This window comes from Hylobates moloch, unplaced genomic scaffold (genome assembly GCF_009828535.3).
Source record: "Hylobates moloch isolate HMO894 unplaced genomic scaffold, HMol_V3 SCAFFOLD_15, whole genome shotgun sequence".
Taxonomy (NCBI): Eukaryota; Metazoa; Chordata; class Mammalia; order Primates; family Hylobatidae; genus Hylobates; species Hylobates moloch.
In genome coordinates, this window is record NW_026652290.1 from 53,754,546 (window position 1) to 53,898,724 (window position 144,179).

The 144,179-nt window shown below is 44.7% G+C and overlaps 1 protein-coding gene across 1 annotated transcript; it reads left to right on the forward strand.

Moving 5' to 3' along the window:
- The first annotated feature begins 2,714 nt into the window (after positions 1-2,714).
- ADD2 (adducin 2) lies at positions 2,715-121,283 on the forward strand. The gene is made up of 16 exons (XM_032179077.2): positions 2,715-3,106; positions 58,662-58,780; positions 65,682-65,898; positions 67,664-67,802; positions 75,824-75,975; positions 76,407-76,487; positions 79,658-79,807; positions 81,273-81,416; positions 84,112-84,210; positions 88,413-88,589; positions 93,194-93,451; positions 94,278-94,397; positions 95,265-95,354; positions 97,325-97,472; positions 99,164-99,292; positions 108,437-121,283. The coding sequence occupies exons 3-16, from the start codon at positions 65,716-65,718 to the stop codon at positions 108,745-108,747; spliced, it is 2,181 nt and encodes a 726-aa protein (XP_032034968.1). The 5' UTR covers positions 2,715-3,106; positions 58,662-58,780; positions 65,682-65,715; the 3' UTR covers positions 108,748-121,283.
- The last annotated feature ends 22,896 nt before the right edge of the window (positions 121,284-144,179 follow it).

Here is a 144,179-nt window from a genome sequence, read left to right on the forward strand (position 1 = left end):
CGTGGTCTCCCAGTGACAGTTGGAGCCAACTACAGTTGTGGTTCCTTTTCTTGGATTTTGAAGTGAATTTGAAATTGAGAGTTTCTGGAACTTCAATTAAAATTTCATATAGGCTATGAATGGGGGAATTAATGAAGTCTTATTTCCTGTCTGACATTTGGACAATTCCTAAAGTCCCAGGATGGCACCATCTTCTCAGTATGCAGTATCAGATGGACCCTGGGAGAGGTTGGACATATATGTATACATATATAAACATATATATAAACATATATAAACACATATAAACACATATAAACATATATAAACATACATATATAAACATATATATAAAAACATATATATATATATCTCCTGTGATGACTAGGGGAGCAGAATCACTTTTTTTTGCCAGGAGGGGAGGAGAATGTATTAGTCTTATCAGCCTTTCAGTGTCTTGTACCAGCTCTGCTTTAAAAAGTTTATTTTCGGCCAGGCGCGGTGGCTCACGCCTGTAATCCCAGCACTTTGGGAGGCTGAGACAGGCAGATCATCTGAGGTCAGGAGTTCCAGACCAGCCTGGCCAACATGGTGAAAACCCATCTCTACTAAAAATACAAAAATTAGCTGTGTGTGGTGGTGCGTGCCTATAATCCCGGCTACTCGGGAGACTGAGGCAGGAGAATCGCTTGAACCTGGGGAGAGGAAGTTGCAGTGAGCTGAGATCATGCCACTGCACTCCAGCCTGGGTGACAGAATGAGACTCTGTCTCAAAAGAAAAAAAAAAAAGTTTATTTTCTAGTCCTCTCTGGGAGGCCATGCAGTGTAGTGGTTAGGGCCCACAAACTCTGGAGCCACAGCACTCGAGTTTGATTCATCGCTCAGCCACCCACTAGCTGTGTGACTTGGGCAAGCGACTTAACATCCCTGTGCCTGAGTCTCTTCATCTATAAAATGGGGATGATAATAGTACCACCCTCACAGAGTTTTTGTAAGGATTGTGTGAAAATGCATGTAAAGCCCTCAGAACAGTGCCAGGAAACAACAAGAGTTTGCTAGGATTAGTGTGAGAAAACAAAATAACACACTAGGAAGAGAAATTTTGAGGGATGGAAATGACTGGGGTGACTTATGAAACCTGCTATTTCTAACAAAAATTCTCCATTCTCTTTGGGGGTTCTATTAAGATATAGAGCCCACCTTACCTGTGACTTCTGAGCTCTGGAGAAGGGGTTCCCTGTTTCTCAGATCTCATCACCCATTGGCACCAAAAGAGCTACGGCTGCCAGGAATGTCTCAATAAACATAACACTTCCTGGCTTCTTTGATCAGACAGACCTAGGTCCTGGGGTGGGGAGGGGAAGGGGTTTCATCTTGTGTGGCTGAGCTTGTAATTCTTCTAGCAGGTTTTGACAGGAGAATGGGGAGAAGTCTTGTGGTCTCAGTGATTCTGAATGAGAATGAGTGAGAAGCTCTGAGTGTGGAAGCAGGGTGCAGGGACCAGGTATGCATGTGTGTTTCTTGTAAGGGAAGGGGGGCTGAAGCAGAAAGACAAGTTTATCCTGGCATCTGAAACAGAATTTCTAGGGTTGTCATTAGCATTTTCTTTTCTGAATCAGTAGTATCTCTCAGAGTGGTGTTTTGAAAGTGTTAGTGTGCAAAGGAATCACTAGGGCTGCTTGTTAAAATTGCCAATCCTGAGCCCACCTCCAGAGATTCTGGTTCCACAGCAGCACTGTGGTGGGGGCCAGTGACTTTTGTGGGGGCGTCTGAGGGCTGTGGTGCCCCAGAACCTGGAAGGGCAGAGGGGCCATGATCAGGTTTCGGATCAGTGGCCAGAGGCTTTTCTGGAAGCTGTACATTTTCACAAGCACATTTTCAAAAGCCCTTGGAGAGGATGTTGATTGAGGGGAGTTTTGGGGACTGGTGGAGAACATGGGGGTGAAAAGTCCAGAGCTACCTCTTACACCCCTACTCTCTGAGGGCCAGGCCTTGAAAGTATTGGAAATGGGAGGTGCCTTAGGTACACTGTCATTTTACAGAGGAAGACGACGAGGCCCAGAGAGGTTAAGTGGAGTGATTAAGGTCTCACAGCTGGTTAAGAGCAGCTCTGAGACGGCAACCGAAGTATTTTGGTTCCCTATCCAGTTCCCCACTCACCACACACCTGTTCCTTCTGGGGCGGGAGACCTGAGGAAGGAAAGGAGTGAGAGGAGAATGTAGTGAGAGTTGGAGAGCGTTGGGTCCACAGCCCCCAAGGGCAGGGCCACAACAAAAATTTTGTCCTGGTTGAAAAGGGAGTGAGAATCAGGACAGGGAGAATTTTGGTTTGGAATTCAGTCAAACAATTGCTATTAAAATCACTAAAAGAATTATCTTCCGAAGGCTAGCTGTCCTTTCCAGACGAAAAGAAATATTCCAAGTGTAAGACTTTTGCTTTCTTCCTTTCAGGGAGAATACATTCCCCCAAGGGAGCTCTGTTTCAGATTTTCTCCCTAGTAACAGACTCCCCTGCTTAGCTCTGGCCATCCCGGGTAGTGAGTGGTGCGGGGCGGGGGTGGAAGGGGGCTGGAAGCCTGGCTAGGGGGGTCTGCGGGGGCGCTACGGGGAGGAGGCGCTGCGGGGAGGAGAGGGGCGCTGAGGGGCGGTAGGGGGGGCGCTGCGGGGCGGGGCCGCTGCGGGGCGGTGGGGGGCGCTGCGGGCGGGGGCACTGCAGCACCGTGGCCCTCGGGCGGCCGGCGCGGCCCGCTGGAGGGGGCGCTGTGGGCACCGCGCAGCGGCCTTTTGTCAGCGCGCAGGGCCGGGAGAGCTCTCATTTCCTCCCAGCCTCGTGCGGGAAATGGTTTTAATTCTGACGGCAGGGCTGTGAGGGACTAGCGGGAACCCGAGCCTTTTGTCAAGGAACTGCGGGGTCGGTGGCCAGTCATCCCCGCCGCCGCGGAGCCGCTGCACTGCTGGGGGATCTCCCAGCAGCTCTGACGAGCGCGGGCTGCAGCATGGGCAGAAAACGCTGCTCTGCAGATTAGCTGGGTGGATTTTTTAAGCGCACCCCACCCCCCAAACCCATAAAATAAACAAAACCAACCCGCAGTGGCCGACCGGAGATAGCTAAGATGCCGCGCAGGAGGTAAGGGTCTGGGGAGCGGGCCTGGTGGGCTGCCTGAGGTCGCTAGTCTCCTGTCGCGGAGACCCTGGCATCCCAAGGCCGGGCGGGAGCCGCGTGGCCCAGGTGGGGCGCGTCTGTTGCCGAGCGCGTCGGTGCTGCAGCCCTGGCCGGCAGCCGTGTGTTTTGCGCCTAAAGGTTTCTGGTGATGATGTAGCATCCGAGGCTCTTAGGAAATCAGGGCTGCAAGCACTGGCCCCTGCTTGGGGATGGTGGGACCCTCGCCCGGAGCGTAACGCCTGACAGGTGGGGCTTTCTTTTGGGTCCGAATGGAGGGGCGGCAAGCCTCGCCTCGCCTAGCCGGGCGGGGCCGCCCCTCCCCTCCCCTCCCCTCCCCTCCCTTTCCTTCCCACTGGGCCGCCGCCCTCCGGGGGAGCCGTGCGAGGAGGGCTTGGCGGGTCTGGGCGCGTCCCCCGGGGCCTCGCGATCGCTGGCGGCGCTGCGCTCAGCCGCAGTGGCCGGCCGAGCAGGTGCGGCGTCGGCAGCCGCCTACATTGAGATCGGGGCAACCGGCACGTGAGCGGGCCTCGTGGGTTTGGATTTTATGCGGCTCCACCACTTTGGAGGGAAAAATCCCACTGTACCCGAGGGGGTCTTGCCAGTCTGTTCCTCTCTTCCATCTTCCCTCTCCTCTCCCTGCCTCCCCTCCCTTTCTGCAGCCGGGGCGGAGGCCATCTCCAGTCCCGGAGGCGGGAGTCGGTGTCTGCTTGTTTTTAAATCACACCACAGCCTACCTGGTGTTGGGGGGAAGGGAGGGAGGGGCAGACTGCTTTAGGATGCAGATCAGGCTCTCGGGTCTGGCCTATTGTCTTGCCTTTTCTCTTCCTTCCTTTTCTCACCCCAATCTCCATCTCCTGCCCAAAAATAAAAATAGAAAATAGGAAATAGAAATAGAAAATAAAAAAGCAAGCTCCAGCCCACACCATATCAAATTCTTTAAAAAAACTGTCATTTATCTCTGACACATGATTATTACCCATCTGTTTCCTTACACCCACTCTTCCCTCTTGCCGTTTGTCGTCCAAGATTCAACTGACTCAGATGCGCTTTATCGATAATAGAAATCAAATCTCAGTTTCCTAAATGCACATTTCGTGCTTCCTGAGTAACCCAAAAGGAGTGGTTGGTCTGGCATCCTGGCAGAAGCAAAGGGATTGGAGAGGGTGCAAGCAACTGCTTTCACGTCTAGTTTGTGGGTCTAGCTGGGATTCCTGAGATGTTTAATTTGTGCAGTGAGGGGTGTTCTCATTAATGGGATTAGAAAAGTATGTTCCATTTTAAGAGAAAAATAGCAAGTCAGCATTTGAAGTAAAAGTGTTTTAAATGAATCTGACCAAAGAGAACTATGACGTTTCAGACTTGCAAATAATATCGCCATTAGCATATGAATAATATACTTTAGAGACTTAAAGGGGGGGTTTAGACCATTTAATATTTTTACTTTATAATGTTCTACTTTAATTGTGTAATGTGATCAAACTTTGTAGAGACTTTTCTCCTGTAGATCAGGATCTTGCCCAGCCTTTCTTCCCTACTCCTCCCTGCATAGGACACAAGTAAAAGCAAAGTTTTCATTATTAGTATGATGTCAACACATTTTGAAAAACCACTAAAGATAAATTATTCTTTGATCCAAAATCCATAAGAATTTTGTAGTAAGCCCTGTGTTCTTTCTTGTCCACTAAATTGCCTAGCCTTATTAGAAATATGGTTGTTACATACACAATGTACAACAATGCTTGACATGATATGCTGTGGTTTCTAGGCTTGGATTGAATTTGTTTTAAATATTAGTATAGTGTTGGAATTAGCAAATCTCAGCTATTCTTAAGGTCAACAGATGAACAAATGTGTTTGCTGGCAGTGGGTTTAGTGTTAAGATTTTAAATATATATAAAAAAGACTAGTAGATATATTTATTTATTACCACCTGTTCCACAAGGGATTTAAGATAGTTTACAGGGATTCATAAATATGGCAAGGCAGCCTAACTTGGAAGTAGTTGGGAAAGAAAAAAGGACACTAAGGGTGGAGTCATAAAATGGTCTTAAGCCTGAGGCTGATAGAAAAACATGAGCATGAGATCTTCTACAATGGCTACCGGCAGGAAACAAAAACAGCTCTAAACTTTCTTGCAGCATAAGCAAAAAAGAAATTGACGAACCCATGGCTTATATGTTTTATTTATTTGTTAAACTCATTCACACACTTCTTCACTCAACAAACATTCAGTGAGGACTTACTACGTGCCAGGTTCTGTAAGACGTACTGGGAACAAAGGGATAAAGCAGATGGACGTGGTCTCTGTCTAATGGGCTCTTAAAGACAAATGCAAGAAATGGGCACTCATCAAGAAATCGCTCAAATCAATAATTACAAATTGTGATAACAGCTGTGTGGGAAAAACACAAAACACAAAACATTATATGGCCAGAACATAAAAACACAACAATTCTTTTTTATTTTTTATGTTTTATATTTTTTTGAGACACAATCTCACTCTGTTGCCCAGGCTGGAGCGCAGTGGCATGATCTCGGCTCACTGCAACCTCCACCTCCTGGGTTCAAGTAATTCTCATGCCTCAGCCTCCCGAATAGCTGGGACTACAGGTGCGTGCCACCATGCCCGGCTAATTTTTGCATTTTTAGTAGAGACGGGGTTTCGCCATGTTGGCCAGGCTGGTCTCAAACTCTTGGCCTCAAGTGATCTGCCTGCCTCTGCCTACCAGAGTGCTGGGATTACAGGTGTGAGCCACTTTGCCTAAACACCAGTTCTTGATTCCGAGACCAGAAAGGAATTTTTCATAATATGACATAGTGTTTGCAATGATGCCTTCGATCACCTCCTCATCAGACACAAGGACAAGTTTCATAGGGTTGTTTTTTACAATGGCCCTCAGCATGAGCTAATGATATCATGCCACAGGTCTCTCAGCCCCCTGGGGTTCTGAAGATATATGTATTTTGAAGGATCTGTGTATTCTTTGACATTAGTGGTTTTATTCCAGTGATAATCTTTTTGCGGAGTCTTGCTCTGCCACCCAGACTGTTTGAGTAGGGATCTTGCTCTGTTACCCAGGAGATGCAGTGGCATGATCATAGTTCACTGCAGCCTGGACCTCCTGGGCTCAAGCGATCCTCCTGCCTCTCCCTCCTGAGTAGCTGTGACCACAGGCATGAGCCACCGTGCCTGGCCTATTCCAGTGATAATCATAAATAATTAGCAATAAAAATGTGTTCTGGATCATCTTGATGGCAAGGCTGAAACCAATGCTGGAGTCTGCGTTTGCCTTTGTATCTTAACATTTGAGCCATGGGCAGGCCTGGTGGCTCCAGTCACAGCCCAGGTGAAGGGAAGGGGAGTTGGAATAGTGGAGAGAGTGAGTCTACACAGGACACACACAACTTGCCAACTCCAAAAGAACAGCTCCTGGCGACCACTGCTCTATTGGCAGGGATTGAAGATCTCATGCCAGTTCACCTTTGTATGGATCAAGTTTGCAGCAATTTATTAACAGCAGATGTAGTAAAAACACAACAGAAAAGTTGCTGTTGTGGATTTTAACAATATTTGAATTAGATCTTCATTTAATGCATATTTAGTAACTCTCCAATAGGTACCTTACATCTAAGAAAATGAGATGGGGCCGGGCACGGTGGCTCACGCCTGTAATTCCAGCACTTTGGGAGGCCGAGGCAGGTGGATCACCTGAGGTCAGGAGTTCGAGACCAGCCTGACCAACATAGTGAAACCCCATCTCTACTAAAAATACAAAAATTAGCTGAGCATGGTGGTGGGCAACTGTAATCTCAGCTACTCGGGAGCTGAGGCAGGAGAATCACTTGAATCCTGGAGGCAGAGGTTGCAGTGAGCTGAGATCACCCCGCTGCACTCCAGCCTGGGCAACAGAGCAAGACTCCATCTCAAAAAAAAAAGAAAAGAAAATGAGATGGGTAATTTGTTTTGATGGTTAAGTGACACCAGACTGTCTGACTTCAAAAATTATTTTTCTACTTACTAGCTGTGAGAGTTTAGGCAAGTTACTCAACCTCTCTCCTGTTCAGTTTCTTGTAATAATATAGGAATAAATATATGGCATTGATTGCATGGTGATATTATAAGAGTGAGTTGTTACATGTGAAAGACTTACCTATTGCAACAAATTAATTTTATTACTTTGATATTTTAAAGTTGATAGTTGTATTTGTACATTGTTTTGGCATTTTAATACTGTAAAAGCTGTAAAGCGTAGGTGTGTAGAACTGGTATTTATGAGTATATATATTTAAGTTACATTTTAATACAAGTGACTTAGGTCAACCATGAGGTCATGAGAAATTTTTTCCACCAAAAGGGATTTTTATATAGTTTAAGCATTTTGAACTATGTACAGGGATACACACAGATTCTTGGAATAGAAATTTGAATCTTTAGAAGAAGAGACTGCAGCCACAATATTTGACTCTACATACATTGGCTGCTACAATTTTAGCCTGAAATAATTTTAAAGCAGTAATATGAAAAACTGCCTGTCTTCAATGACAACCACCACGAAATCTTCCAAACTCGAAAAGCACTCATGGAATGGCAAGCTTCTAGTAAAGATTTCATCCCCGTCTGTCTTCCGAGATAAACTACATAGGAAAGCTTTGCCAATGTTACTGAAAGAGACGAAGAGAAAGTGTATCCTCTGTGGAGTCTAAACTTCAGTTGTATAGATTTAAACAAGTTTATTGATTATATTATTCAAATTTATTTTAAACTTTTCTTTGTAGCTAAGTGATCTGTCAAAGAATACAAAAGATGTTAGTCTCAAATGATATTTTTGGCTGGGTGTGGTGGCTCACGCCTGTAATCCCAGCACTTTGGGAGGCCGAGGCGGGTGGATCACCTGAGGTCAGGAGTTCCAGACCAGCCTAGCCAACATGGTGAAACCTCGTCTCTACTAAAAATACAAAAATTAGCTGGGTGTGGTGGTGGGCGCCTGTAATCCCAGCTACTCCAGAGGCTGTGGCAGGAGAATTGCTTGAACCTGGGAGGTGGAGGTTGCAGTGAGCTGAGATCGCACCATTGCACTCCAGCCTGGGCAACAAGAGTGAAACCCCATCTCCAAAAAAAAAAAAAAAAAAAAAGAAAATGATATTTTTGACCACTTTCCTTTTGCTATGTCCTTTAGCATGTCTATATACCTTTAAATCCATATATATATATAATATACAGTTATATATTTATTTGATATATAATTATGTAATTATATACTATAAACCTGTATTTGTGTATATTTTATATGTTTTTACATAGTTATATTTGATGCTGTATTACTTAGGGCCCTGATTATCCAGGACTGATGGGTTTTCTGGGATGAGGGATTTTCAGTGCTAAAGCTAGGACAGTGCCAGGCAAATGGGGATGACTGGTTATCCTCTGTGACACAAACGTTGTGACCCTTGACTCTCCATTGTGGGGTGAATCTTCCTTATTTCCAGACCTTCTTTGTCTCATTGTATTTTTATTTTTGTCTTAAATTTTACTGTGTGATAAGAAATCTGGTCCTACCTTCTTTCTGTTTTCATTTCCCTGGCGTGATGCTCATTCTCTTTCTTCTTAAGCTTTCTTCTTTTATGTCATTTTGATTTTTGTCTATTTTAAGCATCATAATTGGATTTTTAATCCAATTGTGACTAAATTTACATTTATTATATGTGATACAGTCACAGATCTTCTAAAATTTTATTTTACATTAAAAAAATTCCAAGCTATCTTCCCACCCCCTTTCTTAACTCAAATGTAGTGTAAGAGTCCCTTGTTCTTTAGATAAAAGGGAAATTTTCTGCCAATTTTTTTTATACTAGTCTTCACTGACATTAAAAAATATAATTGTGTTGGCCAGGCACGGTAGCTCACACCTGTAATCCCAGCACTTTAGGAGGCCGGGGCGTGTGGATCATGAGGTCAGGAGATCGGCCATCCTGGCTAACATGGTGAAACCCCGTCTGTACTAAAAATACAAAAAATTAGCCAGGCGTGGTTGCGGGCGCCTGTAGTCCCAGCTACTCGGGAGGCTGAGGCAGGAGAATGGCATGAACCCGGGAGGCAGAGCTTGCAGTGAGCCGAGATTGCACCACTGCAGTCCAGCCTGAGCGACAGAACGAGACTCTGTCTAAAAAAAAAAAAAAAAAAAGTTGTGTCTATTTGTTCTTCCATAAATAATGAGAGATTTAGTATACTTTAATTCCTTCCTTCCTTCCTTACTTCCTTTCTTTTTTTTTTTTTTTCTGTCACCCAGGCTGGAGTGCAGTGGTACGATCTCACCTCACTGCAACCTCTGTCTCCTGGGTTCAAGTGATTCTTGTGCCTCAGCCTCCTGAGTAGCCGGGATTACAGGCACCTGCCACCACACCCGGCTAATTTTGTATTTTTAGTAGAGACCAGGTTTCACCATGCTGGCCAGGCTGGTCTTGAACTCCTGATCTCAGGTGATCCACCCGCCTTGGCCTCCCAAAGTGCTGGGATTACAGGTGTAAGCCACCGTGTCCAGCTTTCTTTTTTGTTGCCCATCTACCCCCACTAACTTTTTGCCTTAAAAACATTTTGGCTTTTAGATCCAGATTATTGTCTTTAAAAAAAAGCAATGCATGCTTTTGCTTTCCAGAATTATTTTTGACCTTATATTATGTTTCCTAACCATACTAACAGCTGCTATCTAGACTGAGAGTTATATAGGTTACAACACTCAGTCCATTTCCTATGCTCAATCTTCATTTTAACTTATTCCTTGATTAGCTGGAATCTTTTTCAGGAAAGGTAATATATTCCGGTAGTTCTTGCTTGCCTAAAAACTTCTTTATGTTGCCCTCTCACAATAACATCATCCTTTTGGGGCATACACTTCTTCATCATAATCTTTTTACCTAAAAACTCCAAATATTATTCTTTTGTCTTCTGGCATTTTGTGTGATGGAAGGTAAGTTTGTTGCCAACTTTATCAAAATAACTGTATGAAAGTCCACAAAAGTTTTGTTTCTTTCCCTTGTAATGACTACTTTATTTAAAAAAACCTTAAAATATATAAAACATAACACAGATATAGGAAAGGACATGAAACGAATGTGCAGTTTAGCAAAATATTATAAAGTGATTGCCCATGTGACCACCATGCAGGTCAAGAAGCAGGACACAGCCAGCTCCTAGAGCCCAGTGCACCCTCGGACCATACCCTGCTTCCCCCTTGAGGTAACCACTCACCTTCCTCTTATGGTAACCATTTTCTTGCTTTCTTTTATAATTTTATAATCTAAATTTGCATCCTCAAAGTACATCAGACTTGTTTCTCTGAAACTTTAAAAAATTAGAACTGTACCATTTGTATCTTATTCATTGTTATAACATCTCCATGGTGACTACTTTGATGCTTGAAAAAATATATATCAAATTTATTCCAAGAGTATTTGGAGCCCTGCTTTGCTTGTTGCTCTAAAACTCACTTTGTCTGATGATTGGGGAATCCAGCACAGCCAAGAAGGAAGTGGTTTGTGTAAGACAGTGGTCAGTTTTAGACAACATGAGTTTGAGGTGGGGATGGCCAGCAAAGAGGCAGACGTATGCATGTGTCACGGCTGGGACCCGAGATCCGAGTTGCAGGTTCACTGTTATAAACACACATATGTAGGTTTCAAGATGGCATCATGGACCTAAATATTTGCCTTTTCTTCAAAATGACCAAAGACAAATATAGTAAGGAAAACATCGATTTGGGTTTTAGAGAAGAGAACAAACACTGGGCCTAGATTCTTTAAGGACTCCGTAAAAGTTAGAGTACAGATGGTGCCAGCCAATATCAACCAGCCCATGAGCATCAACAAGGGGCTTTCCTGGGAAGAAGCAGTGATGTCTTCTCAGCTGAGTGCCAGTATCCCCAGGCTCAATGAAACAGGGCTAGATGGGCTGTGGTATGGTCAGTGGGATGGGGATGAGGGATATAAATCTAAGGGCCCTGGGAAATCTATCAGCACTGCCACCTTGAATGTCAGACCCCCCCATCTTAGTCTGCCTGTGTTGCTACGAAGGAATTTCCAAGGCTGGGTAATTTATAGAGAAAATGTTTACTTTACTCATGATTCTACTGGCTGGAAGACTGGGCAGCTTGTGGAAGCCTCAGGCCGCTTCCACTCCTGACAGAAAGCAAAGGGGAGCTGGTGTGTGCAGAGATCACATGGCAAAAGAGGAAGCAAGAGGGGAGGGAGATGCCAGGCTCTTCTTAACAACCAGCTGTCATGGGAATGAAAAGAGTGAGAACTCACTCACTACTGCAAGAATGGCTCCAAGCCATTCATGAGGATCCGCCACCATAACCCAAACACCTCCCACAAGGCACCCCCTCCTTCAGCATGAGCTTTGGAGGGATCAAATATCCAAACCATAGCACCCTCAGTTCCTCAGACGTGTGCTGAGGGAGCTCCCAGTAAAGTGGGGATTTAATATATCCAGCTTCAAACAAGATTGATTCTGATCACTTCACCAGATGCAGCTAAAAATAAAGATACAAAAGTACATAAATAAACGCTACTCCACCCAGCAGTAAATACCTGTAATATATTTGATCTAACATAGGGCCTCATCCTGCAAGCTTCCAGGGCAGGATCTGGAGATCAGGGAGCTTAGGATCTAGGTACCTGAATACAAATTTCAGTGCTCCATTTAATACCTAGAATGGTTTTCTCTGTGCCTTTCTTCCAGCTGTGAAGTGGCTGAAAAAAACTTTCTAGGCCAAGTAGTAAATCCCTGTGGCTTCTATCAGTAGCAGCCTTAAGGACCATTTGACATCCTTCACCCCATCCCCATGGCTCCCTGAATTGATGACAATTCTAGTAGTTTCCATGAGTCCAGGCTAGACTTTGGTTTCCATGTCCATGTTGCCTTCCATTCTGCCTGGGCTACTTTGCTTGGATTCCTGTTTCATATGGCCACACTGCCCCTGGCTGAAACGCTGGATTACTTTAGAGTCCCCCCACCTTCTTCCCTACTTCCAGCCCAGTCTTCCTCCATCCATAGTTTATTATTTTTATGAGACAGGGTCTCGCTCTGTTGCCCAGGCTAGAGTGCAGCGGTGCAATCATGGCTCACTGCAGCCTTGACCTCCTGGGCTCAAGCAATCCTCCCATCTCAACCTCCCAAGTAGCTGAGACTACAGTGTATGCCAACACGTCTGGCTTATTTTTTTTTTTTATTTCTAGCAGTGACGAGGTCTCACTATGTTGCATAGTTGATCTTTTTAAAACAAAAATCTAATCTCATCATTTCTCTACCCTCCGGATAAAGCCCAAGCTCCTTACCTGCCTCAACTGCTTTTCCTCTTTTTCCTTTATGCTCTACCCCCTAGGTAGGCTGAACCACTCCATTTTTCTGAACATACTTTCCCACCCTCCCAACCCTTCCAAAGCAACTCTTTCCACCTCCTTATATGCCCTCTCACCACCTTTTATCCAGCCAGTTAGTTCTTTTAGGAAGCCAATAAAATAGACAAACTTCCAGAAAGCCTAATTAAGATACAAAGGCAAAAAAAATCACAAAGCTAGAAATGACATATGGAGCAGCATGGAGAAAAGATGTGAAATCTCAAGAACACTGTGCATTATTGTATCCCAACATCTGTGAAAATCTTGATGAAATGGACTATTTCCACTGAAAATATGCATTGCCAATATTTACTCAAGAAATAGAATGTTATGTTCCCAGATGGGAAGAACCGACGTTATAAAGATGTCGATCCCTCACAGTTCCTGCCGCATGGATGGCAGCCTCCCTGGTAACCGGAAGTGATGGAGATTTGTTCCTATTTTTACATTCCTTCGGTAATTTTCTGTGGAATTTTGAAAGGGTCATTAAATGTTTGTGCTTGATTGTGAATCATTTTATTGAAGGGAAAATCAATACAAGGGCATTTGAACGTTATTTTTAAATTGTTTTTCTCAAAGAACAAATGAAGTTATTAAACTTTGAAATGCATGGAAGCTTTATGAAACACAATTTCATTTAACAATGGAAGTGATTTTCTGCCTGCGTTATTTTATTGAGTATGAATTTTATCATGTTTGCTTTCTTTACTCGGCGTGGAGTCTCCATAAGAATATCTAGGGGTTTACTTTGAAAAATCTACTGTGAAAAGACAGGAAAAGTGAGGGCGGGTTCGGTTCTCTCCTCCTTTCCTCATGTCAGATGGCAGAGCATCCATACTGATTATCTCAGCATCCCTTTTTTTAGAATTTATTTTCCTTCCCTCTTAACACCATATTTCTCTTAGATCTTTCCAACACCCTCATTTGTGTCTTAAATTAGCTACATCTGTTACCATAGTTATGCAGTATCCAGCTTAACCATTCCACACTCTTTCCTACCATACTGTGTGCGAGACTTCCTCTCTCTTATTTCATAAAATATACCATTATTTTTCTTTATTCTTCTCCTGTCCCCAAACTTTTAGTTTTTAAGGCAACACTTGTTCATACTTAATGAATCAAATAGGACGGAAGGTCTTCTAATAAAAGGCAACAATCTCTGTCCAAATCCACCCCAAATCCCTTATCCACAGGCAAACCAATGTTAGCTGTGTTTTTTTGTTCTGCTGTAGATACCTCTGTATCTCAAAATAATATGCATGTACTGCTGTTTCGGAATGTATCAACTGTGATCATTGTCTAGTGACTTTCTGCCGTAAAAATTAAGGTTGAACCAGCTGGGCGCGGTGGCTTATCCCTGTAATCCCAGCACTTTGGGAGGCTGAGGCAGGTGGATCACTTGAGGTCAGGAGTTCAAGATCAGCCTGACCAACTTGGTGAAACCCTGTCTCTACTGAAAGTACAAAATTAGCTAGGTGTGGTGGGGCATGCCTGTAATCCCAGCTGCTTGGGAGGCTGAGGCAGGAGAATCGCTTGAACCTGGGAGGTGGAGTTTGCAGTGAGCCGAGATCGCGCCATTACACTCCAGCCTGGGCAACAAGAGCTAAACTCTGTCTCAAAAGGAAAAACAAACAAACAAAAAACCCTCAAGGTTGAAGCTTACTTGCACTACAACTCCATCTCTTCACCTGTCTTCTGGCCATCCCCACAACTCCAGACAATAGATTCATTACAACCAGATTTCCCATTCCATCCACTGTTGATCGTGTCACCTGACTCTATGCCATAAATAAAGCTATTACCACCACGTCTCCTTGCCTGCTCCCTCCTTCTCTAGCTGTACATTTACTTTTGTACTATCAAAATTGATAAAATACTGTTTCCTAGCCATGGTTGTTTCTATGATTTGTCTATAAGGTAATTAAAACAAATGAAAACTCCTAACAGTGTTCAGTATCTGACTGAGTTGATATTGCTTACTGCATAATAAGTAGCATGCTAGGATTTCATCTTTCTCAGGACTCCAATGTCTCAATCCAGGGTGGAATTCACATGAATTGTTATCTGGGGCCCCGTAAGTGACCCACAGAGATAGACTTTAATCTGGGGGCACCAATACCATCATAGTATGGCTCTAGTTCTCTCCTGCAGTGTGTGCAGTTTCTCTAAGAAGACCCATCTAGTGATTGAAGCTAATAAATCCAGAAAGAACAGTGTATGCGTGCTATTTTGAGATAAAGAGTTAACTGAGTGCCTGACTGGGGACCGCTGTATGTTGGGGGAGGAGAGGTGGTAGGCAGGATCTGCTGCTCTGTATAGAGACCTGCAATTTGTCCCTGTGTTCAGCCTCTTTTATTTTTCTTTCTTTTTTTTTTTTTTTTTTGCTGAGATGAAGTTTCACTTTTGTTGCCCAGGCTGGAGTGCAATGGCACGATCTCGGCTCACTGCCCCCTCTGCCTCCCGGGTTCAAGCGATTCTCCTGCCTCAGCCTCCCAAGTACCTGGGGTTACAGGCATGTGCCACCACACCTAGCTAATTTTTGTATTTTTAGTAGAGGCAGGGTTTCACCATGTTGGCCAGGCTGGTCTGGAACTCCTGACCTCATGATCTGCCCACCTCCCAAAGTGCTGGGATTACAGGCGTGAGCCACCGCGCCCGGCCGTAAACATTTTTTAAAATAGATAAATTTGACCTGGATAGCAGCCAGTTCATTTTTATGAGGAGAGGGAGGGAGGGCTAAATAAAAAATGTTTAAGAAAATGTGCATTTACATTTGCTGGAGGTGTACTAGATGATGAGTAATTGGTCATAGTGGTAGGTAAGTGTATGGTTCAACCCAGCTCATCAGTCAGTCAACAAGTGTTTACTGAACACCTTCTATGTGTGGTTACTGTGCGGTACTGGGGATGCCACGAGCCAGGAGTTTACACTCTAGTGAGGAGAGACAGACACTACGCATAAAAACAAACAGTGTCAAGCATTGATACCCATTATGCAGAAGATACACTCATTTTAACATGAGGGAGGAGGCTGCTTTAGCCAGAGTGGTCAGGGAAGGCTTTTTTGGGAGGCAGCAGTGAGCCGTTGCAGGTGGGTTCCTGAGATGGATCAGAGGATAAGCTAGTGCTGGCTGATTGCAGGCATTTTCATTATGCTATTTGAGGCCACATCATTGGCCAAGAGTGGAGTGAAGAGGGAGTCAGGGAGATTTGAGATGAGAAGGTGGGAAATGATCCTGTTGAAGAGTCTGTACTTTGAGAGAAGGGCAGGTTGCTTGGCAATGTTAAGAAATCATTTGAAAGGTGTAGAGGGTAATTTGAAGTGAGTCCAGTCCACAGAGTTTTGTGCAAGGGTCAATGGCTCAGTGCAGGCAGGGGCAAGGTCACATAGGGTTTAACTAAGGGTGGGGCTCTGTGAGGTAGAAACAGTGGGTGGGTGAGAGGGCAGAGGAGTTAGAGGTGTTTTGCAAGGGAATGGTTATCCAGCTGGATGGTTTAATTTAAACTACATGAGAAGAGATCGGAAAAGTAGAGTTGGAGATAGGTAATTAAAAAGTGATTAGCAGGTATCAGAGATGTTGGAGAATTGCTAGGAGGTGGGGTGCCAGAGCTGGGCTGGAAGGGGATGGTCAAAGAGTAGGATGTTGACATCCACACATTGAAGGTGGTGATCTTGGTAGCAGCAAGATCTAGGGTATGACCACGGGAGAGGGTGACCGAGGCTGGGGTGGAAGGAGAGATAAGTGGCATTGGAGGCCATGAAGATGTGATGGTGGGTGTCGGGTGGATCACTGTGTAGATGTCAACGTCAGCAGGAATGAGTAAGGAGAGTGGTGGAGGGGAAGATGGTTAGCCAGGAGCTGGAGTCCTCGGAGAATGAGAGGAATGGCTGGGCAGTAGAGGAGAGTCACAAGGAGGAGTGACAGGAAGTCAAGTTGGAAGACTGTGCTTCCAAGGTGATGGGGTTTTGAAGGAGTGGAAATAGAGGTGACTATAGGGCTCGAGGAGATGTGCACCCAGGCCCTGAGTACCTTGGATGTGGAAGAGAGTGCTGTGGGGCAATAGTGTGCTGTGGGAGAGCCACATTTTAGCTTCTTCGTTTGTGGATCACAGAATTGGGCTTTATGTAGCTGAATTTGGAAGTGCTGTGAAAAATTATGTGATTGCTCAATTCGATTGGTTTCCAAGCAGGAAGGAAGGTAACCAAGGAGGCATTATTGACTTTGGGCTTGTTCAAAAGTCAGTTAAAGGCAATTAACAGTACTTGGTGTTGTTTACCAAAACACTTGTCTCAGGAGGGATCTCCTAGCAGTTCTTGTGAATTGTAGGAACTCCCTCCCTTGAGGCATCTTGTGTTTTCATGTCATTAATTCCTGCCTCACCCCTCAGCCATAAATCTCATGGAGGGTATAGAAGGCTTCTGTCCTTTTGTATCATCATCTTGCTGTGGCTCTATGATGACTCCCTTGTCTAGCCTTGTTCTGCTGACAGTGACCTTTAATGTAATAAAATGCTTACAGGAATAACGAGAATTGATGGAGAAGATGCACTTTCTTGTGATTTATGCCTCTATGCATTAGAACATGAAGACATTTTGGAGGAATGAAGCATGTTATGGGAGAGTGTAGGGTTTTTCAGATGCATGGCCGAAAATCTCAAAAAAGCATCCTGTGCTACCTGGCAATTCTAAGGCATTTACTTTCCCACTTTCCAGAATGACGAATTCACTCCTCTTTTCTCCAAATTTCCTTTCCTCTCCACCCCACCCACCTTTCTGGGTGCCTCCAAATTCATTGAGAAACAGAAACAGTGAGCCCAGAGCTCTCCCGTCTTCCCACCCCCCAGCCCCTGACACACATCCCTGACATGCTGCTCTGGGTTGAGTGGCCCCTGCTTCTATCAGAGGCCATCTTTTTTTTTTTTTTTGCACACAAAACAAAAAACATTTTCTAAAAATACATACAAACAAAAAGATGCATATCAAACATATTAGGAACGTTGCACATGGGAAGACGGTGAATAGAAATGGGGGGTGGGAATTAAAGAAAATAAATGAGAGAGGGACTTTGTATGGATCAATGATAATAACTCAATCCTCTATTTGACAAAGAAGAAGGAGAAGGAAGAGGAAGAAAAAGAAAGTGGGATAAAGGATCAGAAAGGGAGGAAAATAGAAAAAATTAGAGTATGACTCCAAGGTAGACCTGTTTTGTTGTCGCTGGGTTGGGTGGTTGGTTTGTCTGTTGTATTTTTCATTTGTTTTGCCCTGTTGGCCAGGCTGGTCTCGAACTCCTAGCCTCAAATGATCAACCCGCCTCGGCATCCCAGAATGCTGGGACTACAGGCGTGAGCCACCACGTCCAGCCCCCACATTGCGTCTGGCCTCCGTGGTAGACCTCCCAGGCGGGGTGGCCGGGCAGAGGCGCTCCTCACTTCCCAGACGGGGCGGCAGAGGCCATCTTTTCTTCTGGGCTCTGGGACCTTTTCCATCTTACCATCTCAAAAACACCACCATGGCAATTGGCCTTTCTCTTTTCTGCATCATCAACCTCCTTCTTCCCTCCCCCCTCCTCCCATTTCTCCCTTTATGTTCTCCTTGAAAGAGTTGCCTTTGCTCTGTATCTCTTCCTGTTCCCCACTGTTTATACTTGTCCTCTTTATGGCACTGAGGCTATTCTTGTCAAGGTCATTGAAGATGACCTCCATATTGCCAAATCTAATGGCCTCTTCTCTGTTCTTATCTTACTTGACATGTCAGCAGCACTCAACACTGTTGACTACTTCTTAAAACATTTGGATTATCTGGCCTGGAATGCTGCCCTTTTCTGGTTTTCCCTTGCCTCACTTGCTGTTCCTCCTTTTCTTCTGTGCAGTTCCTTTTCTTCCACCAGACCTCTAAGTGTGAGAGAGCTTTGCCCTGCACCACTTTGTCTTCCTTATACACTCTCTCTGGTGAGCTCTTTTGGGCCTTGGCTTTAGACTTCATTTTTGTGCTGATGAATCCAAAGTCCCTATCTCCCCACAACTCTACTTCATTGCTTCTGGAAATTTACTGTGCACACTGATCACCTGGGCATCCTGTTAAAATGTAGATTCCGATCTCATTTGTCTGGAGTGGGGCCTGAGAGTTTGCATTTCCAATAAGCTCCTAGCGATGCTGATGTTGCTGGTCTCCTGATCTTACTTTGGGTAGTGAGGCTGAAAACCTGTATACCCAACTGCTTCCCTGACATTTCTACATGCATGTCTTACAGGCATCTCAGACCAAACCTAAATACCCTGTTGGAGTTCTTGATTTCTTTATTCAAACCCATTTCTCTCTGCATTTCCCTTGTGTCATCATCCCAGTTGCACAAGCCAAAGATTTTGGAGTTGTCCTTGGTTTCTCTTTCCTTCATTTTTTCATCCAGTCTATCAGCAAATTCTGCTGGCTCAGTCCTCCAAAACATATCCCAAATCTTTCTACTTGGCTCCATTATAATAGTAGTAGCTGATATTTATTCAGTACTTCCTACATGTCAGGCTGTGTTAATGACATATATTTATATTTATAAGTATTTAAAGTCTAATCATCACAATAACCCTATGAGGTAGATGGTATTATTCTCATTTCTTGGATAAGAAAAGTGGACACATAAAAGGCAATAAATAATTATTTGCGGATTGAATACATGAATAAACTTTATAACTTATAACTAGGTAACCCTACATAGACCTGCGGTTTATGACCTAAAAAACCCCAATTTATTCTCTTGGTTTATTTTTCTCCCTTGTTGTAAATATAATACTCAATAATGCTATTGACATGCTTAGAGAATTAGGGTTTCTGTGTCCTTGTTAGGCACCAATGACATTGCAAATGTCCATTGGCAAATGTCCAAAGGGCATGTGTATTACAGAATTTGTAGCGTCTTTGGCTTTAAACCATTTTTGACAAAGGCTATATGCATTTAAGGCACTAAAAATGTTTATGTCTGATAATTACAATGTCTTGATGTGCCTTGCTGAGACATCGTGTCTTGTGTGTCCTTGTGAAAAGCGGGGACTCTTATATTTCCCATCATATCCTCGCATTTTCTGGAACTGGTGAGATATCTTGAGAGAATGACTTCAAGCTCCAAGATGTGTTCCTTTTCTTAAGTTTCCTTTATTTTGATTGATTTTGAGAATATTGTTCTCTGTGCTGGTTATCACAGTTACAGTGTGTGATGATGAATGATTGGTGCTCTGGATAAAACAACCTAAATAATCAAGTAGATGGAAACAAGCTCATATGACCAAAGTCTAAAAGAATCGAGTTGTTTAGATTGGAGAGGAGCAGTTAAACAACTACTTTCTTATGCCATTTATTGTAAAGGAAATCTTTAGTAAGCTTTTTCATAAAGTAAAGACATCTTTTGTAATGTGAATAATTAACCTAGTTTTAGGAGTGTAAGTTTCTTTTAAGAATAGGAAAGGGAGATACATTCATTTTTGTCCTAGTAATTTCTATCACAACCCTCCAAAAGAATCCTCCCTTTTAGGACTTTTAATATGCTAAGGCAAACATAACACCAAACGTAACACTATATTCCTTTTTCTAGTTTAGTTCAAAGAGACATCCTAGGAAGTAAGATTTTTCTATATAAGTGCACTCAGAAAAGCTAACAAGGTACGCTAAGCATTAGTAAGGGCCTGCTGCTCCGACCTCATCCCAACCAGCCCTGCCCATGTTTAGGTTTCTGAGTAACAAGCGTCAACTGTTATACACCTGAAACATTCCCTCTGGAATTCCAGAGTGTCAAAGTGGAAGAGATCAAACAGATCTTCCATTCTAACCTCTTCATTATAGAAATCAGACGCATGAAGCTGAGAAAAGATAAGGCACTGATCCAAGGTGAGGCAGATAATTAATTGCAAATTCAAGGTTCCTGACAAGTTTTCCTTTAGGGCATTTATATTCAAATGTCAGTGTCTCCCATTTTTAATGTCAGAGTTTTCAAGATGCTATTTGATTTCAAGGAAAAGTGACAGGAAGAATATCAATTTTTTATAAGAATGTAAAATATGGTAGAGGAGCTAGGGTGTGGGGAGGCAGTTTCTCTACATGGCCAGGTCTCAGTGTTGACCCTTAATTCTCATTCCTGGACACAGGAAAAAATTATAGTGATTTAGACATGGTTATAATGCTACAGAGTATATTAGTTCCCCAGGGCTGCCTTTACATGGAGATGGCTTAAATGGAGATCTCCTTAAATGGAGATGGCTTGACATAACAGAAATGTATTCTCTCTCAATTCTGAAGACTAGAGGTCTGAAATCAAACTGCTGACAAGGCCATGCTCCCTCTGAAGGCTCTAGGGTACTCCTTCCCTGTTTCTTCCTACCTTTGGAGGGTGGCAGTAATTCTTGGCATTCTTTGGCTTGCAGCTACATCAATCCAGTCTCTACCTCTGTCATCACATGGTCTTTCCTCTGTGTGTGTGTCTTCTCTATGACTTTGATGACTAAATGTTCCCATTCCTTGTAAGGATGCTGACCATTGGATTTAGGACCTACCCTAATCCACTATAACTTCATCTTCACTTGATTGCATCTGCAGTGATCCTGTTTCTAAATAAAGACAAATTCACAGGTTTCAGGTGGATATGAATTGTTGGGAGACACTTTGGGGACATGAATTTTGGGAGACTTTTATGTTTCAACATTTGCTAAGAATTTATGTTTGTACCTCCTGGAAAGGCATGATATTTCCCTGGTTGAGAGAAAGAAAAAGAAAGAGTGAGCATGAGCATGTGCACACCTGGAGCATTGTTTCCTAAGGTATATTTGGTGGGACATTATTCCCAAGCGATGTAACATGAAATAAAAGTGTCCGTGGCCAATAGAATTTGGGAGACACTGTACTCTGCCCCCCCTCTCAAGAGCATCATCAGGCACCTACCATATAAAAGGCTCAGAAAGGTCCTGTAACAAGGACCTGTGTTTACCCCACTAATCCCCAAACTGATTGGACAGGAAAATCTTTTGTCTGTGTGACACTCTATATTGGTTAAGAATTCGCCAGGTGCGGTGGCTCATGCCTGTAATCCCAGGACTTTGGGAGGCAGAGGCGGGTGGATCACGAGGTCAGGAGATCGAGACCATCCTGGCTAACACAGTGAAACCCTGTCTCTACTAAAAATACAAAAAATTAGCTGGGCGTGGTGGCGGGCGCCTGTAGTCCCAGCTACTCGGGAGACTGAGGCAGGAGAATGGTGTGAACCTGGGAGGCAGAGCTTGCAGTGAGCCGAGATTGCACCACTGCACTCCAGCCTGGGTGACAGAGCAAGACTGTCTCAAAAAAATAAATAAAAAAATAAAAAATAAAGAATTGCCTCCAGCTGCATGAAGCAGAAACCTAGCCATAGTGGCTTAGCCAAATAGGGTCTTATTTCCATTCCCTAGAAAGTCCAGAGGTTGGCAACCCGGGGCTGGTGCAGCGACTCCTTATGGTACCAACGTGCCAGGCTCCTGTCTGTCTGCTCTGCCATGCTTAGCAGGTGGTATTTTTTATCCTGAAAGTTTGCAGCTACTCCATTTCCAGTCTTTTAACTAGCTTCTAGACACGGAGAAGGAGGAGGAAGAGGTGAGGGAAAAGGATAGTATTTCCATCAGGAAATTAGACTTTCTCAGAAATTCCCAGAAGATTTGTGCTAACACATTATTGACCAAGACTGTATCAAATGGTTGCTTCTAGCTTCAGGGAAGGCTGGGAAATGCGGTTTTTTTTTTTTTAGCTGGCCATATTCCCTGATAGGGAGGAAAAAGGGGAGGTGAATATTGCCTAGCTAGCAGTGACTGCTACACATATAACTTCCCCTGGCATTAGTGACCAGGAAGTTGCCCTTGTTAAACATTTGTCGTAACTGTCCTTCACAAGAGAGTGCTTCCTATGCAATTTTAGGTTTTTAGCATTAGCCTCTCATATGGTTTGGCTTTGTGTCCCCACCCAAATCTCATCTTGAATTATAATCCCCTATTCTCCATGTGTCATGGGAGGGACCCCATGGGAGGTAACTGAATCATGGAGGTGGTTCCCCCCATGCTGTTCTCCTGATAGTGAGTGAGTTCTCATGAGATCTAATGGTTTTATAAGCGTCTGGCGTTTCCCCTGCTGGCTGTCATTCTCTCTCCTGCCGCCTTGTGAAGAGGTGTCTTCTGCCATGATTGTAAGTTTCCTGAGGCCTCACCAGCCATGAAAAACTGTGAGTCAGTTAAACCTCTTATCTCTATAAATTACCCAGTCTCAGGTATTCCTTCATAGCAACATGAGAACGGACTAATACAGCCTCCAAGTTTGATCCTGCCAAACAGGGTCTGTACTGAGTTAGTTCAAGTACAGCTCAAGCAGTTTAAGTGTGCCCATACTCGTATAGCTCAATGCTGCACTAAGTGCCTTTTAAATTACTTAATGGCTTGAACTGTGTTGCACTCCTAAGCTAATTTCATTTTCTTTAATGTGCTATAATGGCATTTGGGACTTACCTCTCTACAAACCTCTAAAATCCTTTGGACATATAGCTGCCACATTTAAAGTAAATATACTTGAAATGCATTGTAGAAGCAATGCTTTCTTCTGGCCAGCATTTTAAGTGGTGAAAAGACAGAAGCTTTCACCTTCTCAAAGAGTGGCTCAGAGGACCTTGTCAGTGGCAGGGGTTTTCAGTGATCACTTCTGTGGTCACACATTCTAATCACCAGGGGAGCCAAAGAGCAAGTCTCCATTCCCAGGTAGGAAGTGCTCTGCTTTGGATCTGGATAAAATGGACCTGCTATGAGGAGCCTATTGTGGCAGGAGAAGCCATAAAGATCTTTGTCTTTTAGTTCTCCTTGTTTTACCTTAAATGGTCAGAGAGGCCACACAAGACCAGAAGGAAGGAGTCCAGTTACTGCAGCATAACTCAGCTTACTTTGATGAATAGTAATGTCAATGATAGCAACACAGAGACACAGAATAGATTCCAAAAAAGGATTCCTTTTTTTTTTTTTTATCAGTGTTTGAATATGTGACATTTCTAATTTTACCTCTAAATACTTGGAGTGAGGAGGAGGGCAGGACCCACATGATAAGGCAATCATGTCTTCAAACTTAAGAACAGAAATTTTCTTCACAAGTGAGGGCATGGTGTCCCAGGAGAAAAACTATATGGAGGTTGTGCCATCTCCATACCCTGCTGTGACCACAAGCTCTTTTTTTGGTTCTGGGTGCAAAGATTAAAAAAACACTTGTTTTTCCTATCAGCAATAATATGTCAAGATTTTTAAAAAACCATTAAAAATTTATGCCATTATAAATTTTCAAGGAAGTGCAGATCACATAAAGCCTCATATCCAAAGGTGGCAGCTGAACAGAGCAAATGCCTTTGTACCATTTTGATTGTTGACCTGCTATACAAAAAACAATTGAATTTCAAATTGTAATCCCATTGAGTACAAAGGAAACAATTTGTTTTCAAATTTCCACTGAGTAATGTTTCAGAAAGGTCAATCCGAGATTATAAGTGGCTCCCAAGTCACTGGCCCATAAAGAGATACTGTCCCTGGACACAAAATGTGTGTAGAAGATATAAAGAAAAGGGTAATGTAGCAGAACACAGGATGGGTTTCTCTTGCCTGAGTGACTCTGCTGTGGCATTATGGGAAAGCATGGCACATAATGGGTGAACACATAGCATGATAGGAAGGCACATAGCATGAAGGGAGAGCATGTGGTGTGATATAGTCTGTGGCATGATGGGAGAACACATGGCATGATGGGAGAGCATGTGGAATAATGGGAGAGCACACGCATGATGGGAAAGCACATGGCATTATGGGAGAGCACATGGCATGATGGGAAAGCACATGGCATGATGGGAGAGCATGTGACATAATGGGAGAGCACATGGCATGATGGGAGAGCACGTGGCATGATGGAAGAGCATGTGGCATGATGGGAGAGCACTTACCATACAGTTCTGGATTGTAATCTTGAGGTTCAGCTTTCTTGTTTAAATCCATATTGGACTCTTAGGCTGGGCATGGTGGCTCACGCCTGTAATCCCAGCACTTTGGGAGGCCAAGGCAGGCGGATCATGAGGTCAGGAGATCCAGACCATCCTGGCTAACACGGTGAAACCCCATCTCTACTAAAAATACAAAAAATTAGCTGGATGTGGTGGCGGGTGCCTGTAGTCCCAGCTGCTCGGGAGGCTGAGGCAGGAGAATGGCGTGAACCTGGGAGGCAGAGCTTACAGTGAGCCAAGATGGGCGCCACTGCACTCCAGCCTGGGCGACAGAGTGAGACTCTGTCTCAAAAAAAAAAAAAAAATCCAGCTCCTGGAGCGCAGGGACCATTTGCTAAATCTTTGCTGTCTCTTAGCACTTAGCCCAGTTTTCAAAAACTGTGAGAAGAGTAGACATTTGGAGAACAATGATGCCTAAATAAATCTATCCAAAAACATTTGGCTCAGATGCTAACTTGGCAGGCCCAGGCTGTGGGTCAGTGGTGGGAAGGCCAGGCATGGGGGCTGTTGCTATCTTGCCAGAGTGTGGATGAGACCTGAATTCTGAGGAGGCAGAGAAATCCCAGAGGCCAGTGGACTCAGTGAGTATCCTAGGGCTACACAGCTGACAAACTAATAAATACAAACTTGACTCCAATTGTTTTCCCTCCCGGCCCAGTGTTTTCCCATCCTACTCTATTGGGGAATTGGTAGAGTCAGATTGCATGAGTTAGAATCCTAATTGCCCCCAATTACTAGCAATGGGAACTTGCACATGTCTACTCACCTCTCCTACTGTTTCCTCATCTTGGTAGTACCTACTTCATTAAGGTTATTGTGGGGACTAAAGGGTTAATGCTTGGAGTTAGTGCCTGGTCCCATGAATGTTCCATAAGTATTAGCAGCTGCAAGCTGTACTACTGCTGATGCTTTTTAATGTTTGCATATTCTTTAAAGCTCCAAAAGGAAAAGGAAGCTGAGTAGCATGCTAGGTACTGTAATCAAAGAGAACTATTCGGGAGATTTACCATGGTAAATAATTCCACTACCCACTGATGAGTGCCCTCAGAGCTCATAGGAGAGGCCTATTAATTCTGCTCCAGAGATCAGAGAAAATCTCACAAAGGGGTTGACATTTGAGCTGGGCCTTACAAAGCAAGTTGGATATTCTTGCTTGGTTTGATTCCTTCTTGGAAGAATCCCTTTAATCACAAAAGCTATTTTATTTATTGGGTGCTATTTTACAAGTCATTATTACAATGACAGTCTCAGTAGCTCATTATTGAGTTCTGGAAAAGGGATATCTATTATTTACGACTTTTCCCTGTCATTTACATAACCTGTAGGTTTTCAAAATAGATTTCACAGTGAATTTAGATAAAAACAGTCCTTTTTTTGACAATAACTTACATTGAGTGATATTTATGTAATATATACAATTAATCTGTTTCTCTAACTATTGGCTACAGGGGTTGGACTCAATTTATCTCCTCTCTGCAGGGTCTTTTGTTGTCCTTGGATACCACCTCACATATGTCCCTGAGTATATAAACTGATTAATCGTAAAGATGGTGACATTCCTTGGAGTAATTGGACATTATATAAAAAGCATCTGCTGTGCTTTCTCAAGAAAGAGGGGCAAGCAATCTACTGTTCCCAGCTGCTCTCCTGGGAGGGTTTTTGGTGAGGCTATAGTCTGGCTTTGGATCTCCTGCCCCTCCTGCTCTCCCAGCACGTGCCGTTTTTCTGTTTTGTGTGGGGTTGTTAGAAACACTGTGAACCTCAGAGAGGCGGCCTGCATCTCAGGAGGAGACCAACCCCCTCACATCTAAGTACAATGTTCACACTCTGAAGGCCTCGTCTCACATCTTAACTTGTTCCCTCTCCTCTGATTCTGTGCTTTGTGGCACTGTCCAGAAAGGAGTGTGGGAATAAGAAAACAACAACAACCCTACAGCAAGAATGGGGTTGGGGTACTTTAATAGTTCACCTTGAAATCTTTTTTTTTTTTTTTTTTGAGACGGAGTCTTGCTCTGTCACCCAGGCTGGCGTGCAGTGGCACTATCTGAACTCACTGCAAGCTCCGTCCTCCGGGTTCACGCCATTCTCCTGCCTCAGCTTCCCGAGTAGCTGGGACTACAGGCACCCACCACCACGCCCGGCTAATTCTTTGTATTTTTAGTAGAGACAGGGTTTCACCGTGTTAGCCAGGATGGTCTCGATCTCCTGACCTCGTGATCCGCCCACCTTGGCCTCCCAAAGTGCTGGGATTACAGGCGTGAGCCACAGTGCCCGGCCGTTCACCTTGAAATCTTAAATTCAGGTCCATTAACTGATCCAATGCTCGAAAGAAGACAATTAGAGATACATTCAAGTCACCACCAAGTCCTGTGTTTTGTTTTGTTTGTTTTTGTCCCCTAAACATCCCAAGCCTATCCACTGTTCTCCAGCTCCCCCAGGCCCTGAGTCCAAGCCCGGTCTTCCCCACCTGAACATTTGCTGCTGCCTCTAACTGACCCCCACACGCCAACTAGTGACCCATCCTCTATTCTATTTTTCAGTGTGAGCATTCAATATGCAAATGGGACCTTGCTATCCTCCAATTTAAAGCCCATTAATGTTTCCCATTATTCTTAGAAAAAAGGCAGAATTCCTCTGTGCTCGAATCTCACAGACCTTAACCTTTGCCACTCAGCTTCAGCCACAATGGACTTCTTTCTGCTCCTTCAACTCATCAAATGCTGTCCAGCCTTCGAGCCTTACATTAGCTGTTCCCTGCACTAGGAATGCCCTTTCATGTCATTTATATCTCAGCCTTCCACCTCTTCAGAGGGCATTTTCCCTTTTTCTCCCTGTCCCAGCATGTCTATATGTATTGTCCACACATACAGCTATAAAACCACATACACACAATTTAGTTCAGAACCGTTTGAATGAAGTGCAGATATAATGCTATAATAAATACTTCAATGTGTGTTTCCTGAAAACAAAGACATTCTGTTACATAATTACCCAATACAATTTTTGGTAATTGTAAACTAGGCAATTAACATCGACAAAACTTTCATAAACCAGGCAATTAACATTGGTACAATCCTATTATCTAATCTATAGGGTTTATTCAAATTTTGCCAATTCCAATTATTTCCATGGTGGTTACCAAATGGTGAATATGCTGCCCTATTTTAATTCTTGTCATAGTTCTTATAACTCTGAGTTTTAAGAGTGTAGGATGTATTATCCATTTAGGATGTAAACACTAAAAATAAGCTCCTTACCTGGCCTGTTTACTACTGCATCTCCCCTGGCATCAGGAACAGTGTCTGACACATAGAAGGTAAATATTTGATTGATGAACAAATGAGTAAATGGCTGACTGGATGGCTATGACCTAGCATGATTTGGCTGCCATGTGTCGTCCCTGCTGTCCCCTCTAGGCTTCTCAGCTCTGCTCTGGCCACACTAGCCTTCCTTTAATTCCTCATGCTGTCTATGCTCTGATCTACCACAGGACCTTTGTATATGCCATAGTACTCTGGCCTGGAACACTTTTTTCTTCCTATTTCATTGTTGACTCTTGTTTTTCCTAAGAAGACTTGATGACTTTAAATACAGTATAGCCACAGCTTCCAGGAAGCCTCTACTCTGGGTTTTTCAAACCAGATTTATTTTAAAATAGACCTGGCAAGTATCTCAGAATTTTACAAACTTCTTGGAAACGTTACACACTTGTTGAGAAGAAAGAAGCATTTTCTTCTCTTCTTCTACCACTGTTAAGTGTTTTGAAGCAGATATTGTCCCTTATAAATTACCTGACTGATGATAATCTACAAAGCAGCCTGGAGAGAGGAGACAGCCATAAGATGCTGCCTCTTCCTCTATGAAATGCTGAACTTTTCCTTTTGACCAGAGGTGCCTTATGCTCACATTTCTTTCATGGTAATCCAGCTCTCAGAGAAGTGGAGTAAAAATATGACCAAATTATATTTTGCACATGTCCTTTTATGAGTCATATGCTACTGTATGTATTATCCAATTACATATGCACAGTACTGTGTGGGGTGATACATGGAGAGCCATGCCCTATTCCTCATGTCCACTGAGGAGATGTTCAAGGATAATTTTGACTCCAGCCAATATTGAGTACTGACAGGCTATGGACGCTGACCAATCTGTCATAAAATGTGACTTTGCTGTGATAATTTTGACCTCCTTAGCTAATTCATTAAATACAGTCTTGGATTCTGGAGTGGACTGTGCTATCCAACAGCAGTACTAATATTTTTGAAGGAAGATTCTCACTTAACACATCTATAACATAGAATCCATAGGATAGGATTTAATAAGATTTTCAAAGAGAGTGTATGTTTTTCCCTCATGGGCAAAGTTAAACATACATTGACAAACTTGAATAATATCACATAACTTAAAAAAATGACATTAAGATGTATGTAAGTATAGCCAGGGACCTCATTTGTAGGCTCCCTAGGTGCTGTTCAAATGATGTTCTATGGCAGGGAACATAGAACTCTTTTGCCAGATTTATACATACAGAGCACATCAAGGACTTGAGTGGATTGTATTGCCCTAAAAGGTCAGCCCCAAAGACAGATAATGGCTACTGTACTTTGTTTTCTTTATGGCATTCCTCTTATTTCATTCACTGTTGTTCTACAGGCAACAAGAGTTGAAGAATCAATAGGTACCAGTTGAGCCTGACTTGATGTTTCACCTTGAGCTCCATCCCTTTGACTGCAGACATCGTCATATTTTCCTTAAAAATTCCCTCTCTTCAACCAGCAGTCCATTTCTTTTTTTAAGGGAAATAATTTCACTTCATCTAAAATAAATAATATGTATAAATATTAAAAGTTAGCTAAGAACACCTACAACTTAGTTCTGCCTTGTTAAGAGCTGATTCCAAGCAGATGTAGCTGAGCTGTTTCTGGTGTGTCACTGGCCCAGTGAATATTTTCTCTGGTAATGTACTTGATTATACATTTTCATGTGAGCAGACATAAATGGGCTTTTACTCTCTAAAAAATAACTAGCTCAGAAATAGCACTTTCTTAACCAAAAACATGTTTTAGGTAGTTCTTAAATCCACACAGGCAGGGAAGCTTTATTCTGAAGTCAGGGAAAAGAAGAATTAGCACAAGGTATTGGTAGTCTCAGATGTATTTGAATTAGGAATATTAAAGGTGTAGTGTATAATGGCCTTTTAAATACTTAAAACAGATTGGATCAAATGCTTGTAGAACTCCTGATGTACCTCTTAGAACTTTCCAGGTTCTTGGAACACAGTTTGAAAACTTCCAATCCAGTCCAACATCTTCATTTTATTATTGATTAGAGAAATGTCAAAATCGGTTAATGGATTTGCCTGGGAGCCCACAGCTGGGTAGGATGTGTGGGGGAGGAGCTGGTATTATGACCGAGGCTGCTGATCACAACAGGCCAAGCTACACCACTGTACCAAGACACCATATGATTTCAGTGGCTGAACACAACAAAAAGTTATCTCTTGCTCCTGTTGCATGTCCATTGAGTTTCAGTGTGTGTGTGTGGGTCCTGTCCCATGTCTTCCTTACTCAGAGATTTAGCTGATGGAGTTGTCATCATCTGGAAATTGCTGGTGAGTGCAGCAGGAGGAAGGCTTTAACATGCTTCTTCCCAGAAGAACGTTTGTTCATATTTTATTGACCAGAAAAAGACGTATGGGAATGCTGACCTGGAATATGGTGGGGAAATGTCATCTTCTCCTGTACGCCAAAGTAGAGAGGAAACACATACTGGTGAACAACAGCATCCATCACCCTTAAAAGCTTGCCTCCCAAAGGAGCTGCCCTCTTCGTTAATACATTTGCCCTCACTGTCCTTTCTCCTTTATTCTCCCAAAGCACCACTAACACAAAGCTCTTCTGCACGCCAGACTCTTAATCAAAGGATTGGGCATATCAGAAGGTAATTATAGTGTAAGGCTGTAAACAACTTTTAAATTCAATGTCAGATGTCAGTAATTCTCAAAATTTATTGATCATTCACGGTTACAGGGAGTTTCTCACTGGCTGTTTCTTTCTATAAGCCACTGTTCTTTGCCATGTTCTTGTCTTGATGCTCCTGACTCTCTTTCCATCTCCTATTATTTTCCCACTGCTGATATTTGGTAACTTTCTCTGCAGGGCAATTTATCATTTTTTTTTTAATCATCCTCTCCCACATCAAGATTTGTGAAATTTGACAAACGAGCAGGAACTCACTTTTCACATTTTAAAGGACCCATCAAAAAATTTCTTAGACCAAGGCTGGGCACAGTGGCTCACGCCTATAATCCCAGCACTCTGGGAGGCCGAGGCAGGTGGATCACTTGAGGCCAGGAGTTTGAGACCAGCCTGGCCAACATGGTGAAACCCTGTCTCTACTAAAAATATAAAAATTAGCCAGGCGTAGTGGCGCACGCCTGTACTCCCAGCTACTCAGGAGGTTGGGGTGGGAGAATCACGTGAAGCCGGGAGGCAGAGGTTGCAGTGAGCTGTGATCGTGCCAGTGTACTCCAGCCTGGGTAACAGAGTGAGACTCTGTCTCAAAAAAATAAATAAATAAATAATTTCTTAGGCAAAAAAACAAAAACAAAACAAAACAAAAAAAACCAAAAAGAAAACAAATAAATCCCCACAAAAAAACAAGACAACAAAAACTCTACCATCTCCCTGAGGATAAAGGATGCTTCTCCTAGAATGAAGAAATTGTTAGCTGAGGTGTTTTGTTTTTAACCAGCATTTTACTCTGTTCTGCATGCTTGCAGTGAAATTGCTTATTATAATGTAGTTTTTGCCACCCAAATCTATTTGGTTTCTGTTTGTATTGTGAGATTGTGGATAGTGAGGAGGGATACCTTTAAGTCTAATTAGTCAACCGATTCAGGTTTCTTATATTCTCCTATCCTCTTTTTTAAGCCTCTTTGTCAAGGACTGAAAAGCATATTAAGGTAATCCGTTATTATTATGATCCTGTTATTTTCTTACTGATTCTCAACAGTTTTTGCTTTACGTATATAGTCCAGTGCTATGTTATTTAGTACATAATAGTTTAATATGATAGTTTCATTATGCGGTTTACTTTTTTCAAATATAAAAATATTTTGAATCACTTAGAGCTTTTAACCTTAACTTTTATTGTCTCTAATATAAATATCATAAACCATAGTTTGTTTATTTTTTCCTGGTGCATATTTATTGAGCTAATTATTTTATTATTTATTTATTTTAGTTTTTTTTTTTTAACTTTTAGGTTCAGGGGTGCATGTACAGGTTTGTGACATAGGTAAACTTGTGTCACGGGGATTTATTGTGCAGATTATTCCACCACAAAGGTACTAGGCCTAGTATGCAGTAGTTATTTTTTCTGATCTCTCCCTTTTCCCACTCTCCACCCTCAAGTAGGCCCCAGTGTTTGCCGTTCCTTTCTTTGTGTCCATGTGTTCTCGTCATGTAGCTCCCACTTATAAGTGAGAACATGCAGTATTTAGTTTTCTGTTCCTGTGTTAGTTTGCTAAGGATAATGGCCTCCAGCTTCATCCATGTCCCTGCGAAGGATGTGATCTCATTCTTTTTCATGGCTACATAGTATTCCATGGTGTATATATGCCACATTTTCTTTGTCCAGTCTGCCATTGATGGGCATTTAGGTCTTTGCTATTGCGAAAAGTGCTGCAATGAACATATGTGTGCATGTGTCTTTATGGTAGAATGATTTATAGTCCTTTGGGTATGTACCAGTAATAAGATTGCTGGGTCAAATGGTAGTTCTGCTTTTAGCTCTTTGAGGAATCACCACACTGCTTTCCACAACGGTTGGACAAATTTACACTTCCACCAATACTGTATAAGTGTTTTCTTTTCTCTGCAACCTTGCCAGTATCTGTAATTTTTTGACTTTTTAATAATAACCATTCTGACCTGGTGTGAGTTGGTATCTCATTGTGATTTTGATTTGCAGCTCTCTAATTATCAGTGATATTGAGCTTTTTTTCATGTGCTTGTTGGCCACATGTATGTCATATTTTTAAAAGTGTCTTCATTTCCTTTGCCCACGTTTTAATGGGGTTTTTTTCTTGTAAATTTAAGTTCCTTATAGATGCTGGATATTAGACCTTTGTCAGATACACTGTTTGCAAATATTTCTGCCCATTCTGTAGGTTGTCTGTTTACTCTCCTAATAGTTTCTTTGGCTGTGCAGAAGCTCTTAAGTTTACGTAGATCCCATTTGTCAATTTTTACTTTTGTTGCAATTGCTCTTGGCGTATTTGTCATGAAATCTTTGCCCATTCCTATGTCCAGAATGGTATTACCTAGGTTTTCTTCGAGGGTTTTTAAATAGTTTTGGGTTTTACATTTAAGTCTTTAATGCATCTTGAGTTGATTTTTGTATATGGTGTAAGGAAGGGGTCCAGTTTCAACCTTCTGCTTATGGCTCAGCTAATTATTTTAAGTAATATTTTATGACTTGATCATAGATATACCTCTTTACAAGTAGGCTAGAGGTGGATTTTGTCTGACTCCCACACCCATCCTGTCACAGGCGCTTTTTATGTGTGTCTTCAAATCTCTGGCTGCAATACAGCATTGGAATCCACATCTGTCCCTGGCCATGTTGCATGACCAGCACTGCGGTCCTGCTACAGATGAAGCATGAGGCAATACGTGTGTGAAATGGCTGTGGCCTCTCAAGGAGTAGCTTCCATATCACAGTGGGAAGATTGCTCAGTTTTCTGGAGGGTACAGACCCTGAACTAGGAGGCAGGCAGTGAGTGTGGAATAAAGCTTTGTCTTTCAGCTGATTAGCTTTCTCTCCTCCAAGTAGCAAAGACAAGTGCCTGTATCAATCCCTCTTCATGCTTCTCTTTTCAGTCTCATAGGTCTCGATGAGTAAATGATCATCCATCATTCCGGCCCTAGGCTAATTGTCAGTCTTCATTTTTGGAGTTCTTATGAGTTATGATCTAATTTTGTGTGTGAATTGACATTGGTTTTTGGTGAAAAGTTAGGTGAGGTTGACTCATGGATCACTAGCCAGACAGCATCCTGAACTGGAATTTCTTAGGATATTTATAATCATTTGAACATCTGTTCTTCCCTTATTGGATTTTTGTTTTGTTTATAGATATGTCTCCCAAGTAGTGTTTAATTTATTTTAAGAATTAAACAAGCTGCAGAAACAACACGAGGCCTCACAGTGTACTGGGCTTTGCAATCAGATGAACCGAGATCCAGTGTTCAGCTCTGCCACTTATTGGCTGTGTGCTCCTGAGCAAGTTGCTGAAACTCACTGGGTCTCAGTTTCCTTTTCTATAAAAGGGAGATAGTAATTTCCACTCTAAAGAGTGGTAGTGAAGATCAGAGGCAGGCTGTAGTGTTTTACCCATGACTTGTGCTCCTTTGGCCTCATGTGAATGTGAGAAGCTGAATCACAATCAGAAGAATTTTTCAGGAGATGGAATCAGAACAGGGGGACTTGGATGAATTGAATGTTTCAAAACAGTATCAAGCCTCTTATTTATTTATTTATTTATTTTTATTATACTTTAAGTTCTAGGGTACATGTGCACAACGTGCAGGTTTGTTACATATGTATACATGCGCCATGTTGGTGTGCTGCACCCATTAACTCGTCATTTACATTAGGTATATCTCCTAATGCTATCCCTCCTCCCTCCCCCCACCCCATGTCAGGCCCCGGTGTGTGATGTTCCCCTTCCTGTGTCCAAGTGTTCTCATTGTTCAATTCCCACCTATGAGTGAAAACATGCAGTGTTTGGTTTTTTGTCTTTGCGACAGTTTGCTGAGAATGATGGTTTCCAGCTTCATCCATGTCCCTGCAAAGGATATGAACTCATCCTTTTTTAGGGCTGCATAGTATTCCATTGTGTATATGTGCCACATTTTCTTAATCCAGTCTATCATTGATGAACATTTGGGTTGGTTCCAACTCTTTGCTATTGTGAATAGTGCCGCAATAAACTTACTTTTGCATGTGTCTTTATAGCAGTATGATTTATAATCCTTTGGGTATATACCCAGTAATGGGATGGCTGGGTCAAATGGCATTTCTAGCTCTAGATCCTTGAGGAATCACCACACTGTGTCGAACTAGTTTACAGTCCCACCAACAGTGTAAAAGTGTTCCTATTTCTCCACATCCTCACCAGCACCTGTTGTTTCCTGACTTTTTAATGATCACCATTCTAACTGGTGTGAGATGGTATCTCATTGTGGTTTTGATTTGCATTTCTCTGATGGCCATTGATGATGAGCATTTTTTCATGTGTCTGTTGGCTGGATAAATGTCTTCTTTTGAGAAGTGTCTGTTCATATCCTTCACCCACTTTTTGATAGGGTTGTTTTTTTCTTTTTATAATAGATGCTCCCTCCTTCTCTCTTGGACTAATGATTCTGCTTACCTCCAAGCTCATATTATTTGAGCATTCATTCAACTTTAAAAAAAAAAAAAAACAGCAACACAGTGGGGAGAAATAGATTCTCATTATGTCCAATACAGTGTGAGGAAAAATAGATTTCTCTTCAGAAACCATTAATAAGATCTTCTGAACTAGGCAGCTTCTTGAAAAGTATATGAAATGTTCTAGAAGTTATATAGTAAGCTAAATAACTTATCTCAGTACAAAGCACTGTGTCCTGTGTCATGTCTTACTTGGTTTAGAAATTTCAACTGAATGTTGTTGCAGACTTCAGGGAACTGTCATGCTTATACCGTGAAACCTGGAGGGTCATTTTGCAAAAATACTTAAAAATTCTAAGTCAGTACAGGTGAGGGTCTATCATAAGTTTTCTGTCTACTTAATAGGAACAGAACCAGTTTAAATGTCACTACCACGTGAGAAGTCATATCCAGAAATCCCAGTTAACTGGTGCTGTGTTTCTCCTTTATGCTGATGACATTTTAACACTACTTGATGATTAGGACTCCAGGCATCTGCCCAGCTGGCTCAGTCCTTAATCCAATGCCAATCCAACTAGTACCTCTTTGACTCTCTCCTTTAAGCTATCATACCTGTCCAATTCTCCTTTGTGACATAGTCTTTATGTGATGGGAGACAAGTCATACCCTCTATCTGATTGTTCTCAGCCTTTCTGCCCCCCCCCGGCAGTTAGAGACTCTGGATTTGAGTATAGGGCTTCTTGCCTTGCCCTGTTGTGCCCTCCTGATGGGGGAAAGGCATGACTGCCTGGTCAGCCTTGTGCGATGGAAAGTGGGGGAATATGGGCTGTGTGTGGCGGCTCATGCCTGTATTCTCAGCACTTTGGGAGGCCAAGGCAAGCAGATTATTTGAGGTCAGGAGTTCAAAACCAGCCTGGCCAACATGATGAAACCCCATCTTTACTAAAAAAAAAAAAAACAAAAAAACCGGGCGTGGCTGCGGGCACCTAAGGCAGAATTGTTTGAACCCGGGAGGTGGAGGTTGCAGTGAGCCAAGATCATGCCACTGCACTCCAGCCTGGGCGACGGAGTGAGACTCCATCTCAAAAAAAAAAGAAAAAAAAAGCGGGGAAATAGAGACAGAGACTGGGCTTGGAAGGAGAGGTGAGCATGGGTGTGGGGATCAAGGAAGGATATGTGGAATGAGGTTTTACATTTGCACAATGACATTGAGTTTGTTAGGAAAGAGGGAGGAGGGTAAGAAGGCAGAGCAAGCAGGCTGGGGCAGAGGAAATTTTAGGGGTGGGGAGGTCGAGATTTGAGGAAAAAGGCATGGAGGTAGCTGTGCATGTGGGTGCAGCAAAAGGGAAATTTTTAAAAGCTTCCCTGGGGACTCTCTATTCTTCACAGTGTTTGAGAAATTCTAGCAAAAAAATTTTGAGATATTTTAAATTTAGGTTTTATGAACTCTGCCCCCCATGCCTATGACATCCCTCCAGGGCCGACCCAGGTGTGTGATGGAGTTTTGGTGTGCTAATACTGTCAGATTAACATCTAGTCCAAGTAGCTGAGGAGTCATTTTCTTTTCAGTTAATCATTATGCAAATCTCTGCCCACAAACATCCTGTGTGTTCTCAGGGTTTCATTCAGAGGGCATTCTTTTTTTTCCCCTTCTTTTCTATGTTTGGGTGTCTCACTGTACCTTCCTGTGCTGACAAAATACAGTCACCATCATCATTAATAATAATAATAAGGCAATCATAATACCTGCGACAGTTGGAAAAAGCACTAGGAGAAGGGTAAATTGCACTAATACTGTTTGAAGTTTTAGACATAACGGTTTAACATTTTTTTCCTCATATTTATTTCAAAATTCTGAACACTTTCTGTAGGTGATTTCACAGTGTCTAAAATAAGGATTCACTCATGAAGACAAACCTTCACTAGCCGCTAGTACACACAAGTTCTTCCAGGGCTATGGGAAATAGAAAGATGGGCCAGAACTTGATCTCTCAGGGCTCTTGGTTTAAAAAGACAGATAACACACTTACTCAAATAGGTGCAATGCAAGCTAGATGGTGCTAAATTCAGAAAGGGTACAGACGTGGTTGGCTTGGGGAATTCAGAGAATTAAGCACATGGTTGCTTTTTGGATAAGACTGTCCTGAATGGGTATCATGTCCAAGTTCCCTTTAATTTCATACCCACCCTCTTCCACAGAGCATATCCCCAAAGATACTGGTCATCCTTTCTCCTCTCCTGCCAGTGGCTGGCTCACTCCTTTGTCTTTCTTCCATTTCAGTTCTCCCTTCCTTGGTAGTAGTGACATTGGGGTCTTCTCTTCCCTCCTTCCAGACCAATATTCCACCCCTGACTCTCTAAGTGCCCTGACCTGGGAGCATTTTACCAAGGCCTTTTACCCCAAAAGGCTTCCCTGGGGCAGGCCAGAGTGCCAGGTCTGGTCCATTGGTGATGCCAGTGGGCTACCTTTGTCATCTAGAGCAACACGTGTGTGTGTTTTGGGGGGGTGAGGGGTGGGGGTAGATTTTTTAGAGGGAGAAAGTGCTGGGCCAGCACTGAGTGGCCAATCCTGCTTCCCTAAGCCATTCCATATAAGATGGGTGAATCACTTGGCCGTTGTCCTAGATCCTTGCCAATTGTCCTTTCCTTTTCTATGTAGATAAACTCATTTTTCCCCCATGTGTCTGTTCATCTGGCCTGTGCACCCACCTGGTTGTTGGTTTGAGCCCTTAATAGAGCCCCCAACTCCAGTGATGTGCTAGAAATTTAGCTAGAGAAAGGGTCTTCAGTGTCCCCCGGGAGAGGGGGGTGGAGATAGCAGGTCCCGGCAGGAGAAGTGGGCGGAAGGCACTGCTGAGGCCAGACCCAGGCTTTCTAATTCTAGAGCTAAGAACAGACTGGTTTCCTTGACAACAGAGATGAAGTCTGCTCATCTGCTGCTGGGGGTGGGCTTTTGTGTGTCTGTGGAAAGCACTGGGACTTGGGGACAAGAAAGGCAATCCTTTCTTTATCAGTACAGCAAGCCATTTCTGAAGATTCGCCAGCTCTTACTGTATTATTAACAATATTAAAACCCTCCCAGGTGGCACGGTGACATCAGTTATGTAATCTGCAAATTGGGAATCCAGATGTCGAATCTTCCGTTCCCTTCTACCACATTGCCTCTGATCCTTGATATGTTTTACCAGACCCAGAACACCTTTCTGATAACATGTTTTGTTAGCCGACATGTACTCAGCCAAATCTGCATTCACCCTTACCACTTCCAATGGCTACATCAAAAGCATTCCTTCCTTCCTTCCTCAACAGGCAATGATTTGTGTGGCCTGGCTGCTGGGAGGAAATTAAACTCAGCACTTGATAAGCTGATGTTGGCTCAAACCTGCACTTGTCAGATGGCATCTTCAGGAAAGGCTCTGCAATCCAAACCTTCATGCTCAGTGCAAACCAGAAAACTTCCTCTAAAAACTGGTCCATTTGCTTTAACCACCAGGCCTGATTTCAAGGCAGCCCGTCCTGATAGTGGCATGGTGTTTTATGCAGGCACCGCCTTCCCTTCCTTTGCATTATTAAAGCCTCCTTAAAAAGCAGCCGAGGGATCACTGGGGAGAAGATGAGCCAGCAGTGATTTTACATCTCTCTGCAAGAGGCAACATCTGCCACCAGAAAAACTCAGGGAAAAGATTCTGCAAAATTGTAGCCTATGCCAAATCTAATAGAGATGGCCCTTAGACCCTGGGCCTATAAAAGTAGCTAATTTGTTCAAATGTGACTAATTTTTGTAGCATGTAATCCTTGAATGCTAAATAACCTAGATGGGAAGCTGTGAGAGAGACTTATGAGCCAAGAGTGGCTGTGATGAGATGGGAATTAATTAGCAGGGGAAGGCGAATCAGACAGATGTATGAACAGACAGATGGAGGCCAGAACCCTACACTGTTTCCCCCAGGCGTTTCAGCAACTCTTTCCCCTTGTGAAGTTCACAACACTGGGGCTCAAATTTAGCTCCTGCACATCCTCCTCCCCCCCAATAACCAGTGGTGAGCTGTGGCATTCTAAAGCCCTCCAAACAGTTCCTTTGTTTCCTTCATCTCGCCAAAGGAAAGACACTGACTTCTCCAGGCAAACAGTGGGCTTCGTTCAGAGGAGACTTTAGCTGGCTGAGTTCTTTGTGTAGAGGCAACAACCTCCCAGCCCCCGGGAACCTTACTGCTCTGGCTCTAGACAGACAGGATCCTCCTCTCCATGCCCACCTCTGACATCCCTGAAGGCCATCTGAGGATGGCTCAGGGAGATCCAGGACCAGACCCTGGTCTCATAGTCTGTCCAGTGCTTTTCCCTCATGATGCAGTGCCTAGAATGCCAGCTTAGTGCCTTGCCTTCTCTGTATAGTGCAGGGGTCAAGTACATACCCAGGAATTAGGAGAAACTTTCTACTTCATATGTATGTGATCTCAATTGGTCCAGAAATCATTGCATTCAACTGTTTCTCAATTGGACAGGAATTAGTTGATGACTTACTGTAAGCTCAGCATTCAGCAAGGTGCATGCATCTGGATCTGTGTAAATGAGCTTTAGGAAGGAGTATTGCTGGCTACATCCAGAGCTGTTTTTGGTTGATTGACAAAATGGTTTTGTAAACTGTGAAGACCTAAAGGCTTCATACTATATATGTTTGTACAATGCTTTGGTTCCAGCCCACTCACTTTGTCCTGCCTTCCTTCAGAATTATGGCTGGGTTCTCCCCTGCTGCCTGTGCCACTTCATTCTCTCAACTCAATGAGAAGGGAGGGGAAGATCGAAAATATGACCATAAACATTACCTTGGGGCATCAGGTCCCACAGAGTATCAGTGGTTTCATTTTGCTTGTGGTGCCTCAAAAATGAAAGGTGGAAGGCACCCCAAAGAATTTCTGTTTGTTGTCTTCTGGTGCAGAGCCTGCCACTCATTGGAAGGTTTGGTTAAGGGAAACTTAAGGCTGGTTGGTGCATTGTCTACCTCCTCTTGTGGGACTGCCTGACGTGACACATATGGGCCGGCCATATAGCAGGTGCTGCCTAATGAAGGCAGTGTCCCTGGGGAACAGCAGAACTCAGCAGTGCATTGCTGTGGGGTCCATAGAGGGATTTTTCTTTTCTCCAGCAGCCCATTTATAACTCCAGCAAGAGACCTGTGCAGCCACACATGATCACTGGGCCTTGAGGAATGAGGGGATTAGAAGGGTCTTGAGGTGTCCTCTGCTTGCACTTTGGTGTGTACATGCACTGAACCAATTCCTGCTGAGTGTACCTCTTAACGCTATTCTGGGTGCTGGGGATATGGTGATGCACAAAGTCAGACAAGGCTCTGTCTGCTTAAAACTTCCAGTCTAGTGACAGGTGAAAGCACAGTCTAGTTCTTTGCTATTTTTAGGATTTCAATAAAGAAGTTTCCCCCAATGAACTTTCTCCTAATCGCACATTGTCTTTGCCATTACCTTTGTCCCCTACTTTGGTGTCAGCCTTCTGCTCACGTCTCCTTTACCCTAAAGAGGAAGGAATCCTGAGACAGTAGTAGGTGTGGACAGTGGCATCCTGTCCAGGCAGGGTAGTCCTGGGCAGACCCTGGGTAAGCAGACATTTCTTCTTCCTTTTCTCTTTGGTGTCCCATCAATTTCTAAGTACCCCTTTTCCCCACTTGCCCAGGTGTCCAGGGCCCTCCATTACAATAAAGCAAGGCAGCCTGCATCCTCCTGATATATTCCCCTAAACACTCTATATTTTCTTTGGGTTCTCCAACCTGTCAGCCCCTGATGTTTGCAAAGCACCAGGAAGAAAGCTGTCTCATTCGGCCGCATTGATGTATAAAGGATTAAAAATTTAATCACATGTTGTTTAATGACAGGGCTGTGTTCTGAGAAATGCATTGTTAAGTGATTTCATCATTGTGGGAAAATCAGAGATTGTACTTACACAAATCTAGCCTGCTACACACCTAGGCAATATGGTATAGCCTATTGCTCCCAGGCTGCAAACCTTGCAGCATGTGACCATACTGAATACTGTAGGCAATTACAACACAATGGTAAGTATTTGTGTATCTAGACATAGAAAAAGTACAGTAAAAATATAGTATTATAATCATCTGGGACCACCATCACATATGTGGTCTGTCATTGACCAGATCATGCAGCATGTGACTGTATCTGATCAACTATTCCAGGAGCACTGACTTTTAAAAAGAGGAGACATATTAGTCAAATCAATCTTCAAATGATTGAACTTCAGGCAAAGAGGAGTAGGGGAGGATGTGTAAGTGGCCTGGTAAGATTTGGGGCAAAGAGGCCAGCCTCACTTCATGCCCGTAGGTTAGCTTGCCTTGCCTCTCAGGCTCACATGTACTGTGGCTATTTTGTCCTGCAAACACAGGACATAACAGGTGTGTGTAAATGTGTGCATGTGTGTCCACGTCTTCTTGTTAGGTCACTGTTTAACTTGCATGCATCTGTGTGACTAATTTTGGCCCATAGGCCCATGACGGGTGGAGGGGGTCTGCCTTTTGAAGAACCTCTGTGTGCAGAGGCCCGATGTGGTATCATGCTCACATGTCCCCAGCATCCAACCCCAGAGCAGTCACTTTCATCTTCTCACCACTCCATTCACACAGGGAGGAAGGGCTGAGATATCTCACGTATACCATCCCGGGGCTGCAATTTGGGAGCAAAATAGGATTCATTTTCTTGACACTATATTTCACCATTTACAAATGGTAACTATTGCCTGTGGGACTCTTGAGAAATCATGAAGTGTTAATTAGCACAAGCACTGTGTATTTAAAATATATGGCACTCTTAAATAACTATTACTTTAAACCTACTTTGCAGAGTTGAGAAACCATCTGGTCCAAAAATGTGTGGACTTGAATTTTGCTGCATATATTAAAAGAAAGTTTTAAATGCTTTTAGAAATGGTCATTTTGTATTATGTTAATTTCCTTAAATATGGAAATGGAGGCTGGAAACAGAAGCCTGGAAGCAGGCAGTGACCTGGTTATGGTCACAGTCTGGGCTACTCTAGTTGACGCCTCCGTCTCTCAGAAGCAAGGTTTAAATAGCTCCTGATGGTCCGAGCGGGTATTTAGAAAGTGAAAGGACTGGAACTGCAACTGTGGTTTTTCCTTAGAAGCCACACATTTCAAAACTGTTGATCCCAATGACTCTGAATTCTTTTGGATTAAAACTAAAAATAAAGCATGTCCTGCCATATTTTGCAGAGGTGTGGAGGACAGAAACTGAGAAACCCAGGCCAGTCACTGACAACTAAGTATCCATGAGTCTTTTTTGGACAAAGCACACCGCTCTTGGCCTTGGTTTCTTCATAAGTTCAATGAAGGGGTGGGGGAGAGGTTGGGCTATGTTTCAGTCAGGGCCTAACAAGGCAAATAGAAATTTCTTCAAGTGTTCCAACAGAGGTAATTTAATGCAGAAAATTTACACAGGTAATGAAGGAGCTGAAAACCAACCAACCAACAAACAAGGCTTGGGGAAGTGGCCCAGAGACCCACCCTGAGGCAGAGGGAGGAAGGAGGTAGTGTTATTCTAGCCCAGGGGCCAAGGTCACCCTGCAGAAACTGGAAGGAACATGGGCCTCTGGCAGAAGCTGGGGCCATGGAGGAGATATTTCTTGAGACAGTGCATGAGGGAAGGAGTGCCCTGGCGTCTCCTCCCGTCTTCAGGCAGTGCCTCTAATTGCCCCCAACCCAGCATGGAGCCAGCTGCCATGGGAGCCTGCAGGGGTCAGCAGGAAAGGCTGAGGAATGGTTAGGCCAGTGAAGGCCCAGGCCAGGCTGCCTTCAAAGTCCCTGTAACTCTGATATTCAGTGAGAGCTGGAAGCTCAGCGTATCTTTGAGAGTTTGCCAGTGGAAAACCATGCCGACAGGCCCGAGTGGTCTTCAGTGAGGCTTCCCTATTCCCCCACCATCAAAAACAAACATTGCCAAGGTGCCTTTTCTGCACTGGACTTGCCTATGTGGGAGGAAGACAAGGCAAGCCCTCAAGGAAGGTGTCTATGTGTGGGTAGGAGGAGGATAAGAAAGAGGAGATAGAAGAGGGCTTATGCCTGTGGGTGGAAAGGGACAGATGAGGCCAGACCCAAAGGCACAGACATCAAAGGGCTTCTTTCATGAGCGGGGATGGTTACTGTCTGTGCAAAAAGTATATATCCCATCCTAAAATAACTCGCAAAAGGGCAATGTCCATAGCATATTTTTCTAGAGCATTTAATGTATATTCACACACAGCACCTTTTTCAGAGAGTGTCTTCAGTCAATACCTGTCAAACTGGATTCATTCTGTATTCACTCACCTAGTGCACCTCTTCTCGAAGCAGGGCAAGTGGTATTTGGCAGGCACACTCTGACATCAGCCTAGGACTGACTCCTCACATAGGCATCTCAGCCGTGGTGAAATTTGAGGTGCAGACTGACCCCCACTGTGGGCTTCAGGCTGTTTATCTGTAAAGCGAGGGGGTTGGGTATATGCTAAGGGCCTTCCTGACTCTGTCACACTGGAGCGCAGCCCAGATCCTGGCAGACGGGTACTGGAAATGGCCTTTTAAGGCACTGGGAAAGAGAGCATATACAGGCCGTGGCCTATGAGGTCCAGACAGAGAGCATTGCAGTGGCCTCAGGGACAGACGAGAGTGACCAGCAGAAGCTCCTGGTAGTAACTCCAGGCATTTACTTGCCTTTCTTGAATATGACATGGGGAGAATGCAGAGCACAGCAGTGTTTCTTCTAAATCCACTTTTCTCTGCCATACCCTTGCCCCTGAACCTCGCAAAGCTCCTCTCTCAACAAAAGGCCCCTGCAAATCCACAGACGTCCTTGAAGGTCCCATCCTCCTGTTCTTATCCTGTCTCCCTTCCCTGGCAATTCTGCATTTTATGTATGTATGTATGTATGTATGTATGTATGTATGTATGTATGTATTTATTGACAGAGTCTCCCTCTGTCGCCCAGGCTGGAGCGCAGTGGCACGATCTCAGCTCACTGCAACCTCCGCCTCCCGGGTTCAAGCAATTCTCCTGCTTCAGCCTCCCGAGTAGCTGGGATTACAGGCATGCATCACCATGCCCAGCTAACTTTTGTATATTTTAGTAGAGACAGGGTTTCACCATGTTGGCCAGGCTGGTCTCGAACTCCTGACTGCAAGTGATCTGCCCGCCTCAGCCGCCCAAAATGCAGGGATTATAGGCATGAGCCACCGTGCCTGGCCAATTCTGCATTCTAAAGATCCAAGGAGCCAGTGAGTCAAGGCAGGCTTTTCTGGGAGTTCAGGGAAGAAGAGGGTCTGAGGGAGTGGAAAATCCGGGAATATTCATACAGGAGTCATTTTTGTCCTGACTCATCTACAGAGATGAGTAATAGCAGGAAAAGAAGGCAGTTTAGTGATGAATGGGAGGCACTGGAGCCCAGGAGAGGGAGAGGGAATTGGGCATTGGGGAATGGAGGGATAGATGAGGAAGGGGAAAGTTCTGCTGGACCCCAGCCGCAGAGGCAGGGTCACATGTTGGGGAGTGTTGGGGCTGGTATGGGCTTTGTCTGGAGTGAGCATTTCATATAAAAGAGTGGGAGATGATTTAATGGTAGCTCGAGGAGCTTGAAAGCCACAAGACAACTTTATACTGTTGTCCTGAAAGAAATGGCACAGTGCCAGTCTTCCTGCTCCAAGTCTATGGCAGACACTGGAAATCAATCCTAGCATTCTTCCCACGGAGTGTGAAGAAGGACTCAAGCCCTTCTAAGGTAGCCACTACCGATCGATCAAAGCCTGAACATGGTATAAAGCTTTGTTACCATTTGGCTGTGGACCACAAGAAGTCATGGATGGTTTTTCTGGAGCATTTTGAAATATAACCCTGTGTGTGGGATGCATTGTGGGGTTGGGGACTGGAGAGACAGCAGTGGGAGAATCCAGTGAGAATGTAGGCTAAGGGCTGTCTGTATCTCCTACCGATTCCTGTGTTGGATTTGGTAGACCAGCTTTTAAAAAATGTTCTTGACATAGGCTCTTTTAGTGGGTAAAGCTACATCCCCAAACCTGGGGCATGCATGCCAGGGGCCTCTCCTCTCTTGTTTACCAAAATGAGCTTCTCGGAAGAGCACAGGCTACATTAGAGGTGAACTCTTGTCTTTTTGGATCAAATGTTTTTCGCCCATAAAAGCATTAACACAAAAGTCCTGATTTATACATTTCCATCAAGTTCATTGAAATTAGGAACCTGGGATTCTGTCACCAACATTTCCATTCTCCCAGGAATTGTTCTGGGCCCTCCATAAGTCAGGGATCATAAAACCTTTTTCTCCCCGCTAGCAAAAAGGATGAGACGACTTCTTGGTTGACCCTGTTAGGGAGTGATGAACTGGAGCAGTCAAAACCCATTAGCACTGCCTGGGTGAGCTGCTATTCAATTCAGAAGCATTGATTGAGCTCAGGGACAAGTGCCACTAAAGGTCAATGGCTTCCTTCCACTCTTTATCCCACAGCTGAAAGCTGGGCTCTCATATGCTGTCACAGTGGCCCAGCGTTGTGGCTGACTGGATCTACAACCTCTGCCCCTTTATTTCCAGTGGTTTCCTTTGTCATCATGGTGCTGCTGATGACAATACATTCTTAAACCTTGCTACTCAAAGTATGGTTTGTGGACCAGCAACATTGGCATCATTGGGGGCCTTTGAGACATGCATACTCTCAGTCCTCACCCCAGACCTGCTGAATCAGAATCTGCAGATTAGCAAAATCCTCAGGTGGTCTGTATGTACATTGTGGTTGGAGAAGCGCCATGACAGTTTTGGAGGCCAGAAGTCCAAAATCATGGTGTCAGTAGGGCTGTGCTCCATCCAGAAGTTCCAGGGAAGAATCCTTCCTTGCCTCTTCCAGCTTCTGATGGCTCCTGGTGTTCCTTGGCTTGTGGCTGCCTCACTCCAACCTCTGCCTCCATCTTCACATGGCCGTCTCCTCTGTGTCTGTGTCTTATAAGGACACTTGTGAAGGGATTTAGGGCTTACCTGGATGATCCAGGATTATTTTATCTTGAGACGCTTAACTTTATTACATCTGTGAAGATCCATTTTCTAAATAAGATCACATTCATAGGTTCTGGGAGTTAGGACACACACACACACACACATATATATATTTTTGGCAGGGGGTTGGGGAGGAATATTCACCCCAATACAGATTCCCTTGGAACATTCCCAGACAGCATTCTTCCCAGGTCCTCACTTGGGCTCAACTTCTTCAGCTAGTCCAGCTTAGTTTTCTGATTTACCCACACTGACTATAAACTGTCAAATAAGACCAGCATTATTGAATGCTTCTATGACAGGCATTATCCTAAGTGTTTTACATGGATGAACCCGTTTAATTGCAACAGCCCCTTGGGGTGGCTACCATAATTACCACTCTACAGATGAGGAAACTGAGGTACAGGGTGGTTCAGTAACCCTCGCAGCTTGTAAAAGTACACCCAGGATATAAACTAGGCAGACTGCACAGTCTTTGTTCTTCACTCTTATGGGATAATGCTTCTGAAATTATGAAGGGTTTAAAAGGTTATCTTCCTGACAGGAAGAAGAGGCAGTAGAGGAGAGAGATGGCATCAGGGGCCTCTGTTCCACTTTCTGGAGAGGCTTGGGTGCAAAGAAGGCCAAGATACAGTGTGGGCATCTGTCCTGTCCACACCCAATACTGTGTAAAGTTTGGGGCCCCCCAGCTGTTGGCACGTGGAGGATGTAGAGCACATCTCCCTTACCACTGAGTGGCTGGCACCTAGTACAGTGCCTCGCCTCTGCGTCAGAGGAGCACAAGCACGGCCATGGCCGGCAGCAACCCCAAGTCCTGCAGCCTTGAGAGGGGGCCCAAGTGAAGGAGAATCCAAAGCAAAAGCAGAAAGCCTGGCAGGGGGGCCCAGAGCCACAAGAGTGATGACAGCAGGCCTCCTTGTGGGGAGCTTGGGGGAGCAGCCCAGGGAGCCATGCAACCTGGCCTGAGCTCCGGAAAACCCACGTGCATAGTGTGTGTTGGGGAGCAGTGTGAGGGTGGGCGGGGGCAGAGATATACCTGCCCTGGGCAGGTGCACTGCTTCATTAAGAAGCTGGCAGCTGAGCCAAATTCTGAATCCCTCATGAAGAGGCTACCCAGAAATGCAGGGGGAACATTTCTTATGACAGAGGTACTGCAATGGTCACCATTTAGCAATGAGCACACAGTGGTGGAGGGGCTTACCAAGGCCACAGAGCTGCTAAGGCCCTCGCTCCACAGCACGGGGTGGGTCCTGGAATGACAGGCTCATGGCAGAACAGTGCCTGGCACAGTGTCTGGACAGAGAAGGCACTTGAAAGTACGTATACTGAGTCCACCCCAACACCTTTTTCATTTAACACGATGAAGGTACATGTTTCCACAAGACAGCTTTTAAGGCTTATGTCATGTGTACATCATCCAAGAAGGTCGTTAGGTGGATATTCACTGTGACCTCATCACTGGGCACTTTTGGTCCATACCCTGCCTTGGGCTAATACATTCCATTTGTTTGCTAACCAGTATATGAAGCCTCATTGAATGTGCTTGAAATGCCCTTTTCTAAGTGGTGAGAGGTGGGGTCTCCCCTTGCATTTACCCTCCTTATACCATTCATGGTTTTTGGCCTTAGTTTGTAGCCCTTTGCCATTTTTTTTCTCGAGGCCAAAAATCTGACCCCATTCTTTGAGTTCCAAGCTCAAAGAAGATCCTCCTGCGGTGCAAGTGTGTCAGGAGACGGCTGGGCACAGCATTTTGTGCCTATAATTAATGGCTGGGTCAAGGGGGTCAGGGAATTAGCTGAAAAAACCTGTAACCCAGTCCAGACATTCTCACCAGGCATTCAAGCAGTGTTGTAACCAGCACCGGGGGCTGCAGATTACCTGCTCAGACAGAAAAGCAGAACCCACCATTTAAAGTGCGTATCAGCTAAAAATCTACCTATGTCTTGTAGTGCAGAAATTCAGCAGCAGACATAACCTGCCTGATTTTATTCAGCTCAGTTTCAGATTCGTTGATGTTCCCTTGAGAACATTTGATGGAGCAGTCAGCCCAGATGTGTGCTTGCTGACTAGATAGAATCCAGACTGTGATAAAAAAAAAAAAAAAATTCAATTGTTGCAGTGTTAAGAATCCATATGAGGAATGATTTAATAGTAGCACCTAATATTTGTGGAGTCCTTACTATTTGTCGGGCCCTGTGCAAAGCCTGTGCTTTCATATATTATCTTAGATAATCCTCTGAGGAGGGACTGTTCTTCTCCACATTGGACAAAGAACCCGAGGTTTAGAAAAATTAAGCAACTTGTTCAAGGTCACATAACTAGAAAGAGGCAGAGCTGGGATTCATTCCTAGGCCCTTAATGCCATTCAGAGCCTGGGTTTGTAGCCATGGTGCTGTATGGTGGAACCAATTCCCTGGGTCCTTCATGTAGAGAAATAGTTTGGGGCCTCTATGAAGTTATTTACCTCCTCCCCACCATAGTTTTTAGTTTTCTCTCCTACTCCCAACTTTGGGAAAACACAGGGCAGAATCAAATGGCAGATTTGGGAGTGTTCTTGTAGACAGAATATAGGGGATGGGAACTAGCATTGATTGAGCACCTACTGTGTACTATGTCCCTCTGGAGAACAAAAGCCCTTGTGGTTTTCATGGGCTGAGCCTAATCAGAAATATAGGTGGTGGGTCAATTTCCATTTTTATCTCATCTTGTTGCCTCTCATCTTAGTCTGGTCTTGCCTTATGACATTAAGCTCTTATTTCACAGTAGAGGGCGTTGCTTCCTCAGCAGATGTACTGAGATATACACTGAGTGAAAACCTGTTTGGGGGCCATGCACATCAGTCTGCCTTGTTGTAGCTCTCAGGACACTGTACTGGGCAGACGCATGGATTGGCAGCCAACAAATCTGGTTGACACCTGAATCCAGGTGTCAAGGGGCTCTCCCAAGGCCCTCATGGTCTGTTTCTCTTGACTCATCCTTCAGCTCCCTGACCCAGTAGATGATCTGCCACCCACCATGTAAAAGGCAGTCCCAAAATGGTGACACCAACTTCTAAATTGAGTTCCTTACTTCATTGATTCTAAGACACACATTTCCCCAGCATTTCAACATCTTTGAAATTGGAATGTGTCCCCCAATCAATGATGACTTATAATGATAGTTAGCAATGTTTTTTTTTCTTTCTCAGTAATATTTAAAATAATTGGTGTGCCAATCAATCAAAGATGTCTTAGAATTGAAGAATACAGTCATGCCAATGCTCATTTTATTTTTACCCCTCTATCAAATCAACACCTGGGCTTGGATCTCTCAGCCTTCACTTCTGAGACCTACAACAAAGAAAGGTGTTCTTTATGCTCATCTGTGTGACTCACCACCTCCCATGCCATTCCTTTAAGCAGGAGATGTCCTAGAAGTGAGGCTGGCCTGGGTCTCCAGGATCTGATAGCCCTGTTATCAAATTGTTATCATGATGTTTATTTTTCATTCCCTCCTTCCTCTATCTTATTAATAGTTTTATGGCATTGCAGGAAATTGCAAAGCAGGGGGTCATATTTTAAGATTTGTGGGCTCACCTAAGTATTTATTTCCTTGAGTCTCATGTTAGTCGCCAATCACTCCACCATCCAGAAATGAGTTTGATTGAATTTTAAGTTTTCTATAAATGGAGTACCCATTTTATAATCTGCATGTGGGATTGGGCTGGTTTCCTTGATACTTGTCCTTTTGTATCTCTAATTTTAATTGGACTAATCATTAAGGTAATTTCTTTGTTCATGTTAGTACAGAAATTGCCTGGAGGTATTAAAAGTCACTATTGCCGGGCGCGGTGGCTCACGCTTGTAATCCCAGCACTTTGGGAGGCCGAGGCAGGCGGATCACGAGGTCAGGAGATCGAGACCATGGTGAAACCCCGTCTCTACTAAAAAAAATACAAAAAATTAGCCGGGTGTGGTGGCGGACGCCTGTAGTCCCAGCTACTCGGAGAGGCTGAGGCAGGAGAATGGCGTGAACCCGGGAGGCGGAGCTTGCAGTGAGCCGAGATCGCGCCGCTGCACTCCAGCCTGGGTGACAGAGCGAGACTCCGTATCAAAAAAAAAAAAAAAAAAGTCACTATTAGTTATGTGTGCACCACACTTGATTTCCAGAAAACATGTGGCTTTCTCAACACATTTTGCCAGAAGCTATTTTCCCTGAAGGTTGTATCTTAGGGACTTGATTTCACCTTATTTGAGAATAAAGGAAAACAATTAGAAATATCTTGAGAAAATACACTTCAGGGGAAGATAAATGATCTGTAGGACTCATAAGGAGCATTTACCTCTAATAATAACCTGCTGTAGGAACCAGAAGAATGTCAGAAAGCTGGTCTCCTTAGTAAATATGGTTCAAAAAGACATGGCTTCTAAGAAATAGAGTCATGGGAGAATAGACTAAGACGAAAGATCTGAGGTGAAAGTGGACATAAAGTAAGGATAGTATGCAAAATGATAAAATGTTTAATATTAGCATTAAAATCCACATGAATTTTGCTGAATTAAAATCAGTGAAGTGGGAAATACTGACAAACTGTGAGAATGTAAGGAAAATGTCAACAACAGAATCAGTGAGAAGATAACAGTAGATTTAGAGAGCAGAGATCCAACATATAGATAACTGATGGTCCTGCAAGAGACACTAGAATAAGACTATTCTGACCTAAAGGGTGGGAATATGTTTTTCAGGGTAGGTGACCTGCCATAGCAACAGCCTCAGAAACTCCAATCAAATAGATGCTCAGTGGGCTGCTTGCAGTGACTTCCCACTTTCTTCCATTTGGTGGCTGCATCATTTCCTAGAGCCTGGGAGTTTCCACTGAATCCTCTGCCTCCAGCAGGGAGGCAAGGGAGGAGAAAGGGAGTGGAGAAGGCACCTCTGCTCTTAATTGCCTTGGCTGCAGGGGATGCCATCATTTCTGCTTACTTTCTGCTGGCTTACATTCTTCCCTAGGGTTCTGTCCAGACAGAAGTGGGCCTAGGAAACATGGGCGCCCAGGAAGAAGAGGAAATGGGTTTGGGAAGCACATAGCATTGTCTCTGACACATGGATATGCAAACATACACAGAAATATACAGAAGGTGAAATAGCTCTTTCCTTAATATCCCCATAATCCAATAAATGAAATGGGAAATACTGACAAACTGTCAGAATGTAGGGAAAATGTCAACAATAGAACTAGTGAGAAGAAAAATGATAGATTTAGAGAACAGATATCCAACACATGGTTAATGGTGATCCTGCAGTAGACACTAGATTATAGAATCATCGGGGAGAGGAGTGGATAGTCAAACAACATCTCTTCTATTTTCGCCATCTGTTCTTAACACCCTATCATGGCCTGAGCCTCCCTGCTCAGGCGTTTGAGATGTCTCCACGTGGAGGTTCCAGAGGCCAGCAGTTCACCATGTGAGCCTTTAGACCTCCCACCCTTAACATACTCCCTCTGCTTCCCACCATCTCCTCTCTCTGGGCCTACTAACTTTCCTCCTTCCCCTCCTCCACAGCAGCACTCCCAAGTCTGTGAATGTTCAGTTTTGAACATTCACAGCTTCCCCAGTCTGGAGAGGGGAGGGATAGTGCAGGATTACCCCTCCAGTTTAGATGCAAAGTGTTTCTATTTTCTCTTATGCCCAAACAGTGGGGGGAAATGCCCAGTAAAAAAACCCCACAAAACAACTTCAACCTTAATGTGCCAAATGAGCATTTATTCCCACCTCTTATGGCTTAGGATGTGTTTATTCTATTAGACAAAAAAGGATACATACCCAATAGCTGTTTCCTAGACTTCTTGGTGGGAGGTGGTTGGGGATGGGGACAAGACATTCCTGTCACATGATCCAGTGAGTTACACTTCACCTTCCTATTGAAGGACAGATACTCTCAGATTGGGCCAAAGAGCAGAATCAACTGTTTCGTGTTTGAATTAGATTGAGGTGAAACTTTTCAAAATATAGCTCCATTGACTTGCCTGAAGGCAAAAGGCAGGCAAGGTGACTGCTTAAAAGTATCTGTGACTGGATTCCGGGACAGCCTGAGGTGGAACAGTGAATCAGGACAGTCAGCTCAATTAGACAGCCTTTTTGATGGGCTTTTATCTGCATAGTTTCCAAGTTTGACCTTTTTACTGAAGGCACTGAGTGTGGGAAGGCTGAGCCCAGCCATCCTGCTAGCTCAGCACTGTCTCTCCATCACCAGGGCTTCCCTAACAACCCTTTCTTTCCTATCATGAAGGCATGAGGTCCACATGGTTTTGTGACCAGTGGCAGAGGCTGCTGATGAGTGGGTTAAAGCCCAGTGCTGGAGCCTCGAGGTTAGGACCCCCTGGTCACCTTCATGAACCTATACCAGAGCACTGCACCCCAGTATTGTAATCATCTCTCTGTGAGCCGCCCGCCATGCCCCTGTCCTGGGCCTTTTGAGAAATGGGATTACGATTGCATCCCTTTGCATCCCCATTGGTGAGCCAGGTCCTGACCCATGGCAGATATTTTAGTGGAAGGATTGTATTGAGTCCAGATGAAGCAAGTCTCATAGGTGGCTGTACCCACACTGCAGTGACTGGCAGCCCTGGGAGTGCAGGTGGGTGACCCATGACCAGCTGTCACCACTGCAGCCCACCTGTCCTCTTGAGGGGCCAGCAGGATCTTTTTTACCTAAAAGCTAAGCTCACTTTGTTAGAGCGAGTACCAGAGGTGCCTACTCTCTCCCTTGCCTCCTAATCCCCATTTCTGTGCTGGGGAAGAGCTTGTTTCTGAGCCCTGCATGCCAGAAATAGGAAGTAGAATCATCCTTTCTGGTGCTGGCCAAGTCCTCAGGGCTTCTGCCAGGAATATAGAAATTGGGCTGTGGCCACTTGCTGATGTCCATTCCCCCACCTCCTACCAGGCCCCTGGCATCTGCTCCCCTTTGTTCGAATGAGGGGCAGAAAGTGTGGTGAAGTAACAGGAGAACAGGCTCTGGAACTAGAGGGGTTCAAACCCAGGTTCTGCCTTTCACCAGCTCTGTGGCCTGAATCAAGTCACCCAGGTTCCTGCAGCCTCAATTTCCTCTCCCGAAAAACCAGGATGCTGCGTCCTTTACTGCAGGGCTGGGCATGGCACTGGGCACTTATTGGAGTTTCACAGCTTTTGTTGATTGAATAATGTCTTTCTTCAGGATCTAACCCAGGACCTTGGTCCTCATTATGTGCACCCAAGGTTTCCAGTCTCCCTTCCCAACAAGCGTTAAACACTTTGATTTCTGATCACCTCGGCATTCATTGTTGGGGCCCTGTAGTGGGTTGCCCTTAACAGTTAATTACATATCTGCACATATGTGCATGTATCTATGTATGTTTCATTTGCATGCATGTTTTTCATGAATATGAACATGACTGTGGGCCTCTAGCAGACAGGGCCATGTCTCATTTCTCCCAGCCATCTTCCCTCTCACATCCAATTCCAGTTCTTGCTCACTCCCGGGCACCAACAGATACTTGACAAATAACTGTTTATTTAGTTAGAGGATATGGGAATGATTCCAAGTCTGTAAGAAAGAGTACTCAGTCCATTCATTCCACAACAATCCAGTTCCTGGATAGAAGAACAGAAAAACATTGCCTACCAACTATTAGGTTTGAGGCCGTTTGCTGGAGGGCTTTTAAAATTCACTGGACTTCACTAGGAATGTTTGCACCAGGGATGCCCAGAAATAAGTACTTATGGGGCCTGCAGCAGTGAAGAGGTTAAAGGATTCTTCCAACTAAGGGGGTGTCTGGAGATGGACATAGACTTTACCATCGCTGTTCTGCCTCTTTCTCTCTTTCTTCTTTTCAACTATTTTTGGCTTAAATGATCACAGCAGTTAATACCTAATCTAGAACTTTGTAAAATTCAGAAGCATTTGAAGAAATGATGATAAGCTATCCCCATAATCCCACCCACCAGAGGCATGAGCCTTCTCTTTATCTGAACACATCAGGCAGGGTGCGGTCCAGTCCCTTATTCAACTGTCTTCATTTATTCTGCAAAAGTAGCAGCAGCTCAGCCCTGACCGTCTCTTCTCTCACTTGTGGGAGTCTCATTCGGGGATCGGTAAGTCTGGCTTCTGACCTCTAGCCTAAGTCCTGGAGCAAATGCTACGCTGTCCTTGTGGGGAGCTGACCCGTGGGGCCAGGGCCTGGGGCTTTCAGAGGCCAGGATTGCTGAGGGACCCATGGCCATGGCTGTTGGGGAGCACCTGGGAAGTGGCAGCTTGCGTTTTTCCTCCTTGAGCTCTGGGTGCTGAGCCACACAGACTGTCTGTTCCTGTCTGGAGACTCCCCCACTGAAGTGGCAGGAGACGGCGCCTGCCTCTGCTTAGGGCACATGAAGCTTAAGCTGATTTTAACAAAAAGTCAGACAACTCGGGCATCTGTTACTCCCCTTATAGACCTTTCGTTTCTCTTATAGCCACAAGGAACAATCCATAGAAATGCGATTTCATACTCCAGTGGTTACATGTACTTGGTCTTCAGTGGGACAGGGAAGAAGATGCTTGGTGACAGGAAGCGTGTCTCATGATGTGTCGTCTCCAGCTGCCCTCCTACCAGGGCGAATCTCAAGCAGGGACTCTGCTGAGGGGCTGCAGAGGTGTGAGGAAGTGAGCTGGCCAGGCCGAGAGGGAGCTCCTGGGTTCCTCTGTGCAGAGAGGAGGGTCCCAGGCAAGGGAGGTGAGGGGGTGCTCAAAGGAGGAGGTGAGAGAGACAGAGAAGAGGGCAGGGCTGAACATGGGCGAGCCAAGGAGGTTGCTGTGTGTGATGCGTGGTATGTAATATTACCTTCCTCTCTGTCTCCCCATAATTAATGTCAGATTTGTTAATGTAAGAGTTGCAATCTGTTTCTGGGTTCTGCCTCAAATTAGGCAAGAAGGGTGGCTGAGGTTATGTACCAAGACAGGAGGTGATTTGGGCACTGAGGCACCTGCCATGCACTCCTCTATGAACACTCAGCACCTTACCCTTCACGGTCTGTCTCCTCACACTGTACCGTGATCTCCCCTCAGGCCTCACTTGCTGCTGGGACCTCAGGGCTGGACAGGGCTGCTTTGTTAAGCTGGCCCAGCTCTTCCCAATTTACCTTCAACTAACATTTGTTCAGCACCTAACTGGCACCAGGCCCTATGGCAACAGGGAGGATAGAGAAACGCAGAGACACAGGCCGCCTGCCAGGAGCTCACGGTAATAGATTGTTGCTGCCAGGCTGCAAGTGGAATGGAAGAGGCAAGTAAAAGTGATGTGAAAGCCCAGGGCAGGGGTTTTAGGGGCAGGCTGCCAGAAGAGAGGACACGTGAAATGTAGGGAGGAGGTGAAGAGAGGAGGTTGTTCCTGGCAGACTCCAGCCCCAACCAAGAATCTGCTTTGTGCCTCTTGGGTCCTGGGAATAGCCCCTGGAGAGCAGGGCAAATGCAGAGAGGTCGGGGGCTGGGAGTAGAGGTGTCATCTGAGTCTCAGCCTCATCCTACAGGGTAGCTGTCCTCAAGGAGAAGGGACTGGCAGAGAGAAAAACGCACAGCTCCCAGCTGGGCATCGATGGGCTTGGATTGTTAACATGAGGTATGCATTTGGTTTGACAAAGGCCATTCGGATTTAACATTTTATATTTGGAAAATGTGAAAAGTATACCTGCCATTTTGGTAATAAAGGCTAAATTTGACTGGTTTGGGTTGGAAAAGCAGGGCTTTAAAAAGGAAAAAAAGGTTAAGGAACATGACCACTGGAGACAGAGATGGATTTTTAGCAGGGCAGTGACAGGCATGGGCCAGGAAGGACTGTGGACCAGAGATCATTAAAGGGTGGAGAGATGGAGGCATGATTCAGGGCCTGGCGCTGCGGGTGGAGAGATATTTAAGACATAAAACCAGAGACCTCAGTGACCAATTAAATGTGCAGGGCAAAAAGAGGGAGTCAAGGTGGGATCCCATGGTTGGATGCCTGGTTGGTAGCGGGCAGAGAGGAGGGGGCTGGGTGGGCTGTGGTGTGGGGTGAGCAGGAGTGATGGTCCATTTGCAGATTGATTTTTAAAGAGGCTGCAGGACACAGGAGTAGGCAAAGGCCCCTGAGTGTTTTAATGTCTGGGTTCACAGTCCAGAGGGCAGCCAACAAGGACTAGAATGCACTGCCCCAGCTCCTGCTGCCTCACAGCCCAGCTTGACTGCACACCAAGAGCAGGGGGCAAGTGGCTCTGAGGGGCTGTGCCTCTGGTGCTCTCTGAACCACCCAGGGGGTGTCAGGCATCTGTTTTCACTACATGGGGCACCATGGCTCACACTGTCCCTTGCTTCTCTGCTCTGCCTGAGGGATGTGGGGGCTGGAAGCTGGAGAGAGCTAGCTTCTCAAAGCATGTGCTAGGAAGCTGAAGCCTACACAAGAGGTGATGCTGTGCTTGGTACAGCAGCTTCAGCAGGCTCAGAGGGTTCTGTCTGGCCAGAATTATCTGAACTCCCCCAGGACAGCAGCCCTGCTCTAGGTGCTGGGGCCTCTCTAGAGCAGCCCTGGCATTAGGCCTCTTTCTCTTCCCTTCTCTCATTAAAACTTGCTGATCTGGTGCCTGTCCTGCCTGCTCAGCCCAACTCCCCAATCAGAGATTTGACAGTTTCATTGCCACAGGACAGTGGTTTCTAGATAATACAATTGCCTCAAATACCTCTCAGGACTATTTTCATTTTAATTAGGGCGTAACACTGTAACCCAAGGAATGGTGCTCTGATGGGGAATTTCAGCAGCAATGGGGGTTGGGGTGGGAATTATTTTGTTCACTGTATATTTACATTAGGGGTAAATGTTTGCTTTCTTACAAGAATGGTGCAGGCTACTTCTGGGGGCAAAAGATTAATTCTATTAGTACACACAAAAAATAGCTGAGATTCTGAAAATTCAAATCTTAGCAGGTTGTGGCCACAGGGCAGCCTCAGACCTTCTGGGGAAGGGGAGGAAGCTGGTGTTTGAGGCTGCAAGATTGGTCCTTAGGGAGGGCAGTGGAGATACATCAGCAAACCCCACCCTGAGGCCAGCCCTGGAAGGGAGGCCATTGGAGAAAGGCAGCATCAAGTGGTGGCTAGGACCCTGTTCTAACTAAAAATAGAACCTCTGGGAGAAGGACCTCAGCCGGCACTGGATGTGCAGAGCACAGAGTCTCACTCTTAGAAGCAACTTGTTCCTAAGTAGATGGGCGAGCATCAGGACTGGGCTCAGGGACCATCCAAGCACTGAAACACTGAGACCCAGGCTGCCTGGCTGGATTGAGGAGGAGGCTGAGCCTTAGTGGATGTACAGGTATCCTGGATTCCCACAGGCACATTGTACCTACCAAGACGAGTTCTCCTTGTTCCTCATTGGTGGGACGAGTCTCTCCGAATGGCTCCACTCTGGACAGCATTGGGTCAGGGATGGACCTGAGCTGCCAGTGAGCCAGAGCCATGGGCAGGCGGCAGTAGGGTGGGGGTGCTCAGGGATGCTGCCAGCCCTGGGTGAGACAGCCCCTAGCAGCTCTGGGTCAGAACGACAGAATATCCAAGTGAAAATGGAAAACGATCACTTGTCATCTCTTGTCTTTATTTTTAAACATTTTGACAATTAATGCTTTGAAGACCTTGATTCCTAGGAGTTTTGGAGTAGTAACTCACCCTAGTTTGTAAGGTATTAACAACTTTATATTCCTCCTTCAGTAGTACTTTAGGACCTATTATCCAGGTATTAGCTGGGGCCTTTCTTCCCCTCGAACTCTGGGTGAAATGGCCTTGAATTCACCCGTGGACAGCCTGCGCAAATCTAAAACTCTCCCATTTTGCTGGAATGCGATATTCTTCAGGCTGCTTCTGCGTCTTGGGCTGCATCCAAACATCACTCACATTAGCATCTGTGAGTTTAGCAGCTGTTAGTGAAGTGTTTTGGGGGTCTCAGGAAGGGAGATCCTCCCAGCCCAGCAACTCGCGACCACGTCTGGGTTCGTGCTGGAGTTCCACATTCTGCGCCCTCCACCAGGCCAGGGCAACCACTTTCCCTGGAGGCCTTGCCAGCCAGCACTCAGCAAAGAAATTCTCCAATTCTTCTCTTTAAAAGGAATTTTGATCCCAATTGTAAAGATAATGCAGCTTTCTTTACCTTTTTTTTTTTGAGACAGAGTCTCACTCCCTCCCCCAGGCTGGAGTGCAGTGGCGCGATCTCGGCTCACTGCAACCTCCTCCTCCCGGATTCAAGCAATTTTCCTGCCTCAGCCTCCCGAGTAGCTGGGACTACAGGCGCCCACCACCATGCCCAGCTAATTTTTGTATTTTTAGTAGAGATGCGGTTTCACCATATTGGCCAGGATGGTCCCAATCTCTTGACCTCGTGATCCCCCCACCTTGGCCTCCCAAAGTGCTGGGATTACAGACATGAGCCACTGTGCCTGGCCTCTTTACCTTTTTAAAGGCATAATTTGCTTTTAAAATAAAAATTCATTTCAAGTTCATTTTAAGGAATTTCCCAGAAGCTCTTATAAATCAGGTGAAGAGTCATGGTGGTGCAGGCCCTGACACTTGTCGTGTTTGTGTTTTGTAGTTTCCACCTGGATGTTTGAGGTTGTGTGGATGTCGCCGGCACCCTTGAGAGTGGAGCTGGGGGGTGCAGACTGAGCAGTGAACAGAAGGAGCCTTGGACAGGGCTGGGCCAGCCTCCCGGTAAGTAAGCAGTAGTTTCTGGTGGTGACGGGGGTGATGCACACTTTTTGGTTGGGCCCATCACATGAGGTGCGGACAAGGCCCTTTGCATGAGGATGAGCTTCCAGACACTCAGGTCATTGCTATGAAGTCCCCTTATCCTGCTGACTCAAGACCTACCATAGAATCTGAAGGACCTTAAAAGTCACTAGTCCACCCCCTGCCCATGGTTCAGCAAGGACAGAAGCCCCTTTACAGCATCCTGTGCTCACTCTGACTCCCAGCAGACAGAACTCCCCACCTGACAAGGCAGCCTGTTCCACCTTTCCATTACTGAGCAGCTCTTGCCCTTAGGAAGTTCTCCCCCATGCCCTCAGCTGCAATCTGCCTGTCTGTAACAACCACCTGGTTTCCTAGTTCTGGCCTCTGAGGTTCTAGAGAACCAGCCTAATCCTTCTTCCACATGGCAGCCCAGCAGATGTTCTGGGACAGAATGATAGAGTGGAGAAGTGCAGGATGTGGGGCTAGAGACAAGCCTGGTTGAAATCCTGACTCCACTGTTATCTGTGTGACCTTGAGCAAGTTTGTTAATCTCTTTGTGATTTAGTTTCTTTATCTTTTTTTTTTTTCTGAGACAGGGTCTCCCTCTTTCACCCAGGCTGGAGTGCAGTGGTGTGATCTCAGCTCACTGCAACCTCTGCCTCCCAGGTTCAAGCGATTCTCCTGCCTCAGCCTCCCAAGTAGCTGGGACTACAGGTGCACACCACCATGCCCACCTAATTTTTGTATTTTTAATAGAGACAGGGTTTCACCATGTTGGCCAGGCTGGTCTCGAACTCCTGACCTCAGGTGATCCACCCACCTCGGCCTCCCAAAGTGCTGGGATTACAGACATGAGCCACTGCACCCGGCCTATCTTTATTTTGTTCAAGTAAAACTGGAACAATAATATCGACCTCATAGATTGGTCCTGGGGGCGAAAATACATCATGAATAAAAGTTGCCTGGTAGTATTATGTCACCAATTCTCTGTCATCAGCTGGCTGTCCTACAATTCAATTGTATTCTGACATGAACTACCCCAAGTTGAAGGGCACACAAGCTAACTACTACAAGATAAAGGACAAGGTTGCCAATATGACCATCCCCACCTCAGGCACCAGTCACAAGTGGGGTCCCCAGGTCACCCACACTTCCAACTGACTTGGCTATAAATTTAGGAGTTCCCATGACCCCTCTTCAGGTTCAATAATTCATTAGAATGAGTCACAGAACTCACCAAAAGTATGGTACTTGCAATCATATTTCAAAGGGTCCAACTCTGGAACACCCACATGGAAGAGATGCATCCATAGGTCAGGGTGTAAGGTGGGGTACACAGAGCTTCCCTGCTCTCTCCTGTGGAATCCAGGCCCATAACTCTCCCAGCACATCAATGTGTTCACCAACTAGGAAGTTCCCCCACACCTTGATGTCCAGAGTTTTTTAAAAAATCAAGGGGCATTTGTTACAGAGGCATGAGTGGTTAAATCATTTGCCACTTGTCTGGCCTCAATCTCTAGCCCCTCTGCCCACTTTGGAAGTGGTGGGATGGGGGCGGGTGTGGTGGGGGGTGGAGCTGATGCTACAGGCTTCTAATCATGTGCTTCGGTTTTCTGGGGTGGCTAGACCCTTCCTTGAAACTAAGGGCCTATCATAAGTTACCTTATTAGTATAAACTCAGGTTCAGTTGAAAGGGGCTCATGATGAATAACAAAAGACATTCCTACTGTCTTTTGGGCATTTTAGGAATTCCAAATGTTTTTGAAACTCTGTGCCAGGAACCAGGGACAAAGACGAGATATTGTCTTTCTTATATCACACCTGGCTCATCACACACTGGTCTCCTCTGATCTTCAGCATCCTGGTTAGCTTCTTTTTGTGATATCGAGGTTGACCTGTTCCCATTATCTGGTTGGGAAACTGGGCATTCTCAGTCTTTTTCTGGATGTTCTTCTTTTTGTCAATGTAGCTCAAGATTTAATTAGTTTTTTAGACTAAAACACATAATTACAGTTATTTAGTGTGCACCTGTTTATAATTGAATCACAAGCCTCTCATTACTTGAATTCCTAATGCTAAGATGACTTAAGCCCCTAAATCACACATAATAAGAGTAGTTAATAGCACTTGCTATATACCAAGCCCTGTTTTAAATACTCCACATACATTAACTTCACTAATCCTCACAAGTATGTTTCAAGGTAGTTAATTTACTACAGTCTCCATTTTATATGTGGGGAAACAGAGGCACAGAGCAGTTAAGTAACTAGCTCAAGATTACACAGATAATAAGTGGCACAGCTGAGATTTGAACCCAGATAGTCTTGTTCCAGAGTCTGTGCTTTTAATCGCTAAGCCATTCTGCACATAACTTTTCGGAGACAGAAGGAAGGAGCACAAGAGGATGCCTGTGATTCACAAAGCCAAAGGGTTGGCTCAGGCCCCTGTTGTGATGGTGATGGAGTCAGGGCTTCCATGTCCTACACCACCCCCATTGGAGTACCTCTGGAGCAACCCTCTGGGGCTGGGCTCTAAGAAGGGAAGGCAGGCCCTGGGGCATAGCGGTGTGAGCTCCTGTCCATCAGGCCCAGAGCTTCTTGGTTCTTTGCACTTCAGAGAGGGCAGAGCTACTTCACAGCCTTCACAGACCAGTTACTGGGGAATGCAACCACTCCATGGGGAAGGGGAGATGGTCAACCTTTTCCTGCCTGGAAGGCTCAGTACAAGGCTGTGCTGGCCAAAATGATCCCAGTGCCAGAGAAGCTGAGAGTTCAGTTGGCTTGGAGCCTGGAGTCCTAGGGAGCACAGGGGGCTCACATGCCTATGCTCACATCCAGCGTACTCGCTGGGGAAGGGGAGTTGCTAGTTGCTGTTTTAAAAATAACATCAAAGGTTCAGGGCTTTGAAAGCGCCGAAGAGAATTAATTTACTATGATGAGTCACTAAACAGAGAAGGAGTGGGGTTCGATGAGGTGATGTTTCTGGAAGAGTTTTGTTCTGCAGTGCTGCCTGCCCAGAAGAATCTGAGTGGGGGCCACATGTCTGTGTGGCTCTGATGCAGTCCTATTATGTTTGACTTTGTCATCCCTTCTTATCCTCAAGGTCCAGGGATGAGGTTGGGTGTGAGCGTAATAGAGGTGAAATATTCTTAATTAACCCCATGCACATGGGATTGACTGGAATCCACAAGGCCAATGTGTGTTCTTTGTAGATGTTTCTCTTTTGGCATCTGACTTGTGGGAGAGGCTCTGGGGGAAAGCGGGAAGGTCTCTTGCTCCAGGAAACCCAGATCTTCCATCCTTCTGCCTTTATTACATGAATGTATCTGTCTCCAACTCAGATAAATCATAGAGTGTCAGAGCTAGAAGGGACCCCAGAGGTCATTCGGTTCATTTTCTCATTTAGAGCTGGGCAAAGTGAGACCCAGAGAGAGGCAATGACTTGCCCAAGCCCATGCAGCTACTGAGTGACAGATAGGGGCAAGATTGCAGGTCCCTGACTTCTAGTCTAGAGCTCAGTCCGCCAGCAACATCCCTGACTCAATCACTCTTTTTCCATTCAGATGAAAGGAAAGGGCCTGGATTTAAATGTTGCTAAGTATGACCACAACCATTCTAGCAGCCTGCCAAATCTGTTCCAAAATCTTTCTTTACAGAATCTTTTTTTTTTTTTTTTTTTTGGCTCCCACTCCCAGCAGACCCCTTCCCCTACCTCCAACCGTTCATCTCCATCCCCTATTATCAAATATTTTGTCAACACTGCTGGTAAGTGTGGTGCTGGTTGGGGGAGATCAGGTAAGGGCTTTCATAAGAAGATGACTAACTAGTGGAATGATTAAGATCATCATAGGTCCTGGTTCGGCAGCTTTGCAGAAGTGGGCCATGGTGGCATTTGGAGCACTCCCACTGCCTGTTAAAAGAAAAATTTTAGACAAATTAAACTTAACAGAGTTTGAGCAAAGCATGATTCAGGAACTGGGGAGCCCTCAGAACCAGAATGGTTTCTGAGTGACTCTGAGTCTGCCATATGATTGGATACATTTATGGACAGAAAAAGGAAAGTGACCTACAGAAAATGGAAGTGAGATACAGAAATGGCTGGATTGGTTACAGCTTTGTATTTGCTTTATTGGAATAGTGTTTGAATAGTTGGCTACCTGTGATTGGTGGAAGCTCAGCTGCTGTGGTTGGCTGAGACTCAGCTACTTGTCACAAGAGTAGGTTACAGTCTATTATACATCAAGTTGGGTTATACGTGGAAAAGCCCTTAGGCCACACTTAAAATATGTAAGGAGGCAGCTTTAGGCCAAACTTAATGTAACATGTCCCAGGCCAAGTGTATGATAGCAGGTGGTGGTTTGAATGAGAGGAGGGGCCTAGACAGCTATGGGACATGGCCTGTGATGTGAGAGTCAGATTATGTGAGGTTTTGTGCCATCTTATGTCAGACTTGCTAGAAATGGCCAACACCTGGAATGGATGCCTTCCATTACATGTTGCAACCATTAACATCTAAACTACAGATATTTCAACCATGGCTGCTCACCAGGGATTAGGGAGCTTTTGAAAAATCTTGATGTCCAGGTCATACCTCAGACTAATTATGTTAGAATATCTGGTATCAATAGTTTTTAAAGTTCCCAGGTGATGCTATTGTGCACCCAAGGTTGAGAACCACTGCTCTAGCCTGAGGGCTCAGGCCATCAGCTAACCCTTGAGGAACTCTGTCCATGTGCCTTCCCTTCAATGAACTGTTTGCCTTTCCCCTAAAGGAAGAATGCAAACAAGAACAACAGGAAACCATCTGTGTATTCTGGGCTGATGGGATGGCCTTCCACTGTCCTCCAAGCTTATCTATGGCATCATTCTCCCCTCACCCCACCCAGAGAGACTGCAAGGGTAGAGGGTGGAGTTCTGGTAGAATATGGAAGAAGAGGTTACAGGCAGCTCAGAGACAAAAAGAATATGCTCTACTGGACATCAGCAAAGCCTCCTTTATAATGAGCTTCTGACCAGAATCAAGGGTAGGCTGGGGCCAATAGGACTGCTGGAGCAAGGCTGGAGGGAGCCAGTACTGGCCAGCCACGGGCAAAGGGCAGATCAGGACCTGGGAGGCCAGGAGCCTTCTCCCAAAGAACAAGAGAACATTCTCCTCATGGAATGGGAGCCCATGGAGGTAAAGCAAGGGAGTGGCAGGTTATGGATGAGAACCCAGGTGTCTTGGTCCCTTGTAATGCTCTTTTATTTGTATCTTCACATATATGTTAAAAAGCTAATTATTGTTCAGCCAAAGTACATGCTGCCTTCTGCCGAGAAGAGAATCAGCCAGCAGGGAGAAGGCCAACGCTCTGTAAGGCCGCCCTGGGTGCTGAAGGGGCAGAGCACCGACTTAAAGGCCTTGCAGTGCTGACACAGGAAAGGAGACGGGCTTCGCCAAATTCCCACAACCAGGAAGTGAAGCCCGGAACTGCAGGCTTACTCTTCAGAAGGGCTCCAAGATAGCAACAGAAAACATTTCTTCATTCATCATGCACACATTTTAAAAAGCATGCTTGATTAGAAAAAATCCACAGCTTTCCCCCAGCTTGACTCTCCAGGGGCTGTCGTGGTCCTTGCTCCAGGGAGCAGATTTACACACAGCACATGGGGTTCTGGCAGCTGGGCAGCATGGCACCCTGCAAACCATATTTAGTTGTTGTTTCTCAACATGAATTGAGTGGGATTGGAGAGAAAATAATTTTCCATTAATAAAGTTGCACACCTCTTTTTAAACTTGGAGTAAGAATCTGATTCTGCATTAAGACAAGTTTCACAGAAACAGATTCACCAATAAATTTCTTTCCAGGGGCCAGAGCGAAGTTTAAGTTGTAAAGAAAAGCATTGGGCAAAGTTTTAGTAGTTTTAGTAGTTCCTGTGCTTCCCACGTTTTAGTAGTTCCTGTGCTCTTTTAGTAGTAGTCTTAGTAGGCCCTGTTTAATAGTAGTGTTCTTTTGTGAATTTCCCACCATAATTTTTTTTTTCTTTTTAGTTCTGGGGTACGTGTGCAGGATGTGCAGGTTTGTTACATAGGTAAATGTGTGCCATGGTGGTTTGCTGCGCCTATCAACCCATTACCTAGGTGTTAAGCCCAGCATGCATTAGCTATTTCCACCATAATTTTTTTTTTTTTTTTTGAGACGGAGTCTCGCTTTGTCGCCCAGGCTGGAGTGCAGTGGCACAATCTCGGCTCACTGCAAGCTCCGCCTCCCGGGTTCACGCCATTCTCCTGCCTCAGCCTCTCCGAGTAGCTGGGACTACAGGCGCCCGCCACCACGCCCGGCTAATTTTTTTTTTTTGTATTTTTAGTAGAGACGGGGTTTCACCGTGGTTTCGATCTCCTGACCTCGTGATCCGCCCGCCTCGGCCTCCCAAAGTGCTGGGATTACAAGCGTGAGCCACCGCGCCCGGCCTCCACCATAATTTTTAAGGGGCCTTCTTAGAGGGTTTCCATTTTAGATGAAGTACTAATTTTCAGTAAGTAGCTTACCACTACATAGGTGTGCATCACAGAAATGCTCAACAAGGTCTGCAGGTCATGTTTCCATTCGGGGAACTCTCTACGCCAAGCCAAGTGTGACCATTTAAGGACTGGCTAGTTGGGGAAGGGAGTGGACACCTGAACCCATGTTTTTACTTAGTCTCATGGCACGTCAGCACCCCTATAGATGGGTATATGGGGCCGCTGCCGGCATCCTGCCCTCCTCCCCAGGCTCTGCCTCCACCATCCTAGGAACAGCCGCACCCCACTGAGAATCCAACCAAACCTAGCCCTGTGCTCTGGGAAACGTGTACCCCGATGGGGAGCACCAACCTGACCTCATTCCCTCTCCCCTTCTCTGTAGCGTTCCAGGAGCGGATTGCAAACGCACCGGGAAAATGAGCGAAGAGACGGTCCCCGAGGCTGCCTCGCCGCCGCCCCCGCAGGAGCAGCCTTACTTTGACCGCTTCTCAGAGGACGACCCCGAGTACATGCGCCTTCGCAACCAGGCGGCTGACCTGCGGCAGGACTTCAACCTGATGGAGCAGAAGAAGCGCGTCACCATGATCTTGCAGAGTCCCGTGAGTGGGGCTGACCCGGGCGGGAAGGGTGCAGGGGGCGCTGTCTCTTCAGGGCGTATACCCATCCGAAAGATGAGTAACTCCTCTTCCCCTTGCTCAGGGTCAGTAGAAATGTAAGCCCACCGAGCAAGACGGATCTGGTCACCTGGGGCCTTGACCTCCCTTGTAACTGGTGGATGGCAGAACCTGACTTGTGTGCGGCAGTTTGGCTCGGTGCCAGGGGGAGGTGGGATGGAGACAGGAGTCCCCCTCAGTTTCCTGTGCCCCTTCGAAGCCTCAGTTCCCAGTCTTCCCTCCTCACCCAAAGCTATGACAATGAACGGACAAAATCCATGTAAACTGGAGACCAGCAGGGTGCCAGGAGGAGGGCTTGGGGCTCCCTTTACTGAACACCATAAAGTAAGAACTTTCTGTCGGGACAAATGAAGCTTTGGCATGAATGGGATGGGGCTGAGGAGGACCTGGAAGCCCCAGGAGGTGGGGAGAGTGGAGGGCTCAGAAGGGCTATGGGATGGGGTGCGGGAAGGGAAGGCAAGTCGGGATCACTAACGTCCCTTCTTACTTGGGGCCAGTTGATTCCTGCCTGGCATGGACACAGAGCTCCTCGAGGCAGGTAGTGCCTTGAGAAGGCCGAAGCGTGGGCCCTGTGGACCACTGAAGGCAGAGTGAGATCAGTGTGGAGGAGGCAAGAGGGATCTGACTGAGGAAGAGCTTGGGGGGCCTCAGGAATCAGCCCATGATCCTAAGGATCGGGAAGCCCAGGGACAGAGGTGGCATCTCCAGTTGCTTGCCAGGATGGGCTTAGGAGGTGGGAGCCACTCTGCCTTGGCCTTCTGGGCTCCAGAGAGCCAGGGCCTGTGCAGGGGCTGTGTGAGGCCTTGGCTGGGAGCCATGGTGCATACTCAGGCTACACAGAGCAGCTCCAGGGAGTGGGCTGAGGGCCAGTATCTGTGCCCAAATATTGTGTTGGGGAGCCTGGAGGAATATGGCAGATGCTGAAAGCACTGGGGTGAGGAGCCCCTGGGAAAACCCCCAGAGTGTGACTAGGAGGGGTGGCAAGGGGGTTAGGAGAGGCGGCAGAGTTAGCACCAGCCCAGATTTCAGGGCTCAGGCAGGAAACAGGGATTGGAGGAGGGCCTGCTTCCTTCTGTCCTTTTATAGGTTGGCCAACACACCTAAGTGGCCCCCCATTTCCTCCTGAGTGTTTTCTCCTGCCACCTGGTGGGCAGGATTCCTTGCTTATGGCCTCATGGTCTGAAAAGCCAGGCTTAGAGTTGGACATCAGGAGTGGAAGCGACCTCAGAGGTCATCAAATCCTCCTGTACTTCCTCCTACCCTTTCATTAAGCACATGAGGAAACTGAGGCCCAAAAGAATCACAGGCACCGCTAATGGAGAGGGATGGTGGCTCTCTCCATTCAGTTCTGCCTAAAAAAATGTCCTTCATTACTAAAGTGAAGTCCTACCATGTCTGATGGTGGGGAGGGGTCTTGGCCCTCATTTAGACACCGAAAGGACCTGGAATCTGGATTACTGCCCACAGACCAAGGGAACACAAGATCCATTCCCAGCATTTCTTTGTTGCTTCCCATACAGCAATTCCTGAGGTCCTAGTGGAACTGCTCAGTGTCCCCTGTGGCTGGGGACCCTGAGCATGGCCCTGACCTAGCTGACCCAGGGGCAAGGGGTGGGCACTTGGAAGAGCTCATTGTTGGGCAGCTGTGTGAGAGGCTATGGGGGGACCAGCACCTCGGGGCCTGCTTCAGTCTTTCAGGGAGGAGCTGGAAGGCCTCATCCAGGAGCAGATGAAGAAGGGGAACAACTCCTCCAACATCTGGGCCCTGCGACAGATCGCGGACTTCATGGCCAGCACCTCCCACGCAGTCTTCCCAACATCTTCCATGAGTATGTGGTGTCTGGGGAGCTGCCAGGAGCAGAGGTGGAGGGGAGGGTGGGGGGGGGAAGAGAGGGAGGAGCAGCAAGAAGCATCTGGTTGCCAGGCTACGGAGCAAGCAGCCTATTGTGTTATCAGGCCTTGGGGAGCTCAGCAGCAGCCAGAGAGGTACCTGGCTCTGCTTCTGATGTTGCCGCAAATTAAATGTACACAGAAGAATTACCCCTGATGCCAGGAATAAGAGGGTGGAGGTGACTTCAGCGGATGGGAGGAGACCACTGAAGCCTGTGTTTCCATGCCCCACTAGACAGGCCAACCTGACTCCACAGATGAGGGCTGAGAGGAGCCAGCCAGGGCTATGCAGGAAGCCACCCTCCTGGGCTGTTGTGCTCTGCCCATAACATTTAAAAAACAAGCATCAAAAAATAACTCCCCCTCAATAAGATTATTACAGGATTATGGCTGAAAACTGTGAAAATAACCAAGAAAGGGAAGCAGAAATCATTCTACTGTGTTCTTAAAACCCTCATATTACTATTCTTAATATTTTAGTGAACATATATCTTTCCAGTCCTTTTTTTCTTAACATATATAGATTATGCAAACACAAATGTAATCACATAAAATATGGTTCTATAATATAATTTTTGGTGGATACATGCTATTTAATAAATTTCCCATTGTTGGACTTTTAGGTTATTTCCAGCTTTTTCTATTAGGAACAACAATGCAATAAACATCCTTGTAAATAAACCTGAGATTATATCCATGATTATTTTCTTAAGATAAATTACTAGTAGAATTGCTGAATTGAAGTACATGCTTGCATGTTTTAAAGACTTTAATGCAGAATGGCAGATTACATCCTTTCTCCAAATGGATCCGATTTACGTTCCCAACAGCAATGCGGTAGAGTGCCCATTTCCTCTACCCTGGTCCATAGTGTATACTACCATTTGTTTCATCCTCCTGATTCAGTAGGTGACAAATAATACCTTATTTGTGTTTTAATGTGCACTTATTTGAGTACTGATGAGGTTGGATATATTAATGTATTTTCACATACATAACGGACATGATTTTCTTCCTTTCTCTCTCTCTTTCTTTCTCTTTCTCTCTTTCGTTTCCTTTTCTTCTTCCTTTCCTTTCCCTTTTCTTTCCTTTTTCTTTTCTTTTCTTTTCTTTTCTTCTTCCTTTCCTTTTTCTTTTCTTTCCTTTCTTTCTCATAGAATCTCACTCTGTTGCCCAGGCTAGAGTGCAATGGTGCAATCTCAGCCCACTGCAACCTTCCAGGCTCAAGCAATCCTCCCACTTCAGCCTGCCAAGTAGCTGGGACCACGGGCATGCACCACACACCTGGCTAATTTTTGTATTTTTTGTGGAGACAGGGTTTCACCATGTTGCCCAGGCTGGTTTGGAACTTCTGGGTTCAAGTGATCCACCCACCTCGGCCTCCCAAAATGTTAGCATTACAGACATGAGCCACTGTGCCTGGCCCTGACTTTCTTTTTATAGTAAATTGCCTTTTTACATCCTTTGCCTGTTTTCCTATTAGTGTATTATTTTCTTATAGAGTTTTACATTTTTATAAAGTAAAGCTATTTCTCTATTATCAGTCAAATATATTGCATTTTTTTCCAGTTTCTCCTTTGTCTTTTAGTTTTGTCCATGGCATTTTTTTTGTCTTGTAGAATTCTTTAGTTTCTGTGTAGCGGAAACCATTGTAATTTTCCTTTGTGTGTTCTGCTTTTGACTGCATGCTTAGAAATACCTTTCCCATGTTTCATCATCCGATGGAACAAATACCCTTAATTATGCATTTGTCAATTTTTCTCAACTGTTTGTACAAGTTTATTCTTTACAATAACTTTAGGCCAGGTACAATGGTTCGTGCCTGTAATCCCAGCACTTTGGGAGGCCAAAGCAGGTGGATCACCTGAAGTCAGGAGTTTGAGACCAGCTCGGTCAACATGGTGAAACCCTGTCTCTACTAAAAATACAAAAATTAGCCAGGCATGGTGGTGCATGCCTGTAATCCCAGCTACTTGGGAGGCTGAGGCGGGAGAATTATTTGCACCCTACAGGTGGAGGTTGCAGTGAGCTGAGATCGCACCACTGCACTCCAGCCTGAGCTACAGAGCAAGATTCCATCTCAAAAAAGCAAAAACAAAAATCAAACTTTAGAATTATTTTGTCAAGTGCCCCCATTAACTTTAAAAATCCCTTTTGGGATTTTGATTGGGATTACATTAAATGAATAAGTTGATTTGGTGAAGAATTTATAAATTTATAATTTTATGTTAGAATGTAAGCTCTGTAGGGGAAATTTGTATGTTTGGTCCACTGCTATATCCTTTGATTTAGAATGTATCTGGCACATAGTAGGTACTTAAAAACATTTACATGAGTGAATTGTAAATCTTTTCAGAAATGAGATATGTCTTTTATTTATTTAAGTCTTCTTTCATATCTGTCAGAAAAGTTTAGTAATTATTTTCATGTAGTTCTGACTAATTTCTTATGAAGTTTATTCTGGAATTTTTAAATAACTTTGTTATTTTAAGTGAATCTTTATCCATTCTATTTTCTTTCTGGTTATAGTCCTCATTTAAGATAAATTGTTATATATATATATATATACACACACGCACACACACATATAAGTATGTGTGTGCGTGTGTGTATACACTAGCCCCTTATTGAACTCTTATTTAAATTTTAATATCATCTCAGTTAATTCTTTTGGTTGTTGTATATACAAAAATCACATAATCTGCAAATCGTGATCATTTTGCTTCCTTCATTTCAACATTTACCCATTGGTTTATTTTTCCAGTTTTCTCATTGCATCTGTTAGAACTTTCAGAACAATGTTTAATAATAGATTAGTTATCCTTGTCTTATTTCTGACTTTAATGGAAGTTGTTTTACCACAAGAGTTTGAGATAATTATTTTTTATCATGTTGAGGAAATATCTTTTTATTCTAGTTCACTATGAGTTTTTCTCAGGAATGGATGTTGAATGTCATAAAATACATTTTGGCCATTTATTGGTTTTTTTTTTTCCCTTGAACTATTGAGGTGATAAGTTTTAGTAACAGATTTCTGAGTATTGAACTCCTTTTTCATTACTGAAGTAAATCATTCCTGGTCTTGATGCATTCTTTTAAAAATACCCTTCTGGATTTGATTTTCCAGAATTTTATTAAAGATTTTTGCATTCATATTCACACATGAGATTGGTTAGTAGTTCACTTTTTGGGCAGTCTTTACCTAGTATTTATACCACGACTGTAATTTCATAACATGAATCAAGGTGATTTCACTCTCTTCTTTACCCTAATATAATTTAAATAAGATAGGAAATCTCTGTTCCTTCAGATTTATTATTGACTTAGAATGTCATCTAGATCTGGAATATTTTTAGGGATTTTTGATGTTTTTGTCCTCAGTTTCATCTGGAGTTTCAAAATTTATTTTGCTGCTTCTTGGTTAGATTTTCGTCATATATTTTGTGTAAAATAATCCATTTTGTGGAGTTTTTCAAAATTATGAGAGTCATTTACAATATTATTTTTATCATTCAAATTTCCTGCTGAAGTAGATGAGATAACATCCCATTCTCATTCCCGGTGCTGTGTAAATTTTTGCTTTCTCTTTATTGACCAATCTAGATATTTGTTTATTCATAGATCATCTCACGTAAGCCAATTCTTGGATTTACTTATTGGTCCTGTTATTCTTTCTGCTTCCTGATTCATTAGTTTTATTTCTATATTCATTAATCCTTTTCCATAACTTTTCTATTTTGTTGTTTATGTATTTTCTAGAGTAGCATAAAATGTATTTATTTTTATACTTAATTCAATAATAAAGACATTTAAGGCTATAAATTTTTTCAATGAGTATGTGTTTGGCCTTATCTCAGGAATTTGACACATAGTGATTCTTTTATTGTTAATTTCTAAATAGCTTGCAGTTGCTGTCTGGACTTTATTTTTCTTCTAAGAGTTATTTAGGAGTGTTTTCTTATTTCCAAGTGGTTGAATGCTTAGTCTTTTAAAGGTTTGCTAATAGCATTGGATTTTATCACATTATGTTTAGAAAATGTGGCCTATTTAATTTGTGTTGGAGATGTATTCAGGTATTCTTTGTGGCCTAATGATATCATTTAAAAATGATAATGGGTATATACCATCTCTATAGCATGGTATTTAATCTATATTTTTGTTTTAATTTGATTTTGTAAAAAATTTCCTCCCATTATATTTGATTTCTGTTTATTTCTCTTGGTATTTATGATAGTTTTTGCTTTCTATGTCTTGAAATATTCACGGCATAAGCATGACTGATAGTTATAGCTTCATTATTGATTGTACCTTTAATTCATATAAAATGACCTACAAAATAGCTTATTTGTGTTGAGAATATCGTTTTGCCCAACTTCTATTTTGATAATAATGTGATGACCTCTACATAGTTTTTGTTTATATTTGTGTGGTGTACTTTTGATCTTCCTTTTATTTTTACCTCTTTGAGGCCACTTTATTTTAGTGGGGTTTTTTTTGTTTTGTTTTTGAGACAGGATCTTGCTCTGTCTCCTAGGCTGGAAAGCAATGGTGCAAACACAGCTTACTGCAGCCTCAACCTCCTGGGCTCAAGTGATCTTCCTGCCTCAGCCTCCCAAGTAGCTGGGACTACAGGCATGTGCCACCATGCCTGGGCAATTTTTAAATTTTTTATAGAGATGAGTTCTCACTATGTTGCCCAGGCTGATCTCAAACTTCTAGGCTCAAGCGAGTTTTCTGCATCAGCTTCCCAGAGTGCTGGGATTACAGGTGTAAGCCACTGTGCCTGGCCTGTTTTTATTTTTTGTAAACTTCCTATAGCATTGCCATCTGACATTCTGTGGCTATAACAGAAATGAGATAGCCACTTTTTTTGGTTCCTTTTTAGGTTGCCAAACATTTTTTTTCTAGATGCTTATGGATATTTTCCCCTTATCCCTGTATTTCAGAAATGTTACCAGGAAGCATATAATTGTAGGGTTTTTTCTTTATATGAACTTTCCCCATAATCAGTGAGTACTCGCATGCACAGGTCTTTTTTTTTTTTCAGTTCAGAAAATGTTTCTTCTACCATATTCATATGGCTTATCTATAGCCTGGCTCTCTGGTTTTTATCTCCCAAATCTGTCATATTCTCTACCATCCTTTCCATGTCTGTCCTTATACTCTTCCTCCTGAGAAAGGAACAGGGCTGACCAGCATTCGCATTGCCTCACCAATCAGCATCTGTCAGGAAGACAGATGGATGCCTGAAAATCTGCTTAGTACACATCCAGGATATCTGATTCAGGGATGTGGAGAGGGGAAGTTTCAAGTACCATGAGTTCAAGCCCTGATAGGTTGTTATCTGTCTAGCTCCATTTGCCTTAGAAATTGGGGTTTTGAGCATCAGTGTGCCCTTAAGTCTTAGCTTTCAGGGATTATGGTGAGTTTTCATCTTTTTCTGTGTTTTCTTAGGTACTTTGACTAAATGGCTCAGTTAGATCTGATTTATAAACATGACATTTAGCCATCCTAACTTTCGTGAGGCCAATTAGAATAAGCTTTTAAAAAGTTATTGTAATATTATTTTATTTTTAAAATGGATACATAATAGTTGTACATATTTATGGGGTACATGTGACATTTTTATATATAAATATAATGTAATGATCAAATCAGGATAATTGGAAAAACCATCACCTCAGCACCCATTAATCATTACATTAGGTATAATCTAATCTGTCCCTCCCCCCCCCCACCCCACAAATCCCCTGATGTGATGTCCCTATTGTTCAATTCCCACCTATGAGTGAGAACATGCAGTGTTTGGTTTTTTGTCCTTGCGATCGTTTACTGATAATTTCTTTATTGGGAACATTCCACATCTTTTCTTCTAGCTGATTTGAAATACACTATGAATTCTTGTTAACTACAGTTGCCCTATTGTACTTTCAAATTCTAGAACTTATTCAGTCTGTCTGTGTTTTTGTACTCATTAATCAACCTCTCTTCATCCCCCTCTCTTGAGACTCAGAGCAGGGGATCGCGAGCTCCTTTTGAGCCCTCCTGTTCTCTTCTTCTGCTCCTTGTACCTGTGGGTGAGGTCATCCTCTTAGTTGAACCTCCGTGGGGTTGGGGAGAGGGACTCTCTTTGATACAGACACAGATGATGTGATGGGGGTGTTTTCAGACCTGTTCTGGCTCCCTGGCCATCACTGGGGCCCCATGGTTATTTGTAGGAGAAGTATTCAAAGATCTGTGGTATAGACTATATAGACCTCCCAACATCAGCCCCACCTGCCCACCTTTGCCTGGGGCCCTGTGCTGTTGACATGCCCTCCTTGCTGCTAGGCATGAAGCAGAGAGGTAATTTCTTGTCTGGGGAACTCACAGAGGGGGAGGAGGCAATCCCAAGCTGGTCAATTTGAATTAGAAATCCTTAACTTTGGAAGTTTGTTGTTGTCCTTGGCAGTCTAACTAGGCTTTTGGACCACTGCTGTCCCTGCTATCTGTGTTTTCAGAGCACCTGCCCTGGAAGCGTATCACCTCTGGTTGGCAAGGCCCCTTGTGTGCGTCTCCTGACATGGGTGATTCAAGGCCTGCTCTGCTCGCTGGATGTTGGCCCAGCACCCAGTCTGCCCTCGCTTTTGTAGACCACGTCATCACTTCCACTAATGGCACACTCGATGCAGGACATACATCGTACTGCAGCAAGGTTCACAGAGGTGGTAAAAGCTTCCAAAGAGCATCCTGATCCATTAAAATCTTTGGTGGGAGCTGGGAGAGGCAGCATCAGGAGGCTCCCAGCCAGACACCATTTTAAGCCAGAACCTTTCCTATTGATTCTCTTATTGGTTCCTAGATGCTGATTCAGGCGCTCGAGCTCAGATGCCCTCTGCTCCCTTCCTGAGGCATGTAGGCAGTGGTCATCATGGTTAATGGGATAGACTGGATGTCATCTCCTAGACACCTGCATGCTTTGAGGACAAGACTATCAAACCCTCTAGGCCCATTTCCAAATCCCTTCCACATCCCCTCAAATTCCCAGAAAGAATCACTGTATAGCTAAGGGACTACATGCCCAGAGAGGAGCCTAGGTACCCTGCCTGAGGCCTCTGGCCTTTCAGCCAGCCACAGCTGCACTCACTTCCAGAAGTTTATGACTTGTTAGAAAAACTTGAGGAAGTTACTTTCAGGCTGATCTGGCTTTCTTTTTTTGGGGGGGGTGAGGAAGACGGAGTCTCGCTCTGTCCCCAGGCTGGCGTGCAGTGATGCACTGCAACCTCCACCTCCCAGGTTCAAACGATTCTCCTGCCTCAGCCTCCTGAGTAGCTGGGATTACAGGCGTGTGCCACCACGCCCAGCTAATTTTTGTATTTTTAGTAGAGACGGGGTTCCACTGTGTTGGCCAGGATGGTCTTGATCTCTTGACCTTGTGATCCGCCCACCTTGACCTCCCAAAATGCTGGGATTACAGGTGTGAGCCACCGCGCCCAGGCCTGATATGGCTTTCTATTTTCCCTGTTTCTAAATCACAGAAAATGTGATTACATGGTGTCGTTAAAACAATGTAATAGCTGGTTTAATGACTAGTAACTTCTTCATTAGTAATAACTGATGAAATATACCCATGTTTCCACTCAGAGATTTATTCTTGCTTTGATTCAGTGCCTATCTTCAGAGTTTATGGTAAGCTTGACATTCCCAGAACCTGTGTGGCATTCCCAGAACCCTTCATTCTGTGGCCTTGAGACTGGCCGTGATTTTTTAGCAAAAGCTTATCTGAATGAGCAGACTTTATTGGGCACAAATGTCGATTCTGTGGACTCCTCCCCCAGGTAAAGGTCAAAGAATGTTTAATTCCCTGCCTGGGGAAGTCTCCTGTGCAGTTTTAGCACCTGTGAGAATTTGGAGAACACTGGAGCAAGGAAGGGGAGGGCAGATGGGCCCTGTCCCTGAGAGAACTGCACTGTCCCTGCAGATGTCTCCATGATGACGCCCATCAATGACCTACACACGGCTGACTCTTTGAACCTGGCCAAAGGGGAGCGGCTCATGCGGTGCAAGATCAGCAGTGTCTACCGACTCCTGGACCTCTATGGCTGGGCCCAGCTGAGTGACACCTATGTCACGGTGAGCAGAACACCCTGGATTTGGGTGGGGCACTGCGTGTGGTCCCACAAAACCCAAAAGGAGATCTCCTCACCCTTGGCATGGCCATGGCACTGCTGGTGACCTTTGGCCAAAATGCACTGAACCCTTCCAAGGTTTTTAACCACTGTAGTCATTGATAAGGCAGCCTGCCCAGCGGGCACTTCTTTGGATGGGAAGGAACATCCTAGAGCTACCCTTGATCATAGTGAGTTTCCTTTTATAGCTCCCTTTCCCCTGCTCCAAATAAAGGCTGAGTCCTTTTTATCTCTTATGGCTGGGGGGAGAGATAAGGATTCATTAGAAGAAGACTTTGGTGCAGTAGATTCAGGGGAAGAGGGGATGCAAGCACGGTGTCCTTGGAAATGTCCCCTCTCCCTCCTTGCCCCTGAGAACTTGTGTCTTTCCTCCAGTTGAGAGTCAGCAAGGAGCAGGACCACTTCCTGATCAGCCCTAAGGGAGTTTCTTGCAGTGAAGTCACAGCATCCAGCCTGGTGAGTACAGTCCAGCATCACTGCCCACTCCTTATTGAAATGACAGCACTCTCTCTGTTCCCACAGTGCTAGGTCATCTCCAAATTGGTCACTGTTGCACTGTGGAGCTCACAATCTGGTAGGGCAGAGAAGACACATGGAACAAACTAAGTGTCGAGAGCATGATGCGACCAAGAGACCAATTGCCAGGAGGAGGTGGCAAGTGCAGTGGGAAGGAGGAAGGATCAGAGATGGGCCTGGCATCCTCTCAGCAGACTCATGGGATGGCTACGCCTGGGATTAGACCACAATGGTTGGGAGTGGGGGGCCTTTCTGGATAGGGGGATACATTAGAATAAGAACCAAAGCAGCAGGAGATTTGTCCGCACTGGCACCGTTAGAGATGCTTCTGGGTCCCTTTTCAGTGTTGCTCGTTTTAGATGAGGTAGAGGCTTGCAAAAGTTGCTTTAGTTCAGGAAATACTTCTGGATGGGAGAAGGAAAGCAGTAGAAAGGACTGTCTTAGAAGCAGAAAAGGCCCAGTCCTTCTCAGATACATGGGCTGTGGCTGCTGTGCCATGCACCTCGGAGAGGAGGACACCACCTTGGGGGCCTCTGCCAGGCTTGAGATATGCTCAGGTGTAGAGTGCAGCTACTCACTCAAAAGTCCAGGCTCAGCAAGTCATAGGATATCTAGGCAGGGCAGGACTTCTACCATGCCCAAGGCCACTTGAGAGGCAAGAAAGGAAACTGGTGCCCAGGGAGGGTAAGCAACTTGCACAAGGCTACCCAAGGAGGTGATGGCCAAGTCAGAGTTGGGAGCACAGAGACAAGGATGACACAGGCTCTGTCTGTAAGGTGTTCATGGTCTGGTTGGGGGAGAGAGGTGAGGTAATCAGCTATTAAAGCTCAGGGTTACAGAGTGTTCCAGTAGAGGTGAAGGAAGCTTGGGGAGCCTGGAAAGGGACACCCTACCCTGCCAGGAGCTGTAGGAGGAAGAGGGAATGAGGGAGGAGGAGTCTAGCTGAAACCATGGTGCAGGAGTGGAGTCAGTAGGATATGAACCAGTGGGGTAAGCAGACTTAGATCATGGTGGCAAGGAGAGGTTTGGCGGAGGTGACTGTGTCCTCAGCAGGAGTGAAGCACGCATCAAGCCCAGATGCATACAAGAGCCTGTGCATGCATTTGGGAGGACAGGCCGAGTCTGGCTCAAGTATTCAGTATCTGGAGGTGACCTTGGGAAGGGGGATCAGGTCCAAGTGATAAATGGCATGGAAGATCCTGTTATGGTGCTTTGGCTTTATTCTGCTGGACACGCAGAGCCACTGAAATGCAAGCAGGGGAGTAATGCAAGCAGATTTCTGTTGTAGAAAGATCACTCTGAAAGCTGTGTGGAGGCCAATGGACACCTAGGTGGGGCTATTACAGCAAGCTGGGAAGGAAACTCCGGGCCTCTATGCTTAGTAGGCCTGCTGATCAGTTGGATTGGGAATATGGGATTGAGTTTGAGAAGCTGGTGGGACTTTCAAGAGATGTCAGTTGGCATTTGGTTATTCTAGGTTCAGAAGACATGCAGGATGGAGATACAGGTTTAAGTCATGGGCATGAGATGTTTATGGAGTGTGTGTAGACATAGGGCTGCTGTGTGTGGTTGTGCAGTTTGTGCACTGCACAAGGGAGCCTGGCTAATGAGGAAGAGAAGAGAGGGTGAAATCCAACCTGTGCTCCACTCACTAAGTGTGTCCTAGCATTGGGCTTCTGTTTTGAATTTGCACAAAGGCAATACCCACACACCAAGCCCTATGTCCCTGGGCTGTCCTCAAGAAGGGGTACCTGCTTTCTCATTTGTACAAAGGCACCGTATGGGAGGGTGGCTGTTGTATTAGGCTGTGGAGGTTCTTGAATGACAACAGATCACACATCCAACAATGAGATATAAAATATGTAAGATCAGAGAGAGATTATCCGAGAGAGGGAATTCTAAACAGGCCACATGTCTGAGGAAGTGGGGGAGCTGGGCTGAGGGAAACCAAAGGGCAGCACTCCACACTTGGGTTTAAAGTACTTGAGGTGGGAGAGTTGCTGCAGCTTTTAGGGGTCACGCTGCTTTGAAGTCTGTGAAATTCACTTAAAATAGGATATTGTAAGTGGAGATTTGTTGAACATCTTCCTGACGCTTCTGTGTAAGCAAACGCCAGCAGCACATCCCTCCGCCCACATTAGAGTCTGTCTCCCTGCTTTGATACCCATCTTGTCCACCTGGGCTTTCTGGGGTGGGGGTGTTGGGCAATTTAAGGAACTGCCCTGTGTGCCACATTCAGGATGTCACGGGTGCCTCAGTTTTAAGGGCTAAAGTTATCGTGAGTTTTAGAGACTATCATCTGGCTTGTTAACGTCCAGGGAACAACTGCAGTCATTGAAGTTAGGTTAACTCCCAGCTGCCGGGAGATTGCACTCTGGGAAGCTGGGGAGGTGTTCAGTGAGAGCGCACTGGGAGGGGCTGGCTTCAGGATTTGGATTTGTGCTGGGTGATTTGAGAGAGAGTTCTGTTTACCTTGGATTGTGGGCTTTCAGGACACAGGAAATTCTGTGATTGAATATTTTACTACTTTTTATCCAGGAGGCAGGGGAGTAGGGGCACGGAGTGAGGCTAGAGCTGTCATTGGTAAAGCAGCCGCAGCCTCTTTGAGCCTCATTGAGAAAGGGCTCAGTGTAGACATTACTCCCCTTGGAAGGCCTCTCAGATGCTTCTTTTCTGATGGGATGAAAGACTCCCCCTGTCTCTGTCTAGAGAATTCTGTGCATGACTCTTTTCTAGCACTTTGCTACCCCATGTGTGGTCTGTGGATCACTTGAGAACTTGTTAGAAATGCAGGCTCTCAGGGCCCCCTCAGCCTCTGAATCAGAACCTGCATTTGACTGGGCTTCAGGTGATTCATGTGAACCAAGTCTGAGAAACTCTGCTCTCGCATTTCTCCTGCTGAATTATAATCGTCTGTGCTCCCGTTAGACTGTGCGCTCACTGAGGGCAGGAACTGGTTTGTTTTCTTCCAACACTAAGTCTGTCATTGCTCATGGTGTCTGGAATGCGTGAAGACAGGTGGGCGGCACATGCTGGGCCCACCAGCTGGGAGAGGAGTGAGGGGCCTCTGCCACCCTGTTGCCATAAGTCTCTCTTCTTCCCTGGCGCAGATCAAGGTGAATATTCTGGGAGAGGTGGTGGAGAAGGGCAGCAGCTGCTTCCCAGTGGACACCACAGGCTTCTGTCTGCACTCGGCCATCTATGCAGCGAGGCCCGACGTGCGCTGCATCATCCACCTGCACACACCGGCCACAGCAGCGGTGAGTGGGCTCGTTCTCAGCCACCCAAGGAAAGACGTAAGGCATCTGAGGTTGTAGCAATCTCGTCACTTAAAACAGTCTGGAAAGATCTAGAACTCAGGCCAAGGTGAAGCAAGAGAACTCCCAACGTGGAAACGCCCAGCCTCTCCGTCTTTCTGACTACTGAAGTCATAGCATAACATGAAGATGTGGAATGTCTGCTCCATTGCATCCCCCACATACTGCATACACAAGCAGTACCTGCTAAGTTTCTACTCAGGTCAGTCCTGTTGGACCAAGGCGTGGGGCCTGCCCCCACAAAGCCAGGCTCTGGCACAGGAGATATCTTGACAGAGGACAAACAGTTGGTGGGAACCTGGACTGTGCCCGTTTTCCCATAGCTCAGGGTAGGCTGAGAGTAGGGGACGGAGCAAGCAAAACTGGGAGAGAATAGAAAGAAGAGACTCAATGAGCAGGTTGTCCACCTCTGGTCATTTCTCCATGTGTACCTAAGACACTGTGATGTCACTTGGAAAGACGGCAGGCAGACAACCAGTTCTGTGTACTCCCCCCGAACCCTACCCTATCCTGCTGACCCCCAGGCCACACACATGCAGGGACAGAGTAGGCTGACTTGTCATCAGCCCGTTTCCTCAGCAAAACACACTGGTTATGAGCATTCAGACTTTCCAGAGTTTAGACTAAGATGTGAAGATGTATTTGTGCTGAGTGTGCATCTTTGCAGAGCTCAGGGCTGAGTCAGGGCAGAATGAGTGAAGGAGGGCAAGGGTTCTTCTAAACCTCTCCATGCCCCTTGCTAAAAAATAAATAAATATATTATTGCACTCTCTGTCCACCATGAGCAGCTTACTTTTAATAAGTGGTGGGGGAATGTGTTTCAACCCTGGTCCCCAGCACTTGTATTGTCCTAGTCCCAGCGGCAAGAAATTGCTTTTGAAGTGGGACCTTTATATTGGGCAGCAAATAATTTCATTCATTTTAAAATGGGACTTTTCGATGGGCCTCTCTGTTTGTCAAAAGTCGTGACCTAGTCTGCACTGAAACCAAAGCTGAGGGTCTCCAGCCTACCCCAAGGGATCTGGACTCTGCTTACCCTAGCCTGGTGCAAACTCCACCACAGCCTGCCTCTTCCCAGAGTTGTATGACAAGAGCAAAGCTGTGTGTGAGGTGGGGGGAGTGGGAGGGGCAGCAATAGGTCTCTGGAGTGCATTCTTTCTAGCAATTCTAAAAGGTGATATGTTGACATGGCTGCTGTGAAAACAGTGATGGAAATACACTAGAGCAAGCAGCGTGACACAACGCCCAAGCCAGGTGGTAGAGGAACCTAGGACTTTCTTGTGCCTGCTCCCCACCCTCACCCCTCACCCTCACCCCTCACTGGGCCCCAGAGTAGAGCTGGACTGTGCTGCTCTGAGGAAAGGGCGGGGAGGGCTGCAGGTGCTAACCATGCCATTGTCTCTCTAAGGTGTCGGCCATGAAGTGGGGCCTCCTGCCTGTCTCCCACAATGCCCTGCTGGTGGGGGACATGGCCTATTATGACTTCAATGGGGAAATGGAGCAGGAAGCTGATCGGATCAACCTGCAGAAGTGCCTTGGACCCACCTGCAAGGTTAGCTTAGCTCTTCTGGGACAATAATCTAGAGTGGCGTTGTCAAAAGCCAACATCACAAAAGTGACATATGTTCATTGGACAATAAGGGAGGGAGAGAGGGGGAAAAAAAAAGAAAGATCTCTCTATCCCACTACCCTGAGATTTTGCTGTGTACCCCAAATATATTGAAATTTATATTTGCAAAACTAGGATCATAAAATAAGTTGTTTTCCCTTAGCAATATATAGTAATTACCTTTGTATGTTATTAAATATTTTCTCTATCACCATTTTAAATTATTAAATTTAATTAAATTATAGCACAACTATTCACAGACTTCATTATGGGAATAGTTGTGCTATAATTTACCTGAATACTCTTCTGTGGTTGAACATTAAAAGGTATTTTTCAGCTGGGTGCAGGGCTCATGCCTGTAATCCCAACACTTTGGGAAGCCAAGGCGGGTGGATCACTTGAGCCCAGGAGTTCAAGACCAGCCTGGGCAACATGGCCAAACCTTGTCTCTACAAAAAATACGAAAATTAGTGAAGCTTGGTGGTATGCACCTGTGGTCCCAGCTACTCAGGAGGCTGAGGTGGGAGGATCGATTGACCCCAGAAGGTGAAGGCTGCAGTGGGCTGTGATCACATTGCTATACTCCAGCTTGGGCAACAGAGTTAGACCTGTCTCAAAAAAAAAAAATTTTTTTTCTTCCTGAGTTTTTTCTTAATAAAAACAACACATTGATGAAACTCCTGTCAGCTAAATCTTTGTGTGAACTTGAGATGAGTTTCTTAGGATAAGTTCCTAGGGCTGCACGGGCTAGAACTCTCACTTCATGTCGCCAAATTGCCCCACACGGTTTGTTCACTCTCCCACCCCATGTCTAGGATATGAGAGTGCCACTTCCCTGCAGTCTCCCCAAACTTCAGTGTTGTCACCTTTGTTTTTCCACCAACTTGCAAGAGAAAAATGGAATCTTATTGTTGCTTGACTGAACTCTTGAGCCCTGTTTTATAACAGCACGTATTTGGGGATGGTTAGCTCAGTATGGCACAGCCACGGAGCCTAGTCTGGGTTGATGGGCGCTTTGCCGCTATCCTGGCAAGGAATGCACTGCCTGAGTCATTTCCCATGAGTCCCTGTCTTCTCATCTCTAACACAGTGAGGTATCCTGCCTCTCTCTCCTGACATCCTCCAGAACATTATTTAGAGTGTGGGGAGAGGGATGAAATGTTCACATCTATGAAGTGCTACAAGAATTTGAAAGATGGGGTATTCGTTGTTTGTAGTACTTTTTGTGGGCCACAGCCACTGTCTCTTTCTGTTTCTCTGGCACTTGAGAGGAAAAAATACCAGCTGTTTTCAACAAGAGAGGATGTGATGTTTAGAGCCACCAGGCTTCAGCCCAGGCTCTGCCTGGAGACAGATCTGACACATGGATCTGTGTCCCAGCTCCCAGGCTGGTGTCATCTGGTTCCAGAGAGTTCTTGAGAGTAAAACCAACGAAGAAAAGTTTCGGAGGGAAGATGCAGTTGAACTTTGGGGAGTTGTGCTCTTGGTACAAATTCAGTTTGGGTTCCCCCACTTTTACTCACCTTTCCCTGACTGAGTCTAAAACATTGCACTAATAGTGAGAACCCCTGGCTTCTAGTTCAGATGCTTCCCCTAATTAGCTGAGAGACTTTCCGTTTTTGGGTTTTGTTTTTTTTTTTTTTTTTGAGACGGAATCTTGCTCTGTCACCGACTGTGGTACAATGGTGTGATCTCAGCTCACTACAGCCTCCACCCCCCAGGTTCAAGTGATCCTCCCACCTCACCCTCCCGAGTAGCTGGGACTACAGGCAGGCACCATCACACCCAGCTAATTTTTAAATTTTTGTATTTTTAGTAGAGACGGGGTTTCACCATGTTGGCCAGGCTGGTCTCGAACTCCTGACCTCAAAGTGATCCGCCCACCTTAGCCTCCCAAAGTGCTGGGATTACAGGCGTGACCCACCACACCTGGCTGAGACCTTTAGTCTTTTCAGGCTTTTATTGTCTTTTCTATAAAACCAGTGAGTTAGATTAGAAGGTCACTGTGGCCTCTTTCTAGAGCTGTGAGATCTCAGAGCTGACAGGGCCTCGTTGAGTTTATGGTGCAGAAACCTAAGGCCCAAAGAGGTGACATGACTCACCTGTTTCTACAGGGCCACCTCTCAGAGAGCCGCCCCCTGGGTTTTGACTCCCATGTCAACTAAGTCACAGGAGCAAGAGATTGCTATTGAGGTGGGAACTCTGTATTGGATAGCAAACAATTTCATTCACTTTAATATACACATCAGTTTTTCAAGCTTCTAAGCTTTCCAAGGCCTAAAAACCCAGGCATTGCCTAAAGAAATTGACCAAGCTGTTTAGTCTCAGTTTTAAAATGCCTTCTTCAATTTCAATTTTTAAAATGCCTAAAAACCCAGGCATTGCCTAAAGAAATTAATCAAGCTATTTAGTCCCAGTTTTAAAATGTCTTTTCAATTTCTTAGGGTAGATGCTTTGAGTTAAAATCCCATGTGGGATAGCTTTGGGATATTTGATTAGAGAACATAAACAAGGAGTTGGGAGAAGGGGCCCTGGGATTGGTTGTGGAAGTTGATCTAAATAAAATGAAAAACCTCTCCCTCTTAAGGGAGGGGTTTAGAGGACTTAAGGTTTTAATTGACTATTTATTTCTCTACAGATCCTGGTGCTAAGAAACCATGGAGTGGTTGCTCTGGGTGACACCGTAGAGGAGGCATTTTACAAGGTCTTCCACCTGCAGGCTGCATGTGAGATACAGGTGAGCAAATTCTCCTGGGAAGTGGGCCCAGGAGTGGGCTCTGACAGGGGCCTGTGGGCAAACTTGGTGACCCTGTTGGCTGTGATTCAGGGGATCTTTTGATCCCAGCCGTCTAAAAGCCTTGCCCTATTTCTCTGCCTTGGCACCATCTTATCCTTCTAAAGTTTCACACTTAGGATTAGTTCTGTGGCTTTGAAAAATGCATCAGCATTGTCTAACAAGCAATAAATACCCACTTCTTGGGGATCAGTGCCCAGTCTGGTGAGCTGCATGGGCTCATCAACTGGACAGTGGGAGAAACTGTAATAAGGCATAGAAATTTTTTACCATGCTCATATGTTACGTGGGGTATACCTGTTGCACCTATGCCCAACAGACACACAGGTAGGTTTTTGTTTGTTTGTTTGTTTGTTTGTTTGTTTGTTTGTTTGTTTTTGAGGGGAGGGGGTAGGTTTGCAAAGGCCAGGAACATGGTCAAGTCCAGCAAGAGAAGCGGAAAGCAGGCCAATCAGAGTGTTGATGTGGCAGCCTTAACAGCCAGGGCAACCCCAAGTGATGTCCAGGAAGCCGTCATGAAATCCCTAACCGGGAAGGGATAGAGAAGACAGGAGTGTCAGTGATCAGGGAACCCCCTAGAGGAGTTGGAGAAGCAGTAGGAAAACAGACAAACCTGTAGTTGTATAGACAACAAGGTGGTGTTGGATAAGCCAAGCACACACTTTTCAATGTGACAAGTTGGTCAGGGGCAGGTAGGGGGCCTTGCACAACCCTGAAAAGACCTTATTAACCAGACCAGGCTGACCAGGCTCCATATTCCCTGCTCTGGGCTGTGTGCCCTTGGGTAGAGGACTTGCCCTGCTTGAGCCTCTGTCTCCTCATCTGTAGACGTGGGGCCCAGCGGGTCGCTGTAAGGACACAAAGAGGGGTGTTGCTGATGCTATTTTTAGGACTCAACTGACATATGGAGGCCCGTTGCTCCTGGATGAGTCAGCTCTTTGCCCAGCCCCTTGGTGTCCTGTCCGCCCTCTCCTGGCTGGCTTAGGCAGAGCAGCACCCAGAGGAAGAGGTCTTTCTCTTGGAGGCACTCTGGGGAGATTGAGATCTGCCTGGAAGCGTTGCTGGTGGAGGCTCTGCAGTGGGACCTTTTCAATTGTTTTAAAAGGATATTTGGTAAGGAAAGCTGTGAAGATAATGATGAAGTATTAGAGGCAGTGGTCAGAACAGGGGCAGGTGGACACAGACCCAGCTGGTGCCTTTCTGATGTGCTGTAGTGCCCCCCACTGCTGCCCAACGAAAGATTCTGGCCCTAAGCTCTGACCAGTGACTGGTGGAAGAATCTGGTGGAGCCTCTGGGATACCGGGAAGCTACTCTCCCTTTCCCACATCTGAACTCTTAAGAGCTCCCTGTCTTCCTTCTGGAGAAGATTCTTCAATAAGAAAATATCTCCTGTAAAAACATCATCTCTGCAAAGGCAGCTCAGCCCTAAAAATGAGTGGAGAGGGATGCCCATGTGTCGCACCACCCCACACGGTGAAGTATGCCTCTCCCAGGATCCAGAACCCCAGAAGCAGTTTCTGGGCAGTTTAAAGGGCAGAGCTGTGGGCTTCTGTACCTGACAGCCCCCTTCCCTCAGCTGCTGTCACTTTCTTTTCAGGATTCGTTTGCTGAGACCTTGTTACAGGACCTCAGGCAATGCAGACAGATAACCCCGGGCAAGCTCCAGTGACCTTTTTTTCCCCCAGCTGGTAGAGCAGAGAGGCTTCTAGAGGTGGGAATAGAGCTGGAAGATGTGGAAGAAAAAAGCAGGAAAGCCTAGAGGAGGTGTGGGTGGATCAGGGCATGAAAGAGCCTGGGTAAGAGTGACTGCAGGTGCCGCTGGGAGCACAGCCCTGGCCAGGTCATTTTTGGGTGAAGCGGCCAGCACTGAAGCTCTGTTTCCATTGTGGGCCAAGTTTTCTTCCTTGGTGACCTTGGCAAACAAGCGAACGTGGCTGTGGTCATGTTAGTAGTTCAAGGCTGAGAGCCTATTTATTTCTCCTGACGATGGTGTTCTCTCTGCTCCCCATCAATTTGGGGTTCCGGGAAACTGGGTCATCCCCCGCTGAGAGAGGCAGCTCCCTGCTCTGCCGACAGGCAGATGGGAAGAAGCTCAGGCAGTTCTTCTCCATCTGCTACCCATCACCATGGAAACTGGGGGAGGAAGAGGGAGGTGGGAGGAGGCAGCTCTCGCAAGGTTGTGGGCAGTCTCTCCTTCTCTTCTTCTCCATTAAATATGGGTCCCCAGGGAATAGCGCTTCTCAAAATTCATTCATTAGAACATTATACGGCACCCCATATGTACCAGGTGCTACACTAAGTGCTTTAGATCTATTACTTTAAAGACTTCTCACAAGGTAGGTACTGCTATTTTCACACAGTTGGTAAGTGGCAGAGCCAGGATTCAAACTTGGGCAGCCTGGTGCCCTTAAACACTACCTGGAGAAGTGCTGCCTCACCAGGGCTGTGAGGGGCAGTGGGAGAAGTCTGTTTATCTTCTGCTAGACACATGGCTTGGACTAGAAGGGCGTAGATAATATTCTTGCTTCCTTCTCTTCACAGGGTGACAGGGGTCAGCTGGGAGGGCTGCCTGGCTGACCTCAGAGAAGTATCACAGGGGCATTTGTTAAATGATGAATTTAACACACTCTAAGGTCTGTCCCCGATCCTCTTGGGTTCATAGACCTGTATTTGTCAGCAGGTTAAATTGGATTTTTTCATTTCCAGCAAAAAATAACTGTCACAAAAATACTGAAAGTTTGCATAATTAAAGCAGTTTCCCATAACAAGCAGGCTAACATGGGATATCATATCTTATTCGGAATGCTAATATAATAATGTGCGGTACAAAACACCTAGTCCACCACCTGGAATATTCATAAGCCATTGTCTCTTTATGTAGCTAGATTTATCATTCAGGAAGCCAAACCCTAACCAATTATATCTGAGTGGTAGATACATGAGGGTAAATAGAATGTACCATTAGATAAGCACAGAATTTAAAAAGTAAGGGGATTTGTTAGATTAATGAGTGTTTTTTAGGATCATTCTAAAATTGCCTGCTGTATACACACACCTCTTGTCCTAATACTCAGAGTCCATTGCCTACAACCACCTGCATTGCCCTCCGCATGGAGCCTTGACAATGAGACAGACACTCTAAGTCCATGAGTGGGAACTCTCACCCCTGCACAGTGCTTGGCTGTACACTATAGGCATTTTATCTGTCTCCTTTCTCTGGGCTTCCTTGACTGACTAACCCCATTGTGGAGAATATATTCTTCCTTTGGACCTGTGAATTCATCCCATGAGGTCACAAATAAATTTCATTGGCTTGGGAGCCAGCCTATTTCTTTCAAATGACTTTTAAAAAATATAGGGGAGGTCAGCCATGGTGGTTCATGCCTGTAATCCCAGCACATTGGGAGGCCAAGGCAGGTAGATTGCTTGAGCCCAGGGGTTCGGACCAGCCTGGCCAACATGGCAGGACCCCCATTTCTACAAAAAATACAAAAATTAGCTGAATGTGGTAGCACACATCTGTAGTCCCAGCTACTCAGGAGGCTGAGGTGGGAGGATAGCTTAAGCCTGGGAGGTTAAGGCTGCAGTGATCCGAGATTGTGCCACTGCCCTCCAGCCTGGGCAACAGAGACACTGTCTCAAAATAAAAATAAAAAAACATAGGAGATATTTCAAACATACAGAAAAACGCAGAGACTAACATAATAGACACCCATACCTACCAATCAGATCAAACATATTCATAACCTCTGGCTTCAAATCTTGAAGAAACAAAATATTACAAACAAGAACTGAAGTCCGCTTTGAAGTCCTTTCCAGTCTCATCTTCCCTCCCTCCCCAGATGTAATCACAATTCTAGGTTAGTCTGTATCCCAGGTAACTTTCAGTCCTCTGTTTTGATTCTTAAGGTTTAACGCTTGCTATTTCCTTCTTTATAACCTCTAAGAACTGGCATCTGAAAATAAACTAATAGCTCTTTTCTTGGAAATGAGCGCATGCCCGTCAAGTATGGGTGGCTCTTTCTCAGTGTGGCCTCTAAGTTCTCCTCTGCGACTTCCCATTCTCTCATCACATACAGGAGCATAGATAAGTGCAGGGTACCCATGTGCACATGGGCTGAGGGCTTTCTGCTCTTTGCTGCAGGTGTCGGCTCTGTCCAGTGCCGGGGGAGTGGAGAACCTCATCCTCCTGGAGCAGGAGAAGCACCGGCCCCACGAGGTGGGCTCCGTGCAGTGGGCCGGGAGCACCTTTGGGCCTATGCAGAAGAGCCGGCTGGGGGAGCATGAGTTTGAGGCCCTCATGAGGATGCTGGACAACCTGGTGAGTCTCCTGCCATTGCCCTTCCAGGCCAGTCCATTGAGGCTTAGCCCCCTGGAACCAGGAAGTACAAGGCATCGGGTGGGCACAAGAATCACCAGCATCACAGTTAGGTTGTTGAAGCCTCATTGATGGGAAATTTGATTTAGAATGTGTGGTTATTCTAATAGTAGTTGAATTTTTGTAAACTGTGGACTTTGCCACCCACAACTAAGTGCTGTGGATATTGTCATATCTGCAGAGTCCTCTATGAAAAGTCGTAGTCCAGGCTGGGTGCAGTGGCTCACACCTTTAATCTCAGCACTTTGGCAGGCCGAGGCAGGAGGATCACGAGGTCAGGAGGTTGAGACCATCCTGGCTAATGCAGTGAAACCCTGTCTCTACTAAAAAAAAAAAAATACAAAAAATTAGCTGGGCGTGGTGGCACACACCTGTAGTCCCAGCTACTTGGGAGGCTGAGGCAGGAGAATTGAACTGGGAGGCAGAGGTTGCAGTGAGCCGACATTGTGCCACTGCACTCTAGTCTGGGTGACAGAGTGAGACTCCGTATCAAAAAAAAAAAAGGTCATAGTCCAGTAAAAACTAGGACACAGAGCCTATCTTATACTGGGGCGTTGCTCATACCTCTTATATAGTTAGTTCTGTCTTTCTGTCCATTTCATGACTTTAATGCAGAAAACACATAATACTACTAATTTCCTTAATCCTAGGCAGCACCTTTGTAACAATATCCTATTGTAATGAATAAATGAACCAATCAGTCGTGTAAGGAATTAAACTAGTATGTGTCTAGGAGTGGGCTGGCTCTTCAAAGGATATAAAAAAAATTTTAAGACATTCTTTCTTCTTCTAAGGGCTAACAATTTAGCTGATAATATGAGATATAAACAGGTGACAATTCAAGAACAAGAGGAAAGCATATGCAATGAGGAGCTAATTGCATAAGAGGCTGTAACTTCTTAGATTGCTCAGAGAAGTGAAAGTTGAAATCTATCTTTATAACATTCCATCTGATTCATTTTTCTCATCCTCATGCTACCGTCTTGGGCCTTCTTTATCATGTCAAGGTTATGGCAATAATTAATACATTTCTCCCTGCCTTCAGTTCCTCCAAATCATCTCTACTTTGTTACTAGGCTGACCATGAGGGCTGCTTTATAATAATGAAAGGTACAATCCACAATGAAAATACAACTCCCATTAACATTTGTATGCTGAGTAATCTATGCCTAAAGAAAGTACCACGACTAAATGGTTTCACACAAGAACTTTTTCCAACCTTTAAGACACAGATAATTCTGTTATTTACGCTCTTTCAGAGAGGAGTGAAAAAAGAATACTAAGCCATAATAATTGTAACATATTTAGACCAATTTTTCTTTGAATGTTGATGAAAAATGCTACATGAAAACTAGCAAATAGTATCAAGCCTAATAGTAGAATAATAATATACAATAACTGGTGGCTCATTCCTAGAATTCAGGGATGGCTTAATAATATCAGTCTATAAATCTTTTAAATGTATTTCATGATATTGAAGCATCAAAGGATAAAAACTTTTGATCTGTCCAGTATGGTGGCTCACACCTGTAATCTCAGCACCTTGGGAGGCTGAGACTGGTGGATCGCTTCAGCCCAGGAGTTCAAGACCAGCCTGGGCAACATAGCAAGACCCTGTCTCTACAAAAAATACAAAACATGGCCAGGCATGGTGGCATGTGCCTATTAAACTTTTAAACAAAACAATTATTCTTGGTCATAGCACTATGATTCTAGAATAATATTGGAATTCAATCCAAGGCAATGAAGCATAAGAGGTATAAATATTATAAAAGAAAGGAAATTATTATTTACAGATAATATGGTTACATGCCTATAAAGTCCAAAAAAAAAACTGAAAAAATATTAAAAATAATGGGAATACTTTTGTAACCACCTGATGGGTTCTTCCTGCCCATTACACAAGCAAAATCAGTTCACAGAGACCATGGCATTACAGTAAAGAAAGAGTTTAATTGATGTGAGTCTGGCCACACCATGCAGGAGACAAACTCAAATCAATCTCACTGAAGCCTCAGAGGTTAGGGATTTTTCAAAGGGGGTTTTTCAAAGATTCCTGGTCTTAAACTCTTGGGATCAAGTGACTCACCTGTCTCAGCCTCCTAAGGTGCTGAAATTACAGGTGTGAGCCACTGTGCCAGGAAGATTCAAAGATAGTTTGGTGGGTAGGGGGCTAAGGTATGGGTGATACTGATTGGTTGGGAATACAATCATAGGAATGTGGAATATGGTCCTCGTGCACTGAGTCTGCCTGTGGGTGGGGCCACAGGACTGACTGAGTCCCAGGTCCATCCAGTTGTCAGAAATGCAAAAGCCTGAAAAGATATCTCCAAAGGCCAATGTTAGGTTCTGCAATAGTGATATTATTTACAGGAATAATTGGGGAAGTTGCAAATCACGTGACCTCTGGAATAATAGCTGGTAATTATTTAACTATGCCTACATCTTAGTAAAATTCAGGCCCTTTCCTGTTCCTAACTTGGTGGTCTTTCATCAGTTTTACAGGGCAGTTTAGTTTTTGGGAAGGGCTATCATCATTTACACTGTACACTAAATTTCTCCTGAAGTTAGCTTGGCTCACATCCAGGAATGAGCAAAGCCAGCCAGCTTGCGAGGCTAGAAGCAAGATAGAGTACTGTCATAATTTTGCAAAGGTGATTTCAGTTTGAGGTGGTCAATTATGCAAATATATACAAAAATCAGTAGTTTTTGTATCTTAACTACTTTGAAAATATAATAATGGGAGAAAATAATCCTATTTGCAAATGGATCACAATCATAAAACACTAAAAAGCAGAATCCATGTTTTTAAAACCATAAAACTTTATTAATAGACATCAGAGAAAACCTGAAGTCAGTGAAGAGCTATAATTTATTCTTGGTTAGAAAGCTTCAATAGGGTAAAGAGGTTACTTCTCCAGAATTAATCAATAAACTTAATGGATTTCTTTCAAAAATGGGGGAAGGTACGAGGACTTGACAAAATATCCTTCCATGTGAAATTCAGGATGGCTAGGGCAATGTTATAAAAAGAAAAGTAATCAGGAATACTAATTCCACCTCATGACAAAGTGTGATAAAGCTTTAGCAACTAAACGGCGTGGCACTAGCAGAATGGATGTGCAAAACAATGCAACAGCTTAGAGAATCCAGAAATAGATCCAAAATATATGAGAATTTAACACAGGAAAAGCAGGCACTTTATAAATCAGTGCGGGAAAGATAGACTACTTGCCATCTGGGAAGGAAAACTAAGGCAGCTTTGCTACTTCATTTATTTCAACAAGATAAATTCCTGGTTTATCAAAATGGTAAACATAAAAAGTGAACTTATAGGGGTATTAAAAAACATAGAGTTATGTTTTTGATGCCCTCGTGTTAGGGAAGACTTATCAAGCACGGCAGAAAAGGCTGCAATCATGACAAATATTGATAGATATGATATTAAACAATTCAAAACTTGTATTTCTATAAGCCACTCCCCCACCATAAACAAGGTAAAAGACAAAGTATGGAAGGAAATATTTTCACCATCTATGATAGTGAAAAAATTAATATTCTTAATTTACAAAGAGCTTACAAATCAATGTGAAAGAGAGAAACATCAATAGAAAAATGGGCTGAGAACATAAACCATTGACAAAGGAAAATAGTTAAGTAGCCATTATATGTGATTGGAAATATCCATTTTACTAGCATCAAACATATATGGACACACATGTATATGCATAGAGATATGACTGGAAAGGCTTTTAGCGGTTGTCTCTGGGGTGAGAGTTTGCATAAAATTCAGTTTTTTCCTTATTTTTTTATTTTGCTTAATTATTCTACATGGATCTGTATTTCCTTTATAATCAGAAAAATACCTTAATGTCATTTTAATTTAAAAATAGAAGACAAGGAGTGCTGAATATTGCTCCAACAGCTGCCAAGGTTCCAGAATGTTTGTTCTGTCCAAGAAGCAGTCAGCTCCAGCTTTGAGGGATGTGGCCTTGCTTAGGAGACAGGAATGTTCTTGAGTCTGATTTCAGGGTTCCTAGAAGGAAATTGTTAAGAAGTTTCAGAGTCAAGGAAGGGAGGGGTGACTGTTAAATCAGCTGGGAAGCTTTTAAAGATCCTGTAGCCTAGGCCACGCTGTGATCTGATTAAATGGGCAACTCTGCATCAGGGCCCAGGCATCAGTGTTTGTGTGAAGCTCCCCCAGTTATTCCAGTGTACAGCCAGGGCTGGGAGCCACTGGACCAGAGGAAATCCGTGGCTCCATTTGGATGAGGAGCTCTGTCTGTCTGGTCCACAAAGGTCTAGGGATTTTCTCAGCCCTGATCAGAGGACTTGTTGGAGTAGAGAAAGAGAGGGGCTGGGGGACCAGGAGGAGGGAACAGTTCTGAAATATACCAGAAGAGTGGAAAGCCTAGATTGTTTAATGGAGATTTGGGTTTACATGAAGAGTCCTTTAAGCAGATGGAAGGAAAGGTGTATGTGCATGTATGTGCAGGTACAGGCCTTTTCTCTCACCCCATAAGTGGTTCTATTTTTGTCCTTTATAGGGCTACAGAACAGGCTACACGTACCGCCACCCCTTTGTTCAAGAGAAAACCAAACACAAAAGTGAGGTGGAGATTCCAGCCACGGTCACAGCCTTCGTGTTTGAGGAGGACGGTGCCCCGGTGCCCGCCCTGCGACAGCATGCCCAGAAGCAGCAGAAGGAGAAGACCCGCTGGCTCAATACGCCCAACACCTACCTGCGGGTCAATGTGGCCGATGAGGTCCAGAGGAGCATGGGCAGCCCCCGACCCAAGACCACGGTAAGGGGGAGCCCAGGACAGACCCGGTCAGAGAGGGGCAGGCTGCATTTGCAGGGTGAAGCATTTTTAAAATGGGAATAGAACAAACCTCTCCTGCCCCAGGTTAGTAGCATCCTCTTTGGGCTTCCTATTGGGCCTCTGAGAACAGCTGCTCAGGCCCACTGAGCCCCTGACCACTTCTTCCTTGCACCTCCGCCTGAGTTTTTGGGTCTAAGGAACAGATTTCTCCAGAGGGCAGTTGGACCAGGCACATGACCCAGAACCAGTTGGTTTGTGCTTCTTTCTCCCACATCCACAGGGGGCTCCTGGGAAATTCAAAGGAGGAGCATTTAACATTGGGACTTAAGATCTGATGCAAGCCCAGGAGGTGGGCTGTACAGCCACTTCTATGAAGTTATATTTTCTCTCCCTGTCCCCACCCACAGGCTCTCAATTTTTCATTAACATAAAAGTAGCCAACAGCCAAATAGAATAGCTCTTCATAAAACAATATGAACCTCTCCAAACTCATATCAAGTTACCTAATACTGAAGCCCAAGTGGTTGCCTGTGTGTCAAAGCTGGTTCCCGAGGTTCTGACCCCAACTCTTGGACGTTCTTTATAGCTGACCTTTGGCCTAAGGGCCTTCATTGGTAACTGGGTCATCTGTTGCCCTTCTCTGCTCCTGGAGACAGACATCAAAGAGGCCTAAGAAGAGAGAGTGTCTATGAGTAGGCTTGCTGACCTTCCACGCAGGCCATTGGGCCCAGATCTCATGGGTGGACCACTGGGGAGGACACATGTGCCTGTTCCCTCACCTCAGCCCCATGGCTTTGTGTTTGTGCAGTGGATGAAGGCTGATGAGGTGGAGAAATCCAGCAGTGGCATGCCAATTCGCATCGAAAACCCAAACCAATTTGTGCCTCTCTATACCGACCCCCAGGAAGTGCTGGAGATGAGGAACAAGGTAAGTGGGGGCTGTTTATCCCACTCTCTCTTCTCCCACACTGGGGGGTCTCAAGTCCCACAAACAGGAGCTGAGTTCCCAGGATGTGCCTTACTAGCTGACATCTCACATGCCTCACAGGAGAGAGAAACTACCATTGACTGACCATGGCCCAGGTGCCGTGCTAAGCGCTGTACTCATGTGGTCCCATAACCCTTTACCTAGAGCATGGCTTGGTTTACACATCAGCTGTCTCTGAAAGTCCTGCCCACAAAATGAGTTTTAATGAATTTTATACCATTTTCCTTTTGGTTTTTATTTGCAATATTTCAAGATCGCTGTGTTTGTTTCCGGACCTTTGCCTGACAGTTCACTTGCATGTATTTTTAATGTTACTTTAAAACTGCAGTTGTAGCAGGCACCTCTAACAGATCAGATCACTCACAGGATAGTGTTGCAGTGTGTGGGCCTGGATACCCTACAGCACTTGTTGAAAGTTTAGATTCCTGGGTCACCCTCCTCTACCTCCCTCCCTCCCTCTCCCCTCGCCCCAGACATTCAGATTCAATGGTGGGGGGTGCCTAGAATCTGTATTTAAAACAAATTCCTCAGGGGCTTCTTAGGATCAACTATGCCTCATTTTACTTTTCATAGTTTATAGCTCCTTCTGGTTTCATGAAAATCTGGTGCTTTACATAAATTGCTAATACACCCTGGAACAGACTTGGAGGCCTCCCCCTTAGAGTGCAGGGATTGCATCAGGATAGGAAACGGGCTCCCACACCGCTGGAGACCTTTCTAGACCCCAGGCACACCAGTATGCCCCCTCCCAAACTCCATGCTGACCCTGAACAGCCAGCTCACTCTCCCTCTCCCCTTTCCACACAGATTCGAGAACAAAACCGACAAGATGTGAAGTCAGCGGGGCCTCAGTCCCAGCTCCTGGCGAGCGTCATTGCCGAGAAGAGCCGAAGCCCGGTACAGCAGAGGCTGCCCCTGACTGGCGGGGAAACGTGTTTGCCTTCGGGGTCTTCTGTGCCTAGGGCTGGGCTGCAGGACCCCTGAGTCCTCATACCCACCTTCCCCTGTGATCTTGGGTGCCGGTGCTCTTGCTGCAAAATGGAGGCCCACCTCACAGGGGTGCTGTGAGGACCAGGGAGGACAATGTCTGATGGCCCCTGTGGGCACTGGGCGGGAGAACAGCAGCCCAGCCTGCCTGCAGGAGTGATGCGGCCGGCTTCCGTACCTCCCGCCATGGAACTCCACTCTGTCCTCCCTTACTACCCCGTGAACTGGGGACTCATAGGCTTGGGGCCGGAGACTCCCAGGTGCCCCAGGTGTGCCCAGCCCTGAGTGTCTCTGACCTCTGTGCCTGGTATGACGTCATCCAGCCAGAGCTCTGGAAAGATGATCATGTACCCATAGAGAAAGGGTATATAGACAGGGTCCATGCTCCTACAGGATGGGAAGGGACAACATTACCCACACAAACCCACATTGAGTTAGAAAGTATTGTCATTGTTTTTGTGCTTGAGATAGAACAGTGTTTTGTTTAGTGCTTAGCAAAAGGGGCGAAGTTCAGAATTCTGGCATGTGTTTGAAATCACTGCTGCTCCTTGCAAGGTAGCAATGGGCATGACATTTTCCTTAGCAGTAAAAATTGGGGAAATACAGGAAATGTTCCTCTCTGCAGGGCAAATTGTGATGATGCAATGATTTCAGGTCAAGACTGCAGCCCACAGGGTGGGTGCCCATTGGCAGGAGAAGTGTGAAAGTTGCATCATCACACCTACCTCCCCCCAACCCCAACTCAGCCAAGATGGGGAACACTGAATATCCCGCAGCGTCAAGGATAGAAATAGCCATGTTCTGGGGGGAGGTGAGAGTTCATTACAATGAGCAAAACTGTTAAAAAAACAAACAAAAATCTCCCCTGCCATTTATACCAAGTGCTCTTCTCGGAGTCCCTCTTCTTGGATTTTTGGTCTTGGATTCTCGGTTGACTCCGTGATTCCCTGCATTAGGCCTACTGTGGCCTCCCTTTTGGAAGGGGCCCAGGGGCCAGAAGACCTGGGAGGCCAGGGCAGGGAGGACTGGCAGGCTCCAGGCTCACCTCCCTTTGGCTTCACTCTCTTTGCTCCTCAGCTTCAGAGCACTCATCCTCAAAGGCCAAGATGAGGATGCTGAATTAGGAAAAAGGGCTGTGGAGTCTGAATTTTAGTTCCTATCTTGGGCTAGAGGGGTCAAAGAATTCCTGAAGCTTATGCGAGGGTCGGCTGGTCAGCTCCCCAGAGCCAGGGGCTCCACAGAGGTGGCAAAACCCAGTGATTTTGCCAGTATCCCTGCAGGGACCTGCGGTGCAGGCAGGTTGAAGATCTGAGACTCAGGAACCTTGGCCCCTTTGTCACTTACGACTGTGTGCGAAACAGGACTAACAGTTTGGACTGAGAGCACTGAAGCTGCTGTGTGTTGTGCATATAACTTAATGCTGTGTGTTGTGGCTTGCACTGCTGTGGGGGCGGGGAGGGCAGTGGTGGGGAATGGCTGGCATGAAGCTTGCTTGAGCCAATGCTATGCTTGCTGGGCTTTGGCTGACTGGCTTTGGGCCACCAACTGTATTTGCATAGTGATGGCTTGGAAGTGTCCATAGAAGGGATTGCAATAAAGGTGTGTCTTCCTTCTGCTCGGGAGCATCCTTTGATTTTATTTCAGGGGCAGACTGTGGACCCCCTATATTCATCCAGCCAGTTACAAAATCTAGGGGTGAGGTAGCAATGGGGAGGAATGAACAATCCCTACCCCAAGGCCCTGAGCTGTTTCCAAGGAGCTGCATGCCACGCTGTCCCTAGCAAGACCGCTTGCAGCCACATGAATCTAAAAGGAAGCTGGGGCCTGCACCCCAACTGCGGCGTTCAGAGAGCGACACACCCTCTGTGGTTAACTTTCAGTCTACAGAGAGCCAGCTGATGTCCAAGGGAGACGAGGATACCAAAGACGATTCAGAGGAGACGGTGCCCAACCCCTTCAGCCAACTCACTGACCAGGAGTTGGAGGAGTACAAGAAAGAGGTGGAGAGGAAGAAACTAGAACTTGATGGTAAATGACCCTGAGGCCCCCCTGCTTCCAAGTCCCCCAGGGTGGAGGGGAGAGCTCAGGACCACCAAGAGAGGACCTTCCTGCCCCATCATCAAAGAACACTTCTACCGTAGTTCCATTAATCACAAAAATGCCCTTCATTGCTCTGTTCCTGACAGTTACTCAGTGCCTTCATGACCTCACTTGACCCTCTTACCGGGCATAAAGGAGTTAATACTTGTAATGTGCTTAGAGACGTGCCTACAAATATGGCTTAGGCCAGTAAACACCAGATCAATTTTAGCTATAATAATGATCATAGTCATCATTATTATTTCCCATCAGGTCTAGTATAAGCCTTTTAAACTGGCAATCAAAACCCTCCACCAGCTGACACTTTATGTCTTTTTCTCACTCTTTTATTTCAGATTCTTTAGTGAAGCCCATCTCTCTGTGTTGACTCCCAAATATTCACTCACAGTAGCTTGTATGCTCTTGTTTCTACCTTTGTCTCTTCCTGGCATGGTTCCCCTTCTTGGCTAGCCTGATCAGTCATCGACACTTCCAGCTTCCTCTCAAACCCCTCTCCAGCTAGGAAGGCCTCCCTGTCACCCTCTCTACTCCACTCAAATTGAGCTGTCCATTCTCTTTGCTTCCCAACCACTTGGGGTCTGAGACACATAATTCAGCTTTTGGTTGTGTCCACTGGGCTAGACTGACACTCCCTCAGGGCAGGGTCTTCTTCCACCATCTCCACTCCTCACCCCAAGTCAGCCACCTTCCTGGACACAAAGCAGGCACTTAAAAAACCCTTGCTGGCTGGGAATGGCCTGTAATCCCAGCACTTTGGGAGGCCAAGGCTGGTGGATCACTTGAGGTCAGGAGTTCGAGACCAGTCTGGCCAACATGGTGAAACCCCGTCTCTACTAAAAATACAAAAATTAGCCAGGCGTGGTGGTGCACGCCTGTAATCTCAGATACTCAGGAGGCTGTGGCAGGAGAATTGCTTGAACCTAGAAGGCGGAGGTTACAGTGAGCTGAGATCACACCACTGCACTCCAGCCTGGGTGACAGAAGGAGACTCCATCTCAAACAACAAGTGCCTTCATGACCTCACTTGACCAAAAAAACCCTTGCTGGCTTGCTTGGAGCTCTGATGTGCCAATTGAAAAGCAAATAGAGGAACATGGCGCTTTTTATCCCTAGGGATTGTTTGGACAGAAAATGTAAATTTGATGAATTAAACAATAGTCACATGCAAAGAAATCATGGGTGTTTTTAAGGGGAGTCAGCAAAAAATAAAATAAGGGGAGTTGGTGGTTGTGGGTCCACCTCTTACCCGTTGATGTGCTCTGTGCTCACGACACAAAGCTCCTGGCTGGTTCTCTTCAGAGACAGGACAGGAACGAGAGCAAGGCTCTGGTCCGGCCATGTGTGAGTTCTGCAGTGTTGCCCTCCACATCTGGAGTAATATATTGGTAGGTGTGTTTTGATGAAGGAAACATGACTCCACCCTCTCCCCTTGGCCTTCCCAGGGAAGTAGCAGAAATCTAAAAAGGTCAGGGGGAGGAGCTAACTTCAGCCAGAAGGTTCATTATCAGCTAGGAGGATTGATGACCAAATAGAAAAAAGTAATTTTTAGAAGGCTTTATTTCCCTGCCCATCTCTTCTCTATTTGACCTCTATCCTGAGGTGTTTTTCTGTTTTTTCAGGAGAGAAAGAAACTGCCCCAGAAGAGCCTGGCTCACCTGCAAAGTCTGCACCTGCTTCTCCAGTGCAGAGCCCAGCGAAGGAAGCAGAGACAAAGAGCCCTTTAGTCTCTCCTTCCAAGTCTTTAGAGGGTGAGTCCAGCTGAGCAGGCTGGGAGGGAGGGAGAGGGGTGCATCTGCAGGCTGGGAAGGTGCCCTGCCTTCCACTCGTGTTGCCCCTAATCTGAAAATCTTTCCCCTCTGCTATTTCTAGGGAATCAGAAATAGGGGTTATCAAGTTTCATGTTGTTTCACTCACAAGCTATAACACTACACCTTGCAGCTTAAACCCAGTATAAGCAATGAAGAATAAGTTACTGGCTGGCCCCCGGCTCCTTGCCCCAACTCAGACATGGCCGGGGCTGTTAGGCCTTTCCAGATGCACTAGCTCCTTTCTCAGACTTTATTGTGTATAGGTGCCACCTGGGGATCTTGTGAAAATGAAGATTCTACTTATTAAGTCTGGGATGTGGCCTGAGATGCTGAATTTCCCAGGTGAGGGTAATGATGTCATACTCAACCTTAACTGCACATTGGAATCGCCTGCGGAGCTTTAACAGTCTTGATTCTTGGATCCCACCCCCAGCTTTTCTGAGTTAAGGAAAACTCAGAAAAGTCTGCAGTCAGGTGGGTTGAGGAGTACAGCCTGGAGTTTTCACATCTCTCCAGGGGAATCTGAAGTGTGGTCCAGGTTGAAAACAGCTTCAATAGAGAGTTACTAGCTTAAAGAACTGAGTTCGAGGCCCAACTGAACTGCTAACTAGTAATAACTGCTAATTTTAGCAAATCAGATAGCATCGCTGAGCCTCAGTTTTGTTGACTGTCAGATGGGGCTACTAATATATTCCCTTTTTATACATGTATAAGGGAAGTGTAGGTGAAAACATACTTTGAAAGAGTAAAAGCAGGACTTAAATAATTTAAGATGCAATTATGGTTATGGTTAATAATATACATAAAGTGGATAAGAATTATAGTACCTGGCCACCTAAATCATAGAAGTATCTTTACTGAGCTTGTGGAATCACTCCAGGGCATGAACACTCCATCCCAGGTCCCCTGGAGACCCCCACCAGACAAAGCCCTCCTACTATCCAGAGGGCAGCAATCTGGTGGCCTATTGGAATCTTCTCCGTCTGGGGTAGAACGGCCACACATGTGGATTCCGATAGAATCCCCCAACCCTGAGCTCCCTCCACAAGCAAACTATTGCCTCATGTGCAGGCCCATCGTTGCCAGAGGAAACCCATCTGCTTGAGGCCAGAGCCCCAAGCGGATGTACCCCGACTGTTGTGTTCATTGTGTCTCACCGTGGTGTTGTCAACCTGTCTCCACAATGTCTTCCTTTCTCTTCCCATTTGTGCCTTCATCAAAGGAGTTTCCTCCGATTCTGAATACTTGTCTCTGTAGTAAGTATAGAGAGGCTGTTTACTAACTCACTGCAACCTTGCATTGGGGGAGGGAGGATTTTTTTTTTTTTCAAAAGAAATAGATTTCTCCCCCACGTTTTTCTTTTGCGACTCACAACTCTGCCTTTGGGAAGTTTTCTGGCTGTAAAATTCATGGCCAATTCCACATGCACTATGCATGGACTAGGCTTCTCTACATGAGATGTGGATATACACATAGGCCACACACATACACAAACACATAGGCACAGAAGCCGAGAAGCTCCCTCAAGTTCCCAAGCTCCCAAACTCCCAAGAGTTTGCAGGCAGTAGGGCCAGCTCTTGGGCACTCACGGCGGTAGAGTGCTTATGGCTCTCAGGAGCTCACTCCTACCCCTCTTCCTAATGCACGGGCACCTTGAAGGAGCCTGTGGCCTCATCTAGGTTTTGGGCTAGAGCCTGAACTGCCTTATAAGGATGCATAGAGGGCCTGGTCTGCTAGGGTCTTCAGGACATGTGTTCCAGGTGCAGGAAGGAAATCCAGGGCTGGAGAGGAGGCTCATGGAGGAGTGGGACAAGGGCCAGGAGGGGCGTGCAATGGGTGGGATAGCTGTTTACCCACTGCCTGACATTTTACACCCTATAGCGAGATTCTTCATTCTTCCCCTGGAGGGGCCCACTGTTGAGTTAGAAGAGTTGTCTTGAAGACACTTCCCGTAACCCACTTCGTGTAACAGACAGAGCTAGGGAGCGTGGCACCTTGGAGCAGACCCTGCATGATGAGGACACAAGCTGCAGTTGGGTGGGGAGCCCGGTGTGAAGACTTGGCCAGGCTGCTCACAGGCTTGCCCAGCTCCTGGGCAAACAGAGCTGACCCACCATGCAAGTCTCTGCTCTTTCACATCTAGCCCACCCATCAGATCAGGGATGGCTTTTTCCAACCATTTGCCACCATGTCCTCAAATCCTCTTATGCTGAGTCGCCTCAGTGTCACTCCTCATCTGTCTACCTGACTCCTACCCCATCAGCCTCTCTGAAGGCTGGCCATCAGAGACAGCCTTTGCATCTGGCCATCTGTGCTATCACCTTCTCTTTAGCTCCTGTCAGACCCTTGTCCCAGCTCACCTTATCCTCTGCTGAACCCTCAGGGCAACTGGCTACGCCTGCAAAGAAATAGCCCTGTATTTGACATCACATGATCAGCTCTGCCACTAACTAATCTAGTCATCTCCAACAAGTCATTTAAAAACACTGCTGGATGGGAATAACATGAATCTTTGCCTTTCCTAACCCACAGCATGTTGTCAGGATGAAATGAGCTACCGAATATAAAAGCACTTTGTAATATGCTTTATGTAAGTTAGTCCTTTTTGTCTACCATGTTCTCCAAACTGTAAGAGCTAATACAGCACTTGATGTTTTAAGCCACTAAGTTTTAGGGTGGTTTGTGATGCAGCAATAATATTTGATTTAAGTCATGGTATAGAATAAGAACTAGTATTAACAGAAATTAGTTCTTTTGTGGGTTGACTGGGGTTGATGGGGCTTAGCTGGATGATTTCTGATTGATGTGATATCTGCAGAGGGCTCCTGTCAGTAGGGAGCTTGACTAAGCTGGAACTTCCAAGATGGTGCACTTACGTGCCTGGTACCTTAGCAGGGGCAGCTAGAAGGCTGGGCTCAGCCGGGACACTGAGATGGCTGGGTGTCTGTCTGTCTGTCTCTCTGTCTCTCTGTCTCCCTCTGTGTGGTCTCAGGGCCCACCCATGCGGCCTCTCTACATGTTTTCCATCAGGGTTGTTGGACTTTATACAGGGTGGTATAAGGCTCCCAAAACTGTGAAAATAGAAGTTGCTAGGCCTTCTTAAGTCTTTGGCCTGAGGCCTGCTCTGTGGCACTTCCACTGCATTCTACTGGTTTTGCCAGCCACAGGGCCAGCCCAGATTCAGTGTGGATACCCGGAGGGATAGCTCATTGGGGTCATATTTGCACACAAGCTGTACCAGATACTGAAGGTATATTTGGGTACTTAGAGGAACATTTGTATCCCAGCTATGGTGAGTGGATGGGAGTCACAGAGTCCACTGCATCCATTTATGAGAAGCTCTACTTTCTTTTTTATCAGTGGTACTCTCAGTTTTTGGGGGTAAGTAAAAGTCGGAGAAAGCATAGCATTCTAAACTCAATGTGTGGCCAATGGGCCTTTTGTATCAGAATTACCTGGGGACTTGTTAAAAATATCTATTTCTTGGCCCACCTTCTGTTTCAGTTTATTGTGAGGACAACACTAAGAAGCTGCATTTTCACAAGCTCTCTCGGTGATTCTTTCAGACACGGATGTTTGAGAATTTAAACCCAGACAGAAACTCTGTTGCAAACCTCTCTGCATGGCCAGCATCCAGCTCAATGGTCAGCCATGGGCAGCTCAGCTTGTTGCTCTTCTTCCTCTCTGCTCTGTTCTTTGAGCACCGGGGGCCTTTTTGATTGTTGCTGCATGAGCGCCCAGCCCTTGTGTCAACATAGGATATGTTTTTTTTTCAAGGTCTTTAATGAATCTCTCTATGACCTCTATGCAATAGTGTGGCACTGCCTTTTCAACAGGAAAATAAAAGCAGTACATGGCAGTGACCAATTCTCCATGCATTTGGAATATAGGTCAGGATCCATCTGATTGACCTTGTGTGCAGAAGTGCATCAGCAAATCCTGTTTCTAGGCCCTCCACTGGTGTCTTCCCTGCTGCAAAGAGAGGGCTTCTCAAAGCTGGGGGGCTTGAGGCAAGAGGTCATGTGTTTGAGCCTGAGATGTCAGCAGGCCAGAGAAGGAAAGGCAGCCTTTCTCCTTCAATTATGCAAGGTCCATATTCCTTCTCCACGTCTTTACCCCAGTGCACGGCCACAGAAGAGCCCAGCTACTGAGCTGATACAAGGCATCCTCTGTTGAGCCTTCATCTGACCTCACTTGGCAAACGTCAGCAGCAGTAAACATGGCTTGAAAATGTTGTCTCTGAGCTGCATGATGATTGTTAGAGACATAAAAGAGTTTCTGTCAGGAACAGTGTACTTGGGTGATGAATAGACTCTCAAAAGAAAACAAGATAATGACACATGCAAGTGTAAAATGAATATGTGAGCAGTGGGTTTAGAGGAAGGCGAGCTTATTGTCCATTGTCAGGGGTGGCTGTCCAGATACAGTGTGGCTTCAGCCAGACCTTGGATAGGTACATGTTTGGAGCGGCAGACAGGAGTGGAATGCGCTGTGCAGAGGTGGTGCCTAGGAAGCTGGGGGAGCTGGCATCCTGGAAGGGGGCTGTGTTAAGAGTTCTCCTGAGAAACAGAACCAACAGGATATATAGAGAAATAAGAGGGGACTTCCTAGGGGAATTGCCTCATGTGATTATGGAGGCTGAAGAGTATGTTGTCTCCAAGCTGGAGAACAGGAAAGCCAGTGGTGTAACTCAGTCTGAGTCTGAGGCCTGAGAACTAGGAGCTCTAAGCTTCAGGGTAGGAGAAGATGGGTGTCCTGGCTCAAGAACAGAGAGAATTTGCCCTTCCTGCACCTTTTTGTTCTATGTGAGAGGGCCCTAAACAGATTGGATGGTGTGCAACCATGTTGGTGAGGGCAGATCTTCTATATTCAGACTGCTGATTCAAATGCTAATCCTGGATGGACACGGTGGCTCATGCCTGTAATCCCAGCACTTTGGGAGGCTGAGGCTGGTGGATCGCCTGAGGTCAGGAGTTTGAGATCAGCCTGGCCAACATGGTGAAACCTTGTCTCTACTAAAAATACAAAAATTTGCTGGGCGTGGTGACATGCTCCTGTAATCCCAGCTACTCCGGAGGCTGAGGCAGGAGAATCGCTTGAACCCGGGAGGCGGATGTTGCAGTGAGCTATTGCACCACTGCACTCCAGCCTGGGTGACAAGAGCGAAATTCCAACCCCCCACCAAAAAAGCTAATCTCTTCTGGAAACACCCTCACAGACACACCCAGAAATATTGTTTTATCAACTATCTGGGCATCCCTTACCCAGTCAAGTTGACACATTAAAATTAACCACCACATGTTCGTTGGTGGCCAAGAGACAGGCAGTGGTTGGAGGCTGTGGGCTAGTGAGAAATCAAGTTGGAGAGGCAGAGTGTCCAAACCAGCTCTGTGCCTTCCCCAGAAGCCCCCCTCCTCCTCCAGCCTCTAGAAGCCTTTTAGTCCTTTGTCTCCCAAACCACAGGGTCTGGGTGTGGGCCCTGACTTCAGAGTCCAGTCTTGTTCCCATCACCTGTTCTCCCAATGCCTCCTGTTTCTCCCCCAGCTTTCCAGTCACGATCCTTGGCCAGAGCCCCCATTTTCCAGCTTCTGCCCTGCTCTACTCACCTCCACAATATCCCTTATTCCCAGAGCTGCAAGTTCCCCCCATTCAGGAGAGAAAGTCAGAGGTTCTTCTTAGAAGAGGCTAGAAGGTGAGTTCCCATCTGATCCTAGTTCCTGGGGCCTCTCCCAGGCTGGTCTTCAACCTGTTGTCAGAGGAGGGGTCTAGGCTATCAGTACTTTCCGGGGGCCGAACACATGTTGATTTCTGGAGCCCTGTCCCTTCTCTTGGCCAGTGGAACCCTCCAGTGGTCTCTGACTCTATAATTGAGGGAGTGGTGACCTTAGTTAGGAACCTGGCTCCTCCAAGCCCCATTTTCCATTTGCTATGACTCCTCAAACAATTCGTGATGTGGAACCTCTCTGAATCATGGCAGATGCACTATCTGTGGCCCCCACTTTCTACATGGTGAGAAGAACCTTGAGTGTTGCTCTCCTAAACCAGACACACCCTAGGGGCTGAGGCTGTTGCTTAGGTTGACAGCAGGGCAGGTACGGGCAAAGGGACATGGATGAGGGGCATGGTTGAAGGAGGCCATTGGAGTGAGGATACTCATTGCCACCAGGCAGGAAATGACACCTGGACAGAAAGTGGGAGCCCCTCTTATCCATAGTTGTCTTCATGGAGCTAGAAGGCAAGTGCCCAAACCATCTTAGAGGAGAGCACCAAGGGTCAATCTTGAGAAATGCATCCTGATGTGTCATCCAAGTGAAGGCCCTGCAGTGAGGGTCTAGGTTGAAGTTGCAGAGCCATGGAGAGCCCAGGAAGATGAGAGAGAAGACCAGGGCATAGGTACAGGAGACAAAGGCCAGCACTCAAGGCTGGTGTTCGTTTACATGAGTGGATCCAGTTCAGCTTAGAAGACTCGGGCTGGGATAGATAAGAAAAGATTAGGTGATGGTATTGGCTTGGTTAGAATAAATCCATTCACATATTCATTTATTTGCTCATGCCTTCAACCATTCATGGATTCCACAGACCTTTTCTGAATGCCTTCTGTGAGCTAGTGACATAGGTCATTAGACACAATTTTGCCCTAATTCATTTCAGTGTAGAAGGAGGAGGAGATAGGCATAAAAAACAAGTGTGGGCTGGACGCGGTGGCTCACGCCTGTAATCCCAGCACTTTGGGAGGCCAAGGTGGGTGGATCATGAGGTCAGGAGTTCGAGACCATCCTGGCCAACATGGTGAAACCCCATCTCTACTAAAAATACAAAAATTAGCTGGGCATGGTGGCGGGCATCTGTAATCCCAGCTACTTGGGAGGCTGAGGCAGGAGAATTGCTTGAACCTGGGAGGCGGAGATTGCAGTGAGCCGAGATTCCACCATTGTACTCCAGCTCTGAGCGACAGAGCAAGACTGTCTCGGAAAACAAAACAAAACAAAACAAAACAAACAAACAAAAAACAAAAACAAAAAAAAACAAAAAACACAAGTGTGATCGTTTTGTAGATGCTGTGATGGAAGTTTAGATAGCAGAGGCAGAAAGGAAGGAGTGATAAACTCTACCTGGAAGTGGGAATGAGGATCAGGAGAGACTTGAAGGAAGAAGTAACACTCAAGGTGATTCATTATATGGAGTGAAGGCTGGGGACACAGAGAAGTACCTTCCAGAGGGGAACCGGCTGGGATGACAGTGAGAGGTCCAGGGATCAGCAACTTGGTATGGCAAAAAGCAGGCAAAGTGGGAATAGGAGAGTGGACAGAGAGATGGTTGTGTCCAGCCTGGTTTATGGCACTCAAGAGTACTGCCAAGTGATGGCCACAGGATTACGTGGCAGGACGAGAGGGGACACTGGATGAGGATGACAGGACATGGGCTGGGCAGTGGGAAGACTGGGAGCAGTGGCCAAAGTCTTTGATACCAAGAGGGAGCTGGTGCTCCGCAGTGGTCTGGGGAGGGCACTTTGACTTGCCCAGCAGTGTCAGAAGTTACAAAGACTTTGTTACAGGGAGATCTGGCCCAGGTAGTTCACTAGTCCACTCTAACTCTTCACAAGTTACCCCACTCTGTCCCATCCTGCATGTAACCGTGCACTTCCCCAGACTTCACCCCTGTTAAGACCCCAGGCTTTTCCTAAAACCGAGTCCTTCACTCACTCCCTCTGAAACACTGACTATACCTTCCACATCACCCATGATTCCATACACCCCAGCACGCCAGGTTCCTTCTTGTGATGTGGCAACACACATACACTGTATTCATATGTGCCCATCACACACACGCACCACACAGGTGTCACACACTCACACACATTCACACCCTTGCATATGCTCATGTGCACTCACACACACTTGCACACACAAACACATTTGTAGACACTCACTCCCACACTCATATACCACTCACTGTCACACACACTGGTTCACACATGCTCACACCACACACATCACACACATGCTCACACACACACTCATGGCAAACAATCTCACTTGCATACTCAAACTTACACACTCACACCACACACAACCTGCCCACTCACACACACACACACTTGCACACACTCACACTCACCCACACACACTCCTTTCAGTTCCCGTGGTGAAAAGAAGCTGAACCGGAAGTTGGTAAGCCAAGGTCTGCCCACCATGGTACTATGTTCCTCAGCCTTCTTAACTGTGCAGTGGGGAGGAGAGGCATCAGATGATATTTACCTTGCTTTCTACTTTTCAGTCTGTGGTTTTACAGTCTTCCTGACTCTCACCCCATCCAGGCATCTGAAAGGTTGCATGGAAGCAAGGTTGACTGAGAGTGGGGAGGGGGAGAAAGGGTGGCAGGAGGGTTTGGTTTCTGGGGGGCCTGAGCAACTCTGACCTTGAACATGCCAGTGATCCCAACAGATTCCCAGGTGGAATAAAGACCTGGGGGCCCCAGTGGCTGCTATAAAGGGCTGACCAGGGGTCTTCCCCTTTTGACTAACATGTCTTGGAAATATGGGGTCCATGTTATATAAGGAATTCCACTCTCCCTCTGCCTACTGGGAAGATATTCTCCATATTTCTTGGAGTTCCTCACTGGTGTAGAAAATGAAATGGGTTTGAGAACATGTAATTTCCATATTTTTGTTGGTGAAACTAAACTGGTTACAGCAATTCTTAGATGTCTCCACCAAGCTGTACACCTCACGCCATCTCCTTTCTCTGTGTCTGTTTGTTCTTTCTTGCCTAGAAAAACTCTGAGCTGGACCCCAGCCGGGCCCCCTGCCACTTCAGACATTAATATCCATCTAAATTCATAGACAAGAGTCCAGAGCTGCCGGCCTACAAGGGGGTGTTCCCAGGAGAGGCCACATGGAAGGGGGTGCAGATCAGAATCCAGTCCTTCCATCTGTCTCTGGGAGCCATCCCTCAACATCAGGCTGGCCCTCCCCTCGCTCCGGATTGATTTTATAGAATTCCCTAGAAATGGTTCTTTTAGCCCCAGGTGGAAGCTGTCACCTGAATGAAATCTTACAGGTCATATCTTTTGATCTTTTTCTAGAAGGTACTAAGAAGACAGAAACAAGCAAAGCTGCCACCACAGAGCCCGAAACAACCCAGCCGGAAGGGGTAGTGGTCAACGGGAGGGAGGAGGAGCAGACGGCAGAGGAACTCCTCAGCAAAGGCCTGAGCCAGATGACCACCAGTGCTGACACAGATGTTGATACCTCTAAGGACAAAACTGAGTCGGTCACCAGCGGCCCCATGTCCCCAGAGGGCTCACCTTCCAAGTCCCCCTCAAAGAAGAAAAAGAAATTCCGAACCCCCTCCTTCCTGAAAAAGAGCAAAAAGAAGGAGAAAGTGGAGTCCTGATTCATGACACCCTTGGGCTCCCTCCTGCCTCCTCTCTCTCCTCCCCTTCCCTTCTCCCATCTCTGTCCCTGAAAGCACAGGGCTAAGGAGGGATAGAGTAGGACCCTGGACCACTCGCGGAAGGGGAACTTAGAGATCACCCGACCAACCCTTCGTTTTACAGTTGCCCTAGAGAAATCAGGTGACTTGCCCAAGGTCACACAGCTAGTTAGCGGCGGAGCCTGCACTCGAATTCAGGTCTCCTGACTTCCAGTCCAGGGTTCCTTCTACTACACAACACTGCCTAGTTGTGGGCTGCCTTTGTTTGGATACTGCCCACCAATCTGAGCCTAGGGCAAGAAGGCCAGAAATGGGCCGTGAGCTCTCACAGGCTCACACTAAATCAGACAGGTCGAGGCTTCCCCTGAGTAAAGTCCATTTCTTCCCGGGAATCCAATCTCCTGCAGATGGAGCTATCTCTACATTTAAAAATCTCTCCTCTTTTCCACTTTGGGTCCCTGCCCTGCTGCTCAAAGTAACCAGCCAAACTGACCCCTCCAACAGAAAGTAATCTTTGTTCCCAAGGGCTGATGGCTTAGCTTGTACTTCCCCAAACATTAACCCTGAGCTTTCTTCATAGAACCTCTTGAATGATGGATGGAAGAGCTATAAGAGGTGGCAGGCATAAGCCAAGCCATGTAAGCTGAGGATTGGGGATGGTTTCATCAACATAAGAGGCCAGGAACTTGACCCCTTTGAATTGTGCATCTCAGGCACTTCAAAACTAAAACAAAATTTAGCATAGGAAAAAGTTGTTTAATGCTCAGGGCAGAAATTTGGGGAAGTTGAAATCCTCCATTGGCTTTGGGTTGTGTAAGGAGGATCAAAACAATAGAGGGAATGCTATGACTTTCTAGCTTTGCATGACAACTGGAGCAATGCACTGTACCTGCCTCACTTCTGTCCAGTAGTCAGGTGTCCCCTGACCTTCCCTCACCGCCAGAAACACTTGCTTACAGACTGAAACTGGCATCTTACTCTTGGCACCTTGACTTGCACCCTCTGAGGTTCCAACTCTGAGTCACTCTTGGTTCAGCAGAGGAGAATCAGAAATGAGCCCTTCAGGGTTAATCCTCTTGCACCAGCTCTCAGAGAAATGCTGGGTGTCCCTGTCCCTATCTGTCTATCCTGGGGCCTGGTAATGGCCACAGTTATTGTTTTAAATGCCAACACTATCTTCTCATGTTCTTCCGTGGGGTGTTGCTTAATGAGCATTGTTGGCTCCTAAAAATTAGACAATCCATTCTCTTGAAAGCACAGTGTCTTGAAAGAATATTTTTCCTTTTGATCTATTGTGAAAATATTTTTGAAAGTTCTTAATCATGGTTTTCCACTTTTGAGCACTTCCTATCTATAGACACTGTGCAGGCTTCACATACATTACATTCTTTAACCCTCACAGTAATCCTTTGAGGGGGATAAGATCATTCCCATTTTGTGGGTGAGGAAATTGACCCGCTAAAAAGATAATTGACTTGTCCCAGCTGACTTGGCTAGAAAGATCTGGATCCTGGATTTGAATCCAGGTCAATCTGAGTCCAGAGCCCTTGCTCTTAACAGCTATGGTGAAAGGACAACTTTAATCCCCAGGGGTGGTGGTTTTCATCCGGGACTTGTCTCTATGACTGGTCTCCATTGCATAATGCTAGCACTTGAAGCAAAGGTAGGGAACTCCCTGTGCTCATCCTCATCAGTGCACGTGAAGTTCCTGGTCAATGTGGACTGTGGTGATGCTACTGTGTGCCTCCAACAAAGGAGAGGCAAGAGCCTTCTTGTTGGGGCAGGAAATACCATCCATAGTTGGCTATTTCTTGAGAAGGAAGGAAACTGACCTAGGACCAAGGTAAACCCAACACTGTGTCTCTCTAGTGCAAGTTCCTAACTGTTACCCCAGGCTCCATCTCTGTTCTACTTCCTGATAGGGTCAAATTTTAGGAGGGACAACCCACTGATGCCTCAGAAAAATCTGTCATATGGGAAATGCCTTTAAAAGCCAATCCCTTGATGCCTTCTTTCAAAAAGTAGATTTCACATTTATTCATTTATCCTTTCATGGTATTTGTTAAGGATCCACTGACCACCAGTCATTATGCTGACATTGAAAGAGAGCCATCATTATGACTAGAATAATAAGTGGCAAACAATGTGAGAATGGTGAACACGACCTCTGATGCAGCCTTTTGTGTGCGAGTTGTTCTACTTTGGGGGTGATGTTGATTGCCTCTGCATTCAACACACTGTATTCCCTTGACAATGAGGCCTCACTTAGGCCTCATTGGGTGGAATCTTGCTGCAGCATTATTCTTGGAATTTATGCCATGGGCCCACTTTCTATTGATAGATGAACCTATCAGTTGGTTCATTCCTCATGCATTCCAAAAACATGCATTGAGCTTGGGTCAAGGGCCAGGCATGAGGATAGGCATAGTTCCTGCCCTCAGGAAGTTCATGAGCATAGGAGGTGTATAGACAAATTGTAAAATAGGCAAGGGTACCAAGGTGGCATAAGAAAGCAACAATTAACTATCTTGGGGACCAGAGAAACCCTGAGAGAAGCAATGACTGTTAGGGTTTTAAAACAAAGAGTAAATTTCCAGTAGAATGAAAGGATTGGCAGGGTATGCCACGATGAGGGAAGAATGTGTGCAAAGGTGTGGACACATGAAACGCCATGATGGGTTCCACTGAGCAACGTGGCATTGCCAGAGCATGACGTGGAAGCTCGGGGGTTGAGGGGTCCCTTCATAGGTAGGCAGGGCTGAATCCTAAGGAAACTGGTAGGAAGTGTGGAGGAGCTAGACTTCTCATGGAAGGGGTTTGGAGCCACTGAAGCCTTTAAATCAGGATAGAGTCATGATCAGAATTGCATTTTAGGAAAATCCCTTTGGTGGCTGAATGGAGACTATGGACTGGATGGGCATGGGATGGTGGCATGGAAGCTATGAGGCTTTTTTGAAATGTCAGTACTAAAACATAGTTGATGGCCTGCTTTACATAATGTTTCCTCTATAGCAAATAGTGAGTTTCCAATACAAAATTTATTTCCATAAAAGTCTTTGGATAAAACACCTTAAGAGGGATTTTCAACGAGGAGAGGGGAGAATTCAAAGAGCTAATGTTTCCAGTTTTATTTTGTCTTGGTGTAGAATTGCTGGGAGAGGTGTCCAGCCATCCTGCCATTTCTTCTTCCCTTGCATAGAATGTGGCACACTTCACTCCAGGCTTGAGGACATGCACCAAATGCTACAGAAACAGACATGTGGTCCAAACAAATCTACAGACTATTAGAAAGGAAAGGCCATTTTCTTTGGCTCTGGATAAAAGTTGGCTGAAAACTTTGACCAATATCTGACTGGAGAAAATGTGTATTCAAGAGCTCAGATTTGGTGGGCAGTAGGTTCATGTCTGGTTGAGCCACTGTGCTTGGATGTGCCAGAGAAAAGGGTAACATTTGAACCAATGTGCTGCTCTGTGGCTGGCTGAGCTGGGAAGTGGAGAGGTTTCTGAGCTTATTTCCATCGGAAGGCAGGCAGGAGGAGAGAGGACAAGAAGGATTAATGGTTTCACAGAGACAGGCTTAGCTCCAACGACTCCCTGTGCAGTGTTGGCTGCACCCAACAGTGGTGTGAGAGAACCATCCATACCATGTGACCTTCCCCCCAAACTGCAGAAAGAGACACCTTCTAGCCCAGATCTGGACTCCCTAAGAGCCTCCTGGCCTGCATGCAACCCAAGTAACTGTCCTCCTTTGGCCAGTTGACCCCCTCCACTCTCCTATAACTAAAACAGGGTTCTTCCTCTGTGAACAGATAAGTTCTTTTTAAAGGACTTGGGGGAAATTGGATGAAGAGCAGTAAGTTCTTACAGTAAGAACCCCACTGTAAAGCACTGCCCTCTGCCACTGATCCATGTAGACTGAACTTGAATCCCATTCCCTGTGGATGATACTGTCACTTGCTCATGGTGACATGGCAAGACAGTCATTCGGATGTTTGGCATTGTTGTAGCAGGGCTACTGCCAGTGTGGGGGAAAATGCTATAAATCCACTTCTTTGATTGCCATGGATTTGAAAGAACCATTTGCCCAACAGCATGATTCGCCTCTGAAAGTCTAAAAATAATTTTCAATTTTTCCATGAAGGTATGTGGAGGATAGACACACAGCCTACCCATAGGTCTGCATGACATGTTTTTTCTTTTTTCTTTTCTTTTTTTTTTTTTGAGACGGAGCTTTGCTCTTTGTTGCCCAGGCTGGAGTGTAGTGGTGCAATCTCAGCTCACTGCAACCTCTGCCTCCCGGTTTTTCAAGCGATTCTTCTGTCGCAGCCTCCCAAGTAGCTGGAATTACAGGAGCCCGCCACCACACCCAGCTAATTTTTGTATTTTTAGTAGAGACGGGGTTTCACCATGTTGGCCAGGCTGGTCTTGAACTCCTGACCTCATGATCCATCTGCCTCGGCTTCCCGAAGTGCTGGAATTACAGGCATGAGCCACTGTGCCAGCTGACATGTTTTTTCTTATGTGTGAATTTTATGTTCTAGTTTTGGGACACGGGTAATCAGTTCTTGACTACTGAACAAATGAGAGAACGTTTACCCCTTACTCATTTTACACATGTAGGTCAGCAGAAGCCCTAGAGTTGGTTGGTACAGTTGTAGTTGACTCTGAGCATAGAGGAAACAGGTCTTTTCACATTCTCTCTCATCACTTGAGCTCGGTTGAACTCTCTAAGACCTTAGCACTCAAAGAGTCTGAAAAGAAATGAGGGAGAGGCTAAATTTAAGCTCTCCACTCCCACGGAAAGGACAGAGAACCCTACAATTGAAAAGCCAATGGGGCAGCCTATCATCTGTTTCACATCTGTTCTGAAATGGATAGTTTCATGGAAGAAGTAAGAGGCCTGTAGTGACTCTAAACTCATGAAATGTGCACATTGGTTATCTGTGCACATTTCCACTTGCACCATAACATAAGAAAGCATACGCGGAGTGTAATTACTTCCAGAAGCCCCGTCTAACCAACCTATTCAGATGTGGCACACCTTCTATCATAAATGAGAGACCACACGTAGAGCTCGGTCACCAAGGCATGACCAACATCCCTTTACCTCTCACAGTGAGCAGCCACGCTCACCAGGAAGCAGTGCAGGGACTTCAGTGGGGTGTCCTCTAGTGGAGAACACCCTTCATCATTTTTATAGAGATAGTTCCCTTGAGAATGTAGGCTTTTCGTCTTAGGAACAATTAGGAAGAATCTCCAGCTGGGAGTGTTCTTATACAGAAACAATGGGTCGCATTGGTTCATACTTAGGTGATATTAGGTTTGGCTATATTGGTGTTTGGTGCCACTTCTAGCTTTTCCCAAAAGCTGGGTCATTGCTATGGGAAATTGGGGCCTGAAGATGGGGGAGAAATGATCACTGTTGATGCAGGGAAGGGGTTAAGGCAAAGCTGGAGTCCGAGGCTCAGTGTGAGAAAGCACTGGCGGTTTTCTACTAGTCGGGTCCTGGGCTCCTCTCCTCACCCGCTGTGTCCCGAACTGAGGCCAGCTGTGATCGACAAATTGCTTATCTCTAGGTAGTTTAAAGAAAATGTAAGAGTTTGGGGGGTGGTGGGAGAATAACTGTAGAAAGACCCTAAATTCTTCTCTCCCCCAGCAAATTATCTTGTATAATGTTTAAAAACCCAAAGGCCAGATCTCCCCTTTTAAAGTGAATCAGAAGGAGGATGGCAATTGGACCAAGGGCAGAGGGGCCACACTGGAAACACATTATAAAATGGGAATATATTTCAGGGAACCCCACCCCCACACTTCCACTCCACCTCACACCTGTTGGTCCTGCTTTGTGGGTGATTGATTGATACCCGAGGACTGCCCCACCTTTAAATTCCTGCAATTTATGCTGCAACCAACATCCCAGTGTTTGCCCTCTCCAGGAAGAGGCCAGGTGGGGGAGAACATATGGTCCAGAGCCTGACATCGCCTGGCTGGGGTACAGGCTAGCAGGAACCCAGTCTAGATAGAGTGCAGTGTTCTCTAAAGCTATGGATGGTTTCAGTGAAATGTCTGTGTCTGACAATCGTCACGCAAGAGTACTTACTGTCTTCCCTTGTACATACCTTGTCTGTGTTTAGCTTTTCCTAGTATTGTGAGGTTTCAAATAGGGGTTCCATGTAAATACTCTTTCTGCTACTGAAATGCCAGCCCCCTGGAGTATGCATCACCCCCACAAATGGTTTTGCCTTTCTCTATGCTAACACTTTTTGAGCCACTGACGTGCAGATTGATGGTTAGTTTCTTGGGCTTTTATTTTGCAATTTTATATATATACACATATAATATATATATATATTTATGGGTTGGTTTTGTATAGTTTTCTGTTTGAATCTCTGAGCACCAAAGCTGCCCTTTGATTTTCACGAGAACTTTCCAAAGCCACTTCCTGAGCCCTCCTGCTGCTTTGGTGTCTGACGGTGATGCTGGGGTGGCATCTCTGCCCGTGAATTTCTGTATGTGTGTGCTGTTACCTCACCTGCAGATATGACCCTAGTAAATCTAACGTGCTTGGCTTCCCAGTGTGTGTGCCCCATCTCTGTCGGCTCCTCAGCTCTCCTGGCTCCCAGGGGAGAAGTCAGAAAGGGGGCCCTGTGGAAACATGGACCATGCAAGAAAATTGTACCCTTGAAGCCATTTCTGACACGTGGAAAGCTGAACATATGTCTACTTGTGTTCTGATTTGGGAAGGGCGGTTATAAAATACTAGACTCCCCTGAAAAGGAAATGGCCATGTGGATTTGAAACAGCTCTGTAGAGGAAGCTCAGTTTAGGGGGGTTGGGATAGGGGAGGAGCACTGCACAAACGTACGTGTGGATGGCCCTGCAGGGCAGCAGCAGCGGCAGATCTATAGGCTGGAATGGAAAAGGGTGTCGGGCCAGAGTGAGAATCTTGGAGAGGGCTAAGAAGTCACCCCAAGGGGTGAAAGGGGAATGGAGAGACTAGGTGGGGAAAAACGAAGAGAGAAAACAGGAAAGAGAGCCTTTGGCTCCTCTTTATTCAAAAACTACTGTGGAAGCTCAGTATTCCTTGAGCATCCACACATATGTGGCAGGTGTTGTTTAAGTATCTCATGCATCGCACCCACTGAGCCCCCATAAAACCCAGAGGGTGATTCTGTTATTGCTACTTACTTTACAGATGAAGTAAGGAGACTTTTCTTGGGCCACAGGTTAATATGTGGTGAAGCCCAGGTTCCACTAAAGTCTTGTAGGTAACAAAACCCTGGCTCTTTCCACTGCTCCTCACTGCCGGGTGCCCTGAGCACAAGAGCAGTCCCCGTCATCACTCTCAGGCCCACTGTTCTGGGCAGGTCGGCTTTCCACAGACTGCCTGTATCCAAGGGTAGAGCCCCTCTTCCTCCTCTTGCATCTAGGTACCCTGAAGTTTCCACACCTCCTATAAACTTGGAAACAAGGAACCCAGCCCCTCGGGTGCCCCAAAGCCATCAGTTTCTCCCTTGCTGCAGTCACCCAGGAATCCACCTGTAAGGAATATGACTTCTGTGTGCTCTCACAGCTGTGTGCATCAGTCAGGTCAAGGACAATAGTCAATCTGCTGACACCACTTTATAAAGCTTGCTACAGTTTAAGATTGTCGTGCCGAGACCAGCCTGACCAACATGGAGAAACCCCATCTCTACTTAAAATACAAAATTAGCCGGGCATGATGGTGGGCACCTCTAATCCCAGCTACTTGGGAGGCTGAGGCGGGAGAATTGCTTAAACCCAGGAGGCGGAGGTTGTGGTGAGCCAAGATCGTGCCATTGCACTCCAGCTTGGGCAACAAGAGTGAAACTCCGTCTCAAAAAAAAAAAAAAAAAGAAAAAAGAAAAAAAAGATTGTCACGCAAACCCACAAGTTGGACTCTTCCTAAGTTTGCACTATGACTAAAGGGAAACAAACGTAGAAGCAGAGTGCCCTCTATCTGCCAGAAATATTAAGAAATTTCTCCAGCGCATATACAGCAGTCCCCACTTATCTGCTGGGGATACTTTCCAAGACCACCCATGGATGCCTGAAACCTTAAATAGCACTGACCCCTAGATACACTATGATTGTTTCCTATACATATATACCTCTGAGAAAGTTTATGAATTAGGAACAGTAAGAGATTCACAATAATAATAAATTAGAACTATTAATGTGCTGTGATAAAAGTACAATAAGCATTACTCGAACACACGCATGGTGATACTGTTACAGCCAATCTGATAACCAAGACGGCTACTGAGTGACTAATGGGCAGGTATTGTAGACAGTGTGAATACACTGACAAAGGATTATTTGTGCTCCCAGGTAGATAGCACTGAACAAAGTGGGATGATGAGACATTGCAGCACATTACTTAGAACAAACACACAATTTAAGGCGTGGTGGCTCACGCCTGTAATCCCAGCACTTTGGGAGACCGAGGCGAGTGGATCACCTGAGGTCAGGAGTTTGAGACCAGCCTGACCAGTATGGTGAAACCCCATCTCTACTAAAAGTACAAAAATTAGCCAGGTGTGGTGGCAGGCGCCTATAGTCTCAGGAGGTTACTTGGGAGGCTGAGGCAGGAGAATTGCTTGAACCTGGAAGGCAGAGGTTGCAGTGAGCTGAGATTGTGCCACTGCACTCCAGCCTGGGTGACAGAGTGAGACTCCATCTCAACAACAACAACAACAACAAAAGCTTATGAATTGTTTATTTCTGGAATTTTCCATTTAATTTGCTTGGACCCTGGCTGGCCACAGGTAACTGAAACTGCAGGAAGTGAAACCCGCAATTCACTACATGTGAAAGGAAAGTAGGGCTGGAGAAGTGGGAAGGACCCACAGCTGAGGCAGCTCCTACTCAGAGGGAGCACTGAGGGTAGCAGAGAGATCGTCAGGAAAATGTGGTGGAGGCCCCTGCTGGTTTCAAGAACAATGAGCAAAGTGTTGGGGTTCATACTGCCAGGGCCCTGTTTGCAAGATCTAAGTAACGAGGAAGTGAGGAAGAGTCAGGGATGTGAAGCACCAGAATCCAGATACAATCAAGAAAGGGTGCCGTGGCCCCCCTAATCCTGGCTACCTGGATAAATATGAAAAAAGAAACTTTCAGCCAAGTTATTGTGGATTCCACCACTGCCACCCAGATAACTGGATCTCAAATCTGGCAAAATGTAACCATAAGAAATAGAAAATGTTCCTTTTCTCTTCATTTGTGCCTTTGCACAGGGGGATGCACATCTCTGACAGCAGCCAACTCTAATCTGGATAGAGATATCACTGTGTTAAGAGTAAGCATGGAGAAAAATCAAGTCACAATTTAGTAGTTTAAAAGAAGACCAAGCTGAGAAACTAGAACACATCGTCCTCAATGCCACTGAGTTACTGCAAGAAGCAGGAGAAAGGTTAAGGAAATCTCTATTAATATACCATTTATCAAAAAGATCAGCCAGTTATGAAAAGGGAGCACTTTAAGTCAAGAAACATTTTTTTTAGTGTTGAAAAACACTGCTATATGTAAACACGAGGCATAAGCCATCAATAGCAGGTTGAATGTTATTTATCATAGATGAGAACGTAAAGACGTGTCTAAACATGGAAGGATCCCAAGCCCACCCCTTGAAAAAAATTAGACAATCGTGTCCAGTGGATTGGAAAATGTATACAAGTGAATAACTCAAGAAGGAGAAAGGCATGTGACTAGAATAAGGTAGCAAGCAATGAAACCAAATAAATGTATTGCTAAGCCTAATTTTTCATTAACCAACTCAATGCAAATGTTTAAAAAGTAGTTATTAGAATATATGTATATTATAAATAATAATTTGGAGCAGCAGGGAGTTAAACATGCTAAGTTTCTCATTATTGGCAAAAGAGATTTAATAGATTATTTTTTAAATTGTTGGAAGAATATTGGCTCAATTACATATAAAATTGTTGTATTAGTTCAGGCTGCTATAACAAATGGCCAGGGATGGGGTGGGTCAGAAACGAAACATTTATTTTTTACAGTTCTGGAGACTCAAAGTCCAAGATCAGGATGTCAGCATGGTTGGGTTCTGGTGAGGGCCATTTTCCAGGCTGTAGATTACCGGTTTCTCCTTGTATCTCCACATAGTGGAAAGATAGTGAGAGAGTTCTCGCCATCTTTTGTAAGGCACTAATCCCATTCGTGAGGGCTCCACGCTCATAATTTAACTTCCTCCAAAATTAGGAGGTCCCACCTCCTAATACAATCACATTGGGGATTAGGATTTCAACATATGAATTTGGGAAGGCATAAACATTCAGTCCACAGCAATTGTGAACCTAGAGATGGTTTATAAGAATTTAAAAGATAATCTTTATTAAAAGGCTCTATATTTTCCAAATCGCTAAAGAGAAAAGTAACAATAGGAATTCAGCTAAGATGGAGTAACGGACTAAATTTACCATCCTGCCTACAATAACCAAAAAACGAATAAAATATATGAAACAATGGTCTTCAAACCACTTCACATCCAGCAGTAAAGAACGATGATGCTGGAGAGTTGAGAAATCCATGAAGTGACCCCTATCTATGATTGTCCCAGCTTACTGCCTTAATAGAATTTCTAGGCCATGGCACAGGAAAGGTGAATCCAGGCAGAGCCTGGCAAACTCAGTTAAGCAGATGGAGCTGAGAGTCCTGGGAGAAGAAGCTAGCTAGAGTTTGCAGGATAGGGTAGCAGAAGGGAGAGACTGTACCTAGATGCAGATGTGCCCCTCTGAGTATTCAGATGAATACCAATCAATATATGTATGTGAGGAAACTACCCAAGACTAAAAACCAAAACAAAACAAAACAGCCTACCCAAAGGATTAGAAGTAACAGTGCCCAGTACCAACATGGGGTCAGGAATAGTGTCTGTCCCTTCCAGGCTGACTGAAAAACTTCATGATTCATGGGTCATTGGATGGAGTACACTTGAGAGAACTCTGTCTTGCCTCAGTAGTGGGAAATAGTTAGCACTAGAATAAAGACTGCTCTGGTCCTGTCTAGCAAATCTTAAACACAAGACCCGAAAGGATCAAACTGTTTCTAAATAACTGCATGCCAGAACTAAGGTCAAGATTATTGACAAGAATACAGAAACATGTAGCACCCAACAAGAAAAATGTACAACATTCGTTATCTAACAACAGATTACCAGACTTGCAAAAAGACAGGAAAATGTGACTAACAATGAAGACAAAATATATATATATCAATCAAAGCTGACCTAGAACTAATTCAGATGTTGGATTTGGCAGACATATTATTATAGCTGTATTCCGTATGTTCAAAAAGTTAAGTAGAGACATGAAAGATATTTAAAAAACACAAATCAAACTTCTGGAGATGAAAACTACAACGTGTGAGATGAAAAATACACTCAATGGAATTAACAGCAGATTAGACATTGCAGAAGAAAAGGTTGGTGAACTTGAAGACACAGCAATAGAAACTATCCAAAATGAAACACAGAGAGAAAGAGAGAATTTTTAAAAATTAACAGAGCATCAGTTAGTTCTTGGACAATTTCAAGCAACATAATATATGTGTGCTTTCAGTTTCTGAAAGAGAGAAGAAGGCAGAAAAACAAATTGAAGAAATAATGGCCGACATTTCCCCAAATTTCATTAAAACTATAAATCTACAGATCCAGGAAGCTCAATGAACCCAGGCACAAGAAACGTGAAGATAATCACACCAAGGCACATCATTAACACATTGCTCAAAACCGGTGATAATGAGAAAATGTTAAAAGCAACCAGAAGAAAAAAACTATGCACAGAGAAACAAATACGAAGATACAAGCAGATTTCTTCTCAAAAACAGTGCGAGAAGACAATAAAATGACACCTTTAAAGTGTCTACATTGAACAAGAAAATGTCAATGTAGAATTCCATGCCCATTACAAATCTCTTTCTAAAGTGAAGATGATTACACAGCTGGGCTTTTAACAACAACAAAAAAGTGAAGATGAAATACTTTTTCAGATTTACAAAAGCTGAAAAAAAAAATCCATCATCAGAAGCAGCACCTTCAATAAATCTTAATGTTCTTCATGTAGAAGGAAAATATCCAATGGAAATATGAATCTGCACAAAGGAGGAAGAACATCAGAAATTGTAACTACAGGAGGAAAGATGTAAGATTTGCGGGTTATTTAAATTTCTCTCTCTCTCCTTTTTTTCTTTTTCCTTTTCTTTCTTTCCTTCCTTTCTTTTCTTTCTTTCTCTTTCTTTCTTTCTTTTCTTTCTCTTTTTTTTTTTTTTTTTTTTTGACAGAGTCTCACTCTGTCACCCAGGCTGGAATTCAGTAGCACCATCATGGCTCACTGCAGCCTCAACCTAGATTCAAGCAATCCTTCCACCTCAGCCTCCTAAGTAGATGGGACTACAGGTGCACACCACCGCACCTGGCTAATTTTTGTATTTTTTTTTGTAAAAACAGCATCCCACTATGTTGCCCAAGCTGGTTTTGAACTCCTGGGCTCAAGTGATCCTCCCGCCTTGGCCTCTCAAAGTGCTGGGGTTACAGGTGTGAGCCACTGTGCCCACTCTAAATTTCTTTAAAGGACAACTGACTGTATAAACAAAAATTACATTGTGGCATGGGGTTTATAAATTGTAAAAACAAAATGTCTGACAACAATAGCACAAATATTGGGAGAGGGAAATTGAAGTATACTACTGGAATGTTCTTCTGCTATACATGAAGTAATATCAGTTGAAGGTGAAGGTATGTTGTGATAAGTTAAAGATATAAATCCTATAAACCCTAAAATTGTCAGTAAAATTATAAAACAGTTACAGCAAAGTTTTTCATACTCAGCACTATTAATATTTTGGCTGAATATTTCAGATTGGGAGAAAATATTTGCAAAGCATATATCTGATAAAGAACTTGTATCCAGAATGTATAATAAACTCAACGTGGGATACTCAATGATATCACAATAAAAACCCAATTAAAATGGCAAAAGATTTTAATATATACTTTACTAAAGAAGACAGTTGAATAGCAAATAAGCACATGAAAGGATTATCAAATGAAAATGAAAGCCACATGGGATACCACTACCCATCCATTAAAATGGCTAAACTTAAGAGCAAAGACTATACTAAGTGTTGGCAAGGATGTGGGGAAACTGGAAGTCTCATACACTGCTGATGGTAATGTAGACAGTACAACTTTGAAAAGCAGTTTACCAGTTTCTTAAAAAAAATTAAACCTATATCTACTAAATGATCTAGCCATTCCACTTGTAGGTGTTTGCCCAAGGGAAATAAAAGCATATATTCATACAAAGACTTGTGCACAAATGTTCATAGCAGTTTTATTTGTAATAGCTAAAAACTTGAAGTGACTCAAATTCCCATCAACTGTTGAATAAACTGTGATATACCTATATATTGGAATAACACTCCACAATAAAAGGAATACATTCTTGATGCATGCTACAGTATAGATGAATCTCAAAATAATAATGCTCAGAGAAAGAAGCCAAAGAAAAGTGTATACTGTATGATTCCATTTACATAAAATCCTAGAAAATGTAGACTAATCTAGAGTGACAGGAAATAGATCAGTGATGACAGGGGTGGGTGTCGTGTGGGGTGGAGGGATTACTAAGGGGCACAGGGAAGCCTTTGGGGGTGATGGAGACGTGCGTTACCTGTGATGATAGTTTCATGGGTATACACGTATATCAGAAATCGTTATATACATTGATATACGTAAATATGTGCTATTTATTGCATGTCAACTGTACCTCCATAAAGCTCCTAAAATTAACTTATACACCAAAAGTCAGAAAAAAGGGGGAAAAAGCAAGGGAACATTTTAAAAATGAAAAGCAGAACACCAAGTAGAAGTATGACTAGGCCAGGCACGGTGGCTCACGCCTGTAATCCCAGCACTTTGGGAGGCCAAGGCAGGAGGATCACTTGAGGTCAGGAGTTCGAGACCAGCCTCACCAACATGATGAAACCCCGTCTGAACTAAGAATAAAAAATTAGCCAGGTGTGGTGGTATGCTTCTATAATCCCAGCTACTCTGGAGGCTGAGGCAGGAGAATCAATTGAACCCGGGAGGCGGAGGTTGCAGTGAGCCAAGATAATGCCATTGCACAAGAGCGAAACTCTGTCTCCAAAAAAAAAAAAAAAAAAGTATGACTAAACGTATGTTTTCAGCATAAATATGAATGGACTAAACTATTAAAATTTTTAAGGGAGGGTTTCAGATTGGGTCAAAAAATGAAATCCATTGTCTGCTGTACAAAAGATACATATCAAATAGCAGAAATGTAAATGATAAAGGAATGAATGTGCAAAGAAACACTTAAGCAAATGTAATGGAAGGAAGAACAGGACAGGGTCAAAGGTTTAGGGGCCTGATTTACACAAAAAGCCCAATCCACAGTGAAGACATCACAGTAGAAAACTTTTTTTTGTGTTGAGTAACATACCGTACACTGCAAATAGTAACACCGTATTTGAATGTATTTAAATATCTAAAGCAAAAACAGCTGGGGGAATCTTAGTCTGTTTTTCCTGCTAAACAGATTACCTGAGACTGGGTCATTTATAATGAACACAGATTTATTTCTGTCACATCTGGAAGCGGGAAAGGCCAAGATCAAGGCACCAGCATTTGGTGAAGCCTTCTTTCTGTGTCATCCCATGGCAGAAGATAGAAGAGCAAGAGAGGGTGAGAGAGAAAAGGGGGTCTTTCTTCACCCTTTTATAGCGAAACGATTCCCATGATAGCAACACTAATCCATTCGAGACAGTGGAGTCCTCATGGCCTAATTATCTCTTAAAGATTCCGCCTCTTAGTACTGTTACAATGGCAATTAAATTTCAACATGAGTTTTGGAAGGGATATTCAAACCACAGCAGTATATGAAGGAAAATAGACAAATAACAATTATAGCCAGGAGATTTTAACATGTCTCTCTGCCCCTCGTAATTGATACAAGAAATATATACATATATGGATATAGACTATATATATGAATTTAGACTATATATTCATATATTTTTATATGCATGAATTTATATATGAATATAGAGGATTTGAAGAATGTAACAATAAAAACATCTTGATTTAATAGACGCATATATATCCTTTAGGCAGAATGCACATTCCTTTTACATGGCCATGCGATAGTTACAACATGATAATTCACGAGAAACCTCCTTGCCTTAACATCCTCCTTATACCTAACGCTGGTGGGCTTCCTACTGCCGCTACCAACGATGCCCACCAGGGGACGACGTTTCCTTTCTCTCCTTCCTCTGCAGAAACAGGTCCAAGCAGGATGCCTTCCTTTTTCCAGCAGGCAGCCCCCAGCAGTACCATCACAAACCTTGGTCTCTTCTTGTCACAGGCAAAGGGATGAAGGATAAGTGGTGAGTCTCCTTACATTCAAGACCTTAGAATTCATTTGATTACTATGTCTGAGCAGCTATTGACATCTATTAATAATATCTAGTGCTTGCTGCCCAACTTCCTAAGAAGTCCTCATCTTTTGGGCATCCAGAGTGATGGCCCCAGTCCACCTGGGTCTGTTCTCCAGGCCAAGAGATCATGCAGAATAGTGTACAGGAGCCCGGGGCCCCAGAGCCACACTGTTTGGCGTGAACCCTGATTCCGGTTCATGAACTCTGTGCCCTTGGGTAAGTCACTTAACGTCTCCAAGCCAGTTTTCTCATCTGCAAAACAGGGAAATAATCAATGTGGAAAAAAATCAGAATCTAGGGGAATAATTTTTGATGATTTAAGATTATTTTAATTTTAAACTTTTCAGTGGGGACACCATAACATTTTCCACTGATTCAGACCTCTAGACATTGGTTTCTACTATTTTTAAAACTAATGCATGCACATACACACAAACACATGTGCACACACACACACAGACACACAACTGCACACATCCAAATATGCATGCACACACACACAGCCACACTCACATCATTGGCATCATTCTAAAATAAACTTAAAATTGATTATCTCAGTTTACATTGTTTTACCTGTTCAAAATATCCTGACTTCAGAGTTAGGAACAGGAGTGCTTCTCTAGAGGTGGGTCTTTGCTTTGTACAATCTCAGCATACAACAAAGATCATTTCTGACCAACACAACTGCTCTGAACCTTTGGCAGTGCAGGGTTTGCATATCATTGGAGGCTCAATACTCTAGACATCAAAGAGTTTTACATCAAGCTAAACATTTTAAGTTAAATATATTCTATCTTCCTACTTTTACAAATTCATCATGAGCTAGAAAGCTAGGTTCAAATGTAGAGTTCAGACTTGCTGGAGCTCCCCAGAGGAAAATGGCAGTGTGGGGAGAGGACCATTATCCTTCTGTTCCCAATGCTGTGTCCATCCCATGACACAGGTGGCCTTGTGAGCACACATGTGGACACCCAGAGCATATGTCCAGGCTTCATCCATACCCCCAGGCAAATGGCTGCTTTCTGGACACCCTGTGAGTCCCTGGAAAAATGAACTCTGGGAAGAACCTGTGCGGACCCTAGAAGTAGACTGCAGCTGTTTGGGCAGAGAATTTGGGGTCCTAGATCACCAGGGCACAGTGTAGCACCAGGTGAGCCTGTCTCCTTGGCCCCGCTCACTCCACCCTCATGAAAGGCATGGCCAAAGAAAGGGTCAGGCAGGGCCCTCTGAGGCACAGGACCCAAGCCCCTTTTATCGGGGTCTAAGGTCAGTATCGCTGCCTGAAGTCCCAAGGAGAGATCAGGAAACGGTAGTGACTCTCTGTGGAGTTCCTGAGAAGGCAGTGCAACATCCTCATTCCCATTCATTAAAAAACAAAACCTGACCACAGGCTTGGGTGGGAGATGTTTTACTATAAACAAGGCAAGACAAACACTTGCCAAGATTTGTCTAAGACAGCTGGTTGATTTGTCAGTTTAACGAGGGCTGGAAAAAGCAAAGCCTCCTTTTGCCTTCACTGGGGTCTAAAGGCTGCAAGAATTTCCTCACGGTGATACTGACATTCAGTGACACCAGGAACCCTCTCGTGGTGTTAAAATCTTAATGGTGAGCCGTAGCAATGCTCTCCCTCCCACTCTTTGGCACTGGAGCATGATACGGACAGGCAGGAAGTGCGCTGGCCTGTTGTTGGGTCACTGTCATTCTTGCTTTCTCCCTTGTAGGGCTAGAAAACTAACTTTATCAGATCACCCAGAGGTGATCCGGCTCAGGATGACAACTTATTTGCCACAGATTGCACTTTTGGGTGGCTACTTCCTCAATGCATTTAGGGAGGCACCTTCATCGTATCTGTTAGCCATCTCCCAAACACTGCCACTCCTGGGAGAATATCATGGGTCTCGAATCCCGGCCTCTGTGTGACAATTTTCATCACTGTCACTAGAGGCAGCAGCATTTGCTGACCTGGCCTTTTGCTCTGGGCTTTATCCTAGCTGTATTGTCTATAAATATCACCCATAACCCATGAGCCAGCTTGCGGGGCAAATGGGATCATGTCTCTTACTTTCTTTCCACTCACTGTTTGGGCTCCACACAGCCATAGTGACAGAACAGCAAGCACTTCCCTCTTGAGGCCTCCCCGAGACGCATCTAGAGTTGTCCTAATACCCAGGGGGTGACTGGGTCCAAAACCCAGCTCACAGGCTTTGTGGCTCCTGTCACCCCAGGGTGCTATCCCAACATCATGGTGCTATTTCCTCTCTCAGCCCCCAGCTGTCCTTGAGGGAGACAAGACCTAGTGGCTGTTTTCCTGGATGAGAAGGCAAGCTCCTCTGAGGTGCAGGGTGTGCTTCTTCCTCCTTGTCACTCCAGGACCTAGCAAGGCACCTTAGCTTATGCAGGGTAGAGGCTCAGACATTTATAGAACTAATTCAGAGCTATAGAACATTAGAGCTGGAAGAAGTTGAGATCACATAGTTTACTGCTTTCCTCCATTCTACAGATGAGGAGACTGAAGCACAGAGGTGAAGCAGCTTGCCCGACGTCACACTGCTGCTTAGTGATAGAGCCAGTGCTAGACCTTGGGGCTCCTGACTGTTACTGTTGGAGGCTCTTAACCCACTGGGATCAAGAAGGTGTCAAGAGCTAGACTCTCTCTCCAGGAAAATGAACACAGACACAAAACCTTGCATATATGCTTCCGGGTAAAGAACCTGCCTGCATTTTGGTACCACTACCTGCTGGCCTGTCCTGAGCATGTTATGTCATGAGCGGGCAGGTAAATGGGGCTCTGGAGCCAGGCTGCTTGGGTTCAAGTCCCAGCTCTGCCACTGCTAGCTGTGTGGTTATTTAATGCCCTCACCTGTGGGAGGCTCATGCCTGTAATCCCAACACTTTGGGAGACCAAGGTGGGCAGATCACCTGAGGTCAGGAGTTTGAGACCAGCCTGGCCAACATGGCAAAACCCCGTCTCTACTAAAAATACAAAAATTAGCTGGGCATGGTGGCAGGCACCTGTAGTCCCAGCTACTCAGGAGGCTGAGGCAGGAGAATCACTTGAACCTGGGAGGCGGAGGCTATAGTGAGCCAAAATCGCACCACTGCACTCCAGCCTGGGCAACACAGCGAGACTCTGCCTCAAAAAAACAAAACAAACAAAAAAACCAATCGTGATGCCCAGCTCTTTGGGTTGTTGTTAAACATGAAACAATTTGATCTGTTTCAAGCTCCTAGGCTGGGCGTGGTGACCTGTAATCTCAGCATTTGGGGAGGCCAAAGTGAGAGGATTGCTTGAGCCCAGGAATTTGAGAAAAGCCTGGGCAACGTGGTGAAACCCCGTCTCTACAAAAAAAAAAAAAAAAAAATTAGCTGGGCATGATGGCGTGCACCTGTGGTTCCAACTACTCGGGAGGCTAATGTGGGAAGATGACCTGAGCCTGGGAGGTCAAGTCTGCAGTGAGCCAAGATCACACTACTGCACTCCAGCCTGGGGGACAGAGCAAGACCCTGTCCAAAATAAATAAATAAAGCTCCTAGAACCCAGCAGGACATGGAAGAAGTGCTCTGTGTCAGCTGTCATTATTATTATAACCACCAAGTGAGTCCCTAAATGAAGACCAACAAGCAGCCACAATTTGAAATAAGAAAAGGATTTGAAATCCTGTGATGAATGTTTGATTTCATCTCCTCAAGTTTATACTCCAGCCCTGGATGGCAATCACAAAACAATGACTATCTTTTGAGGAAATCTTGCTTTATGTCTTAAATTCTCACTAGCGACATAGAATGTTCAATAGACGGTGGTTTCTTTTGCAGAAAGTTGAACAAAAAGCCTAAAAATAATACTTATCTCTGTGTTCAGGGAATTGGGTCATTTATATCTGGTGAATTGGCAGCACCCTCCCAGCCTTGCTGTCCTGCCACGAGGCCTCCCAGGGGCGCTCTTCTCACACAGGAATCAACCAGGTTTTCTACATTCTTGCCTCAAATCCTTCCAGATTTAGGCTGGACCACATAGTGAGACCCTGTCCCTTAAAAAAAAAATTTTTTTTATTTTTTCAGTTAGCCAGGCGTGGTGGCCTGCACCTGTAGCTACTCGGAGGCTGAGGCAGGAAGATCGCTTGAACCCAGGAGGTCAAGACCAGCCTGGCCAACATGGCAAAACCCCATTTCTACAAAAAATACAAAAATTAGCTGGGCTTGGTGGTGCATGCCTGTAGTCCCAGCTACTTGGGAGGCTGAGGTGGTGGGAGGACCACTTGAGCCAGGGAGGTCAAGGTTGCAGTGAGCCAAGATCGTGCCACTGCACTCCAGCCTGGGCAACAGAATGAAACCTTATTTCAAAAAAAAAAAAAAAAAAAAAGAGGAAAAAAAAATCCTTCAAGATTGCCCATGCCTCACTGGGCATGCCACTCATTCAACACAACTTGCAAGGATACCTTTTGGATCTGGCCCTAACTATGCCTCCAGGCTCACTTGCTGGACTTGAGGACACCATCCGGTGTCCTGACCATCCTGTGTTCCTGTGCCCACCTCACCTACTCCTCATGTGGCCCTTCAGTGCAAGTGTGGTCTCCCATGGCTCACTACCGGAAGGGGTGGTCTCACCATCCTCCACCCAGTGTAACTGCGGTGCTCAGCCCGGTGCCCAGCAAACCTGCTTAGGGAGAGAAAGCTCTGAAACCACAGGCACTCTGAGGGGCTGCCTTTCCTGGTGCAGAGAGCACAAGGCCCTGGAGGGCTTTGTCTCCTGGCTGGTCATTCGCAGGTACTAGAGCAAGGATCAGGCCATGGTGCTGTGGAATCTTGATGGCATTAATTTAAAGTGTATCATTATTCATTACAAAAATCAATCTCCTTTCCAATAGCAAAAGGAGAAAAGACACTTCCCCTCCCCACCCCCAGTTTTTTTTCCACCATCAAATAATGTTCCTTGGCCCCAGGGAGGGGTAGAAAGCAACACCACAGAAGGACGTTGTTAAAATTTTCTTCCCACTGTGGTGATTGCGTTCCCAGAACTGATTAAGGCTAGAACGGTTTGGCTTTCCTAGGCTGAAGGTTTAAGAAGCCATGTGAGGGGTTTGAAAGGAACAAGACAACGTTTGAGTCTAGGACATTCTATGCTGTTCCTTCCACATCATCAAGTCCCTAGAAATCTGACTAAATCTTGCACAAGCACCAGCAGCAGGGAAGTTGGCCCTGAGATGCCACAGCCTGACCTGGTGTGGAAGGCAGGATGGGCCCAGACTCTGGTCCCTCATCTGCCCCTGACTTCTGTGTAAGGCAGAACTTTCTGAAGAACCTCCACTTATTAGACTTTCTTTTCAGCCTATCAGCCCTGCCTTTGCAGCCAGCAGACTTGCATTCATACACCAGCATCTCTACTTACTGGCAAGGTCAATCACTCTCTCAAGGATTTGGCTTTTTGATCTGCAGAATGGGCTCTGTGTGTGGCCACCCTGGTCTCCTAAGGTACTGTGTGGGCCCCCCAGGATAAGGCAGGTGCAGCCCTCATACTATACCTGGAGCCAAGTGCTTCCCAAAGGTTCCTGTTTATTATTATTATTATTATTATTATTATTATTTCCATTTTTAACACAACAAAACCAAAACTCAGGTTAAGGAATTTGCCTAAGAACAGGGCTGAGGCTGGAACCCCATGGAACTCCTAGCTCCAGCCCAGGGCACTTTCCCAGGGGCCTGAGATGTCCTGCCCCAGTGACAGCTGCACGATTCCTTCTCCATTCAAAGGGAGGAAGGTGTAATGAATGTTTTCAGGATTCCAGATGCTGAGATGAAAGGAAGCTCTGGGATGTCATTACCCAGCCTGTCTGTCTTATCACTGCCTTTGAAGTTTATTTTGGTGGCAGGGCATGACGATTTCCCTGCATCTGGTCCCTGTGGCCACTTCACTGGGCCCTCGACCCACCTTCGCCCTTGCCAGGCCCTGAGCCTCGCCCTTCAGGCCCTCTCTGGCTGGCAGATGGGGCTCCTGGCAGGAAAGCCCACCACCCGCATCAGTTCCGAGCAGAGATAGTGGAGGGCAGACTGGAAGCCATCCAACCTCACCCCCATCCCCAAATGGCCCTCTTCATACAAAAGGCACTGTCCTTCAGTGTCCCCTCACTGCTTTGCTCTTTAACAGTGTGAAGACTCCTGGGAGGGTGACACATTACCACAAAGGTGTGGGCCACTGCCTTTAGGATTGGTGCAATTTATGGCAATGGAGGGGAGAAGGGTAGGTAACAAGGAGGGAGACGTGGAGGCCGCAAGGCAAACCTCTCCTCCCTCACAATTACAGGGAAGGCTGAATCATTAAAGACATGAATCAGATTGATTCTCGTGGCTTTAAAAACAAACACCACAGGACCAGCGTGACCCGACAGCCTGTTCTTATCCACAGAGGCTTGTGGTCTCCATTGAAAAGAAGCAAAGACAGCACGTCCCAACTCAAAAGACTGTGTCATCCTAAAGGGTGAGACCATCATTCTTGTTCTTCCATATAAGAAAGAGACCCATGATCCTGGGCTCCTGTTTTCGTGTCACTGTGGGCTTGGTTGGGTCATTTTGGCACCTGGAGGGGAGCAGGCCATTGAACATGGCAGGAGAGGCACAGACTCAAAGTGACAGGGGCAAGGTGAGTGTTACGGGAGCATTCTGTTCCACTTCCTTTCTCCAACCTTCCAGCCATTGCTGGGAGCCCCAGGGTAAGGAGGATGCTGAGGTATGGGAAGCAGAAGAGGACAGTGGTCCTGACATTGCATCCTCTCAGAGGCAGGGTGAGCCTTTCTCTGCTAGAATGCCTTCTGTCATGTCTGGGCTCATGACAAGAGGGCGAAACTCAGGAAGTGGGCTGGAGGGATGCCAGGATGGACACGTTCTCAAATATCTCCCCCACTGCCTTTCACCAAGTTTGAAATTCTGTCTCTCACTTATCATGTATTTCATTTATTTAGTTCTCCATGGAACCTCTGACTTTTTTTTTTTAGATGGAGTCTCGCTGTGTCACCCAGGCTGGAGTGCAGCGGCACGATCTTGGCTCACGGCAACCTCTGCCTCCCGGGTTCAAGCGATTCTCCTGCCTCAGCCTCCTGAATAGCTGGGACTACAGGAGTGTGCCACCACGCCTGGCTAATTTTTTGTACTTTTTAGTAGAGACCGGGTTTCACCGTGTTAGCCAGGTTGTTCTCAATCTCCTGACCTGGAACCTCTGATTTTTAAGAGCGCCTTTTAAAATGCAAACTCACCTTTAAGCGGTAACATTAAAATATTCCTATCAGCAAGCTGGAAGAACCATCTTTACAGGGAGGGATGGAGCTAGGCCACTTAACTCAGAGAGAAGGGCAGCCAGGTGACCTAGTGGTAAACCTGCCAAGCCAGGAACAGAAAATCTGTTTTCCATGCTGTTATAGGTTGAATTATTATTTGCAAATAAGGTCATTGCAGATACAGTTAGTTAAGATGAAGTCATACTGGAGTAGCATGAGCCTTTAATCCAGCATGACTGGTGTCCTTATAGAAAGATGATGCGAACATACAAAAGGAGGATGCCATGGGAAGTCACACAGACACCCAGACAAAGAGGGAAGACAGCCACATGAAAGCAGAGGCAGAAATTGGAGTCAGGCTGCCATGATCCAAGTAACTCCTGAAGCTACCAGAAGCTGGAGGAGGCAAAGGAGGATCCCTCTCGAAAGCTTTTGGAGGGAGCCTGGCCATGCCCACACCTTGATTTTGGATTTCTGATGTTGTAAAGGCACCCAGTTTGTGGTGCTCTGTTACAACAGCCACAGGAAACAAATATCTCTAGCTCAGCATCTAACTCACAAAGTGGCCTGAACAAATGCTGGCTCCTATCTGAGCTTCTGCAAAGTAAGGTGATTGGACTAGGTACACTAGGATCCCTTCAGCTCTAACAGCCACTTCAGGGTTGTTCTGAGGTTAGGAAAGCAGTTCGTTCTTTCAACTAATAATTTTTGGGCATTTTCTGTACCAGGTTCAGAGTGGTGAGCAGGTCTCTGTCCCCAGGGATGGTATGTTCTTGCCTGTCAAATGGAAGATGAGCCACTTAAGAAAGAACTGGGCACAGGAGCCATGCACTGTGGTGTGCACCTGATATCCCTGCTATTCGAGAGGCTGAGGTAGGAGGATCCCTGGAGGCCAGGAGTTCAAGGCTACCTTAGTTATGATGATCATGCCTGTGACTAGCCACTACACTCTAGCCTGGGCAACATAGCAAGACCCTGTGTCTTAACATTTAAAAAAAAAATAAAAATATTCTTAAAGCTCACTATTATAAGAAAAAAAAAAAAAAGAACTGGACACAGGCTGAAGCCAGGAGGAGCCTGAGTCCCTGGAGCTCCCCCAGAGCAGGTCCCAAGGAGCTAAAAGGCCATCAACAGGCCAAGGGCTGAACCAGAAAACACAGGAATGGGGGGGAACCTAAAGATTTCCCAATAAGTCAAAAAGGAAATTAGCTACATGATAAATTACAATGGTTGAAGTTTAGGAAGGTGTTTAACTTGCATTTAAGCATTTCCTGCTTCGTTATAATTTTCTTCCCTGTGAATAACTTTCTTCATCTCCAAGAGATTTTATATGGGTATAAGTCTTTGAAATAATAACATATTTTAAGAAATACACAGCTACAGAAAAATAAGACACTGGGTTTTTGGGGGAGGGGCAGGATTGTCATTATTTTCTAAGCCTTACCTTTGAGCCAGGGCAGCCATGAGACACCTCTTGCTAAGAGAAATTAATTGATTTTTCAAATTAGTTTTTTTTTCAGTGCACACAGTTCCAAACATCAAATTGAGCTAATATAACATGATTCCCTGTCCCATCCTTCCCCACCCCACCTGCTCCCCTCTCCAGAGTCTTCCACTTTCAACTGCTTTTTTCCTAGGTTTACATATCTTCATATTTCTAAACAACATGTGTATTCTATTATCTTCTACTTTACCAATTTGAGATATTATCTACTGACTTCCTATTATGCTAGATGAGGATCTAGTTCTCTTATAGCATCATCTCCATCCGTCTGCTTCCTGTCCCCACTCCTCCCCATGCAATTAGATTATGGTTTTTGGTCAGATTAATATTATCTGTTTATATCACTATGCCTGGACAAATATTATTCACAGCTAAGCATTGTAGTGCACTATGATTATGTTTCCTTTCTTACCTTTTGTTTTATCTGTAGTTAATAATTGCCTTCTTTTTATTTACTTAATTTTCTGTACTTATTGCTAATTTATCTTGCAACTTCTGAAAGTCTCTCAAACACTTTTCTACAAAGCCAACAACATCAAGCAATCTAACTGTTCTTTTTTTGTTTTTAATTTCTGTTAGAAACATCTCTCATGAAGATTTGCCTTCTCCTATCTAGGCTGGTTTTTCTCTAGGCTTGCCAGGCTGCTGTATACCTGTCTTTCTGGGACCAATTTCTTCTTGCTGCCATCCTTGGGATTTTTAAATTTATTTATTTGTATTTATTTATTTATTTGCCTTTCTCTTTGAGTTGGATTCTCTGTTTCTTTGATGTCTTCCTCTTTTTAGTTTAATACCTTGTTTTAATGGAATACATGCTCCAGTAGTCTGATCAGGTTAAAATGATGGTTCAACAGTGATGGCCACAGTGATGATGTTCCTCATCATGGCTGTCCCTTGAGGACACTGCTTCAGTCTGAACCAGGTGCCCTGTACGTCATCAGATGTCACTCTGGAATCTTTGTTCACCGTACTCTTGGTGATTTCCTTCACTTCTCTCCTGGGTTGAAATTCATTTTCTTTTTTTATTTTATTTTATTTTTATTTTTTTATTTTTTTGAGATGGAGTCTCACTCTGTCACCCAGGCTGGAGTGCAGAGTGCAGTGGTGCAATCTCAGCTCACTGCAAGCTCTGCCTCCCAGGTTCATGCCATTCGTCTGCCTCAGCCTCCCGAGTAGCTGGGACTACAGGTGCCCGCCACCACGCCCATCTAATTTTTTGTATTTTTAGTAGAGACGGGGTTTCACTGTGTTAGCCAGGATGGTCTCGATCTCCTGACCTCATGATCCACCTGCCTCGGCCTCCCAAAGGGCTGGGATTATAGGCATGAGCCACAGAGCTCAGCTGAAATTCATTTTCTTTATCCCATGTCGCATGTCCTTCTCTTTCTTGCTTTACTTCCAACAGCTTCTAGTAGTTTCCTGAGAAAGCAGACATGGGAGACAGATCTTTTGAGACTTTGCATGTCCAAAGATGTCTTTATTATGCCCATATACTTCCTTGATTATTGGCTACCTAGAGAATTATAGCTTGAAAAAAATTAAATTTCCTAGGTTGGAAAAATTTTCAGTAACTTTTTGCAATTTGGGGGGCAATGCTCTACTCTCTTCTTGCTTTTGGTGTTGCTATTGAGAAGCCCAAAGCCATTCAGATTCTTCCTCCTTTTTATATGGTATAGTTTTTCTCTCTGGAAGCTTTAAAATCTTCTCTTTGTCCTCAGGGTTCTAAATATCATGATGAGATGCCTTCACATAGGTTTAGTTTTAATCAATTTTCAGGATTCTCACTGAGCCCTTTAAATCTAGAAAGTCATATAAGAATATGAAATTTTCTTCAGCTATTGTTAATGATTTATTCCCAATAGAACAGCCTTCTCTGTTCTCCTTTGCAATTCCAATTGGTTGGATTTTGGATCTGTCATACTCACCCTCTAATGTTCTTATATTGTCTCTCCTACTTAGCATTTCTTTGTCTTTCTGCTCCGTTTTTAGGAAATTTCTTCCAGTTTAGTTTCCAGTTCTATTGAGTTTCTTTCTGTCATCATATTGTTGTTATTGCTTATCAAATGTTTTATTTCTTTTTAAAATAACATCCTGTTCTTCCTTCATTGATGCAATCTCTCCTGTTCTCCAGGAATATTAACAGCTTTTTAAAAAAGTTTTCTTCTTTCTGCATTGACTGTTTTCTCTAGGTTGCTTTCCACTGTTTATTTGTTTGGGTCTCTTTATTCCACATTAGGGAACTTTGTCAGTGTTTGGCTGTCTGTTCTTGACTAAGATTGGAGTCTAAAAAGCTGTTCTAAGAAGTTCTGAGTGTATGAAGGCCTTGATAGATTAGAGCTCCTTGGTGGAGTGGTCTCAGAGTTGTGTGCTGGGAACCTCCAATTCAGGATCTTTTTTCTTAGGCTGTTTAGATTCCTCAAGAAAGACTCTTCTACTCTCCAGCTTCTGGATCCTGACATTTTGGAGACGAATGTGGAAAGTGGACTGGGGGTCTTGGAATTCAGTTGTATGTGCTAACTAAGTATCCTTGTTTTCTGTGCAGTGCTCAAGCCTTTTTTCCCCTCTTTACAGAAGAACTCCCAGTCTTCTGAGAGGGTAGGAAAAGGGCAGTCACCAGGAGTATGGAGTAAAGAAGGGAGCTTGGGAATCTAATCACTTCTCAACGGATTTCACTTCCTGTTCTTACTTGAGTCCCCCTTCACCCACAGTTCTGGAGGTGCCCAATGCTGCCCAGTTCTGAGCCCTTTGAGGACTCTGGAATAAATCAAGTTGGTTCTTCACTTTCTCTATAGATAACTTAAGATTCGGCTTTATCAGATCTGCTAATCCAGTTACCACTCACACTTCTGCTTTCTAGCTTCAAATATTTTATAGCTGTTCTCTCCTCTTGTCCACTTGAGTTTATGTTTTTGGTTTGTTTTAAAATTTCTTTACTGGAGAGAGACATCAGACATATATTCAGATAGGCATCTTTTTAAAAATTGGTTTTTATTTATTTTTTAAGTTTTATTTTTAATTGACAAATAAGAATTACACATATTTATGGTGTAAAATGTGTTGTTTCAATACATGCATACATTGTAGAATGATCACATCAGGTGAATTAGCTTATTCATCACCTCAAATATTTATCATTCTTTTTTGGCAAGAACATTTAAAATCCTCTTTTAGCTATTTTGAAATATATAGTATTATTAACTATAGTCACTGTGCTGTGCAGTAGAACACCAGAGCTTGCTCCTCTTATCTAACTGAAACTTCAAACCCTTTGACCAGTGTCTCCTCTTTCCCTTTCAACCCTCCCACCTGCCACTCAGCCTCTGGTAACCACCAAGATTGACTTTTTGAGATTCCTCATATAAATGAAATCACACAGTATTTGTCTCTCTGTGCCTGGCTTATTTCACTGAAACGTCCTTTAGGTTTATCCTTGTTGTCACAAGTGACAGAATTTCCTGGGTTATTTTAAGGCTGAAGAGTATTCCATTTACATATACACCACATTTTAAAAAAAATCCATTCGTCCATGAATGAGCACTTAGCTTGTTTTCGTATCTTGGCTATTGTGTATAGTGCTGCGATGAACATGGAAGTGCAGATATGTCTTCAATATACTGATTTCAATTCCTTTGGGTATATACCCAGGAGTGGGATTGCTGGATCATATGATAATTCTATTTTTAGTTTTTTTGAGGAATCTCCACAGTTTTCCAAAATGGCTGTACTGATTTACATTCCCACCAACAGTGCATAAGGGTTCTCTTTTCTCCACATCCTCACCAACACTTGTTATCTTTCCTCTTTTTGATAACAACCAGTCTAACAGGTGTGAGATGATATCTCATTGTGGTTTAATTTTCATTACTCTTATGAGTAAAGATGTTGAACATTTTTGGATATGTCTGTTGTCCATTTATATGTCTTCTTTTGAGAAATATCTATTCAAGTCATTCGCCCATTTTTAATAGGTTATTTGTTTTCTTGTTATTGAATAGTTTGAGTTCCTTGTTTACTTTGTATATTAGCCTCTGATTTGATGTATGATTTGAAAATATTTTCACCCAATCTGTGAGTTGCCTTTTCTTTCTATTAATTGATTCCTTTGTCATGTAGAAGCTTTTTAGTTTGATGCAATCCCATTTGTCTGTTTTTGCTTTTGTTGCCTCAACTGGACATCTTAACCTGGAGGCTCTCAAGGCTAATTTTCCAAACCCAGTGATAGCCAACATTTATTCACCTGTCACTTAATGCTGAGGATACTTTCTGAGAAATGCAGTGTTAGCTGATTTCATTATTGTGTAAAGATCATAGAGTGTACTTAAACAAACCTGAATGGTATAACCTACTACACAGCTATGTTGTGTGGCTTCAAATCAGTACAGCATGTTACTGTACTGAATACTGTAGGCAATTGTAACACAGTGGTATTTGTGTATTTAAATATATCTAAATGTGGAGAAGTTACAGTAAAAGTACTGTATTATAACCTGTTGATTGACTGAAAAGCTGTTATGTGACACATGCCTGTATTTATTATCATCCAAGAGGTCATCTGACTACTTTATATATATTAATTCATTGAGTTCTCATACCGGTCCTAGTAGGTGAGTACTGTTGTTATCAAATGAAGAAACTGAGGCACACAGAGGTTATGTAACTTATCTAAGATCTCCCAACTAGTAAATGGTGGAGCTGGGATTCAAGCCCAGGAATTTGGCACCGCATCAGTACACTGTCTAGCCTAAGGAATGTTACCATTCTCTCTTATCTTCTAAGACTTAGTTACCAAAAGACAAAAAGGAATCTGGTTAGGATTCCCTTCAATGGCTCTCTTCTAGTTAAATGATCTCTTTGTTTACCCTGCCTGCTATGTTTCAGCACTGTGCACAATTCTCGTTTAATTCTCACAGCACTCTAATGTAGTAGGTATTAATGGGTGCATTATACAGATGAAAGTACTGGGGCCCAGAGCTGTTAAATAACTTGCTGGAGCCTCTTGTAACAACTCGAAGAGCCAAGATTCAAATCCAAGTCCACATAGCTTCAAAGCCAAGGAAGACTCTGAGGCATGCTTAGAATTTTGAAAGGCCTCTATCAAGAAGGGGAGACCAGAGCAGATACTTTCACTCCCTTTCACCATGTCCAAATATTTAGCAAAATAAATATATGTGGTTCATTATTTTGATTTTCTTTGTCAGGGGTTCCAGTTACATGTATGTTGAATCTCTTTTGTCTGTATCTCATATCTCTAATTTTCCTCTGTAATCCTTTTTAACATTTTGATTTTTTTATTTAATATTGCTTGATTTTCTAATTTCAATATTTTATGTCTCTCTTATTTGTTTTACACAATGTTTCTTTTCCTTCATTTCAATCATGGCTTCATTTATTTCTTTTACTGCTGTTTTGAGTTCTGCCAGTTTACTTTTCATCTTCTCCTGCTGTTTTATTGTCTCTTCCCCCGCTCTTGCATCTCTTCTTTGTCCTCTTACTTTAGAAAGATAATTGCCTGTTGCATATATGTTTAATCCATGGCGAAATATTTGTGGTCAAAATTTCATCTGCTCCATGACAACATTTTCAGGCTCTCTGTCTTTTGTTTTCCCTGTTTTCTTCTTTTCCTTTTCTTTCAACGTTTTTGTATAAATTATATGCTGCTTTGTTGTACATTACTCAACATTGCAGAAAATGAGTTATTTCTGGAACACCTCTTTGAATGAGATTCATGTGTTAGTGGGGCCAGGGCCATGTTCCAGGCAAACTGGAATTTGTGTATGTGCTGGTTTCACTTTTATTGTCTCCCAGCTGATGAAGAAAGGCCAGTGTGCCATTTGTTTGTTTTAATGCAAGAGCTCTTTTTTCCCTCACTGCCAAAGAGATAGACCACTTTCCATTATTATGGCTTATCAGTATGATTTCTTGTTCTATCGCATTTGTATTTTGGAACCAAACTAGATTCAGGGTCACTTTTACTGATAGAGTACTCCTCAACACAATTAGAAAAACAAGGGTTTGATTTTGCCTGCCAAGGATACCCTTCATCTTTAAGATCGGTAATTTTGCTGGCTTTTTCTGAGATCTGTGGCCACAGCACCTTCTCTCTGCAGCATCCTTTCTGTACACAAACACCCCCGTCAAGCTCCCTGTTTATGGCAGTTCTTCCACTTCTCATATAGACTGGTGTATTAGTTATTTCTAAGCGTCTTTTAAACTGAAGTTTGCAGTTTTATGTCTCATTTTCCTTCTTGCTTTTGGATAAATTCCAGGAAGAGAGAGGGAGAAAGGTAACTTTGAACAGCCGCATTCAAACCAGACATCCATTCTAATTTCTTTTTCAGACCCGTTGCACAACTTCCTATTTACTGAACTCTGGTTAGGTTTGCCATTTATATCTCATGTCTTGCTCATTCTGTTTTTTTTTTTCCCCCTTTTCACCCTTGTTTTTGCAGGTTTTTTCCTCAAGAAGTTCCATAGGAGATAAACTTTCTATTAGTCTGGGTCCCCTGAAAAGTAAATTTCAAGTCATGAGTAAAAATAGAGAAATATCTGGATAAGGCTTGGAGAGATATCAGAGCATGATGCAGGTTTGACCCTGAATGATGGAGAGAGGGAGAGAAGGTTGGGTGGAAGTGTTTTGGATTCCATTCAGTCAAACGAAAGATTTGACACAGATGTTGGAGAGTCCCCGGTCTCCCAGGAATGGGTCTGGGTTAGCGTCTCTGCTACATTCAGTCTTTGGCTGGGAGCAGCCGTGACATAATGTGCCAATAGATTTCAGGCACAAAAGTGGGGCCCATGGTCAGTTACACTCCTGTAATCAGAGATCTGCAAGGCACGTTCTCACGGCAGCCACATTTCCTTTGCTTTGCATTTCTGGAAATATTTTATTTCAGCCTGACATTTGATTGACAATTTAGCAAGATATAGAATTCTATATTCAAAATAATTTTCTCTCAGAGCCTGGAAGGAATTGGATCCATTATCTTCTAGAATCTAGTTGCTCATGAGAAGTTTAATGTCAATCTGACTTCTGATTTTTAAGGAATTTCTGTTTCTCTCCCCCACTGGCCACTTTCTCCCTCTCTCTCTCTCTCTGCTTTTAGATGTACCCTATCTTCAGTGTGCAGAAATATGTTAAAGAGTGTGTGATTGTCAGCACTATGTGAACTTTTTAAGGCTAAAAACTGCTTCTTTTCAGCTCTGGGAAAATTTCTTATATTATTTGTTTGATCCACTTTCTCTGTTTTCTCGCTCTGGAACTTCTATTAGTCGGACAATTGACTTTCTAAATAGATCCTTTCTCTCTGGTTCCATCTCTTTGCCTTATGTTCTGGGAAATTTCTTTGACTTTATCCTTCAATTATTCTATTAATTTTTCCTAATTAATTTTCTTATTGTTCCTTTTAAATAGCATTCTGCTTATGTTTTTGTCCATATTCATACAACAACTCAAAAATTCTGGGGCTATTCGTTTGAGAGTTGTTGTTGTTGTTTTTTAATGTTTTCCTTTCTTCACTGAGTTACCTGTTTCTTTTGGAGTGATTTGTTCATTTGAATTAGCCTTGTCATTTTATGCTCAGGTGTTTGTCTTCTTTCTGATGATTGGTTCTACTTAATAATGGGGAATGGTGTTGATTTTTCTCCAGAACTGCCATCAGTTTACTTGCTTATCCAAGGTGTGTCTATTTTTCTTCCTAGCTCTCTCCTAGGAATGCGTATGCTGACTGGAAGCTCTGCAGTGTGGGCAGGGATCAGCTGTAGGCCCAATGCTCTTTTAGGTAAACTGTGGAAAGTCAGCCTCTAAACTGGGATTTCCCAATTGCATAAAGGGAGGGCTTTACTCTCAAGGATTTTACCAACTCTAGGAGTCCTATTTGGCCCCTGGGAGTAAGTTCAGTATCTTTAGAGAAGTGTCCTGTAATTTTTGACCTGAAGGAAATGCTGGGCTTCCTACAATGTATTTGTTGGCAATAGGGCTAAAAAGAGGAAGTGAGAGGTGTCCACTTTGAGTTAACTCCTTTCTTTTAGGACCCTCCTTCTCACCCCTGCCCTCCTTTATAACTGCCAACTGGGGCCTGGTCCTGAAGCCTTCTGGAGCTTCCTGGGGCCGTTGGCTTTCTCCTTTGCTGCAGTTTCCTCCTGCATATTCTGAGATGCTTTGTTTCACTCTGTTTATTCATGAAATGTCTTACATTCTCTTTTCATCTGTAAGAAATTCATTGAAACCCCTTACCTACCAATGATCTCTTTCCCAATTCACTTAGGATATGAGTTTATTCCTCCACCATCATTTTACTGGAGTCTCAGATGGAAAGGAAAAAAAATTGTGTGCTTAGCCTTCCAATTTAAGCTTTAAAATCCTCATGCTACTTTACCTGTTTCACAGTAAGGAAAGAATTAGAATGCTGCCTGATTCTCTTTGAGAAGCTCGTATTCTTTTAAGGACATTGCTTCTTCTGTAGCCTTCCTCTGGGAGGTGTTTTTCTCTTGCTTCCTAGCACCATTGAGCCTGGCAGGGCATTATGCTTGATGCTCATTGCTGGTATTAGACAGGTCTTCTTTTCCTACTAATAACATCTCATGTCATCAGACTACATACTACCCACCCATCTTGTGGCAGTCATCTACACCACCCAGTCATTTCCCTTTATTCCTCAAAGATTTTAGCTCTTAGTTCACAGTCATGCTCTTCCACACTGCTGCTTTCACAATTGATGATGTTTTATTAGTCACACGGATGACATTTCCAGTACCCAGCATCTCAGTTCCTCGACCCTGTCTCTTTCAGTGAGCGTGTTCTCCATTGTACCTCAGTTACTCATTCCTGTGGTTATACCTCTGACCTTGGCTTTACCAATAATATCTATTTCAAGCATCCACTCTTTGACAATCATCATGTAAATAGCCAGCTTGCTTTTTCTGATACTCAAACATCAATAATTATTATCAGATCTTCCAGCCCTTTGATCCTAGTATATCTTTCAGTGCTCCTCATATTCTTATTTTGTGTCTTACCTAGCTTAAATGCCATTGTCCAATCCTATAATCACTTCCTTAAATCTCCTTTACCTGCTCCCTCTTTACACAAGCTCACACGGAAAAATCCCGAACCTAGTTAAATCTGGTTCTTGCTTACCTTGTACCTAAATCCGCACAAATGATTCAGGGTGGATATGAGCATGAAAACATTCTGACCATTTGTACGTTATAATTTTAATTCTCTTACATTTGTTGCAGTTTGTTCTGTGATTCAAAACATGATGGACCTATTTTGATGAACATTCCCCGTGCACTCAAAATGAATGTGTATTCTGCTGTTGCCAGGTGAAGTGTTCTAGCAATGTCAATTAGGTCAAGTTGGTTGTTCATGTTCTTCAGGTCTTCTATACTGCCATTGATTTTCTATTTACTTTTTCTATCAATTAATGAGAGCAGAGTTTTGAAGTCTTCAACTATAATTATGGATTTGTCTTTCTCCTTTCAGTACTTCAGTTTTCATTTCATTTACTTTAATTTAATGTAATCATTTATTTATTTATTTTTGAGATGGAGTCTCACTCTGTCGCCCAGGCTGGAGTGCAGTTGTATAATCTGGGCTCACTGCAACCTCTGCCTCCCAGGTTCAAGCGATTCTGCTGCCTCAGCCTCCCAAGTAGCCGGGATTACAGGCATGTGCCACCATGCCCAGCTAATTTTTGTATCTTTAGTAGAGACGGGGTTTCACCATGTTGGCCAGGCTGGTCTCGAACTCCTGGCCTCAAGTGATCCACCCACCTCCACCTCCTAAAGTGCTGGGATTACAGGCATGAGCCACCATTACCAGCCTTCATTTCATTTACTTTAAAATTCTGTTCTTAGACACATACACATTTAGGATTGTTAAGGCTTTGTTGTGAAATGATCATTATGTAATGTTGCCCTTTATTATCCCTAGTAATATTCTTTCCTTTGAAGTCTTTGATATGAATATAGCCACTTCAGCTTTCTTTTGATTAGTATTTGCAACGTATATCTTTTTCTATCCTTTTACTTTTATCCCATCTGTATGTTCATATTAAAACATATTAAGGATTTCCTGCTTACACACTGTTGGTAGGAGTGTAAATGAGTTCAACCATTGTGCAAAGCTGTGTGGTGATTCCTCAAAGGGTTAAAAACAGAACTACCATATGACCCAGCAATCCCATTACTGGGTATATACCCAAAGGAATATAAATTGTGCTACCATAAAGATGTACACAGAACTGTTCATTGCAGCACGATTCACAATAGCAAAGACATAGAATCAACCTAAATGCCCATCAGTGACAGACTGTATAAAGAAAATGTGGTACATACATATACACCATGGAATACTATGCAGCCATAAAAAGGAACCAGATCATGTCCTTTGCAGGAACATGGATGGAGCTGGAAGCCATTATCCTTAGCAAACTAACGCAGCAACAGAAAACCAAATACCACATGCTCTCACTTGTAAGTGGGAGCTAAATAATGAGAACACATGGACACAAAAAAGGGAACAACAGACACTGGGGCCTCCTTGAGGGTGGAGGGTAGGAAGAGGGGCAGGATCAGAGAAAATAAGTATTGGGTACTAGGCTTAGTACCTGAGTGATGAACTATTATCTGTACAACAGATCCCCATGACACAAGTGTATCTATATAACAAACCTGCACATGTGCCCCTGAACCTAAAATAAGTTTTAAAAAAGCAAGTTTCTTCTAGACAGCATATGGTTGAGCCTTTTAAAATACAATTTTGACAATTTCTGTCTTTTAATAGGAGTATTTAGACTATTTACATCTAATTAGTGGCACAGTTGGGTTTGACTCTACCATCTTGCTAGTTGTTTTCAATTTGTCCCATCTGTTCTTCGTTCCTTCTTTTCCCTCTTTTTCTGTCTGCTTTAGGATTGAGTACTTTTTATGATATAATCGTATCTCTACTACTGGCTTATTCTTTTGCCTCTTTTAAAAAAATATTTAATAGCTGCCCTAGAGTTTACAATGTATATTTTTAACTTATTACAGTATACCTCTAAATAATATTATACCACTCACGATGGTGTAGGAACCTTACAACAGTATACTTCCAATTTGTTCCTCTGATCCTTGGTGCTATT

Coding starts and splice junctions, on each gene's coding strand:
- ADD2 (XM_032179077.2), top strand. CDS start 65,716: ATGAGCGAAGAGACGGTCCCCGAGGCTGCCTCGCCGCCGCCCCCGCAG. Junction 79,808..81,272: donor ACACACCGGCCACAGCAGCG/GTGAGTGGGCTC, acceptor TGTCTCTCTAAG/GTGTCGGCCATGAAGTGGGG. Junction 99,293..108,436: donor TCCTTCCAAGTCTTTAGAGG/GTGAGTCCAGCT, acceptor ATCTTTTTCTAG/AAGGTACTAAGAAGACAGAA.